Here is a 144,179-nt window from a genome sequence, read left to right on the forward strand (position 1 = left end):
CAGGGTGGAGATAGGCGAAGAACCCTTTTGGCTTCTTGATAGACCTATAACTTTTTTTGTAATTGTGACCCCCTTTAGAAAGACTGTGTAGGCTACTTTTTACAACAACAACATTCGTAATGTTATTTCGTTTATCCTATTAGATTCGGTATTCTTCTCCTGCTTTTATGCCTACACAGTTCTTTCGATTTCTGTTGTGAATTTATTTTGAATATGCCTATTTGTCTTTTTTTAATTTAACTAGGCAAGTTAAGAACAAATTCTTATTCACAATGACGGCCTACCTAGGAAAAGCGGGTTAGCTGCCTTGTTCAGGGGCAGAACGACAGATTTTTACCTTGTCAGCTGTACCATCCAGCAACCTTTCTGTTACTGTCCCAACGCTCTAACCACTAGGCTACCTGCCGCCCTTAGCATACATTACCAATAGCTTCCATAATAATCTATATGACCGTTTTGGTGGAGAGTATAGGCTAGCTAGCTAAATAGACAAGAGGAAAATCACATGGAAAAAGGAAATAGTGGCTGAGATTACGTTTATGCACAGAGCCTTATATTTCTCAATTGCCTCTGGCTCGCCTTGGTGTCGTTTCTGTTATTGATAGTGACGGACGGGGTAGCATAGGGCAGGGATCATGGACTAGATTCAGCCGCAGGCCGATTTTTTTGCTGAGGATGGTCGGGTCGGAACATAATTACAAATCATTTGTAAACTTCAAACTGACCGCAAGAATCTCAAACAGATATTGTTGGCGAAAACATATATATTTTTTTTACTAAAACACAATTTCAAACCTTGCTTACATTTGTATACAATCACGTGCCTCTCTATTGTGCGTGGGAATAATTGGAAACAGATGTCTTACATTCAAATCACTTGGAGCTGATTTCCTGGTGTTTTTAGTCTATGTCCAATAATGAAAAAATGGAATGAAAAAAATATATATTATTTTTTTCTCAGTAAACTTGGTGGGCCAAATGAAACAACCAGCGGGCCAAATTCGGCACGCAGGCTGGCAGTTGGGGAACCCTGGCATAGGGGATCACTTCTGCGCATCATTTAGCATCTAATAGCAGTTGATTATTTATAGACCCAAGATTGAAGCTTGAATAGTTTCAAATCCATCAGCAGGTAATGCACACTGCCTACTCAAACCCGGCAATATTACAAATGTCAATGTGTCGGTATAAAACACTAAATAGCAAGAAACATGATACCACGTTGGCATGACACCAACTTTCTCACSGCTCTATGGATTCCTTGCGAAATGCGCCTGTATCTTCCCCGTTCCACCTTAAATTTCATTTCTGGTATCCCTGACATCCCCTTTAAGAGGGCGCGTTACACCCTTCTGTGGCCGGGAGGGGGCGCTCGTAGATTGTGTCATCGCTTACTAAGGACTGTGGAATATCTGTGTGTTTAATTTCCGAGTGGAAGCCCAATTTTATCCTCACTGTTAAAAAAATACATTTTTAATAGAATTAACACCCCGTGTACGACATAGGCGAAAACCAACGAATAGTCTAACCGCAGACAAAATCAAGTCCAAATCATTTAGCCGTTAGGCAATTCGTTGTCCTTGCTTGTTTTTTTTTAAATTATACAATATTACATCATCTGTTAATTATCAGCCCACCAAGGCTCACAAAACAAACCCTGTCTAGGGGAGCAGAGTGCAGCACGACCGCAGAGAGATGCATCTTCTCCGTGTAGCCTTCTATGACGCCACTGCTCCGAGCACAGCAGAACAGTTCTCTCTCACGCCGAGGAGAAATATTTTATTACTGCCTTATGTAAGCGTTGTTTACGTTGCACAGAGAACGTGCAACAGCTGATATCCCATTAAAGTGTTCTAATGTAATGCCAAGTATTTTGAAAACAAGGATGCAGGCCTTTTTTAAACGCGTGACACATCTGCAGACAAATTGTCAGGTTAAAATTATGCAACAATGCATTGTGTATTCATCTGTCACCCTTTCTTAGGTGACAAAACTAGGCATGGTAACGACGGTTTTTTATCTTTTAAATTAATAAAAAATATATTAACATATTTCAGAATGTGTACGTTTGAGTAGAATTGTATGAACTTTTATCAGTATTAACTGAATTAATTGACCATGTAACTAAGCAATTGTCAATGCAGTTTTATTTTCAATAGTTATTTTAGTCATCCATAATTTTCCTAAACAATTCGTTTCTAATGTTTCATATAAAGGACTGACCACATTACAGAGTATTTTCTAGAACACAATTGCAGAATGTAACACCCCGTATAGCATGGGAACAATATGCCTACCGGTAATATGAAACACGGATCCGCTCTGAACTCCCAAGTAAGCAAGTCTCAAATAATCTGCTCAAACAAACAATATAATGATGTGCAAATTAATCATTAACTTAGTCGTGATATATCTGGTTTTGATATGGGTAATAATTCTGAAGCCAAGTTTCTCCCTATTCTTATTGTTTCCCAGCATGCCATCCTTTGTTTCACAGATGTATTTATACACCTGTTCTGCCTGCTTATTCAATTAGGATGAACCAAATGATTTACCAATGCCAAAACACTACCATAATATGATGATTTAGAACTAAATCGCTAATATAGACTCACTCTCAGTATCCGATTTAGATTTAGTAGCATAATATTCTTCCAATTTCCCACGCAGAAAGCCTTTTTTTGTTTGTTTTTCTTACAGAAGACAGGACTGCTAATGGGGGTAGCCAGTTATTCACAGACTTAAAAAAAAAAAAAAGATTGGTGGAGGTTGGTATTTTCATGTCAAATGAGGTTTGGAAAGTTAGGGTTAAGTTTTAACTAAAAAAGTACTGCCAACACCTTCAAGTTGCCGTATATGCATTACATTGAAGTTGTTGTCATTTAGCAGACAACTTTATCCAGAGAGATTGAGATTAGTGAGTGGATATTTTCGTACTTTTTTTCCGTGGGAATTGAACCAACAACCCTGGCGTTGCAAGCGCTATGCGCTACCGACTGAGCCACATTGGACGGAGCCTGTATCACTTTGGCAACCAGCCTTGTTAGCCTGCAGATCAAAGCTATGCACATATAACAAAAATGGAATTGTAATAAATGGAAACTGTAAGCCCTACACATTGTTTATAAAAAACAGTTACAGCTACTGTATGCATATCCATAGGCTACACGAAACCACAAGTAACCTAAACTAGTCTGATAAAGCGTAAACATGTTGGTATCAAACTTTTGTTTTGTTTATGCTATTATATAACTTGAGACAATGTAGAAAGCATATGTTGTGGATAGGCTTGCCTATTGAATCAGTAAAATATGTATTTATAAAATAAGCCTAGCCAAATTCCTTTCAATGACCAAGCCAGTAAAGGACAATGAGGTAGTTGGGGTGGAGGCACTGCAACATTTCAAGGTGTCAACCAAAGTGCATTATCTTAATTAAGAATCAGATTGTCTTATTTCAAAAATCATCTCAAATGACCAGGCTTTTTTTTCCTGATTTTACATCACATCCCTGACTGCTAATCGATTTGATGTTTTACTGATCAATATTCAATTGCTTTAATAGAACTGGGAAATAATTAGGCCTACATTTTGACTTAACTTTGAACACGTTTGGATAATATAATCTGTCAACACAACCTCCAAAAGGATCACGTTCTTCACTAGCTAGTCCCTGAATTGATATCACTAGCTAGTCCCTGAATTGATATCACTAGCTAGTCCCTGAATTGATATCACTAGCTAGTCCCTGAATTGATATCATAGGCTATATTTTTTCTAACATGATAATTGCTTGATTGGCTTCAGACACCTCTCACCATCAGCCTGTTTCGGGAACACATCAAAGAATAGCCTGTATAGTTTGACGTATGGGTGAGTATTATACGCTCTGGGTACCTTCACAAAAGGGCTTGACTTATTTTCAGCAGGCGTAACCTGTATGCATTATGATCCATGGATATTTCGTTAGCCATATTTGATTCCAGCAAAAGCAAAGGTAGCTTCCTACATATTTTGAAGTTCCACATATTTTAAGTATTGGGCCTATAAACTGTTCGACTTGGTCCGTTGACGCTCCGTGTCCCACGGCGTTTGGGTCCGGGTCGGATTACCCTCCAAACAAGTCCCAATCAAACCAAACCAAACCATCCACCGTGACGTGCAGATCTTATCAAAACCGGGACGCCGGGAGGGTCAAGTCACGTGGTATTATAAGGATTTAATTAATTCATATAACTCCTGTTTGATTTCGTGGAGCGTAAACGAGGTGGGTCGAATGGCCGTTGCTTCACAACAGGTATAGGCATCGCGTTCCCTTAAGGGTTAAATACAATGCGGACTGAATCCCTTGCTTTTCCCCTTTCTTCCAGACCCAAATACCCAATTTAAAGAAGTGGTCCGAAAATTGGCTGAAACCTGAGTGGTAGAATATAGAAGAACCAGACAGTCAATGGTCCTATTGTGTTTATTAAGAAATATAACTTTTAAAGTGAAAAAAGGGAGCTTTTACAATTAAAAATGTATTTGACATACAGTATCAGCCTGCTGCACTAGTAAGTGTTTGGCTTCTATGAGTTATAGCATCTTTCTTTTCTCACAAATCTGCTAGGCAGAGAAATTACATTTTCATGTTTCTCCTTTTATTTCGTGTTCAATAGCCTACCCTTTTCCATGACACTCCTTTTCAGGCCTTACTGCATGCTCATTCCAAAGGTGATGAATTGACTTCAATTACTTTTCAACAACTCAGTTATTTACTAAGAAAAAAATAAGATAGAAAGTAGGCCTAATAAAATACAATGAATCTCAAAATGAAGGGACTGTGGCAAGGGTTGTGTCCATGAATTGGACGTTGCTTTGGAAATGTTTCCTAATGTTAGGCCTTAGGCTAGCCTATTTGTTGCTATGAATTAATGAATAAATATGAGCTAATCATTTGTTTTGCTATAGATCAACAGAATGTCTGTAGCTATATAGGCCTATTCGTTGGTGTGTTCGTGGCATTCACCCAGCGCATACCGCGGAGCCTGATTCCGTGGTATGAGGGGCCAAAGGTCACCGCTGGACGAGATTGTTCCTAATAAATCCCCGCAGGCGGGCATGCGGGCGCGGCCACGTCCACAGCCTATCGGACAAACAATGGCGTTTATCAATGACGAGAATGCTCGTGTTTGAGCTGTCATTTTAGAATGCAGAATGGAGCGACATACTTTTTTGTATTAGGCTATTTGTCAATTAACATTTTTACGTTTTATCCTTTTATCCAATAGAAGGTAGTCAAAGTAAAACCGGTGCATTAGGCTACACTAGTTCAGTGGATTCTGTTGGGAATATTGCCTGTAGCTGCTGTTGGCCTACATAACAATGTATAGAATAATATTGATGTTTTGTAGCCTACCATAGGTCTATACCTCATTTATATTTCAAAGGCAATTATGAACAACAATTCTGGACATATTTAACTTAGCTTATATTGAGCCTCAATAGATATTCCTGTGTAAGAGGCTATAGGCCTATACCCTATTAAGTCATCTGGCATAAGTGATTCCAAACATCACAGGGCAGTTTAGTGTGATTTGATGTAGGCCTATCTCTATGTGCAATATCCTCATTTTTTTCTGTAAATTCTATAGCCTATATGTTACGATGTCAATGATAAACATTGACAATTGTTGCCGACTATTTTTGGTAAATACAATGATTTAGCCTAAATAAATAAAATGGTTGATCGCATCCCTATTATATAGATTTCAGCTATAATAAAGATAAACATTATAGACTCATCGACCGTGGCGCTTCAAGAGAGGAGAAATACTTAAGTGAAATCACTATAATAATTTCAGCTGCTATAAATTGGACATTTAAGTCAGTTATCGAACAGCTGTTCTGAAGCTATAGTTTAAAATAAGCGAGTCCTCTCATCCGTGTAAAAGGATTAGAAATGGACTAGAGGAATTTAAACAATAATTTCAGATAGGTAAAATGTGGACTTACGAGAATATTAGTCTATACCTTCAACAATTCTTCAATAATATGAATAATAATTATAAGTAATTAGAATAAAAACAGGGACTACTAAGCCTATAGATTGGTATGGTAGCCTTTAGTTTATGCCTGTTTGGGGTTGTTGTGAAATCAGTCTTTTAACCCCGAAGGAGGTCACTCGGGGCCAATCCGCTTCAGAGGTATTCAGAAATGGGATTGTTCGGAGAGGACGCGAGGCAGCCCTTTTTTCCACGGCTGTAACTTTCATAAGCAACACTTTTGCTGCAGATCTGCTTATGAACTGATTAGGCTTATAGTTTATATTAGTAAAATGTTTGCAAATTATTAGCCTATTGGTGATCCTGTTATTGTATTCATTACCAATATAAATAGGCTACACGTAGCTGTATAAATACAAAGACCTGAAACTTAATGATAAAACAGTATAAATCGAATATGAATGCAGGTATATACTTAGGCTAATTAAACCTAATTATACTTAAAGGCCCAGTGCAGTCAAAAACGTGATTTATCCTCTGTTTTATATATATTTCCACACTATAAGGTTGGAATAATACTGTGGAATAGGGAAATTATGATAATTTCCTTTTAGTGTAAGAGCTATTTGAAAAGACACCTGACATTTCAACCTGTTTTGGTGGGATTGAGTTTTGGCCTTTAAATTGGTTAATATACCAATAAGAAATAGAGTTCCAAAACTCTCTGCCAATAACAAATAGTTTTTTAGTTTTCCTCTCACCACTCAGACCCCTCCGAGACAGTCCTAGACAAATTCTTACTTGAGAAACTGCTCTTGCTAAGGAGCTATTTTTGTTTATTTTTGACCATGTTGATTGAAAACAATCACAGTAAAGTACTTAATTCTTACCCAGAAATTATTTGATATTGAGATTATAAGGGCTGCACTGGGCAGTCTAAGCATATCCTCACAAATGTTAACTCATTTTATTTATGCCTAACTATCTTAATACACCCTAGGCTATAGGCCCGTATGGGATCTCTCAGCACCTGGATATATGTATAGCCGAAGCTTTAAGAGATTAGTGCAGAATAGGCCTACAGCAGTTTTATGCGGATTTTGTGCTGAATCATGAGGCTGACGTTTTGCATGGAGTTTAGGCTTAACACATTTGCATTTTCAAATGTCCCTGTCCTGACCTACACAAACATGCACTTGTAATAAAGCAGTGGCTTCTTGACTTGAAATTATATTTTCATTTATTTTCCTTGGGGGTCTGTTCTTCATAATTCTGTTCTTCATATATAGGCCTAATTATTTTACAAGGCCCGTTCTATCAAACAGTATACACTTCAAATATAGGCCTAAAAGTATACGTCTATTTAAAGATTGAATATAGGCAAATCTGCAGCTCAGTCTAGACTATTTTCCTGACATGTTCCTTGTCCTCTCCGCATAAGAAGCTTTAAAATCGCGCTGGGCTCCGTGACCAGGCTCAAGGCCTCTGCCAGGCGGTTTCCCCCTCGACCCACGAGCCCCATATGCAGCCCCGCTCCCTCGCGATCAGGAAAAGCCTCTCCCTGCAACCTGTCGAGGATATTGCTGAAGGCTTGGGGTGCTTCTGAAACCAACATGATTTCACAAATGTCTTTGGATCACGTCATTTTAACCAGACGAATACAGGCTCCTTTGAAATATGCCCTAGATAAGTTGGCTTCATGAACTCATTGGCTGCAATACGCGAGCAAGCGTTCAGCTTCACGCTGGAGGTCTTTTGTGTCTTTTGATGCATGCATCCATGCGTTGTTATATAATTTGAACCATGTTACATAATTTGGACTACTTCTCATGACATTATTCTCTCCAATTTTGTTCGAGGCCTGTTTGTATTGGACTGAAATTGCTCATTATAAAACCTTAATTGAAATCACATTAAGAGCTATGGTTATTTTCAACATAACTGTGAACAGGCTATATATTTTAAAATGTGACTAAAGAAAACTCACGTTTATCCTTTAAAATTAGACCTAGTGAATTTATAATGAGATGCAATAGGCCTATGTTCATTGAATATGTTGTCATTATATTAACAGTGCATCACAGGCAAAATAAGGGAAAAAGTCAGTAACACTTGCAGTTTGAACTAGGCGTTTCGGCCTTCACCAGCGATTGACTATAGAACACGTTATTCTATAGGCCTGTCATAACCCCATTAATGGATATTTATCAAGCTTTCTCTAACCGAAATAAATGTAGCTACGCCGCGGTGGAGAGGATAAGGTTTACCGCAGAAGGAGGAGGATGATCAGGCAACCATGTTTACTAGATTGTGGACTAGGCTATGGGAAAATAAATAAACATAAATATGGGTTATATTTACAATGGTGTTTGTTCTTCACTGGTTGCCCTTTTCTTGTTGCAACAGGTCAAAACTTGCTGCTGTGATGGCACACTATGGTATTTCACCTAATATATATGGGAGTTTATTAAAATTGTATTTGTTTTAAAATTCTTTGTTGGTCTCTCTCGCCACAGCAGAAATGTGTACAGGGTAGACAGTCTTTCAGCTCTCACAGTCTCATCTGTTTCTCGAACGTCAAATTTAGGATCGGCTTAAAACGAAATCTCAGAAACAAAAACAACTGTAGATCATTTGATTCGAACGAGGCTTAAAACAAAATATCAGAAACCAAAACCACTTTATATCGTTTGAGTCGAGCAATCAAGCCTTGGCTCCAGAGGCGGACGTTTACGCCAATCCGCCATCCCGTTCACACAGCAAAAWTTAAAACCAACTTCAAACTAATAGCGCTCACTTTTGCCTCTAGTGGCCGGTTTTTACGTCATCTCCTTATGTCCTCAGACATGGATGGACGTCGAATACTGATTTGTCTCACGGGTGACCTGGCTGGGCAGTCCACAGCATCTCTCTGGCCTCAGATGAACGACATGATGCAACTCTATGGAATCACACAATAGAAATACTGTGTGCTGTAACATGTCACTGACAACTTTAAGAATAGTATGATAGTATAAGCAAATATATACTCAATAACTCCTTCCACGGGAGAACTGTGAAATGTGAGTCAAGGGTTGATTTCTCAAAAAGTGTCAAAGAAAAACTTGTATTACACTATAGTAATTCAAGTGAATAATGGGATTTAAATCAAATTAATGCAAAAGTCTTCAAAAATCAGAATGAGGCGTGTTTCGATCTGGGGCGCATTGTGTCCTGCACAATAAACCACAAACACATTTCCACGCCACTATCTTTTCTAATAAAGTTAAGATAGTTTTGTGCTTAAAGTTGAAATTGCATAAATAATGCTAGATATTTACTTTCCTCCTCAGCTCTCATTTACTCGCGACCAACATCAACAGAAGAAAAAGTTTAACTTAATAACAGAACATTGCTGAAAAGATAAACCATTCACCAATTTTGCAAAAAGGGATAACATGAATTTATACATTCGTTTAGGTATACACACATACTTTGGAGAATTACTTCAATTGTAGATTTAAATCACGAGTTGCCTAAAAATAAAAAAGAATGCCCATGTTTCGTCTTCCATCTTCGCCTCCACTGCAGGGTTGCGTGAAGGCTTCAGGCAGTCAGTCTCATATGTAAGCGAATAGGAGATGTGCTGTTATGATCACACCTCTGTTATCATGGCTGCTAACTCTGCTGTTCTGTCAATGGAGACCAACCAGCGTGTTTACATAAGTCAGCGTTGTAAAACAGACACCCGTCGGTTAAGTAAATAACCACCATTGTCAGTGAGACAATAAAAGCTATGGGTATTTCACTTATACGGTCTTTGAATTATACGGACTGAAGTGAAAACGTTTGTTCTGAGAGAGGTTGAGTTTCTATCGGCGAAATGATGGTTCGCGGTTTAGCCTATACATTCGTCTGTTTCAACGGGGCAGGCTGGTACAAATCCCAGGGTCCTCGAGCTTTCGCTTATGCAGTAGGTTATATAGGTCACACACACACACACGCGCGAGCGCGCACGCAAACACACACATATAGTACGTTTTTAAAAGACTAGCTCATTATAATATGAGCGAGAGTGTAATTCAAAAACCATATCCCTCACCTCCAGAAGACTCTCAAGCCGTTACGGTAGCAGGGTTGAAATGCAGGGTAACGGGTCGCCTATATAGAGCTATGGATGTGAAGAGGATAACTGCATTTTCACTGGTTTTCACCTACATAGGGTGCACTCTCCACTAATGTGTAGGCTTTTTAGAAGTTGAAGTACAGGCTTCAGCATCATCGTGCGTGGCAATGTTGGAGTTGTATAGTGACTAAAGCAGCAGTGCGATTTCTTTCTTGCTATAGCAACATGATTTGGTGATTTCAATATCTATTCATTTGAAAATAATTCAACTTTTAATAATATAATTATTTCAATTATTGAGCATCAAATTCTTCGATGGAATTACCATTATTCAGTAGTTAGGTCATTTGATTCAGGCAACACCCTGCATGACCAAATCAGTTGTGGATTTCTGCTTGTACATGGTCAACTAGGGCCTAGTGCTGGACGATCACATAGTCCTACTTTGGTCTGGCTGCATTTACCTATGGAAAATAATGAAATAGGCCTAATAGAAGTGTTGAAAGTAAGCCCAGGCCTATTACAATTCCATTAAGACTATTGGTAATTTGGACATATCGTAACTTGGCCAAAGGATAGGCTATGTGATTTCTGGTCTTCATGGTGTGTAGGATCAGGCTTTATCAGATTGCATGGGACGGGTTAACACCGGCAGCATTTGCCTATTGATTACAACCAGTGTGGATGGTCCAAAGTTATATATGTTCGCCTAACACGAAATCTCCCGGAAATCTCCCATTAATATAAATGCAGAATTTTATTATAAGATCGAGATACTAAATGTGTGTCAATTTTATTGTTATTTAACAGGCAAGTCAGTTAAGAACAAATTCTTATTTACAATGACGGCCTACCCCGGACGATGCTGGGACAATTGTCCGCCGCCCTTTGGGACTCCCAATCACGGCCGGATGTGATACAGCCTGGATTCGACCCTGGTACTGTAGTGACCCCTATTGCACTGAAAGGCAGTGTCTTAGACCGCTGCGCCACTCGGGAGTATTGGAGAAGTATTTATAGACAAGATTATATAGCCTATACCTATGTGGAGCGATGCAGAGGGTTCGAGGGTTATGCCTCACTATTGCTGTTCTAACCCGCGACTATGTGCCTCAGAAACAGTTCCCACGATTTGCATGTTCATTTCACAATTCAACGATGTAACCTGGATTCGAACCAGGTACTGCAGTGACGCCTCTTGCACTGAGACGCAGTGTGTTAAACCACTACGCCACTGAGAAAGGATAGCAGCCGGCATTCTTTTATATCAAAGTTGTTTTTGTGATGTGTAATTGACACAATTGTTTCCCGCAAGCACCAATGAAAACTAGCCTATATATAGATTCAAACGTATTTTACTGAAGCTAGTAACTTGTGTGTGTGTGTGTGTGTGTGTGTGTGTGTGTGTGTGTGTGTGTGGTGTGTGTGTGTGTGTGTGTGTGTGTGTGTGTGTGTGTGTGTGTGTGTGTGTGTGTGGTGTGTGTGTGTGGTGTGTGTGTGTGTGTTGTGTGTGTGTGTGTGTGTGTGTGTGTGTGTGTGTGTGTTTTCTATCAGCCCTATAAAACTGAAAATATAAATCATTAGCCTAATTAATTATATTATTTATTTGTTCATTAATTCATATAAGTATTTTGAATTATGTGATTTTGAATTGTCTTTTGAATGACCTTTTGAGAGGAAATGAATGACAGGCAACAACATATATATTTATTTTTTTGTTGTACAGTTGAGAGATTTAATAATAGAGTAGTGACAACTTTGATCGGTCTTTCGTATTTAATTGTCTGATAACTCAGTGCGTTCTGCTGACCCTGATTCAGGCTGTGTCCTTCAGCGTTAATCTTTTAACTTGTTTTTCTAAACAAGCACAGCAGGGAGAATACTGTATTGAGTGCGTTGGATGCAATAACTGTCCACGCAGCGATGGCGCTAGATAGAATAGTCAACGCCTTTTGTAAATTGCTGAGTTTTTTCTTGATCCAACTAGTGGTTTAACTCTTTTAATCCCTCTCTGCCTATCTCTTGTTATTGTATAGAAGTTACAGTCTATTGGTTCGCACTGGAATTTATCTCCAATAGTCGTCTGATGCAGCCTACTGCCTAACCTCCACCCGTAGGCTACCGCGGGGCCTCCAGGCAGACAGGCCTGGCCTAGGTTAGACAGCCCTCTACCCCGCGGTCCACCCATCAACCTCCTGGTTTACCATACCATAAAATCCCATTAATCAAAACCGCAGCAGAGAAACAAACATGGCGGATGAGATGTTGTCGGTTGTTAATGGGTACTATGCACTACGAGTCGATCATATATTCCTGTGGATATCAATGGTGAAACCCTTCGTACGGCCTTAATGGCACTCACAAGCCCACATGTGTACTACAGGTTTGTGTATAGAAGTGCGTGTACTACTAGACGTTTATACTGACTTGGTCAATATGTTCACTTGGCCAATATGTCCATAATTACGTAGAAGTAGACCTATAGTGTGTGTCAAACATGGCAGTGTAATATCTCTGTGGGTCTTAGTTACATTTCAGTAATGGATAGTAAAAGTTGTCCCTTGCACCAATATTTCCTAATCCAAAATACGCGCTGAGTTACACATTTGTCCAAAGAACCAATTCTCTGCCAATATGGTATCCTCTTGGTGAGGTTTCAGTCTATGTAGGCATACAGTGTAATACCAATATGAATGAAGTGTGTGATTGTTCAACTCACAACAAAGAGAATGCAGCGTCACTCACACTCAGATGTCTTTAATGAGTCATTCATAACTCGGAAGAAAGGGAAAGTGCTTCAGAAATCCAACATTCAAGGTTTTCATTTCGAGTGCATTATCCTAAACAACAATGATATACAAAACCCAGTAATTCACAAAAATAAATATTCCGTTTTTTATATAAACAGCCAGTGACTTCAAAGTTCATGTCAAAACCCTGACCTCAATCAAGTATTGTATCAAAAAGCTAAGATAAGGATTGGAGCTGAGAGAAAAAGCGGGAGGGAGAACGAGAAAGAGAGGGAGAACGAGAAAGAGCCCTGAGCCTCGAGCTGCTACACCATGCAATTATTTACATTGATAGCGTCACTGTCAGAGCTCTTTTAGTCTTCCCTAAACGCCTCTACCACCAACTCCTTGCCCGGGTGATGTTCTCTGTGATCGGCGTGAGAATTGGCGAGTACCTACAACGGGAAGTGTGTGTGTGTGTATATGTCTGTGTGTGTGTGTGTGTGTGTGTCCTCTCTAAACGCTGGGTTGTATATCCCTCCTCTGGCCCAGTACACTTTGACGCGGGGATTACGCGGTGGAAGCTTCCCTCGTGCAGCATATGAATCCCATCCCTCCCCTCCCCATAACTCCCTCTAGGTTGGAGAGAGATTACGTCATTTTCAAATGGAGATTAAAATGGCTGTGTTTAGTTTGGAGGCAAATGTGCCATTTTTAAGTGCTTCTCTACCTTCGCTACAAGGGAAGTGCGCACTATGGTATGGGAAGCCCACAGGCTTGGGGTGGTAGAGGTGCATGTCACACACAGATCAATCTATACAAACTCTGAGCATTGTGTGAAACGGCGCTTTTTTCTCTCTTAACTACAATCACCAATCGAATGGGCTTTTGTTTCTGTCTTTGCTGCTGATGTTGATGTGAGAATCCTGACATCATCAGGCATGTTGTTTGTGGTTATGTGCCAGGCTGGCTCGGACTCTCTTTGTCACAGGGAGAAAAGCTCATTCTTAGCCACAACTTCACCAAATCAACATTTTACGTTGGTGGAAAAATATCGATATTTAGGTGCAACTTCAGTTAAATTTGACTGAATTTAATTTGTATTTTTTGGTCTATTCTTAGTTTATTAATTAGCAACATAAGGATATAGGATCAATGAAAAAAGTTTGACATATAGGCCTATACATTCATCACGCGTCCATATGTAAAGGCTAGATTTATACATGTTTATGTGGCAACATTAGAAAATATTTTTCTGACTTGATTCATGTGAGAAAACAGCGTAGAGACTATATCAGTTGAAGTGGAGACATGGAGAAGGACATGGCCTTTGTGGAAAACAGAGTGCAATGCTTTCATAACAAAGGGACACAATCAGCTTTGTGTTTGGGCCTACATTTTCGACTGACTGTATAGTCTATTTTAATAATTTTGTATGGCTTGAGATTTTCCCAGGTCAATTCAGCACCGTAGACTTCACAGCAGAATTGAACAGATAATTATGCATTTACCCATCGAGCTAATAGCTAACTATTCCACAGCAACGCGCTGTGCTGGGCATTTTATTCATTCTTGCAGATGTAAGGATACAATAAACAACTGATAAACTGCTCTAATACCATGTTGACCCAAATAGAAAATAATTCAACCTCATGTGGATGGCCACAAATAACCAATTATACATTTATACATTTTAGATGAAATATTTAAGTGGACATAAGCTAGTAGCTACCTTATCTTACATTTATTTTATTTGAACTTCTCTCATAATGTAGGCTATCCTACAATCATCAAGCGGAAATGGGACCCTAGAGTGTGTCAAAGTGCAAAGCATGTAGGCCTACCACTTGTGCTTTCATGTGTTGTTTCTAAATTAAATTACATTAGGCTCGGTGTGTTGTAAGACATCGTTTTGGTGTGTTTGGGTTTTTGTTTAAGTGTGATGCAAACCCTAAACTGGTATTAGGCCGGCGTCTTGGACAGGGGTGTAATTTTCACTGTTTTTCTCATGCTTTTTTTCGTGTATGACATTGCGAATGTTTTAATTGACAAATAAACGTGTAATATTAAGGAACATGTCCCACCAAAATGCTAAAAAAGGCAAGGCTGTCCAGGACGTGTGATTTTTCACTGAAAGGCTTGATCTGTGTCAGGCCTGGGCCGTCTCTCTCTGTGTGATTGTCTGTACATAAGGCCTGCAGTGTTTTGGGGCCTTTATGGGTGCTGGCGGCTGTCTGACTACAGCCAAACTTAAGTTTACCAGGAAATACTCTCATAAATACAAACAACGCTGGAAACCATATCACAAACACTCTGAAAATCTGCAAGCATCAGCCAGACCAGAGTAATGGTAATTTCCCACACAATTCTTCCTATTTCAATATAGCCTGTCCAAAGAACATTATGAATTAGGACTTGCTTTGATAAATTAATTGACATTTGAAATCGAATTCAAAAACAGTTATCTGAATTACATAAAATTTAGATAAAATTTACCCAAACTCTGGCAAGCATAAAATAAAAATTGAAACGAGGGTTTCTACAAGGTTTTAAAAATCCTATAGTGAAAAAAACAACCACGGCTCATAATAGGACTAATGTGACAGACAATAGTAGTAGCCCTAACCATGTTACCAAAGGAAAACCCTGAATCTGTTGAATTTACACAATTTTACCCAAGTTAAAGCTGAAAAAAATACAGTAAAGAAGACCAACATATAGGAGTGCTGTGATTTTTATGAGAGGGAGTCTCCCCCTCTCTTTCTCTCACCACAAAGGGAGTAGGCCTACAGCACAACAAAATGTTTACTTCACTGAAACCCTGGTACAATCCAACCGCTCGAGCGTCAAGGCGAAGAGAAAATAGATCCGAGAGAAAGTCATGTAAACCCATTTTGCCAAACCGTGTAGCCTATTGCTTATGGTAGTTGGCTTGTTGAGAGTTAGTCAGAATAAATCCATGAGGAGGGATCGTCCAGTGGCATGGGTATAGAGTCTCAAATATGGTCCTCGCGATATGGAGAATAGCAGTATATATAACTGATCTATAACTCCACAACGAGGAACGTTTTAAATCCACTACATCATATAAAGGATACAATTTAAATAAAAACAACGGAAGGACGCAAGCCATTAGAGCCTCCCATTCAGTTTAAGACTCAAGTTGTAGTCAACGTAGGTTTCCATCCAGGTGTTTTTTCTTTCTCTTGTTTTTGTCAAAGAAAAAAACGTGAACATTTCCTGATTCTCTGAGCGGGTGGGGGAGGGACAGGCAGACCGCCAGGCTGCCATCGCCACACGGGGTGAGAGCGAGGGGGAGTTCGGGGTCCCCCCAGAGAGTTCAGAGAGTAAGCAGGGCTTAAATCCCCGTCGCTGCCCACTAACAGGGACGGAGGAGCGGGGAAATTCGCCATGAAGCTGAAAGGCCTCTTCAGAGGGGCTGCTACATTACTGGACGCGCGTTTTCGTTTAGTCGCCCCTGTTAGATCCTCAGTATTTGCATCACAAATCTCAGCTTTGCCCACGGGACGAGAAGATAAAGTCCTGTCAACTTTGGACACGTTCTGTTTCGCCTGCGCCCTCGACATTCCAGACTCCTTCCCCAGAACCAGAGTCCTGCAGTTTTTCCTGACCCCAACTCCGTTTTTATACTCCCCCTCCTCAGGACAAGGGGTGTCTTGAGTGCTCCCGCATTCCTGCAAGCCGGAGGAGGACTTGGGAGCCCCAGCAGAACTTTCAATGGCTTTGGTCTCGTTGTTAAAACAGCCAGCAGCTTGTTTGATGTCGCCGCCGTGGTATTGGCCATTGTTGATATCCGCCTCGTCTCCTTTGCATTGGAAACCAGAGGCCTGGCTGTAGTATTCGTATTCATCATAGCTCTCCTCCACTTTGATTTTCACATTCTGCAGGTTGAAGGGGGGAGTCTTGACCGCCCTGCTGCGCTCGGAGAGGGGACCCGAGGCCACTGATAGCTCCTCCGGCTCGGCCTTAATGGTTTTGAGCAGAAAGGGCAGTTTCAGGTTGGGGCTGATTCTCACCTCACTTTTTAGATTTGTAGCTAATGAAAGCTTGTTGTTTGTAGGCTTGGGGTACTTTGTGTCTTTGTCAGGCGCGGAGTGTGAGCTCAGGACTGGGAGGATTTTTTTTGCGTGTCCCGTTGTCCTGTGTGGAAGAACCGCTTTTATCCCGTTGGTGTTAGGTGAGGGGCTCAGTGCGTACACTTTTCTGGACACAGGCTCGGTTCGCTTTATCTCTCGTTGGGTCTGGACCTGGGACTCAGGAACCTTCCTGTCTCTCCTCTTAGTGAAATAACTCCCCCGGGTGACAGGCGAGCTGAGCCTGTGTGTGTGTGTGTCCTGCTTGGCCTCCCTGGCTGTAAAGTCATATTTCGGTTGTTTCTTCGGAATGTCATAGTCCACCTGGCTGGTTCCAAACTGGCCCACCGGTTTAGATGGCTGCTGCTGGTGGCTGTAGTGGAAGGTAGGCTGCAGGAGCAAAGGTGCGTTAGTGTGCGAGAGAGTTCTACTGTTTGATAGAGTTCTAGAGTTCGACTGATTTCTAGTGCTGGAGAGAGTTGTGGAGAGAGATTGAGCATTAGGCAGAGTTCTAGTGGTGATATTTTTGGTGGTGTTGAGAGAGGGGAACCGGGCCCTCCTGAAGCGGATAGACTGGACAGACACTTGGCTGGACACAGAGCTGCTATCAGACTGAGATGAACTCTCCTCATCAGAACTGACCTCAGAGCTCTCCAATGGGCTCTCCTCTTCATCCTCCTCATCAGAGGTCCCAGAATTGCTGCTGGTCGATAAACTGGAGCCGAAGTCGGAGTCGTTGTTGAGGCGCTCTGAGTAGCAACTGGACTCCGTGTCACTGCTGTAGCTCTCCGGGAACCCCCCCACATGTTGATGCGGGTGACGATGATGGTGAGCGTGGTGGTCGAGGTAAAACTCGTGTCCAATGTCAAAATGGCTCAGAGTTGTCCGGTTGTGGTTGTAGTGTGTTTTGGGCTTTCTGCAGCACTTGGGCTGCACGAGGAGCACCGGGTGGTGTGTGTGAGAGTAAGTGTGTGAGTGTGTGTGTCTGCTCCTGCTCCATGACTGCCTCGCGCCGCTGCTGCCCATATCCCTGCCGCCGCCCCCCTCGCGCCTCCTCTTCCTTTTGTGAAGTAGGTCGCCGGTTGCAGAGAGCCTGGACTGAGCAGCAATGGCGGACTGAAACAACAGTGGTTGCCGGCTCACCACGCTCCGGAAAAACGAATGTCTCTGGCTAAATGCGACGCAATTGCCCGGTATTTGAGCTGTTTCATAGTTTTTAAAAGGTTTACATGCTGACTTGGTGACAACGGAATAATCCTGACCGAGGGATTTATTGTAAATTTGAGGTAGATTGGAGTCGGGGCGCGAGGTTGGTTGCTCTCTCTTGCCGGATTTGTTGAGGGAAAGAGTCTGTGGCACGCTGTGTAAACTTAACCAAACTTTCTCCTTCCATAACCCGGTAGGGTGCGTGTCCGCGTGAAGCTTGCCCTCGCCCAGATCCTCGGGTAAACTGGCCTTTGCTTTTCTTTTGTTGGACTTTAACACGCGTTCCGTTTTGCAGGAGAAATAAAGCGCCTCCACATCCTCCCGTGATATCAGAGTACATTTAGCCGCGTGGAAAGCAATAGAATTTATTGCTTTGAGCTTTCTCAGCTCCTCCAAATCACAGTGGTGTTTTTTAACGTTCAGGTGGTCCATGCGTTTGTGCACGGTGGTCCGGGGAATATTTTTCAGTAGGTCAGTGAAGACCTGGGAGAGGGCGAACATTTGTTTTCCTTTTATCAGCAGGTATCCCAGCCTCACTCCCTGCATCTCTTCAAACCCACACTTCAGGTCTCCCATGTTGCTTTTCCCTCTCTATTGTAATAATCCAAGCATTAATCTCGATCAATTGTCCTCGTGCAGCTATGAAAAGAAAAAGGAATAAACTCCTTGTTTTGAGCTCAAGGCATTCTGACGCGCCAGTCGGCCGCTGCTGATGCGTCCTAGTACCTCCACGCTGTCATGGACAGGCAAACTTTGAGATGCAGAGTTAAATGGAGCGGTGTCGGATGGGTTCACAGCATCTGTCCTCAGGCCCTGCCCCGGACCAGGCATGGTGGAGGAATGCGAGAGATTGTACCGTCAGGCCGGCTGCTGACTGTCTGCTAACCCCTACCTGCCTCTCCTCTCCGGCTCACTCCCTCTGACCGGCAGCACGGCAGGAAGGTGTATACCACTGCCACAACGAGAGGATAAAAAAGAGAAGAGAGGGGTAGGGAGAGGGAGCGAGCTACAGAGGGAGGGAGGGAGGGAGAGAGAGAGAGGGGGAGGGAGGGAAAGAGAGAGAGCGAATAAGAGCCTAAATGCAGCTGCTATCCTGGCTGCAGGGTTAGCCACAAATAAAATGACAGAGGGGAAGTGCACGAGCCCGGAGACACCTTCATCAATTAATGCCCTCAGACTCGAAGCTTATTGGACGCCGCTGACAGGTGATGCAATAAAAATGGATATTCCACCCCCTGACACCCCCTCTCAAACCCCCCGTTGATTACCATACTATTGTACCTCCACCTCCGTTTGTTAAGTATGCTAAATAATTCCGCTATGACAAGTTCATATTTCAATATTGTTTTTTAACAGATGAAGTGGTATAGTTGCTGAAGTTGCTGAAATGGGCAAGTCGTCTTCTATATCCTACTAGTAGGCTATTTATGGCGTTATGCCTATATCGCTGTCAGTCAAACAACGTGGGATTATTGAGAGCACAAATATCATTTCAAAGAAATATAGGCCAATAGATGCCATATAATTCCCATGGTTGAATTCAGACGTCCGTCAATCTGTCTAACCCCCTTGCTAATTCTATTGTGAAGGTTTGTTGTAACCTTCTTTCAAATGGACTCAGACAAAGAGATTTACATTTTTCACCTGAGTATAACGCTGTTTGAACTCCCAAATTTAGAGTTATGTCGGGGTACTCGAGGAAATTAATCTTAAACATGAGCTTTTTTAGTTATTTTGTGAATTTCAAGGGTGAAAGGAGATCTCATTCTAACGACGATTTAGCCAAACCTTTACGCATAGCGACGCATGGGCGGCTTATTATTTCAGAATTAATACAAACATAGCCCTACATACACCATTTTGTTATATTTGATTATTATATTTGATTCGTTTTCGATACCATTCTACATTTTGTTGAATGCATTTAGGTTGCAAACTTGGTGAATGGTCAATGTGTGTGTGTGTGTCTGTGTGGCCTCCTCTTACATTTTGTATTTATTAAGGATCCCCATAGCGTGGGTGTGCGTATGCGTGTGTGTATCTCTTCACAGTCCGCGTTGTTCCATAAGGTGTATTTGTATCTTTTCAGGCTTGGAGAGACATTGGGTCAGCGTGCATTGCCGTTCACCTCYGTATTAATGGTCAGTCTTTCTCGCGGTCCTATTCTAAACCGATAGATATGCTATTTCTATCTCAGCCACGGAGTCTGCTGTTCCCTGGTCCACCACGATAAAAACATGAGCAACGTGACGGACGATTAGTCTGGGAAAAGCTCTTGCTTTCACTTGCTGTAAAAGTGCACGCTCAGAGTTGCTTTTCCCCAAGGCCTCTTCTGCAAACGTGATAATAATTAATATCAGGTTTATTATAGGTCTATTGAACATAGGCATATCAGTATGTATTTTGGTAAAACACACACACACACACATACACACACACACACACACAGTTTAAGGCTCTATCATGCACATGTTGATAATGGGTTGATATTCTGAGAGCAGAGCGGGGTGAAGCTGAGAGGAGAAATGTCACACTGTGCCATATCATCACTCAACTGCACCCTGCTCCTAATGTAAAGAGGCCTGTAATGGGTTGTTAATTGTTGTTGTTGTTGTTGTGTGTGTTCGTGTGAGACAACAAGCATGCATAGGAGATATATATGATCATTAATGATGACGGTTTAACCCGTACAAGTATATTTCCCTTGGTTTTATTTATTTATTTATAAATGTACGGTATAGGCCTAGGCTTCCCTGCCAAGCTGCAGCTCTCAGTGAGCCCGCAGATGATCTGGAGAAATGACCGGCGATGGCGCTATACGGACTCGTTGAATTGTGAAATTAAAGAAAAGAGAACATGCCAATCATGGGAACTGTTTCTGAGGTACATAGTCGCGGGTTAGAATAACCATAGTGAGGCATGACATAGGTATAGGCTATATAATCTTTGCCTATAAATACTTCACCAAAAGTAACCCAATACTCCCGAGTGGCGCAGCGGTCTAAGGCACTGCATCTCAGTGCAAGAGGCGTCACTACAATCCCTGGTTCGAATCCAGGCTGTATCACATCCGGCTGTGATAGGGAGTCCCATAGGCCGGCGCACAATTGGCCCAGAGTCGTCCGGGGTAGGCCGTCATTGTATATAAGAATGTGTTCTTGTGTGACTTGCCTAGTTAGATAAAGGTTAATTTTTTTTAAATGTAAAGTTGCAGAGGATTGTGGCGAGGGAAGGAGGTAAGGAAAGGGGCGAGGGGGCGTTAGAGAGAGGGGAGAACTTTGGAATTCTACATCCTGTCCTTGCAGTTTAATTCCATAACAATATAAAGAACGCGTTGTTGGTTGGTGCTTTTCCACTAAGGAGCTACAATGTACTTCGACTATTTGTGAAAAGTAGGCTATATTGGGAGTGTTTTCTTTGTTTGTTTATTTAGCCTATTTCTTTGTTATTGTTATATTATTATAGGCTATAATGTCAACGAAGTGGTTGTTGTAATTGTGATTATTTACCCTATTCAACGGATGACTCATATTACCGACATAAGAACTCCAGTCTCACCTCCACAGAAAGAAATACACAACTTCCTGACTCATTTTTTGTATTACTCAGCTTCAGTCCTACACAGCCGGTTCTATGGGCCATATATTATCATCAAGTCTTTAGGCGCTTCTAAACCACTATTGCACATTCATTTACGTGTGTTTACTTAGCAGCCTGTGATCCAGGGCCAGGTACAAGTGGAAGCACATCCCGGCCTGTAGCCTGCCGGCCTCCCTGCTGAGATCGAGAGCTGAGCGGTGTCAGCAGGCCGCAGAGTCGGGAGACCAAATGGCCTGATATTACTATCGATGCTGAACTGTACGCACCGTCATTAGGAGGTTTTCGGTTCCACCTGAATTGTGTGTGTAGCGTATATACGTGGTAAGTATATGTACTAAGTAGGCAAGGAGGAAGGCACAATATGCATGAGATACTTGGTCTTTCACCTCGTTGCCTGTGTGTGTGTGTGTGTGTGTGTGTGTGTGTGTGTGTGTGTGTGTGTGTGTGTGTNTGTGTGTGTGTGTGTGTGTGTGTGTGTGTGTGTGTGTGTGTGTGTGTGTGTGTGTGTGTGTGTGTGTGTGTGTGTGTGTGGTGGGGACAACTTTGACAACTTTAACCCAACCCAGCCCACATCATGACTTTTCCCAATTGTACCATCTTCAGTGAACCGAGTTATCATGCATAAAGTATTCTATAGCTTTTGAGGTGTGTGTGGATAATTGTTTTGCCTTCGGATGGACAAAGGAGAAGGGTCCTCTGTTAGCTGAGCTCCACCCTGAGGCCTGATCCGTGGGGATTACGGCTCGACCTCTCCAGCTCTGCCCGGCCACAGAGAGCCAAAGATAGCCGGGCTGGAGAATGTTTGGATGGACGTTCTATGCATTTACCCGCACTATGGCTACGCTGCAGATAAAACATATGGTTTGATCTCGCCTTGCAGACATAACAACGTTCATAGTTTCATCAATACTTTATACAGATGTCATCACTGTTCTGTTCGGAATATTGTCTGAAGTCTCTCGCCCTGAAGAAGTTAGCAGACAGACAGAAATATAAGGCCTGTCTGTTGTCGGGTTGAGGGAATGTCGGCATAGCAAATCACGGAGTTTACAGGCCAACAGAATAAATCTAGTCTGATTGGACACTGAACGTTTTTAGCCCTTATAACACAAATGTTTGCTGTCATAGGTTAACGATCCTGTTATGAATAAAACAATAATAATTACGTAAAGTGACACGTTCACAGGGTCAGGGGGAATCATGTATAGGGCTATCAAAAATTATGCAGAAATTGACACGATGATTTGTAGGCCCCTACTCATCGATCCATTCTCCAAGAATTTCTTAAATTGACGTTCCCTGAACTAATCAATAACGCGTAAAAATAAGGTATTTTTTTGTCGTGCTACAGATATTTAAATGATGTGATGATGCAGAAAAGACGCATGTGCCCCATCGGATCAACCCAAAGGGCAATTAAAAAATGTGACAATGTAGACTGAATGTTTTTTATTTAACACGTTACCAAACCAATAGTCTACAACCCATAGCCTAATTTCACTGATATTGTAGGCTAAAGACCCTCGAATCATTATTGTGTTTAACAAGGTACATTAGGCCTACTGTGAATTTCATTTGTGTAATTTCAGGGTATGGGGAAGCCTACAGCGCATCTTTTTTTATACAGCCTTAAAGAATGAATCAAAATACAAAAAAATATATATATTTTATTTGAAACCCAAAAATGTATATTGAGTATTTGTTCATGGTACGTGCTATTCCCCTGCGCTCTATATGAACCTCCCTATTGCAGCTCGGTATTTTCTTGCTCTGGATAGCGTTTTAAGGTCGAKATTTTTTAACCACGCATTTGTTTACCCATTACACTTTGTTTGCTTATATAGGCTAAACGTTTGGGCTGCTCTTTCGTTTTGTGTTGCAGTTCTGTAGCCTATTTAACATCGATATTCCCATCAGCTGCTACAGGCTATTCAGAAGTTGTGGCTACTGTTGCCTGCGTTTCTCCGGCCCATTGTGAGAGGAGCCCCCTCGGTCCCTCTCTTCTCTTCTCTCCCTCTGAGCTCAGCCGGTCAGGCCGGTGGACTGCAGATGACTCACGCCCCAGAGCGGCACATCAGCGTGCTGCACATCAGCGACATCAGCGAGCTGCATGGAAGCTCGATAATACCGGGGGAATACCGCGACCAGAGACCCGACTGTCAGACTAGCCTCCTGCCTTTCCCGGGGCGCACATTCATCACTCGGGCGGATAGATATGTTTGTTGTAATGTGCACGTGTGCTTTTGGCGAAGACATGGCTGCGCAGATGGAGGAGATTGGCGGATTAGAGCGAGTGGAAGGTAAGAGGACACACACACACACTTAGTCATTCACACACACATGCGCACGCACTCACACACGTCCGCGCTTTTCTCGGAAAACGATGCAGAACAAAGAACAAAGAACAAGAGTAATGTTTCCCTCTCGTTTACACTTCTAAAGCCTTTTCTTGGCCTTTATAGCCTACAGGATGTGGTTGCACGCAGGTATAGTCTATTTGAGAGACTTGTGAAGTGAATACGAAGAAAAAAATACAGGCCTATGTGCCGAACAGCCAGTAGAATATTTGAGCATTAAACAACATGAATCGGCCTCCCATTACGAAAGTAAATGCAGTTATTTTAACAAAATATGCCCACGTGGAAATGTTGAGGCACACGACTTTAAAACCTGTGGTGTAGCTATTATATTAGGTGTATGTGAGTGCGCGTGTTTCCCATGTGGGAAAACCACACCACAAAACGGATATCTGTCAACCGTGATTAAATAGCTGAATAACTCCCGTTCGTGTTTCGGTTGATTTCTTAAAAAGCAATGCTGGTAGAAAGAAAACCCGTTGCTCTGAAAGTGCTTCACTCTACCCAAACTCTGAAATCCCAAAACCTTAACCCTTGAAACCAACTTGCTTCTCTAACATCCAACTCATAGTGTGCATTTTATTAAACGTGTCCCTTTCCCCACCCTGCCACAAGTAAATTGTTTTGCATTGAGTTTTATGGATACACTTGGTCGAGGCACTTGTAGATAGGCTTTTTACGGCACAAATTCAAGAGCCATGCCAAAACAAATAAATTATCTTGGTCGGATGCGATCTTGGAAGAATGCGATTTTACATGCAATCTGAGCCCGAAGTGTGAGCGTGTTGTGGCTGGGGGGGGGGGGGGGGGGGAACCAGGGAGGAGAGGATGTAGGCCTATGTCCAATAGGTATGCAGGATGTTGCCACAGTAGTGTCTGACGCATCACCACTGCTCCAGTAGATGTGGAGAATGTGATTTATTGTCAGATCTAAGCACACGACCCATTCCCTTGACCTTTCGTGAATGCCACATGTTTTGGACGGAGGCTTATTTCACACACACACCACACAAAATGATTTTTCGTGTATATTACACATCATTTCGCGTGCATGTCATGCATTTTACTTTCTCATGTTTTTAGGGGAAGCTCAACATGTAGCTTGCAACTTAGTCTTTACTTCATAGCTCAATTAATTTACCACTATACAATCTCTACCAGCTTAATAGCCCCGTCATGCTATTTATTATAGGCTGCTTTTATTTAAATCAATAATTTAATTGATGTGAAATGTAATTTAATATAGGCCTAGTTCTATACAATCATTTAATATAGCCTACATTACAAGCTACTTTATTTCATTGACAGTGGAGGGGGTAACATAGTTTTAATTTCAGCATGATTATTTCATCAACATTTTTGAATAATAATTGTACTACATTAATCCTCAATTAAAAACAACAACATTTCAATCAAAGAATTGGTGCATCAATTTTTGATGACCAACAATATTCGTGTGCAATAGGCTATTCGTCTGTCAAATTTCAACATTCTTTCAAATCTAAAACATATCACAAATCACAGCACAATAAATGAACACTGTCTATTTTATGGACAGGGATATAGCCTGTAGTCTAGCGATGTGTTACCTATCAACGTACCAATAAATAATTCATAAGGACGCCAATGGATCTTAGAATTAGGAAATATGCTGTGTGTAGCCTATGGATGGTGTATAGCTCTATTGTGCAACCCATTAACTAACCCTCCAGGCCTGAGGTTGTATAGGGACGTCCCCRTTCCACTCCGACGAAGCTGAGACACACCGATGCCGGCTGCAGAGTGGCAGGACCGGCCTGGTAGTGTTTATTTTCAAATCAAATCAAATTGTATGTGTCACATGCGCCGAATACAACAGGTGTAGTAGACCTTACAGTGAAATGTTTACTTACAAGCCCTTAACCAACAATTCAGTCTTAAGAAAAATATGTGTTAAGAAAGTATCTACTAAATTAAACTGAAGTAAAAAAAACTGCAATAATAAATAATTAAAGAGCAACAATAAAATAACAGTAACCAGGCTATGTACAGGGGGTACCAGTACAGAGTCAATGTGCGGTGGTACAGGTTAGTCAAGGTCATTTACATAATATGTACATGTAGGTAGAGGTAAAGTGGCTATGCACAGATAATAAACAGAGAGTAGCAGCAGCTAAAAATGGGGGGGGGTCAATGTAAATAGTCCTACAATGCAAATAGTCCTACTGTYGCCTACTGTAGCTATATGTCAACTATGATTTGAGAAAAAGTATAAAAAAGCTAAATATGGAGATAGCAAGGCTACTTGTTAGACCATTCTGGTAATCCAGATTCATAAATTTAACAGTTGTGGAGGGTGTAAGAGCAAATGCACCCAATCTCATTCATGGAGTGTTATGGCCCTCCCCCACTGTCCCACGGTCTCCTCTCCCCTCCCTCCGGAAAAGAAAGGAAAATGCAGCTCTCTTCTCTCTTAGGTACTTCCTTAGCTGAGAGAGAGAGTGAGTGTAATGTTTACTGTTCATTTTATTGTTTATTTCACTTTTGTATATTATCTACTTCACTTGCTTTGGCAATGTTAACATATGTTTCCCATGCCAATAAAGCCCRTTGAATTGAATTGAGAGAGAGAGACAGCATTCCCTACCCCATATGCCCCCCTAGGCAAAACTATGACAACATAACAAACCAAAAACAGGTCACAACTCCTGCAGCTATGGCGCACGCTGGGTATGTACATAGTCAATGGTAGGCTTCGAGGGGACTCTTATGGTAGGTACACCTATAGCTCATCTCTTGGCTGTAGTACTGTTGACTACTTTATCACTGACCTCAACCCAGAGTCTCTCAGAGCATTCACAGTCATTCCACTGACACCCCTATCAGATTACAGCAAAATCACAGTCTACTTGAACAGAGCAATGCTCAATCATGAGGCATCAAAGCCAAAGGAACTGAGTAATATTAAGAAATGCTATAGATGGAAGGAATGTAGTGTGGAAACCTACCAAAAAACAATTAGGCAACAACACATTCAATCCCTTTTAGACAACTTCCTGGACAAAACATTCCATTGTACTAGTGAAGGTGTAAACTTGGCAGTATAAAATCTTAACAGTATATTTGACCTCTCAGCTTCCCTATTAAATCAAAAAAATTCAAATAGGAAACGGAAGAAAATGAACAACAATGACAAATGGTTTGATGAAGAATGCAAAAACCTAAAAAAGAAATTGAGAAACCTGTCCAACCAAAAACACAGAGACCCAGAAAACCTGAGTCTACACCTTCACTATGGTGAATCCCTAAAACAACACAAAAATACACTACAGAAAAAGAAGGAACAGCACGTCAGAAATCAGCTCAATGTAATTGAATAATCCATAGACTCTAACCACTTCTGGGAAATTTGGAAAACACTAAACAAACAACACAAATAATTATCTATCCAAAATGGAGATGTATAGGTAAATCACTTCTCCAATCTTGTTGGCTCAATAACAAAGAACAAACAGCAAAAACATATACATGATCAAATACAAATTTTCGAATCAACTATTAAAGACTACCAGAACCCACTGGATTCTCTAATTGCCTTGAATGAACTCCTGGACAAAATAAAACCCCTCCAACCCAACTAACTCTTTAACATCATCCTTAGCTCTGGCATCTTCTCCAATATTTGGAACCAAGGACTGATCACCCCAATCCACAAAAGTGGAGACAAATTTGACCCCAATAACTACCGTGGGATATGCGTCAACAGCAACCTTGGGAAAATCCTGTGCATTATCATTAACAGCAGACTTGTACATTTCCTCAGTGAAAATAATGTACTGAGCAAATATCAAATAGGCTTTTTACCAAATGATCGTACGCCAGACCACGTATTCACCCTGCACACCCTAATTGACAAACAAACCCAAACAAAGGCAAAGTCTTGTCATGCTTTGTTGAGTAAAAAAAAAAACGTTGACTCAATTTGGTATGAGGGTCTGCTTTACAAATTGATGGAAAGTGGTGTTGACATTATAAAATCCATGTACACAAACAACAAGTGTGCAGTTAAAATAGGCAAAAAACACACACATTTTTTCCCATAGGGCCGTGGAGTGAGACAGGGGTGCAGCGTAAGCCCCACRCTCTTCAACATTTATATGTTGAAAAAAATAAAAAATAAAAAATAAATGTTATAAAATGTATACACTCTACTGTAAGTCGCTCTGGATAAGAGCGTCTGCTCTTGGCCGGTAGGGATATCCTTGTCTCAGTATGTAAAAATTTAATAAAATGTATGCACTCTACTGTAAGTCGCTCTGGATAAGAGCGTCTGCTAAATGACTAAAATGTAAATGTAAAATATCAACGAATTGGCGATGGCAGTAGAACAGTGTGCAGCATCCGGCCTCACCCTACTAGAATCTGAAGTCAAATGTCTACTGTTTGCTGATGATCTGGTGCTTCTGTCACCAACCAAAGATGGCCTACAGCAGCACCTATATATTCTGCACAGATTCTGCCAGACCTGGGCCCTGACAGTAAATCTCAGTAAGACCAAAATAATGGTGTTCCAAAAAAGGTCCAGCCGCCAGGACCACAAATGCAAATTACATCTAGACAATGTTGCCCTATAGCACACAAAAACCTTGGTATAAACATCAGCATCACAGGTAACTTCCACAAAGCTGTGAACGATCTGAGAGACAAGGCAAGAAGGGCCTTCTATGCCATCAAAAGGAACATCGAATTCGACATACCAATTAGGATCTGGCTAAAAATACTTGAATCAGTTATAGAACCCATTGCCCTTTATGGTTGTGAGGTCTGGGGTCTGCTTACCAACCAAGAATTCACAAAATGGGACAAACACCAAATTGAGACTCTGCATACAGAATTCAACAAAAATATCCTCAGTCTACAATGTAAAACACCAAATAATGCATTCAGAGCAGAATTAGGCCGATACCCGCTAATGATCAAAATCCAGAAAAGAGACGTTAAATTCTACAACTACCTAAAAGGAAGCGATCCCCCAAACCTTCCATAACAAAGCCATCACCTACAGAGAGATGAACCTGGAGAAGAGTCCCCTAAGCAAGCTGGTCCTGGGGCTCTGTTCACAAACACAAACAGACCCCACAGAGCCCCAGAACAGCAACACAATTAGACCCAACCAAATCATGAGAAGAAAAAAAAGATAATTACTTGACACATTGGAAAGAATTAATAAAAAAACTGAGCAAACTAGAATGCTATTTGGCCCTAAACAGAGTACACAGTGGRAGAATACCTGACCACTGTGACTGACCCAAACTTAAGGAAAGCTTTGACTATGTACAGACTCAGTGAGCATAGCCTTGCTATTGAGAAAGGCTGCCGTAGGCAGACCTGGCTCTCAAGAGAAGACAGGCTATGTGCACACTGCCAACAAAATGAGGTGGGAACTGAGCTGCTCTTCCTAACCTCCTACCAAATGTATGACCATATTAGAGACACATATTTCCCTCAGATTACACAGATCCACAAAGAATTCGAAAACAAACCCAATTTTGATAAACTCRCATATCTACTGGGTGAAATACCACAGTGTGCCGTCACAGCAGCAAGATTTGTGACCTGTTGCCACAAGAAAAGGGCAACCAGTGAAGAACAAACACCATTGTAAATACAACCCATATTAATGTTTATGTATTTTCCATTTTGTACTTTAACCATTTGCACATCGTTACAACACGGTATATATACATACTATTACATTTGTAATGTCTTTATTCTTTTGGAACTTCTGTGAGTGTAATGTTTACTGTTCATTTTAATTGTTTATTTCACTTTTGTATATTATTTACTTCACTTGCTTTAGCAATGTTAACATATGTTTCCCATTCCAATAAAGCCCCATGAATTGAATTGAATTGAGGAGACAGAGAAGAAAGAGAGAGAGGGAGATAGATGGTCATCGTAATGCATATTGTAGTAAGCATTTCACTGTTAGTCTACACCTATTGTTTAGGAATCATGTGACAAATAACATTTGATTTGATTTTGGTTTGATCACCAAGCAGAGGCTAACTAAAAGCTGGCTAACAGTTGCCTTCCAGGAGTATCAACATGCCATATATCTCAGACTACACAGGGCTGTGAAGACTCTCTGGCCCAGCTCGCTAATTACTCATATTACATACCGTGTAATTATACGTTTGGCTTATTGTTAGAACCAACAGACAGATGACTGAATGAGGCACTGAAGCCATGCCATGCGTCAGCTTATCCTCAGGTCCGTGCGATATAGAACTAGAACTTGAGTTGGTGTGTATGCGTGTTGTGTGTCGTTGCATAATTATTGTGTTGTTTAATTATTTAAAAAAATGAGTGCAGACAGTATAAAACCATTTTGATAAATCATATATTTGTCAACAAGCTACTCATATATGAACAACAGCCACCTATGGAGCGAGGCGAACAATAATGCAAACAATAGATCAAAATAGAAGGTACTCGAGTAAAAAAGAAAATGATGCATTTATAAAAGCTTTGTAATAAGTTGACCATACGTTTTCCACTTATCTCTGTCAGAAAAGCCATACGCCACAGCTTCATATGATGTTAATATTGCAGCCTAACAATCGATACACAAATAAGATCCAATTTATTTAGTGGCCTTTTTGTTAACGAACAAGGTTTGTGTGGTGTGTGTGTTGTGTGTGTGTGTGTGTGTTTGTGTGTGTGTGTGTGTGTGTGTGTGTTGTGTGTGTGTGTGTTGTGTGTGTTGTGTTGTGTGAGTGAAGTGAGTGAGGAAAGAGAGTTTTATCATTACCCCTCCATCCATGATCTGAACATCAATTATTAAAGGTGTTGATCGAGCGTCAATGTTCATCATACACAACAAGGCCGATTTGGCTGTCTGAATTTGGTTTGATGAAGGCTGGTCTTAACCAATCTTTTACACCTATAGTTTCTCACCCCCCAACCTGGTTTACCCTCCACGTTATCTGGTTCAGTCTCCCCATAGACCCGATGTCCCATTCACAGTTTTGTTCTAGTTCTGAACTGGAGAGGATTTCCGACATGAACAGTCAAGTGTGAAAGATTTAAAATGTTGCCTGCATGGGAAATAATTGTAAGACATTTAACATACGACAGAAGGTAAAATAAATAGGCTAWTTTTTTGGTCGAKATTTAGACAAAAATGTATTTATTTATGTTGGTTGTTATATATTTCATATAAATTTTKATAATTATACAGGTAGCCTATGCGATGTATTTTATTTTTTAGAGTTCAGAGATTACACAATTTGTTTTGAAAAACTGTTCCTTCGTATTCCACCATCATGCCTTCTATATATAGGTCTTTACTCTGCAATTTTCCCACTTAATCCCAACGGCCCTTAGGCCTCCAGGCTGCATGCAAGACAACCGCCATCACCATGAGTGTCGTATGGAACAGGACAGTCATACAGTGTCATGTTGGTTTAATGTAGCCTATGGTCTCTGCCCGTGTTAATAAGCAGTCTCTCAACTGAACAGAGGACTGACTGCCAGATACCGTTGGCCATCATTTGTCTGAAGTGGTAGCCAACAAACTGGGAGGTGCTGAGGAGGCCATATTTAATACAATAAATGGTAGATGGTGTTAGATAGTAGATGGTGTTTTCCAAATATCTTTAGTGGGATGGTATGCACATTCATAAAAACACCCAGATGCTGGACTAGAGGGTAAACTGAGGAAGACCCATCTTGGCTTTGAAACGCTGCCCAACCGATTAAAATGAACGTTGAAAGTTGCCTACCAGACATATTTATTATTTACTCATTTCACAATTTCATTCACACAACATTGAACATTTCTTAGTCTTTTCAACCATTTGCCCAATCATTGAGCATAGGCCTATAGACGTAGCCTACAGTTAATGGAACGTGACAAGCGATTCAAAAGCGTTGTGTAAAGACAAAGACAATATATAATGATATGGTGTGTAAAAAAAGAGAACATTCTTTTTTTAATACATTGTTTTGGAAATGTGAATGGGGTAAATTCGTTTTTGGTTTTTCTCGTTTTAAAAGGGTTGCATTTCACAGGGGCAGAAGTTTGGAGTCAGCAGAACTGTTTCTGCTATGTTACCGAGACCCTGACAAATACAATACATCATAAATTATATTCTAAACATGTGCAAAACCTTACCTTGAAATATATAACATCTGAGAGCAAATCCAAGATATCAACCACAATAGTTTTTCAGCCTTTGGATGAATTTGGATCCGAGTCATAAGAAGCATTGCACTGCATGACAGAAAACATATTTGGGAAAGTTGGTCAGATGTAGAAATGTCTCTCTTTCCAAATGTCTCTCTTTAACAGTTACAGTGTACTACATCAGTGGAGATAAAATCTGTCATGTCAGGGTTAAACATGAAGCTCACCCCCATGTCTCAAACACTAACCACAACAAACAATAACAAGTCACATGAGGTGTGGAACTCCCAAAAACATTTTACATGGTAAAATGTGATGTTGATACAAAAATACATTACAGTTCAGTAGGCTATTTTATCAAATACATTTTAAAATACTTGTAAAAAATTATAGCCTACTTCCAAGTTTGGAATTTAAAATATTGAGGATTTTCACGGTTTAATTAAATATAGGCTACTGAAGTTCTTGAACTGTATATAGGCTCATGACCAAAATTAACTGCTATGTTGTGCCATGTATTAACCTATAGGCCTAAGAAATTACAAATCTTAATTTCATGTGTGCATGCAAGGTTAGCCTACTATTTAGTGCAAAATCGCATATAGGCCAATAACAAACATAGACCCAATAACAGAATAGGCATATGTTTGTTATAGGCCTATATGTTATATGTGTTGGCTATATTATAGTTTTCTACAAAACAGCATATATATTTGACACTGACCSCTGTGCCAGCAGTGTGCGTCATTAAAATTAAGCCAATAGATAACCTCGCTATATAGTTTCCATTAGTAAACCTGTTATAGGGGCACTGAATTGTAATAGGAAGCAGCGCAGAAGTAATTTCCTCTCACCAATGCATGGACCCTCTTCTCTCTGAGCACGAAGAGAGCACATGTACGGGAAGACTTAGACTTAATCAAGTGCAAGTTGTAAAAATAATTTGCTATTTCAGTGTTTCAGTAGCCTCCAACCCTCCGACAGCTGCCCCCCTCGCCTTCCTTTGTTCTCGCCAACTCTAATAGGTTTTCCCCTGCCACACACAATTCACTTTTTTTCCTTTTTCTCCCCTCTTCCCCTTTCCCCGTTTTGTGCGGAGCCCAGTGTGGACTGGAGCATTTGAGCAATTTGAAATTAAAGCCAACAATAGGGAGKCCACTCCCGGGGACCTCTCGCTCTCCATATTACACGGAAGACGCTCGTGTGCTCTCCCGCATTATTGGCAAGTCATTACGTTTCTCTGGAAACCAAACCGGGAGGGAGCGGGAGACTTCTGAGGGCTCGCGGACGGTGATGCAAGCATAATATATCCATGCACAGTGCAGTTTCTCTGATTGATTCAACCAAGATTATGTCATTACAACGTTTAAAACAAAAGTGTAATGCAATTTTGTTTAAAAAGTGTGCTTTTGCATTTCATGTGTGTAGTAAAGTGGAAGTAATTTATTCAGTTGAACATTTAATTAAAATTTTAAAAAAAATATATATACTGTATATTGATTTGACATGCCCAGTTCTGTTAAAAAACAGTTAATAGATTATTTGGGATTATTTTAGCTCATAATTTGACTATAGAGTCTTCCAAGAGTTAAAGACAAAAATACACATGTAAACATATTATTTCAGCTCCATTCATGGTTTATGTAGGCCTTCCATGTTTTTCTCTAATTTAAGAATCAAGCAGTAATGTTTGAGAGCAGATTTGACTGTATACAATTACCCCACTCATTCTAACCCCCGAGTAATTCCACARACATTTCTCCCTCACGGTGCCTATTCCTTAATCCATTTTGCAACACACACACACGCACGCACACACGCACGCACACACACACGGGGATGATATATAGGCCGAATTGGAAAGGCAATGACAGTGACACAAACAAACACTTATGTTTTATTCAGGCCTAATGTAAAGGCAGTGGGCAGACTGTCAGATGTGTATAGGCTAATAGTGTTTGCAACCAACAAAAAACCTGGACCATGCATGCATCATGCAATTCACCATGAAACATTCATATGCAAATAGAAGTTGACCTACAGTGTCTTAGTGCTCAATGAATTACATTATATTCTTTGAGAGCAAAAGTATGTCTAGGTTTTCTAAACATGGTTTTAAACTATAGGCCTTGGCTACATCTTTATGCTATTTTAAAAAATCTTAAATTACAACAATAGCCTACAAACAATGGAGAAATCGTCATACGTGTTTTTGTTATGATAAGGTATGCATAATGCATATTTTTAAATACCTCATGTTGGTATTTGGTGGATACAATGCTGCCAATCGCAATTCACCATTTGTAAAAACCACGCATGGCAGTAGCTAGTGTTACAAAAGTTTCCAAAGCAAACACATTCGTTTTAAAAGGCCATGTGGAGTCAAAATGGCGCCACGCAAACTGGCAACACTCTTTGAGCCAATCACATCCACCCTTCCTGCGCTGTCACTGGCCATTCGTGATTACGCACTTCCACTTTCCGACCGGCCGCTTCTTCTCGCTCGCGCTGTGTGTAGCCTTCGCTGAAGTGGAAAAAATACGGTGTCGAAACGGATTGTAAACACGACTAAAACATGACATTTCGGCCAAGTGAGACCAAAAGCGTTGTCACAGTGGGTAGATGAGGATCTTCTGCAAAGGTTTAGGCTCATCTTTGTTGTCTTCGCATGTTCACTTTCTCCGTAGATGGTCTCCGGCGAGCTGTGCCTGGCAGCGGACAACGAATTTTTGGCAAATAATATGAAGGAGATGATTGGAGGTTGCTGCGTGTGCTCAGACGAGAGAGGCTGGGCAGAAAACCCTCTCGTCTACTGTGACGGTCACGGCTGCAATGTTGCAGTCCATCAAGGTAAACACCGAATAAAGTCAAATGCATGTAACATGAAATTTGCTTGACTAACATCCGATAACTAACGTTACTAGCTAAGGCTAGCTATCGCGGTTGATCGTCTGCAATGAAGCTGGCTAGCTATCAACGTTAGCTGGGGTGTATTCATTACGTTGATTCTGTTGCAAAATAATCTCAAAAATGGAAGSAAACGGAACGAAACGGGGAGTGTTCTACCTGCGTTTGTCCAGTAGGAATGGTCGTTTTCTATGTTTGTTTCGGTTTGGTTTTTAAACGATTTCCGTAATGAATCCTGCCCTACTCTAGCTATTTTTGCTATGAGTTAGCTAGCGAACTATTCAGCTAGCCAATAGCCAAGGTTATATTGTTAGTTAGCTAACGTTAGTTCTATTCAATCGACAGTTGTGCGCGCGTATAGTGTGGTAATGTTAATCATTGGTTAAGGTAAAGTAGCTAACATGTTATTTAATTTCTACGAGTTGTATAGCCAAGAAAACATTACAGCCTATCTTGACCACTACAGACATTTGTTACTTTAGCCAACTCCATACCTACGCTACCTAGCTAGCCTTCCTGTCTAGTAGGTATGGAGTTGTCTAAAGTAACCAACATTTCTGCAGTTGTCAACATTGGCTGTAATGTTATCATGGCTATACAATTTGTAGAATTTAGCAAACATGTTGGCTACAAGGTCTTACCCACTGATACACATTACCACACTATATCCGTGATGATAGCCAACTACTAAATCATATTTGCCCAATATATTGCGAGATAAGTTTTGTAAACAATAGTGCCACGCGGTTAGGGAACTAGCTAAGTTGTTATACAGAAGGAACCAGGCTGTGTAGCTAGCTTAAGATTGTCTGCAACACACTAAACCCAAACAAGACAGATGTTTTCACAGATCCAAACAACAATGTCAGTGGTACTCAGATTCTGTTGACAAAGTCACAATCAGAACTAGGCTTACTGACTCTGGTATCCAGTCAATACTGGTGATTTTTGCTTTGTGAGAGAGAAAGTCGTGATCATTGTCATGCTTCGTTTCTTAGTTGTCATAATTCTGGTGAATTGAATATCTGGCCTCATACCCATACAACTAACACACCTATTTGTACATGCTTTAGACTCTTGTTATTAAATACACACCCACCCATTCGTTTTAAATGTGAATTAATTGGGTCAAAATTATTGATATTTTTAATTTAACCTTTATTTAACTAGGCAAGTCAGTTAAGAACAAATTCTTATTTACAATGACAGCCAAACCTGGACGATGCTAGGCCAATTGTGCGCCGCCCTATGGGACTCCCAATCACGACGGGGTGTGATACAGCCTGGATTAGGACCGGGGACTGTAGTGACGCCTCTTGCAATGAAATACAGTGCCTTACACTGCTGTGCCACTCGGGAGTCTAAATGTAATCTGTAGCTAACCAACACATTGTGACACGGTTGTACAATTCACTGACCCCTCTGTCTACAACAATAGACAACGCTACCCTTTTTATTATCAGTGGATTATTTCTGTTGATTAGAGCTGTCCCCGACAAAAAAAATCTTGGTCGACCTGAGAGTCGTCCTGTTCTTTCGACRAATCGATTGGTCGAAATGTTTTAACTTYTTTTTCCATATATAGACACACACCCTATGTGTTTGAATAAAATAAACGACATATGCACTGAGCTTGTCAGATACTTTAAGCACATTGTTTGATTAAATAATTAAGACACACATGACTCGAGAATTAGCCTGATGGTCACACTTTATTTTAAAAAAAAAATGCAGCGAGTCCCTGTGTGACTAGCACACGTTATCTCGCTCTATTCCCTACTGCTGCAAAAATCCACCCCTGCACAGCAAGTGTTTATTGCTCACACAGTGTTTATTGGTGCTGAAGCTGCAACACCATTTCAGCCATTTAGTTTGTTACTTCTTTCTGACTGAACAGTTCTGTTACTGGAGTCCCTCATTTGTTTAGGGAAAACATTCCCTACTCCCTCAACCCTTGCTCTCTTTATGTGAAACATGTAAGCATACCATGCATGTGACCAATAGGGCTTGACCTATAGCCTATCATAATCACATCAATAAATTGGTTATAACAAGCTCCAAACACAGTAACACGTGACAGCAAAATGGATGCAGAGGATGTGAAAAAGAAACTCGAACTGGGCAGATGTTTACTGGTTGCTCAGGAGGGAAAGGGGAAGTCAGATCGTGGAAGACATTTGACTTAGTTGTGGAAACTACTGGAGATCAAGAAAAAGGAAGTTATAGGAGCAAGCGTTGTGTGAGTATTATGTGTGCCTAACTGTTGCTGTTAAATTACAATATTATAACTTTTTCTGACCTTTTGGAAGAGTGTAAACAACACTAAATAAATAAGTGTACCAGAGAGTCTGATCTAACAACAACAAAAAATGTATATGAAGCCTTTATTACAGCTGACCAAAAATAGTTGCATGCATGCATTCATTTGCGGTTTATTGCCTCATGAAATTATTCAATGCTCTCTTTGTTATTTAATTTTAAAACAAATGCTTGGTTGCATTTCAAAGCATGAATGTCTCGTATGCAGTTTGATGTCATGAACAAATTAATCATTGATACATATTGAAATATAGGCCCAAGTAAGTTAGAGTATAAGACTTAACAGGATGTGCTCTTAGGCCTACAAGTAATACAAGGCTACTAATGATAACAACATTACTTATTATTATAACGATGATCATCATAATAAGGAGATCAAGAAAAAGGAGGATATGTGAGCAAGAGCTGCGTGCATATGTGACAAACAGGTGCTTTTACTTTACAGTATCATTTTTCTGCCTGTTTGGAACAGTGTAAACAACACTAAATCAATTATAGGTGGTCACAAGCGATCAAACAAAGCCGAGCTGCTTGAATTTTTGCGCCATAGTGGCATAAAGTRACCCAACATCAATGTGATAGTCTGGTGGAAAGCATGCAAAGACGCATGAAACCTGTGATTGAAAATTAGGGTTATTCCACCAAATATTGATTTCTGAACTCTTCCTAAGTTAAAACATTCATATTGTGTTGTTTAAAAATCAATATGAACTTATTTTTTTTGCATTATTCGAGATCTGACAACAATGCATKTTTTTTTGTTATTTTGACCAGTTGTCATTTTCTGCAAATAAATGCTTTAAATTAGAGGTCGACCGATTATGATTTTTAATACCGATACCGATTATTGGAGGACCAAAAAAATGCCCATACCGATTAATCGGATGATTTTTATATATATATATATATATATATAATGTATTTGTAATAATGACAATTACAACAATACTGAATGAACACTTATTTTAACTTAATATAATACATCAATAAAATAAATTTAGCCTCAAATAAATAATGAAACATGTTCAATTTGGTTTAAATAATGCAAAAACAAAGTGTTGGAGAAGAAAGTAAAAGTGCAATATGTGCCATGTAAGAAAGCTAACGTTTAAGTTCCTTGCTCAGAACATGAGAACATCTGAAAGCTGGTGGTTCCTTTTAACATGAGTCTTCAATATTCCCAGGTATGAAGTTCTAGGTTGTAGTTATTATAGGAATTATAGGACTATTTCTCCCTATACGTTTTGTATTACATATACCTTTGACTATTGGATGTTCTTATAGGCACTTTAGTATTGCCAGTGTAACAGTATAGCTTCCATCCCTCTCCTCGCTCCTACCTGGGCTGGAACCAGGAACACAACGACAACAGCCACCCTCGAAGCAGCGTTACCCATGCAGAGCAAGGGAACAACTACTCCAAGTATCAGAGCGAGTGACGTTTGAAACGCTATTAGCGCGCACCCTGCTAACTAGCTAGCCATTTCACATCGGTTACACCAGCCTAATCTCGGGAGTTGATAGGCTTGAAGTCAAACAGCGCAATGCTTGAAACATTGTGAAGAGCTGCTGGCCAAACGCACGAAAGTGCTGTTTGAATGAATGCTTACGAGCCTGCTGGTGCCTACCATCGCTCAGTCAGACTGCTCTATCAAATCATAGACTTAATTATAACATAATAACACACAGAAATACGAGCCTTAGGTCATTAATATGGTCGAATCCGGAAACTATCATCTCAAACAAGACGTTTATTATTTCAGTGAAATACGGAACCGTTACGTATTTTATCCAACGGGTGGCATCCATAAGTCTAAATATTCCTGTTACATTGCACAACCTTCAATGTTATGTCATAGTTATGTAAAATTCTGGCAAATTAGTTCGCAATGAGCCAGGCGGCCCAAACTGTTGCATATACCCTGACTCTGCGTGCAATGAACGCAAGAGAAGTGACACAATTTCACCTGGTTAATATTGCCTGCTAACCTGGATTTCTTTTAGCTAAATATGCAGGTTTAAAAATATATACTTCTGTGTATTGATTTTAAGAAAGGCATTGATGTTTATGGTTAGGTACACGTTGGAGCAACGGCAGTCCTTTTTCGCGAATGCGCACTGCATCGATTATATGCAACGCAGGACACGCTAGATAAACTAGTAATATCATCAACCATGTGTAGTTATAACTAGTGATTATGATTGATTGATTGTTTTTTATAAGATAAGTTTAATGCTAGCTAGCAACTTACCTTGGCTTCTTACTGCATTCGTGTAACAGGCTGGCTACTCGTGAGGCAGGTGGTTAGAGCGTTGGACTAGTTAACCATAAGGTTGCAAGATTGAATCCCTGAGCGGACAAGGTAAAAATCTGTCGTTCTGCTTCTGAACAAGGCAGTTAACCCACCGTTCCTAGGCCGTCATTGAAAATAAGAATGTGTTCTTAACTGACTTGCCTAGTTAAATAAAGGTGTAAAAAAATATATATACAGATTTCCGATTGTTATGAAAACTTGAAACCGACCCTAATTAATCGGCCATTCCGATTAATCGGTCGACCTCTACTCTAAATGACAATATTTGGTTAAAAAAAATTGCGTACATTTTATTTTGCCCATATTTTGCAGCCCTAGTGTGAGAGAGGATATTGTGGTTAATAACTGTGTTCTCTCTGCAGCGTGCTATGGCATCGTGCAGGTGCCCACTGGACCCTGGTTCTGCAGGAAGTGTGAATCTCAGGAGAGAGCAGCCAGAGTGGTGAGTCTGATCAATAGAATATCAACAATGCATTCTCAGCACTGTATTTTATGATAGAGCTTCCACTAGTATTAAGCTGGTACTTTATAGGAAATGATGTGGTATAAATAGGTACTCTCTGGCACTTCAAAGAATTCAACACAATTGGCAACTACCTGGTAAAGCTGGGGCAGTAAACCAAAAACGATTGTTACCGACCATACTGATCACTTATCGCAGGCATTTTGCATATGTCGTTCATTGCAGTAAGTAGCCTATACTAGAGATATGTGAGGTTTGAACTTAAACATATTATGAACTTAAACTTATGCTATTTGTTATCACATTAATTCAGGCAATTTATGGTGATATATGGTGATATGGATGTTTGTCCATATCGCCCAGCTCTACTACCTGGCAGTAAAGACTACCATGTGGTGCTTGTATTAACCAATCCAAAAAAAACAAGTAGAACATTGGTTAATATTACAGTGACAGAGTCGGTCATGTCCGTGGAAGCAACAGACATGCCTAACAAACACCCCAGAGTATTTCTCATCCTGGCTGTAGAAATGGTTAAACAGTGGTGTCATAGTCTCTTATGATATTTTGTGGATGAAAACTGGCAGGGATGTTGAGGGATGGCATGCATCCTGTGGGAGGGGTGGAGTAACGGGTGTGAAATTGTCACGACTGGAGAGATAAAAACACACGCACACGGACACAGACACACAGGAAAGGGAAGCAGTCTTGGGCAGCAGTATGTTTGTACTGTAGGAAAAGCTGAGGCTTGAAGCCAACTAGGCCCTCCCTTCCTATGCTATGGGGTGGAACCCACTTACACTTATTTGATAAGTGTTGGATCACTGATTACCCAAAAGTGTGTGTTAGAAAGAGATTAGGGTACATGCTTGCAAGTGTATCTAAATCAAATGTATTGATATAGCCCTTCTTACATCAGCTGATATATCAGTGCTGTACAGAAACCCAGCCTAAACCCCAAACAGCAAGCAATGCAGGTGTTGAAGCACGGTGGCTTGGAAAAACTCCCTAGAAAGGCCAAAACCTAGGAAGAAACCTAGAGAGGAACCAGGCTATGAGGGGTGGCCAGTCCTCTTCTGGCTGTGCCGGGTGGAGATTATAACAGAACATGGCCAAGATGTTCAAATGTTCATAAATGACCAGCATGGTCAAATAATAATCACAGTGAACAGGTCAGGGTTCCATAGCCGCAGGCAGAACAGTTGAAACTGGAGCAGCAGCACGGCCAGGTGGACTGGGGACAACAAGGAGTCATCATGCCAGATAGTCCTGAGGCATGGTCCTAGGGCTCAGGTCCTCCGAGAGAAAGAGAGAATTAGAGAGAGCATACTGAAATTCACACAGGACACCAGATAAGACAGGAGAAATACTCCAGATATAACAGACTGACTCTAGCCCCCCGACACATAACCTACTGCAGCATAAATACTGGAGGCTGAGACAGGAGGGGTCAGGAGACACTGTGGCCCCATCCGATGATACCCCCAGACAGGGCCAAACAGGCAGGATATAACCCCACCCACTTTGCCAAAGCACAGCCCCACACCACTAGAGGGATAAGAGGCAGAGAATCCCAGTGGAGAGAGGGGAACCGGACAGGCATAGACAGCAAGGGCGGTTTGTTGCTCCAGTGCCTTTCCGCTCACCTTCACACTCCTGGGCCAGACTACACTCAATCATAGGACCTACTGAAGAGATGAGTCTTCAATAAAGACTTTAAGGTTGAGACCGAGTCTACATCTCTCACATGGGTAGGCAGACCATTCCATAAAAATAGAGCTCTATAAGAGAAAGCCCTGCCTCCAGCTGTTTGCTTAGAAATTCTAGGGACAATTAGGAGGCCTGCGTCTTGTGACCGTAGCGTACGTGTAGGTATGTACGGCAGGACCAAATCAGAAAGATAGGTAGGAGCAAGCCCATGTAATGCTTTGTAGGTTAGCAGTAAAACCTTGAAATCAGCCCTTGCCTTAACAGGAAGCCAGTGTAGCGAGGCTAGCACTGGAGTAATATGATCCAATTTTTTGGTTCTAGTCAGGATTCTAGCAGCCGTATTTAGCACTAACTGAAGTTTATTTAGTGCTGTATCCGTGTAGCCGGAAAGTAGAGCATTGCAGTAGTCTAACCTAGAAGTAACAAAAGCATGGACTACGTTTTCTGCATAATTTTTGGACAGAAAATTTCTGATTTTTGCAATGTTATGTAAATGGAAAAAAGCTGTCCTTGAAAAGGAGATCAGGGTCCAGAGTAACGTCGAGGTCCTTCACAGTTTTATTTGAGACGACTGTACAACCATCAAGATTAATTGTCAGATTCAACAGAAGATCTCTTTGTTTCTTGGGACCTAGAACAAGCATCTCTGTTTTGTCCGAGTTTAAAAGTAGAAAGTTTGCAGCCATCCACTTCCTTATGACTGAAACACAGGCTTCCAGCGAGGGCAATTTTGGGGCTTCACCATGTTTCATTGAAATGTACAGCTGTGTGTCATCCGCATAGCAGTGAAAGTTAACATTTATGTTTTCGATTGACATCCCCGAGAGGTAAAATATATAGTGAAAGCAATAGTGGTCCTAAAATGGAACCTTGAGGAACACCGAAATTTACAGTTGATTTGTCAGAGGACAAACCATTCACAGAGACAAACTGATATCTTTCCGACAGATAAGATCTAAACCAGGCCAGAACTTGTCCGTGTAGACCAATTTGGGTTTCCAATCTCTCCAAAAGAATGTGTGATCGATGGTATCAAAAGCAGCACTAAGGTCTAGGAGCAAGAGGACAGATGCAGAGCCTATACTATAGTATATATCTGCATGATAAAGAGTTTTGCTAATTGCCCATGTCTCCCTCCCTCCTGTTTCTCTCTCTGCAGAGATGTGAGCTTTGCCCCCACAAAGACGGCGCCCTCAAGAGGACCGATAACGGAGGTAAGAATCACCTATATGTCTGGGATAGGTGTGTTGTGAGTAGGGATGTGACAAACAGAAACATTTTCTTAACGTTTAAACTGCCATTTTTATTGGCATTACGTTCGAAAAAGTAATACAATTCCATGTGAATTCACAATGCGGCTGCGGTGCTGCCAGCGATGGTTTGGGTCTCACTGTGTGTCCCTTACAGATGGTTAAAGGTGCTACACAGGATTTTTGTATATAATTTTTGCTTTGTAATTTCAGAAAATGTCCATAATATATCTGCAGTAATAGTGGAATGATAGTCTTTCACAGTATTACTTACCCGTAAGTGTTGTGATTGGCTGTGATATTCCCCTATTGATTTATCCCGCCGGACCGGCATCTGACTTTGTGGCTATGCTATCTAGTGGAAATCGGGTCAAGCGGGCAATGTAGAAATCGTTCGGTCATTTCCTGGTTGGTGCACTGTTTGCTCAGTTTCAGTTTATATGAGAAAACATGCACTGAATATTGTAGGCTATGATTAACCATCTGTAAGGGACACACAGTGAGACCCAAACCATCGCTGGCAGCACCACAGCTTTTTACAACTTTTTGAAGCTAGTGGACCAAAACTGAAAGTAAAAGGCTCAAGTGTGAGTCTCCGCCATGTTCGATTTTCTGCCATTAGCACAGTTAAAATGATGGATGGAACACTTTTAACTTGTATTCGGTACATGGGAATTTAACTGCAAAATGTATTTTTATGTCCACTACGTCATCACACACAGATGTTTATTCACAACAAGTAAATTTGATGGAAACATCTCTGGTGGGAAAATGTGCATATTGTTATTATGTAGATTTTAGAAATTTGCATAAATCTGTCGCAATTGGATGGAAACCTAGCTAGTGATGTTCTTTTTTCCCTCAGTTGGGTTTAGTGCCTGGTCTTGTCCACTCTGTTCTAATGAGTCCTGTGTGGCTTGTGGACATTGTAGAGGGAAACAGACATACGTGTACCTGAGAGTCTTATCTCTTAGTGATGGGGTCATAATATTTTGTAGCTTAAACTGTTCAAAAGATAGAGACACATTTGTAGGAAGAAAACAGAAACCTCTGTTTATTACAACCACCTCTAGCGGCCACGGGAGGTTACTGACGTAACCCGGTTTTATGAACCAAGCCCCTAGTTTGGGAAACGCTGATATGGAGCCTCCTTGATCTGAGTAATCCCATCAACTATTGACACACAGGCTGTTGGCCTCTAACAAGGTTCTGTGGTTAGCCAATGCTTATTTTGTCTCATTAATGGGATGTGTGCTGCCTGTTGTGTGTGTTTATGAGGGGGCGAGCCAGGCTTGGGTAAATAGGGCTGAGAGGAGGATCCTCTCTGGGTTCACCAGGAGGTCACAGCGAAGACTAAACATGGATGGAACGTACACTATAAATACAAAAGTATGTGGACACCCCTTCAATTTAGTTGATTCGGCTATTTCAGCCACAACAGGTGTATAAAATCGAGCACAGCCATGCAATTTCCATAGACAAACAATAGGCAGTAGAATGGCCTTACTGAAGAGCTCTGTTACTTTCAATGTGACACCATCATAGGATGCCACCTTTCCAACAAGTCAGTAAGGCAAATTTCTGCCCTGCTAGAGCTGCCCATGTCAACTGTAAGTGCTGTTATTGTGAAGTGGAAATGTCTAGGAGCAACAACGGCTCAGTCTCAAAGTGGTAGGCCACACAAGCTCACAGAAAGGGAAAGGGGGATATCTAGTCAGTTGTACAACTGAATGCCTTCAACTGAAATGTGTCTTCCGCATTTAACCCAACTCTCCTGAATCAGAGAGGTGCGGGGGTGACGGGAAATCTTAATGCAACAGCATACAATGACATTCTACACAATTCTGTGCTTCCAACTTTGTGACAACAGTTTGGGGGAAGGCCCTTTCCTGTTTCAGCATGACAATGCCCCATGTGTGTAACAGTATAACTTTAGTCTGTCCCCTCGCCCCGACCCGGGTGCGAACCAGGGACCTTCTGCACACATCAACAACAGTCACCCACGAAGCATCGTTACCCATCGCTCCACAAAAGCCGTGGCCCTTGCAGAGCAAGGGGAACCACTACTTCAAGGTCTCAGAGCAAGTGACGTCACCGATTGAAAGGCTATTAGCGCGCACCACCGCTAACTAGCTAGCCATTTCACATCCGTTACATGTGCACAAAGCGAGGTCATACAGAAATGGTTTGTCAAGATCYGTGTGGAGGAACGTGTTTAATGGGCCTGACCTCAACCCCATTAAACACCTTTGGGATGAATTGGAACGCTGACTGCGAGCCAGGCCTAACCGCCCAACATCAGTGCCCGACCTCACTATTGCTGTTGTGGCTGAAAGGAAGCAAGTTCCCACAGCAATGTTCCAACATCTGGTGGAAAGCCTTCCCAGAGAATTGGAGGTTGTTCTAGCAGCAAAGGGAGGACCAACTCCATATTAATGCCCATGATTTTGGAAAGAGATGTTCGACGAGCAGGTGTCCACATTATTTCTTGCAAAACACATTTAGCTCTATCATCTATACAGCAAGTAACTGCTTCATATGGTCAGTAAACATCAATAATCATGTCATTTCAGATACGTGAACGTACCTATTCATTTGGCATGTAGCTAGCTAGGCAAACACTATCATGTAGCTTGCTTCATCAGAGATGAGGCTTTTAGAAAGACCTTGACATTAGCAAGTCCATGTCCTGGTAAAGTTGTCAGTTGTACTACTGTCTTCACCACTATAGATCAAATCAAATTGTATTTTTCACATGCGCCGAATACAACAGGTATAGTAGACCTTACCATGAAAGGCTTACTTACAAGCTCTTAACCAACAATGCCGTTTTAAGACAGAATTAAGAAAATATTAACTAAATAAACTAAAGTAAAAAATGTAATATGGGAAATGGGTTCCCGAGTGTCGCAGCTGCCTAAGGCACTGCGTCTCAGTGTTAGAGGCATCACTACAGACCCTGGTTCGATTCCGGGCTGTATCACAACCGGACGTGATTGGGAGTCCCATAGGGSGGTGCACAATTAGCCCAGGGTCGTTCGGATTTGGCCGGTATAGGCAGTCATTGTAAATAAGAATTTGTTCTTAACTGACTAGGCTAGTTAAATAAAGGTAAAGCAAATATATAAAAGTAACACATAATAAAAATCATGAGGCAATATACAGGGGGTACCTATACCAAGTCAAGCATTATTTGGATATTGTCATCTAGTTTTAGAGTGATAGATGTGCAGATGAGGATGTGCAAGTAGAAATACTGGTGTACAAAAGAGCAGAAAAACATGAATAAGCAAATATGGGGATGAGGTAGGTAGTTGGTTGGATGGGCTATTTACAGATAGGCTGTGTACAGCTGCAGCGATTGGTAAGTTGCTCTGACAGCCGATGCTTGAAGTTAGTGAGGGAGGTATAAGTCTCCAACTTCAGTGATTTTTGCAATTCGTTTCAGTCATTGGCAGCAGAGAACTGGAAGGAAAGGTGGCCAAAGCAGGTGTTGGCTTTGGGGATGACCAGTGAGATATACCTGCTGGAACATGTGCTACGGGTGTTGTTATCGTGACCAGTGAGCTGAGATAAGGCGGAGCTTTACCAAGCAAAGACTTATAGATGACCTGGAGCCAGTGGGTTTGGTGACGAATATGTAGCGAGGACCAGCCAACGAGAGCATACAGGTCACAATAGTATATAGGGATTTTGTGACAAAACGGATGGCACTGTGATAGACWGCATCCATTTTTCTGAGTAGAGTGTTGGAGGCTATTTTGTAAATGACATCGCTGAAGTCAAGGATCGGCAGGATAGTCAGTTTTACGAGGGTATGTTTGGCAGCATGAGTGAAGGAGGCTTTGTTGCGAAATAGGAAGCCACTTCTAGATTTAATTTTGGATTGGAGATGTTTAKTGTGAGTCTGGAAGGAGAGTTTAAAGCCAGACACCTAGGTATTTATAGTTGTCCACACATTTTAAGTCAGAACTGTCCAGATTAGTGATGCTAGGCGGGCGGGTGCGGGTAGCGATCGGTTGAAGAGCATGCATTTAGTTTTACTAGCATTTAAGAGCAGTTGGAGGCCTCGAAAGAGTGTTGTATGGCATTGAAGCTTGTTTGGAGGTTTGTTAACACAGTGTCCAAAGAAGGGCCAGATGTATACAGAATGGTGTCGTCTGCATAGAGGTGGATCAGAGAATCACCCGCAGCAAGAGCGACAGCATTGATATATACAGAGAAAAGAGTCAGCCCGAGAATTGAATCCTGTGGAACCCCCATAGAGACTTCCAGAGGTCCGGACAGCGGGCCCTCCAATTTGACACACTGAACTCTATCTGAGAAGTAGTTGGTGAACCAGGCGAGGCAGCCATTCGAGAAACAAAGGCTGTTGTGTCTTCCGATAAGAATACGGTGATTGACAGAGTCGAAAGCCTTGGCCAGGTTAATGAAGACGGCTGCACAGTACTGTTTTTTATCGATGGCGGTTATGATATCGTTTAGGACCTTGAGTGTGGCTGAGGTGCACCCGTGACCAGCTCGGAAACCAGATTGTATGGCGGATAATTTTAGGAAGAGAGGGTCCAGATTGTCTAGCCCAGCTAGTTTGTGGGGATCCAGATTCTGCAGCTCTTTCAGGACTTCATCTGTCTGGATTTGGGTGAAGGAGAAGCAGGGGAGCTTGGGCCAGTTGCTGCGGGGGGTGCAGAGCTGTTGGCCGGGGCTGGGGTAGCCAGGTGGAAAGCGTGGCCAGCCGTAGAGAAATGTTTATTGAAATTCTCGATTATTGTGGATTTATCGGTGGTGACAGTGTTTCCTAGCCTCAGTGCAATGGGCAGCTGAGAAGAGGTGGTCTTAYTCTCCATGGACTTTACATTGTCCCAAAACGTTTTGGAATTAGTGCTGCAGGATGCAAATTTCTGTTTGTAAGTATGGAGACTGTATGGTTTTATGGGCCTGTTTTATAGTCCTCTGCCAGATTCTTGGAGGGACTTCAAAACAACATCCCCTTTTACACCCTCTTCCTCCTCCCCCTCTTCTCCTCCCCCTCTCATCCCCCGTGTGTCCCCCCCGGCTAGGTCAAAGGCAGGGCAGGGGTTCAACTGTAAGTTGAATCTTATTGTTGTTCCTGGAATAGAGAGAGAACAGAGGGAGGGAGATACTATTCACCACCATCCGACTTGTCATTTAACTGGCCCACTCCCCATTCCTGCTCTAGTTCGTCAGCTACCTTTCCCTTTCCCACTAACACGATTAAAATGGAAAGGGATTTTGTTTGTTTCTACCCTCTGTGTGCAGGTTGGGTCCAAGTGGTGTGTGTTTGAATAGGTAATAGTGTGTGTGCTGATGTTTGTTCTCTGTTTGTTTTATAGGTTGGGCCCATGTGGTGTGTGCCCTCTACATCCCAGAAGTGGAGTTTGCTAATGTCTCCACCATGGAACCCATCGTACTGCAGTCTGTACCCCACGATCGCTACAACAAGGTACACACACTTCACTCTGTCTGTTTGAGTCCCTACATTTCTGTGTGTGACTGTTTTTTCCTCTGTGTAGAAGTGTTATATCTGTGAGGACCAGGGCAGAGAGAGTAAAGCTGCCACCGGAGCCTGCATGACCTGTAACAAACATGGCTGCCGACAAGCCTTCCATGTCACATGGTGAGCCAGAGCCACATTCAAATACCTACATCTTCATTAACACATGTTTACATTGTGAGCTTCATTCAAATACCTACAATTTGTTTGTAATATACTGACTGTACAAAACATTACGAACACCTTCCTGATATTGAGTCTCCCCCTTGCCCTCAGAGCAGCCTCAATTCGTTGAGGCGTGGACTCTTTAAGGTGTCGAAAGCGTTCCACAGGGATGCTGGCCCATGTTGACTCCAATGCTTCCTATACGTTGGCTGGATGTCCTTTGGGTGGTGGATCATTCTTCATACACACAGGAAACTGTTGAGCGAGAAAAACCCAGCAGCATTGCAGTTCTTGATACACTCGAACTGGTCCGCCTGGAACCTACTACCATACCCCGTTCCAAGGCACAATCTTTTGTCTTGCCCATTCACCTTCTGAATGGCACATATACTCAATCCATGTCTGAATTGTCTCAAGGCTTATACATCCTTATTTCACCTGTCTCCTCCCCTTCATCTTCATCTAGTGGACAAGTTCCATCAATGAGGGATCATAGCTTTCACCTGGATTCACCTGGTCAGTCTGTCATAGAAAGAGCAGGACCTCCTAATTATGATTTTTTTWAAAACCTTTATTTATCCAGATTAGTCTCATTGAGATAAAATCTTTTTTTCAAGAGAGACCTGGTCCAACCAAGACAGCAGCGGAGGGGACAATGTTTTGAGACAAATATCAGACATACTGTAACAACTTACAGACATAGACACACCATAAAAGAACACGTTTTGACGTAGACACGCCGACATTTCAATTGCGGAAACATACAGACGTCATGGATAAATCAATCATATGTACCACTGCATCAAGTCCTAATGACAATCACATTCCTCCTAATGTTTTGTACACTCAGTGTATATCATCTTTTGTCTCTTATGTCTTCTCCTTTCACTTTTCTCTCTATCCCCTTCTCTCTCTTGATACATATTCTCTCTCCTCTCCTCAGTGCCCAGTTTGCTGGGTTGTTGTGTGAGGAGCAAGGGTCGGACGCAGACAACGTCAAGTACTGTGGCTACTGCAAGTACCACTACAGCAAACTGGTAAGATCTCCTCCTCTCTCTCTCTCTCTCTCTCTCTCTCTCTCTCTCTCTCTCTCTCTGTCTCTCTGTCTGTCTGTCTGTCTGTCTGTCTGTCTGTATTGTCTCACTTTTCTAACGTTCTTACTGTGCTGGGGGAAGAAGAGTGGTCTTATCTCAAAGACCTGGAATCTAGTTTTGCTTCCCAACCCTCTCTGTCAGAACAGCACTGTAAGCTTTTTGAAGGCCTGCACTTCCTCTACACACACTGGCACTCCACGCCATGGACACACACACACTGGCACTCCACGCCATGGACACACACACACTGGCACTCCACGCCATGGACACACACACACTGGGGAATAACTTTCCTTTCTTAAATGACTTGACATTCTTCTCCTCTGCCAATTACAACTGCTGAAATTGGAGCCATCCGTTCGTCTCTACCTCCTCTAGCCCCTTTCTCTCTCCCTACAACCATCAACACATTCCCTCTCCTTTTTCACCCCTCTCCTCTCTTTCCCCCTCTCCAGCACTTCTCTCTCCCCCACCCCTCTCCCCCACCAGCCCCACTGTCTCCCTCTCCCATCAACCCCCATCTAATCAGCATTGCCTCCCAGGCCTTTTGTCCCCTCCACTGCCCTGCTCTCTGTGTGCTAAGCCCATGCTGGGTTAGAATTTGGGGGCTGGGTGAGGGGTACTGGGGTTAGGGTTACAAGTGGGCAAAGAGATGCTTTCCAATTCACATAAGTACACACCATTCCACACAGACACCGTATAAATGCTTTCACTTACATACACTTTCTCCCTCTCTCTTTACCTCTTTCACTCACTCAGAGCTCTTTGGAGCTAGAGCCCCTGCTGTGTTGAAGATTTTGTGCTCCACCCCTACCATCCGTCAGGGGGGAAAATACACACACACATTTCCCCCCCCTGGGTTATTAAACAACTAATTGACCGACGTCGGTTCAATTACTTGAATTCCATTCTGTTTTTTGGGGGCGGGTGAGCTCAACGCACAATTCTGTATTGAGAAATCAAATTCACATGAGAAATTAAATCAAMAACTATGTGGGATGCTGGGCTGAAGGGAGTTGTATTTTTCATTAGGCAAATATTCTACCTAGTTCAGAGGAGAAACATGGTAATTAACTACAATGACCATAATCCATTGCGCCTGTTCTTTCCCGGCTTGGACAGAGACGCATAGCCTACACACAGACCACATGGGAGAGGAATAAACACAACGACAAGAGGGATAGAGGTAGTTCTGCTCGATTGATAGTTGTAGTAGTTGGTAATAAGCAGTCTTGAAAGTATGCCTTATGTACTTTGAAGAACTGGTAAAATGATTTTGTCAGACAGCTCTTCAGCTTACTTAGGCAGCTACTAGTTATAGCTTAGGCAGCTACTAGTTATAGCCAGCTAGCTGCTTGCCTAGCTAAATTGGTCAAAGACCGTACCATATGAGGAGCACAGAGATAACGTTAGYTGGTTGGTTGTCTGGCTGCTACTGCCTGAGCAGAGATGAGATGATGCATTTAAGGAATGAAAAATAATAGTCATCAAATAAAAGCTAAGTAATATACACAACTGAAATATTTATTATTACATAGTAATTTCCTCATTTTCTATTGATGTCTACCCAATGTGGACCAGACAGAGACAATGGAATGTTTTCAATGTTTTGTCAACTGAATGTTGACCATTTTTTGCTTTGGAATTTCCATTAAAAAGCTCATAATTTTAATGTCATTATTTCATAATGCATTTAATGTAGAAAAAATACAACTACACTAAATCGAAAACCACAATTTATTTTTTAATAACTGAACCGGAACCCGAACCATCCTCAAAAAGCAATAATTGCTCAGCGCACACACACATACACACGCATGAAAATAAATGCTTGTAGTTCTATTGAACCTGTGGAATGGCTTTGTATGGCCTGATGTAATTAGGCTGGTACAGCATAGAGGAGATGAGAAACGCATAAGGAATAAAGGACAGACAAACCAATGTTATTAGAAGGGATTTCATAAGACGTCACATGGGTTGATGAATGACGTTTATAGGATTTGTCTTCTTGTTGGGACTAGTGACATTTTGATGTTTTGAAATTAATACTCCTCTTTGTGGTCAAAAATAATGTTGGTGTTTTTATTTATTTATTTGGTACTTTTTACCCATTTTTCTCCCCAATTTTGTGATATCCAGTTGGTAGTTACAATCGTGTCCCATCGCTGCAACTCCCGTACGGACTCGGGAGAGGCGAAGGTCGAGAGCCAGGCGTCCTCCGAAACATGACCCGCCAAGCCGCACTGCTTCTTGACACACTGCCCTCTTAACCCGGAAGCCAGCGCACCAATGTGTCGGAGGAAACGCCATACAGCTGGCGACTGAAGTCAGCGTGCATGCGCCCGGCCCCCACAAGGAGTCGCTAGAGCGCGATGGAACATGGACATCCCAGCCAAACCCTCTCCTAACCCAGAAAACGCTGGGCCAATTGTGCGCCGCCTCATGGGTCTCCCGGTAGCGGCCGGCTGCGACACAGCCCGGATTGAACCCGTATCTGTAGTGACTCCTCCAGCACTGCGATGCCGTGCCTTAGACAGCGCCACTCGGGAGGCTCGATTTAATGTTTTCTTACAGTAGACAAGTAGTCAACTTGAAATAGTCTGTTGCTGGTTAATTGCGTCTGAGGTAGAACAGGGGAAGGGTCCCTTCAGTGTGCGTGTGGTATAGAACGAGATGCATTTATTTGTCTGTGTCATGAAATGGTGATTTGGAGCAGTCTTTTTTTGATTTTGCATCAGTCTTTGTTAATATTTTTGTTTTACTATATTAATTAAACCCTATATTTAGCTTTTATTAATTTGGTCTTTATTTAACTTAGTTCTTCTGTCCGTCTATTTTTTAGTATTTTTTTGTTGTTGTTAGCMTTCATGTATTTATATAGCTTGGGTCTACTGTAGTAACGTGAAGTTCCTCTCTACCTTTTAGCGAAGGAGCAGGGCCCGAGGTAGTAGGGCTCAGAGCCTTAGTGACTCTTCCTCTCAGTGTTCGGATAAACTCCTTGACCACCAAGACGACAAGGTAAGGTGGCCCCAACATCTAGTATCTCTATTTCTACGTGACTGTGACGGACACAGCAACCATACGCCCTCTATCTGAACACACACACACACACACACACACACACACCACACACCACACACCACACACCACACACACACCACACACACACACATTGTAGACAGAGGGAACTACACACAGCACAGAGACACAGCTAAGGATATAAATGCCCTAGCTAATTTAGTTGGCTTGAGTGATTTAGGGGTTCACAGCAAAGCTAAAATACATTCTCATGAACACTAGGACCAAATGACACCATTATGTAGGCCCATGGTACATGTCTTAACTTAGTTTGAGAAAAGCTAAGTGACTAGTCAAAAGATGGCGAAACGGTATGTGTCCATTTAAACCACTGTAAATCCACTCCATAGTGCCCTTTCAACTTGAAACTTGTCATAGCTATCATGGACGTCCCTAAAATGAACCACACGGAATTTGGTATTGATATCTAAAAAAAACAAGAAAACTATTAACAACTCATTGTTTGAATATGTAACGCTATTGCTCAAAATTATCTGCAATCATCATCTCCTCATGAACCATACGTCAGACTCTAAATCAGTCTTTAATGGTTTTGATTTAAAATAAAAAATGGATTCAAATATACCTAACAGATGCACGTTGGGACATATGCTAGCTAAAAATACTTTAAAGATATTCTTCTCATGAACCATTTTGGAGCGGCAGGTAGCCTAGTGGTTAAATTAAAAAAACAAATAAATAAGTCAGGTTGACTCCAGATTTGGTATACAGTAATCCCTCGTTTATCGCGGGGGTTACGTTCCGAAAATGACCCGCGATAAGTGAAATCCGCGAAATAGAAAACTTTTTTTTTTTTACAATTAGCAACTATTACATGTATACAAATACAGTGACTCACGTGTAGGCCGTTTCACTGCTCTTCAGACTGGGCCGCTGCATCCTGACTGCGCTCTGCAGTGTTCTTCTTCCGCCGTTTGGGCCCACCGCAGGTGCTTTTGTCGGTCCAGGCCGTTTCGTCGACATTATGGGTTTAGGAGATGTTCGAAATTACAAGATAATTTGGCCAACTTAATGTAAATTTGCCAAGCTGTTTTATGTACGTACACATAACTGCACGAGACGACAAAATGATAGCACAATTCGTAGCATGTTTTGATACAAGAAGCGGGAGTGAGTTTTTAGCGAATCAGAATGCAGAGCACAATGCACCAAAAAAAAAAAAAAAAAATGCATTATGAAAATCCGCGAAATAGCGAATCCGCGATAAGTGAACCGCGAAGTGGCGAGGATCACTGTATAGAAAAACTATCATGTAGTAACCAAAAAAGTGTTAAACAAATCAAAATATATTTTATATTTGAGATTCTTGGAAGTAGCCACACCTTTGCCTTGGTGACTGCTTTGTACACTCTTGGAATTCTGTCAACCAGCTTCATGAGCTAGTCACCTGGATTGCATTTCAATTAATAGGTATTCCTTGTTAAAAGTTAATTTGTGGAATTTCTTTCCTTAATGCATTTGAGCCAATCAGTTGTGTTGTGACAGGGTAGGGGTGGTATACAGAAGATAGCCCTATTTGGTAAAATACTAATTCCATATTATGGCAAGAACACCTCAAATAAGCAAAGAGAAACGACAGTCCATCATTACTTTAAGACATGAAGGTCAGTGAATCCAGAAAATGTCAAGAACTTTTCAAGTTTCTTCAAGTGCAGTCGCAAAAACCATCAAGCGCTATGATGGAACTGGCTCTCATGAGGACCGCCACAGGAACGGAAGACCCATAGTTACCTCTACTGGAGAGGAGAATTTCATTAGTTACCAGCCTCAGAAATTGTAGCTCAAATAAATGCTTCTCACAGTTCAAGTAACAGACACTTCTCAACATCAACTGTTCAGAGGAGACTGCGTGAATCAGACCTTCATGGTCGAATTACTGCAAAGAAACCACTACTAAAGGACACCAATTTTGAAGAGACTTGCTTGGGCCAAGAAACACGAGCAATGGACATTAGACCGGTGGAAATCTGTTCTTTGGTCTGAGGAGTCCAAATTTGTGTTGTTCCCACCGTGAAGTGGGGAGGAGGGGGTGTGATTATGTGGGGGTGCTTTTCTGGTGACAGTCTGATTTATTTAGAATTCAATGCACACTTACCCCACATGGCTACCACAGCATTCTGCAGCGATATGTCATCCCATCTGGTTTGGGCTTAGGGGGACTATCATTTGTTTTTCAATAGGACAATGACACAAAACACACCCCAGGCTATGGAATTGCTATTTGACCAAGGAGAGGGATGGAGTGCTGCATCAGATGACCTGGCCTCCACAATCACCTCAAACCTCAACCCAATTAAGGTGGTTTGGGATGAGTTGGACCGCAGAGTGAAGGAAAAGCTGCCAACAATTGCTCAGTATATTTGGGAACTCCTTCAAGACTGTTGGAAAAGCATTCCAGGTGAAGCTGGTTGAGAGAATGCCAAGTGTGCAAAGCTGTCATCAAGTCAGAGTGGCTATTTGAAGAATCTAAGATGTAAAATATATTTTAATTTGTTTAACACTTTTTTGGTTACTACATGATTCCATATGTGTTATTTCTTAGTTTTGATCTCTTCACTATTATTCTACAATGTAGAAAATAGTAAAAAAAATAAAGAAAAACCCTTGAATGAGTAGGTGTGTTCTTTCTTTTGACGTGTGTGTGTGTGTGTACACACACTACCGGTGAAAAGTTTTAGATGTTCAGTGTATTTATTTTTTCCCCCAGAGAAAAACGATCTCGATCAACATTGAAATGACAAAATCAAATTTGAAACTGTGTAGAAATGATAATGAACCTACAATTATAGTCTCCTCTGTCCAACTTGCTAACAGTCATTGAAGCTAAAGCTAGACAGTCAGGGAGCATCAAACATTACAAAGCGATGGATAGACCACGTTTTGTTTTCATATTAACGGTGAAGAAATATATATAATGTACGTGCGGCCCTCTGGGGAAAAAATGTGTTTGACACCCTTGTCCTAGGTCCTTAGAATGATCATGTGAGACACCAGGGATCTCGGTCTCAAACCAACACTTTATAAACCAGTCAGAGTTAATCAGTCACGGTCCRGTTAGTGACATACACTCATCCGACTACGCCACTACTGTGTGAGAGAGAGCGTATGGTTTTCTGTCCAGTGTTATCGATTCTCTATTCTGGCAATGGGCCTGTTCTAATACCTTACACATGCATCCTTCCTTCCTTAGTTACCACTGATCTGACATGACATTGTAGGTGTAATCACCTATCCAACCATATTAGATCAGTGATTACATATAGGAAGGAAAAAAGGAAAGTGCATGGTTAAAGGTAGACCCAGGCATATGACGTCTTTGTTTACGGTATGGGGAGTTCCTGCTTCCATAAATCAACAATAAACATTTAAACTGCAGAGAAGGCCTCTGTTGGGTATCACATCAAGTGAGGGAGGGCCCGGAATGAGTAGAGCCAATAAATATGAGTCTCGGTCGATAAGAATTTAGTTGTTAATGGCTGTAAGCAGGATGTTGCTCCACTATCTTTGATGTCATGTTTCTGAGCTCACCTTTTTAAGGTGTATGAACAGGACCATGGTCTCTGGCCATGTATCCTCTTCTTTTATGACTTTAGGGGAAGTCACCCACTCCATAAGTCTGTTTCCCTCACCCGATTGACCTACTCCTTGTTGCTTCACCTCATTGTGTTTTTCTGATTGGATAATAATAATAATTGCCTGCTTTTTTTGTATTTCAGTTGTAGGTAGTTTTTTTATTGTATTCTTTTTGGACTGCAAAAGCCAATTTGATTTTCTGAACATTATATTTTCGAGATCTTGAGTTTTTAGCTAACATTGTCACGATACCATGTGAGTGCCTTGAGCATTCTCCTGTATTACATTGTCAGTCAACTGGAATATGACCCATGCGTGAGCCTGTAACTCAGTTTTTTGGGGGTGATACTTTTATTGAAGCATTGAGGATGGTGTGAAAAAAGCAGAGTTAACACATTTGTCTAGTTCCCTTCCTTGCCCTGGCTTTTGTCACACAGCCTGATTTGCATTAGCAAGAGGACCCATCCCCCTCCCGCCTACCCCCTACACATTCCAGGGTCAGGGTTCAGAAGGCTCAGATCTGTGTGTGTCTGTGTGCGTGCGCGCCTACCTATTCCCAAACCCTGCAGCCAAATAACAAGGGGCTAAAAGCCTCCTTCCACAGGCCGCTCATACAGTCTGCAAGAAACACACACACACCGGCTGGTCAGAGGGCCTGCAGGAAACTGCCCAAGGGAATTCCTGCCAGGCTGGGGAGGATTATTTACCCTGTTTTCCTCTTCCCTCCCTCCCTTTTTTCTCTGTGTCTCCAGCTKTGATAAGGAGGGAGTCTCTCCAAGTGTACAAAGCGAACAAGTGGATGTGTGTGTGTTTGGACATTTGACCCTCTCAGCCTAACTCTGTCCATCAACACCTACCGCTGGAATGTTAATGAGAAACAACAAGGGAATCCCCGGGAACCTACCCTGTTAAAAACACACACACACGTATAGTTAGCTACAATGACCTACCAGCCTTGACACACCCTGGGAGCTACAGGGAAGAAAAAGACAGGAGGACAACAGAGGGATTGAGGTAGAGAGAGGGTTGGTGGAGAGAAAAGGGGAAAGATGGAGGGATGCTGGGGCCAGGGTCGATGGTTGTCATGGTGCTGTCTGTCGGTAGCATGTTAAGTCTCATGTTGTRTCACAGGATCACTGCATATTTTCACACCTGCCAGTGGTGTGGCCCTGTGGGGTGAGAGGAGTGAGGGTGTGTGTAGCTAAGGGTGTAAATTGAGTTCTAAGGTGTTTAGACCATGGATCTGGTTGGGTAGAATCTCTCACCAAGAAGACAGAAAACCAAGTGTCTGTAGATTTTAATCTCTTTTTTCTGTCTTAAGCACTGCAGTATAACTATCCTTTCACCTCAGACTGGGGCTGTGAATTGAAGATCAGTTTTCTCTTTCTCTTCTCTTTCGCTCTCATTTTCTCTTTCAGAAGCAGTGCCAAAGGTTTGGGACCAGAGCAACCCAGACACTCATCTGTCTAATCCTCCGCTTTCTTGTCCTTCCGTAACGCTCATCCATTCCTTCTCTCTCTCCTCAGAAACACAAAGAGAGGGAGAGACACAAACCCAAACACAAGAAGACTCTAGAGCTCTCCCCTTCCCTCGCTTCAACTCTCATGCTTGCCTCAGACAAGGTGAGCTCACTCCTCCTCTCCTCCCTCTCTTTCTTTTTCCGTCTCACTCTGTGGGTTTAATGTCAAATGAACATTGACTAGCTCTGTTAGGCATTATGCAGGACTGACCTCTCATACTCCCCTTCCTCCTCTCGTCTCTTCTGTCCTCTCCTCTCCTCATCCCTCTCTCAGAGTTACAACAGTAGCAGCAGCAGTGGTGGGGGAGTCTCCGCTATGCCCGCCTCCTCTCAAAAGCGATTGGATGACAGCGCTGCCCGTTTCACCACCGCCAACTTCCAGGAAGTGCCGGTGCACTCCGGGGGTTTAAAGGACAGCCCCCCCACAGGGTCAGAAGGCAAACCGGGGTCGGAGGTCAAACAGGGCAAGAAGAGCATTAGCCAAGGGGTTGGTGTTCAGCGCGGACGCAAGTCCCTCACACCTGGGAAGTCCCTCCCCTCTGCTGTGGTTACTACGGCAACCTCCTCCACTGCCGCCTCCTCCACTGGAACCTTTCATCAAGGTGAGATTGATGCACTGTTTATGTCCGCGTGTTTGTGGCGTGCCTGTCTCTGACAGTTGTTGGATGTTGTCCAGAGTGCCAGAGTTAGTTAGCGTATGGCCAAGATAAGTCTCCCTGGCTAGACCCTGGCTGCTGTAATCTGTGTGCTCCGCCACGCACACACACACTAAAGCGTTCAGATGCCATGAGTGTCCCTTGAACCCGGCCCCCTGTGGCAGCGCGTGTGTGTGTGTGTCAGCCTCGAGGGGTCAAGTCTGGAGGTCTGACGTGTTGTAAGTGGCATCTAGTGGGGAAACAGTGTCACAGTCCAGGAGACTGAGGGAAAGAAAGCAAATAATAACTATCATATCTGTGTGTGTGTGTGTGTGTGTGTGTGTGTGTGTAACCACCTTTCCATCCACAGTTTTTATGTGAGTAAAGTCATACTCTATCAAAAAAATAACTACAGCTGTGATGGATACAGGAATTTTCGGTGTCATTTTATAAATGCCGACAGATCATTTGTTTGTTCAACATGTTTTTTTTTTTTTGTGGGGGTAAAATAAATGTGTGAAATGACGGTGAAAACACTGTTATGCACAAATATTGATATAATAACCATCATATGGAAGTAAACTTGGAGTCATGCGACGATATGGCGTGTGGTCCTCCTACGACCCAGGAAAGCATGCAGTTTATTAGGCTACAGATTAAATAAAAGATGAACTTCACAGGGTGGTGAAAGTGCACGGTGTCGGTGATGCTCCTTTCTGATAAATATTGAGGGTCTTATTCTGGTAACATGATGATCCATGCTTGACTGCTGTTTGACCTGTAAATAGTCATCATGTACACTAGCCTACCCGCACTGTATCTGCAAACTGTTGTTAATTAGATCGCACGTGCCAGAGTAGGCACATTTGCTATTTCACTCAACAGTTTTTGTGACAAAACTATCGGTAGAGTTGAAAATGTGATGCAAACACATTGAACTTTTCTATGTTTATTCTAAACATGAAAACTTAAGCGAAAAATAACTGTCATCACGCATTGATTCTGTTTGGAAACACCACTGGTGGGAAAATGTGCATATTTTCTGTATGCATATTTTAGAATATTCGCATGAAAATCTGTCGCCAATTGGCTGGAAACCTAGCTTGTGTGTGTTTTAGTCTCCAAACAGCTTCTCCTCTCTCTCTCACAGCTCTCCTGCTGTCCAATAAGACGTCTTCCACCTTGACTCCTCCCACATCTGACTTCCTGGGCTTCTCTGATCCGTTGCTACGCTCCGGAGGTGGGGACTCCTTTTCTTCGCCCCCATTCAGCCGTTGCCTAGTGAAGCCCAGTGAGGTCACGGCCTCGGAGGGCATGGCTTCGCTCAGCACCTTCGGATCAATGATGTCACTTCCTGGTGGCGTAGCTGGCGCTAAACTGTACGAGAACTCTCACAGCGAGCCGACGGGGAACGTTGCTTCCACAGCCGGCTACAAACGCCCCTCATCATCCTCCTCTTCCTCTGCTGGCTCCTCCTCTGGGCCAAGTATGGGGGAAGGAGGAGAAGAAGGGGTGAAGAAGAAGAGAGGAAACTGGAGGAACCGATACGGACCCTGCTTCAGTGTTCCGGACGGCAAGGCTACAGACGGACCTGAGCACCACACAGCACCGCTACCTCTCCCCTCCTCTTCTCTCTGCTCCACCTCATCCGCCTCGCCGTCCCCCTCCTCTACCAGCGCTCTGCCAGGCCGGCCCGGAGGAGGTGGAGGAGAGAGAGTAGGAGAGAGAGGAGGTCTGCTGGGTGTTGGTGTTAGCGTTGGGATCCAGAATTCTCCTTCCCTACTGAGGAACGGCAGTCTGCCATGTCACGGAGTCACCTCTACTCCCTCTGGCACCGGTAGGACACACACACACTTACCTTACTGTCTTTCATTACTAATTCTATCAGTGTTTTGTGTCAGCAGCTGTGTAATGTTATGGTGGAGACTGATAACTGTGGACTAAATAGAGAGCTGCCTAAAGCAGCTGAGGAAAGGAAAGGATGAGAGGAAATCACTGGAGAGTATTGAGTTTCAGCGCTGGAGAGAAGGTGGGGTTAAAGGGGAGGGAACAGAAAAGCACATGAGAGGATAGATGGAAGGAAGAGGGGGAGGGGAGGGGAGGAGGGTTGAACAGGCAATTAGTAGCTCTTGTATTAGACTCTGTTAGAGAAGAGAGGAGGGTTAGAGTGCTATGAACCCTGCTGGACTACACTGTGTGTGTGTGTGTGTGTGTGTGTGTGTGTGTGTGTGTGTGTGTGTGTGTGTGTGTGTGTGTGTGTGTGTGTGTGTGTGTGTGTGAAACAAACCAGCACACACACACTGAAGTGCGTTTCATCTTGTGTTCTGTTGCTTGGCAACTGAGTCAATGCTTTGGAGTTCCCTTCTGCTGCAGGAAATGTCTCTTAGCATCCTTCTCTCTTTCTTCTCTATCCCTCATAATCACCATATTTGTTCCCCTTATTCTTTCTCTCACCTTCTTTATTCTCTATTTTTCTACCATGTCCTCTTTCATTCCTCTTTACAGCTTATCTCTTTCTCTCTTTCCATCTCTCCTGTTCTGTAGGCTCTCTCCTGTTCTGTAGGCTCTCTCCTGTTCTGTAGGCTCTCTCCTGTTCTGTAGGCTCTCTCCTGTTCTGTAGGCTCTCTCCTGTTCTGTAGNGCTCTCTCCTGTTCTGTAGGCTCTCTCCTGTTCTGTAGGCTCTCTCCTGTTCTGTAGGCTCTCTCCTGTTCTGTAGGCTCTCTCCTGTTCTGTAGATGTGATAAAGATCTCAAACCAAACAATGTAAATCCCCAGCAAAATTAGCCCACATTCAGGCTATTGTTTATGTGTATTTCACAGTATGTTATGGTAAAAATCGTAGTATAATGCTTGTATGGATTTCAACCCCAAAACATGTTCATGTCATCGTCACCAATCAACTTCATTACAGTTAGAAACGACTTTGACTACACCACTGATGTCTGTATGCTAGCTATGCTACCAGCTTATACGAGCGGGAGTTAGCGTTTAGCAGTCACTTCTAAACTTGAAAAGGAACAACTTCTAAATGTTATGCAGCGTAAATTGGCAAGTATATCCAAGTCAGACTTTAGTAACCACTTTGTGGGCCTGTTACAATACATCAATCATGATGGATTTGATGATTATCCACTCTGTTAGATTTCAGATTGTCAGATTTGTTGAATGTGCGCCAATCCGGCGTCGTCCTAACCCCCACTGTCTGTGTTTCATTGACCTCTACCGGATCTATAGGTGCTTCTCCTGTTCTATAGGCTCTTCTCCTGTTCTATAGGCTCTCTCGATGTTTCTTCTCCCTTCCTCACTTGTAGCTAAATGTGTGAGTGTGTGTGAGTTTTCTGCGCCAGACTAATGACCGGGAAGATTTAAATTTATTGGACATTTGAGAAGTTTACTGGTCATCCATATGCATTGGGTGCGTAACCCATTAGGCCGTCCAGTGTCCACCAACGCAGCCAGGGCCATCAATAAACGAGGGATATTGGCCAAATGAGACGTTTACGTGTCCTTAAAACTAATTACAAAAACCCATCTTTGTGTTTCAATTTGTAGCATATGCAAAAATGTATAGCCTGTTTTATTGGTTTTTACTTTCCTAAYACAATAGTTATCCACTTCACGGTTCAGCTGCTATGAAATGTGAGCACTAAATGAATGCTAAATGCATAGGCCTTTTGGCTCTATTATATTAATATTTAAAAAAAATATATATAAAGGAAGAGAAGTTTAGGCCTAGCCACAGAGAGAGAGAGAGAGCGAGAGAGAAAGAGATATGCCGGTGGCATGCTACGACACCGACATGCATTTCTTTATACTTGTCACAGGCTACTGTGTCTGCTATACAGATATAGGTGTACAGAAGGAGGCAAATTCATTCATTTTCAATTAGAATATTTTTTATAAAGATGAGCATTATATTGTTATAGGACTCTGGTAGGCCTAAAACATTCTTCCTCACCTCAAGTTCAACTGTCGAAGTCAGTTGAAGCACATGTTCCCACTGCATTCATATCATAGGCCTGCAGTATAATAGGCTAATAGCCACATCACACCAAACCTTCACAAAAGTTTTTAAACTTTATTAGGGTAATATCAAAAGTACACTACTTGAACAAAAGTATGCTCGTTGAACTTCTCATTCCTTAATCATGGGCAATTCATATGGAGTTGCTCCCCCTTTGCTGCTATAACAGCCTCCACTCTTCTGGGAAGGCTTTCCACTAGATGTTGACACATTGCTGCGGGGACTTGCTTCCATTCAGCCACAAGAGCATTAGTGAACTAGGGCACTGATGTTGGGTGATTAGGCCTGGCTTGCAGTAGGCGTTCCAATTCATCCCAAAGGTGTTCGATGAGGTTGAGGTCAGGGCTCTGTGCAGGCCAGTCAAGTTCTTCCACACCAATCTCGACAAACCATTTCTGTATGGACCTCTCTTTGTTCATGGGGGCATTGTCATGCTGAAACAGGAAAGAGCCTTCCCCAATATGTTGCCACAAAGTTGGAAGCACAGAATCGTCTAGAATGTCATTGCATGCTGTAGCATAAAGATTTCCTTCTCTGGAACTAAGAGGCACTATTCTGAACCATGAAAAACAGCCCCAGACCATTATTCCTCCTCCACCAAATATTACAGTTGGCACTATGCATTCAGGCAGGTAGCCTTCTCATGGAATCTGCCAAACCCAGATTCGTCTGTCGGACTGCCAGATAGTGAAGCTTGATTTATCACTCCAGAGAACGCGTTTCCACTGATCCAGAGTTCATTAGCGGTGAGCTTTACACCACTCCAGCCGACGCTTGGCATTGCGCATGGTGATTTTAGGATTGTGTGTAGCTGGTTTGCCATGTAAACACATTTCATGAAGATCCCGACGAACAGTTCTTGTGCTGATGTTGCTTCCAGAGGCAGTTTGGAACTTGGTAGTGAGTGTTGCAACCGAGGTCAGATGATTTTTACCCGCTACGCGCTTCAGCACTTGGGGGTCCTGTTCTGTGAGCTTTTGTGGCTTACCACTTTGCGACTGAGCTGTTGTTGCTCCAAGATGTTTCCACTTCACAATAACAGCACTTAGTTAATAACAGCACTTAGTTGACCAGGGKAGCTCTAGCAAGGCAGAAATTTGATGAACTGACTTGTTGGAAAGTCACTGAGCTTTTCAGTAAGGTCATTCTACTACCAATGTTGTCTATGGAGATTTCATGGCTGTGTGCTTGATTTTATACACCTGTCAGCAACGTGTGTGGCTTATATAGTTGAATCAATTCATTTGAAGAGGTGTCTACATACTTTTGTATATACTGTGAATTGGAAAAGTATTCAGACCCCTTCCCCTTTTCCACATTTTGTTACTTTACAGCCTTATTCTAAAATGGATTAAATAATTTTTTRCCCCTGATCAATCTGCACACTACCCAATAATGACAAAGCGAAAACAGGTTTTTAGAAATATTTGAAAATGTACTAAAAATAATAAACAGAAATACCTTATTTAGATTAGTATTCGGATCCTTTGAAATTGAGCTCAGGTGCATCCTGTTTCCATTAATCATCCTTGATGTTTCTACAACTTGATTGGAGTCCATCTGTGGTAAATTCAATTGATTGGACATGATTTGGAAAGGCACACAACTGTCTATATAAGGTCCCGCAGTTGACAGTGCATGTCAGAGCAAAAACCAAGCCATGAGCTCGAATGAAATTGTTCGTAGAGCTCTGAGACAGGATTGTGTTGAGGCACAGATCTGGGGGAGGGTACCAAAACATTTTTGCAGCATTGAAAGTCCCCAAGAACACAGTGGTCTCCATCATTCTTAAATGGAAAAAGTTTGGAACACCCAAGACTTCCTAGTGCTGGCCGCATGGCCAAACTGAGCAATCGGGGAAGGGCCTTGGTCAGGGGGGTGACCAAGAACCTGATGGTCACTCTGACAGAGGTCCAGAGTTCCTCTGTATAGATGGGAGAACTTTCCAGAAGGACAACCATCTCTGCAGCACTACACAAATCAGGCCTTTATGGTGGAGTGGCCAGAGGGAAGCTACTCCTCAGTAAAAGGCACAACGCATGGTGGTGGCAGCATCATGATATGGGGATGTTTTTCAGCGGCAGAGATTGGGGCAAAGATGAACAGAGAGATCCTTGATGAAAACCTGCTCTGACCTCAGACTGGGGCGAAGGTTCACCTTCCAACAGGACAACGACCCTAAGCACACAGCCAAGACAACGCAGGAGTGGCTTCGGGACAAGTCTCTGAATGTCCTTTTATTAATTTTTTTATATTTTTATTTAATGAGGCAAGTCAGTTAACAKATTCTTATTTACAATGACGGCCTACCGAAGAACAGTGGGTTGTTCAGGGGCAGAATTACATATTTTTACCTTGTCAGCTCGGGGATTCGATCCAGCAACCTTTCAGTTACTGGCCCAATGCTCTAACCACTAGGCTACCTGCCGTCTTGAGTGGCCCAGCCTGAGCCCGGACTTTAACCCGATCTAGAGAGACCTGAAAATAGCTGTGCAGCGATGCTCCCCATCCAACCTGATAGAGCTTGAGAGGATCCGCAGAGAAGAATGGGAGAAACTCCCCAAATACAGGTGTGCCAAGCTTGTAGCAATATAGTAAAGAAGACTCGGGGCTGTGGTCGCTGCCAAAGGTGCTTCAACAAAGTACTGAGTAAAGTTATGAATACTTATGTAAATGTGATTGTTTCAGTTTTTTATTTTATTAATAAATTAGCCAAAATGTCTAAACCTGTTTTTTTTTTGTCACTGTGATGTATTGTGTGTAGATTGATGAGGGGGGAAAAAACAATTTCGTAAATTTTAGAATAAGGCTGTAACGTAACAAAATGTGGAAAAGGTCAAGGGGTCTGAATACTTTCTGAATGCACTATATAGTGTAAGTCAAGATATTGTTTATAGGGAAAATACAAGCAGCATGTTTCATTGCGGCAAACACAACATTACAGTTGTAACTTAATTTGGCAAGAGAAGGTTGGCTCAAGAGAATGAACAAAACACTTGTGAACCGGTTTAAGCCTTCTCAAAAGTTTTGGACAGGCTATATTGCAGCAATTGCCAAGAAAGGATAGTGCCTACCATACCCAACAAATGACCGCAATGGGCTAAGGATATTTATTTATTTTACAACGGCCTACTTATAACCCATCTTAAACTAAATACGGAGCACACAATTAAAAAGACATCAAGCTTAATGTAGCCAACAAATGTCTCAACGGAATGAAACAACACATTTTTCATATTTAAAGACTTGGTTTGGATGAATAAATAGGCCTACAATAATAACAYTGATGTACAATAATAATAATAAAACAAATGATAATGAATCCAAATAAATCAATAAACAAATGTCATCCTATCTGAATAGCGAGTTGTGCACAGTACCCTGCATTTGGCCCCGTAAACATTCTTCTCACAACATTACAACTTTTCCATACAGAGGACATTCCCCTTGTAGCAGGYCTCCAGATTATTTTTTTCTCCAGTTAGTACTGGTGCTACAGTTTTTCAGTTGCTGGCACCAGCCCATGATTTGGTCGCACCAATTTGTTACCGCGGCATCACACAATATAAAAAATGAGTAGGCTTATGTTATAAAGTAAATTCACAGTGCTTTATTAAAACATGTAATAGTCTACTATGATGGTATTGAAGAAATAAGTTGTTTCATCATCTTATGATGTTGTGATTCAAAGTATTTTAATGTGCAACCTAATCCAGTGATTGTAATGCATTTTGAGTAGACTATACTATTGTTATATTTTACTGTTAAAATAGGGCTTCAGATATAACAAATATTTAAAAAATAAACTTTCAAATAAATACAATTTCAATAAAGGTGAATTTGCGTGCATCTTTTTGTGCCATAATATCATAGGCTACTTTATTTGGGGGTAATTCATCGCCTAAATAAGTGGAAACTAACTCTAKAGATAATACCCATTGATTGATAGTAGCCATGTATTAATATAACAGTACATTTTAATGTCCAAAAATAACGTTGCAGTTGTAGCCTACCGCCCAATGAGGCCTATGCAATGCGCATTATGTGTGCTTCCTATATCAAAGTTTATAAGAAATCCAGCTATGCCCTCCGGCGAACCATCAAACAGGCAAAGCGTCAATACTGGACCAAGATCAAATCCTACACACCAGCTCTGACACTCGTCGGATATGGCAGGGCTTGCAAACAATCACGGATTACAAAAGGAAACCCATTCGCAAGGTTTTCAGTGACACAAGCCTACCAGATGAGGTAAATACCTTCTATGCTTGCTTGGAGGCTAGGCAACACTCAACCATCATGAGAAGCAGGCTAGCTGTTCTAGACGACTGTGTGATCACGCTCTGCGTAGCCAGATGTGAGTAAAGCCTGCTTTTAAACAGGTTAACATATCAACAGGAGCGATTAGCCAGAACGCATACTCTGAGTATGCGCTGACTAGTCTCACTGACATTTTCAACTCTCCACCCGTGACCCCAGTGCTGTAATACCCATATGTTTCAAGCAGACCACCATAGTCCCTGTGTCAAGCACGCCAAGGTAACCTTACATAATCCCAACAATTCACAAGATGACACATCTCTATTGCACTCCGATACTGCCTTTCCCACCTACAAAGGAACACCTACAGTGGGGAGAACAAGTATTTGATACACTGCCCGATTTTGCAGGTTTTCCTACTTACAAAGCATGTAGAGGTCTGTAATTTTTATCATAGTACACTTCAACTGTGAGGAGACGGAATCTAAAACAAAAATCCAGAAAATCACAATTGTATGATTTTTAAGTAATTAATTGCATTTTATTGCATGACATAAGTATTTGATCACCTACCAACCAGTAAGATTCCGGCTCTCATAGACCTGTTAGTTTTTCTTTAAGAAGCCCTCCTGTTCTCCACTCATTACCTGTATTAACTGCACCTGTTGAACTCGTTACCTGATAAAAGACACTGTCCACACACTCAATCAAACAGACTCCAACCTCTCCATGGCCAAGACCAGAGAGCTGTGTAAGAGACATCAGGGATACAAATTGTAGACCTGCACAAGGCTGGGATGGGCTACAGGACAATAGGCAAGCAGCTTGGTAAGAAGGAACAACTGTTGGCGCAGATTATTAGAAAATGGAAGAAAGTCAAGATGACGGTCAATCACCCTGGGTCTGGCCCATGCAAGATCTCACCTCGTGGGCATCAATGATCATGAGAATGTGAGGGATCAGACCAGAACTACAAGCGGCATTGAACCTGATAGAGAGCTTGGGCCAAGTCTCAAAAAACCAGTTGGTAACACAGACTCCTCATGGATTAACATCTGCAGCGCACGAGGTCCCCTGCTCGAAGCGCAGCGCATGCCCAGCCCATGTCTGAAGTTACTGCCAATGACCGATCTGGATGATCCAGAGGAGGAATGGGAAGGCAGTGTCTGATCCAGAACAAAAATCAGGGCTGTTGGTCTAACTGCCACTACGCCGTGTTTGAGGAAGAAGAAGGATGAGGACGAAAGCCGCCGAAGAACACCGATCCCATACGTGAGCATGGGAGGTGGAAAACAATCACTCTTGCTGGGGATGCTTTTCTGCAAAGGGATGACAGGGTAACGACTGCCCGGTATCTGACGGGAGGATGGATGGGGCCACTGTAATCGGCAGATCTTGCCAACAACCTCCTTCCTCAGTAAGAGCATTGAAGTATGGTCGGGCTGGGTCTCCAGCAGTACAACGACCGAGAACACACAGCCAGGCAACGTAACGGTGGCTCACTTAAGAAGCATCTCAAGTCCTCGGAGTGGCCTAGCCATGTCTCCCAGACCTGACCGCAATAGAAAATCACTTTGAGGAGCTGAAAGTCCATATGCCCAGCGACAGCCCCAACACCGAGAGGATCTGGAGAAGGTCTGTATGGGGGAGGGCCAAATCCCTGCCTGCAGTGTGTGGCAAACCTGGTCACAAACTACATGGAAACATATGATTCCTTAATTGCAACAACAAAGGTTGCTGGTACCAAATATCTTAAGTTCTTGCTTTTCTGTTACAATACTAATATCGTCATGCAATAAAATGCAAATTAATTACGTTAAAATCATACAATTGATTTCTGGATTTTTGTTTTAGATTCCGTCTCTCACAGTTGAAGTTACCTATGATAAAAATTACAGACCTCTAAATGCTTTGTAAGTAGGAAAACCTGCAAAATCGTCATGTATTCAATACTGTTCTCCTCCCACTGAACGTGAGAGTGGTTTATCACTACAGTTCAGCGTTCACAACCATAGTGCCCTCCGAGCTCATCACTAAGCTAAGACCCTGGGATTAAACATCTTTCTCTGCAACTGTATCCGGACCTCTGATGGCCGCCTCCAGCGTGGTGAGGAAGCAACAGCATCCATCGACCTAACCCTTCAAACACGGGACCCTCGGCTGCGTGCTTAGTTCTCTCCTGTACTCCCTGTTCACCCCCGACTGCCGTGGCCTCAGACACCACTACCCCAAACACCATGAAGTTCGTTGCAGACGACGTAAACAGAGTCAGGCTGAATCACCGACGACTGATGAGACTGCTACAGTGAGGAGGTCAGAGACCTGCCCTGGACAAGCAACCTCTCCCTCAGTGTCAACAAGACAAAGGAGCTGATTGAGGACTAAAGGAAACAGAGGGCCGATCGCGCCCTCATCCACATCGAAGGGGCGGTAGTGGAACAGGTCGAGAGCTTTAAGATCATCAGTTTCACCATCACTAAGGAATGATCATGGTCCACACACACACCAACACAGTCGCGAAGAGGGCACGACAACGCCTTTTCCCCCTCTGGAGGCTGAAAAGATTTGTCATGGACCCTCAGATCCTCAAAAAGTTCTACAGCTGCACAACTGAGAGCATCTTGATTGGCTGCATCACCACTTGTTATGGCAACTGCTTGGCATRCGACCACAAGGCGCTACAGAGGGTTGTGCCTACGGCTCAGTACATCACTGGGGCTGAGCTCCCTGACATCCAGGACCTCTAAACCAGGCGGTGTCAGAGAAGGGCCCTAAAAATTGTCAAAGATTATAGCCACCCAAGTCATAAACTGTTCCCTCTGCTACTGCACTGTAAGCAGTACCAATGCACCAAGTTAGGAACCAACAGGACCTTGAACCGTTTCTACCCCCAAGCCATAAAACTGCTACATAGTTAGTCCGGGTAGCTATTGGTTAACTATTTAACGATCTGCATTTGACCCTTTTTGCACTAACTCTTTTGACTTGTTACATACGCTGCTGTAYCTGTTTATTATCTATCCTTAGTCACTTTATCCCTACCTATATGTACATARCTAGCTCAATTACCTCGTACCCCTGCACATGGACTCGGTACTGGTACTCTGTGTGTATATATAGCCATGTTATCATCATTATTTATTGTATTTGTTCCTCGTGTTATTTCTCTTTTTACTCTGCATTTTTGGGAAGGGCCCGCTAGTAAGTATTTCACTGTTAGCCTACACCTGTTTTTTTACAAATAATGTAACAAATCAAATTTGTTTTGATTAGTTGCTATTGAGCTCATATTTGAGAGTTGAGAAATAAAAAGTATATCTACAGAAACTGAGAACATCCTCTCTCCATCTGTGACAACAGGATAGCTGTGTGTTCCCAGCAATTGGATGAAAAAATGTTATACAATCAGAACACTTCTTCCTCCCGGGAAAGGAGAGAGTGGCTCACTCAACACAGCAGCAGTCCCCAGCGAGACAGGGACAGTCAGGAAGACTCTTTCATTACAGGAATCATGAGGGTGATGTACTTCACTGTGTGACCAAATCATGATTTTAGTCTCCTAAAAATTAGGACGTTTTGAGTGAGGTGAATGAATGTGAAGCCCGCACCGATGCGACCAATACATTTTWAAAAATTGCACAGCCAAGTTACAGGGTCTCAAAATGTGGCTTAGTGGTCAGTCTGGAACCCTGCCTTGAAGGCTTCTCACTATAGGCATACTCTCTTTTGTTTTAATTCAGTGATTGTGTGTGAATGTGAGTGTTTGATGGATGGAGGTGAAATGGGGGTTAGATTTGGGCTGAGTTAATGTTTGATTGTACAGAGGGTGTGTGTGGGTTGAGGTTAATCAGTGCTGGTTAATGTCATCGGGAGGGCAGCTTGGGTTAAAGTGGTCTTCATGTTTTGCAGTACAGGCAGGACTCCAGCCGTCTGATCTGATGTTTGCTGCGGATCAGTGTAGTAGTATTTCTCCCTTGCTTAACCCTCTCTAGACCTGCATACATCTCTCCTGGAGAGACCTGATGACTGGAGACAACCACACACACACCAGGGTTTCCATTAGCTGGCAAAATAAAATGTAAGCCGTTAAGTAGAACTGCTGCGGCCAAAATGACCGGAAGAAAAAGATTGAAATACCAGTCGATGCTAATACATTTCACCATCATGCTTATCGGTCTATAGGTTAACTTCTTATGGCTGGGGGCAGTTTTGAGTAGCTTGGATGAATAAGGTGCCCAGAGTAAACTGCCTGCTACTCAGGCCCAGAAGCTAAGATATGTATATTAGTAGTAGATTTGGATAGAAAACACTCTGACGTTTTTAAAACTGTTTGAATGATATCTGAGAGTATAACAGAAGTCATATGGCAGGCAAAAACCTGAGAAAAAAATCCAACCAGGAAGTGGGAAATCTGAGGTTTGTAGTTTTTCAAGTCATTGCCTATCCAATATACAGTGTCTATGGGGTCATATTGCACTTCCTAAGGCTTCCACTACATGTCAATAGTCTTTAGAACCTTGTTTCAGGCGTCTACTGTGAAGGATGAGGGAATGAGAGCTAATTGAGTCAGAGGTCTGGCAGAGTGCCACGAGCTCACTCAGGCGCACCCCGTGAGAGTTAGCTGCGTTCCATTGCATTTCTACAGACAAAGGAATTCTCCGGTTGAAACATTATTGAAGATTTATGTTAAAAACATCCTAAAGATTGATTCTATACATCGTTTGACATGTTTCTACGAACTGTAATGGAATTGTTTTACTTTTCGTCTGGCCTGCGCGTCATGAATTTGGATTTTTTAACTAAACGTGCGAACAAAAAGGAGGTATTTGGACATAAATTATGGACTTTATCGAACAAAACAAACATTTATTGTGGAACTGGGATTCCTGGGAGTGCATTCTACTGAAAATCATCAAAGGTAAGTGAATATTTATAATGCTATTTCTGACTTCTGTTGACTCCACAACATGGCGGGTACCTGTATGGCTTGTTTTTGTGTCTGAGCTCCGTACTCAGATTATTTCATGGTGTGTTTTTTCCGTAAAGTTTTTTTGAAATCTGACACAGCGGTTGCATTAAGGAGAAGTTTATCTAAAGTTCCATGTAAAACACTTGTATCTTTTATCAATGTTTATTATGAGTATTTCTGTAATTTGATGTGGCTCTCTGCAAAATCACAGGATGTTTTGGAGGCAAAACATTACTGAACATAACACGCCAATATAAACTTAAGATTTTGGGATATAAATATGAACTTTATCGAACAAAACATACATGTATTGTGTAACATGAAGTCCAATGAGTGTCATCTGATGAAGATCATCAAAGGTTAGTGATTAATTTTATCTCTATTTCTGCTTTTTGTGACTCCTCTCGTTGGCTGGGAAAATGGCTGTGTTTTTCTGTGACTAGTTACTGACCTAACATAATCAGATGGTGTGCTTTCGTCGTAAAGCCTTTTTGAAATCGGACTCTGTGGTGGGATTAACAACAAGTTTATCTTTAAAATGGTGTAAAATACTTGTATGTTTGAGGAATTTTAATTATGAGATTTCTGTTGTTTGAATTTGGCGCCCTGCACTTTCACTGGCTATTGTCAAGTCGATCCCGTTAACGGGATCTCAGCCGTAAGAAGTTTTAATGTGTATAATTTTGTGGAATTAAATTGGCCTTTGTATTTTCGTTAGTCATAATGCATTTTATTTTTCCAAAACAACTATCACACGACCAGCATACAGAGCCAATTTTGAGCTGGATTTCTCCTGCAGCTTCTCAGATGATTGTTGCTGGAGTAAAACATATGCTTTTATAAACCCATTCATTGCACAACCATTCTAAATGCAATCGCGTTAAACGGTTTGGTGCATGATTTAAAAATAGCTATTTTTATTTCTCAACTGGTAATTGAAACCGCAAGCTCTGACCCAACTTTGCTATTTGGTGATTATTTTGTCGTTTATTTGTACTTTATATTCACAAAATGTATCTTCTATCATTTCTTATAACCAACAGGAACTTTTGAACATAAGATCAGCAGTTACCCCAATTCCGACTTTGACTCATCTGCCCTGGGCTCTTTCTGTAATTCCAACCCAATTTTCGGGGTATCCAAGAGGAAACACTGGCATTTGTGGCAAGAAAGGGGGAATCCTGCCAGGATTAAGGCGAAGGGAAAACCGGCCACCTCTTCCCTCCATTCTATTGGTCACTTGATAGTAAGATGGATAATGTTCGAACGTGGATTTGCTAACAACGGGACTCTCTAAACTGCAATATTCTATGCTTTTCTGAAGCATGGCTTTTGGACAATGGCTATCCAACTGGATGGATTCTCCATTCACCGAGTGGACAGGACAGTAGAGGAAGGGGAGGCGCGGGCCTCTTCATCAACAACAATTGGTGTAATGACTCGAGCGCAGTGGTAATATTGACGCCGATTTTAGTTTGTCATCATTTAAACTCATTTCCAAACTTCCATCAACAAGTCTCCTTTGCCTCTCAAGCAAGCAAAGAAAGCCCTACCTTTTCCACCATTCTGAAAATCAGATCATGACTCCGTACACCTGCTTCCTGTTTACAGGCAGAAGCTCAAACGGGAAGCACCTGTGACTCGTGCCATTAAGAAATTAARCAGAGATTATGCCACAAGGGTCGGTTTGCTAGCTCTGATTGGAATATGTTCCAAGACTCCCCTGATAACATCGACGTGCTAACCACCTCCGTTACCGGCTTCATAAGGAAATGCATCGGTGACGTTGTCCCCACTGTGAAGGTTCGCTGCTTCTCCAATCAAAAGCCCTGGATTAAGACCGAGGTTGGTGCTACGGTAAAGGACAGGGCTACCGCACACTGGGCCATCACAGACAACCCTGATGCAACTACTGAGAATAGGAACAAGTACAGGAAGTTGGCTACGACCTCTGCAGAGTCATCAAATGGGCAAAAGGACAATATAGGAATAAAGTGGAGTCATATTTACGCAGGCTCCGAAGCCCATCCCATGTGGCAGGGGCTACAGTCCATTACGGATTACAAAAGAATACCCAGACCCTCTCTACCAGACAAACTCTACACATTTTATGCACGCTTCAACAATAACACCATACCGTGCGATGAGGGCCCTCACCGAAACCAGAGGACTGGATGATCTGGCAGACATATTCAGTCATTTTAAACCTCTCATTGTCCCACAGGGGTATTTGTGCTTTGTCCGCTCCTGTACTCCCTGTTCACCCTCAACGACAGTAAGATCAAGGAGTTGACCGTAGACTACAGGAAACGGGGGGCATGCAAGCCCCCATCCACATCGATGGGGCTGCAGTGTAGTGGGTCGATAGCTTCAAGTTCTCCTGGGTCCAAATCACTAAGTAGTGAAAATGGTTCACACGCACAGTTGTGAAGAAGGCGTGACAGCGCCTCTTCCCCCTCAGAAGGTTGAACAAGTTTGGCATGGGGCCTCAAATCCTCAAAGGTTCTGCAGCTGCACCATTGAGAGCATTTCGACTAGCTGCATCACTGCTTGGTATGGCAACAGCACCGCCTTCGATCACATGGCGCTACAGAGGGTGATGCAGACAGTCAAGTACATCACTGGGCCGAGCTCCCTGCAATCCAGGACCTCTATATCAGGCGGTGTGAAAGGAAGGCCCGGAAAATTGTTAAGGACTCCAGCCACCCAAGCTATAGACTATTCTCTTTTCTTCCGCACGGAATGTGGTACCGGTGGATCAAGTCTGACACAACAGGCTCCTGAACAGTTTCTATCCCCAAGCCATAAGACTGCTAAATAGATAACAAAATGGCTACACGGACTATCAAAGTTGATCCTTGTATTTATCTAGTAGCCTATAGGGAAACTCCGACCATGGAAACGTGGAGGCAATTATTCATAGGCATCACGTGAGTTTCATGTTGGGGAAGCTTAAAATTGTTCCTACCATTTCTACTGTTCTTTGTGCCAGTTATGATTTTTATATGCGCATTGTCGTGGAACAGTTTCATTTCAATAATGTTTTAGTTTCTCAAAATCATTGTCACGTGGTTAATCATAGAAATTAAAATAAATCTCAAAAGTTGTCTACTAATGCGAGCTCACCAGCCTTCACCATATGATAGACCGTGAGGCCAGTGCTCAGACGCTAGCACTCATTCAACATTATCAGCACAGAGAAAACACACATGCTAATTTATCACATTAAGCATGAAAAAATTGACAAATCTCGTAAATGATTGTTATGAAATAAACCAAAACTTGTTTCTCATGAGTGTAGCAGGTTGTGAACTCTGCAAACAGCGTTCCACTCCGACAATGAGAAAGGTAAATGACTCACTAATACAGGCATTAACAGAAATGAATGTAACCAAATAATGGGAATTAATGTTACATTTACTACTAGTGACATGTAAAGGGGAATTGATGTAAAAAATAAAAAATAAAAAAAATCACACAATGAAACAATGAATGGGCAAGAATTGGCAGGAGACAGCTGAGCCATTCTGGAGAGACTCGCCTATATATTTGACACACCCTTCCCTTCCCCTTCTTGTCTCAACATTTTAAATTATACTCAAGACACATTACCTTCACACGTTTTATGCTTTTCACTTAGTCGCAACTCAATAATTTAAAAGAAACTAATGATCCTCGATTCCTCTCAGGCTGTTATGCTTTCTGGTGAAGTATTTTGAAGTATTTTCTTTCTGTATAGACAGGAGTAATTATATAATTTTGGCATATGTATTTCCATTTACTTCCCTATTGGACCACTATTTCTCTCCTGTTCTATTTGTTTTCATCAACCAGGGCCTAAAATGTACTTTTTGGTCCACCAGTCACTGTGGACCCCAAATATCTTTTTGACATAATTACTTTTAACAAAACAAATAATAAATAAAACAGATGACCATGCTTTGTAATGTTTCTATAACAAGACATGTATTAGTAGGAAGTAATGTGGTATATTGTTGAACTTCATTTACATTTTTTTGTGACCTCAAAATATCAGAGCCAAAATGTTCAACTGCCCCTTTAAGGGTGGGAGGTTACCGTGGTAACAGGGCGATATGTGAGAGATTTGGGATCTGACTAGGGCGTCTCTTCGCTATCAGTTGAAGCAGCAAACTCAAACTAACATTTTGAAAAACATCCGCGCTTGTGAACAAAACAATGTAAATAGCCAAGAAACATGAGTACAAAGTCAAATTAGACCAACTTTTATGCCTGTGCACAGCGCCTCCAAAAATGAATTCATCAGCACTTCACTCAGTGAGCTCAGCTCCCCTGCCAGGCAGTGTTGTTGCGCGAGGTGGGACATAGGATTATAATTTATTTGTGCAATTAGCAGCTATGAAACAAAACAGCAGAAATAAAGCTACTGCAGTATTTTTCTAACTCTAATGTGCTTATGCTTGACTTTTGACAATTTTTATTTGCGAATGAAATGCTCGCACTGTAGGGCCCTGCAAGTTGACCATGCGCTAAAGTGACTGGTGAAATAGACATTCTTACCCGCTAATGGCTAAATCTACCCGATTTTGGCGGGTGTTAATTGTATGCCCTGATATCAACTTTCTTTTGTTGTCCAGAAGCCACGGGCAGAATCCTAGTCATATTAGCAACCRGTCCTAGTTGTTGATTCTTTGGGTTCCTCCTCTTTCTAAGTTTCTAACATAAATGTTCATCTCTGTCATATATGGAACTTCTATCAGGTGCACTGTTTAGAATGGTGTGTTTTCCCAGGTGCGCTATTCAGAATGGTGTTTTCCCAGGTGCGCTATTCGGAATGGTGTTTTCCCAGGTGCGCTATTCAGAATGGAGTTTTCCCCAGGTGCTCTATTCAGAATGCCGTTTCCCCAGGTGCGCTATTCAGAATGGTGTTTTCCCCAGGTGCGCTATTCAGAATGGAGTTTTCCCCGGTGCGCTATTCATAATGGAGTTTTCCCAGGTGCGCCTATTCAGAATGGAGTTCCCAGGCTGCGCTATTCAGAATGGTGTTTTCCCAGGTGCGCTATTCAGAATGGTGTTTTCCCAGGTGCGCTATTCAGAATGGAGTTTTCCCAGGTGCGCTATTCAGAATGTAGTTTTCCCCAGGTGCGCTATTCAGAATGGAGTTTTCCCACATTGCATTTTGGCAAATGTTTGAAAATTATGTTTTATTGGCTGCCTCATTACATGTGTTGCATGTTCTGTTAAGATGCATTTTCATAATCTACATGTGATTTCTGTCATTCTGATCACCGTGGGTGGAAGCCCTAATGGGTTATGTACCCAATGCATATGGGTCCGGTAAATTTCTCACGTTGTCCGGCGCTGTATTTTCCTAACGCAAACCCTGACACACACACACATGTTATTGAAGGCTGAGACGTGGTGGGTCCCTGGCTTGAAGGGGTTACTAGGGGTTGAGGGGTTTCCAGGGGGGATATATGGAGGGGGTGAGGAAGGGTGATGTTGGTAAGTCCTTATTGATCACTTTGATTGATTCCCGATTGGACAGTCCTACGCCAATGCAGCTGAGCTAATGGGGCTGGTCCACACTCACACAGAGCTATGTCTTACTATACTTGTGAGGACTGCTCTCCTTAACCCTAACTCCTAAACCTAGCCCATAGCCTAAAATTGTTTTTTAACAAGTGAGGACCGGCAAAATAGTTGCTTTACTATTCTTGTGAGGAATTCTGTTAATCAAATCAAACTTTATTTGTCACATGCGCCGAATACAACAAGTGTAGACCTTACTGTGAAATGCTTACTTACAAGCCCTTAACCAACAGTTCAGTTCAAGAAGAGTTAAGAAAATATTTACCAAGTAGACTAAAGTAAAAAATATCAAAAGTAACACAATAAAATCACAATAACAAGACTATATACAGAGGGTACCGGTACCGAGTCAATGTGCGGGGTACAGGTTAGTCGAGGTAATTTGTACATGTAGGTAGGGGTAAAGTGACTATGCATAGATAATAAACAGCGAGTAGCAGCAGTGTACAAATTCAATGTGGGGGTCAATGTAGATAGTCCGGTGGACATTTTATTAATTGTTCAGCAGTCTTATGGCTTGGGGGTAGAAGCTGTTAAGGAGCCTACTTGTGTATACTCACAAGTATAGTAAAACGTGAACACACACCCATCCATCCTTTATTCTGTGTTGTTGATGATTTAACTAGGGTCCATAAAAGCATATTCACTACATGTATTCCTGTGTTGACATGATACATGTAACCCCACCGTTGATGTATTGGCCCAGTGGTAAATGGAGGCTAGCTTTGGGATATGGATATATGTAGGCTAGGCGTAGCAAAAGGGTAAGGGTAGCAATCTCTACCCCATTTTTAATTACAAGACTGGCTTATTACTAATGTTAGATTTGTATATAATTTATGATGGCATCAGATTAAGTAGCGTAATTTAGTCAGTTTTGTCTGATTTTAACATTAATATCTGGTAATTGTAGATTGTCTTGTCAACAATATTGTGTAGGTTAGGAGATGTGTTCTATTGTGTTTGTATGACCTGAGGAGTAGTCTTGGAGTTTCTGCAGTACATGATCTCTCGTTTTCCTTCGTTCTCCATCTTGCACTCTCATGCACAAAGCACTCTTGTTCCTCTAGTGAATATGTGCTGCCCACAGCCATTCAGCCTTTTGTAGGGTGAGGTGGGCCTCTCACTCCTCCCTACTCCCCCCTCCCTAGGGGTCACTAAGGGGCAGGGGCAGAGTTTATACCGGTTAAGAGTGTGTGTGTGTGTGTGTGTGTGTGTGTGTGTGTGTGTGTGTGTGTGTGTGTGTGTGTGTGTGAAATCAGTAAAACAGCAGCAGCAACAACTTAACAGATAGAGGGCATGTGATGGGGGAGGTACATGAATATGAATGGAGCTTCCCCCCCTTTCCCCCAGTATGAAAAGCTGTGTGTATGTGTGTGATAGAACAATGTGTGAGTCATCAGATTTCTGCTTGTTATTCTGGGTCAGTGGCAGGACAGGCCTCCATCCACTGTGTGTTTTTAATATGTAGTTGTGTGTTTGTGTACAGCAGGGGTTGGCAACAGGCGACTGTGGGCCAAATTTGGCCCATAGTTTTTAGTTTTCAGCTAAAGGCAATTTTTTATTTAGGAAATCTATTCCCATGTATTCACACGCATAAAAAGAGACTGATTGTCTCAATCTACTTTAGGTATGAAATTATTTATTTTCAAAAGCAGTCACTTTTTCACCTAAGTTGTGATCAATTTGCAGTGTACAAATTATTACAATTTTGTTCCGGCCCCCTAACTATCTACTCTGACAAAAACCAGCCTGCGGCTGAATCTAGTTGCCCTGGTGTACAGGGTGCATGTGTGAGAATGTGTTTGTTGTTGATTTGGTTCAGCCCACTCGTTCATGGTACCATACACACACTCACTACTGTACTGCACACAACTCATATAAACACGAGACAATGAAGATGAGTTTAATTTCATGATTATGAAAAAGGATGATAATAAAAGTTATGTTGATGACGGTGATGTCTCTCCTTGTAGGTGCGTTCTCCAGTTGTGACGGGTCGTCAGGGGTGGGACCTGCTCCTATGAGTGGAGCTAACTCTGAGTTGCAACAGCCGATGGCCTCCCTAGCTCCTCCCAGTCCCTTCACTGTCACAGCCCCCATGATCAACACGGTCTCCCCCCATGTGAGTACATACACACACCACAGACACAGACTAGGCCCGTACTGAACAGAGTCAGATCAACATTAATGTCAGAGACCTACTAGTTATATTAAGTTCAAATAGGTTTAGAAAAGGATGAGAGAGGAGTTCTCAGGGCTGTGACGATCTTGGCATTTTGGATGATGGTTTATTGGGCAGCCAAATGGCAGCGATAACCTTTTGAATAGCTGAACATATAGAGTACCAGTCAAAAGTTTGGACTCACCTACTCATTCAAGGGTTTTTCTTTATTTGTACAATTTTCTACATTGTAGAATAATAGTGAAGACATCAAAACTGAAATAACACATATGGAATCATGTAGTAACCAAAAAAGTGTTAAACAATCTAAATATATTTGAGATTCTTCAAAGTAGCCACCCTTTGCCTTGATGACAAGTTTCCACACTCTTGTCATTCTCTCAACCAGCTTCATGAGGTAGTCACCTGGAATGCTTTTCCAACAGTCTTGAAGGAGTTCCCACATATGCTGAGCACTTGTTGGCTGCTTTTCCTTCGGTCTGCAGTCTAACTCATCCCAAACCATCTCAATTGGGTTCAGGTCGGGTGATTGTGGAGGCCAGGTCATCTGATACAGCACTCTATCACTCTCCTTCTTGGTCAAATAGCCCTTACACAACCTGGAGGTGTGTTTTGGGTCATTGTCTTGTTGAAAAACAAATGATAGTCCCACTAAGCGCAAACCAGATGGAATGGTGTATCGCTGCAGAATGCTGTGGTAGCCATGCTGGTGACTGACCGTGTCACCAGCAAAACACCATCACACCTCCTCCATGCTTCACGGTGGGAACCACACACGTGGAGATCATCCGTCCACCTACTCTGCGTCTCACAAAGACARGGCAGTTGGAACCAAAAATCTGAAATTTGGACTCATCAGACCAAAGGACAGATTTCCACTGATGTCCATTGCTTATGTTTCTTGGCCTAAGCAAGTCTCTTCTTATTATTGGTGTCCTTTAGTAGTGGTTTCTTTGCAGCAATTCGACCATGAAGGCCTGATTCACGCAGTCTCCTCTGAACAGTTGCTCTTGAGATGTCTGTTTCTTGAACTCTGTGAAGCATTTATTTGGGCTGCATTTTCTGAGGCTGGTAACTAAAATGAACTTGTCCTCTGCAGCAGAGGTAACTCTGGGTCTTCCTTGCCTGTGGCAGTCCTCATGAGAGCCAGTTTCATCATAGAGCTTAATGGTTTTTGCGACTGCACTTGAAGAAACTTTCAAAGTTCTTGACATTTTCTGGATTCACTGACCTTCATTTCTTGATATAATGATTGACTGACATTTCACTTTGCTTATTTCAGCTGTTCTTGAAATAATATGGACTTGGTCTTTTACCAAATAGAGCTATCTTCTATAAACCAAGCCTACCTTGTCAACACAACTGATTGGCTCAAATGCATTAAGAWGGAAAGAAATTTCACACCTGTTAATTGAAATGCATTCCAGGTGTCTACCTCATGAAGCTGGTTGAGAGAATGCCAAGACGCCTCACAAGTCCTCAACTGGCATCTTCATTAAATAGTACCCGCAAAACACCAGTCTCAACGTCAACAGTGAAGAGGCAACCCCAGGATGCTAGCCTTTCACTTTGGTCAATCTTAATCAGTCCAAACAATTCAAATTCTAAATTCTTACTTTCCAATTAACTTCCCATTCCCTTTGTTACCTTCACTAGTCTACACATCTGTTTCCTTTAACTCAGAAGCCCTCTCAATCACCATCATACTCTACCTCTATCTTTCTGTCTAACGTTTACTTTACKAGGTGAACAAAAGGTTTGAAATTACAGTCAGAACAAACATGATAACTTCTGTTCACAGGGAAGCCACTTTAATTACTCGTGACTAGGGTTGCAAAGTGTCAGAAATTTTCCATGGGAGTTAAGCCCAGGAATTTGGGGAGTTTTGCTTAAATTCATAGAAAAAGTTAGCTTATAACAGTGAACTTTTTTTGTGGGATACACAAGGCAATGCTAGGTCTTGTGGGATGTTTTGGTTAAACTATCCCCAATTCAATGGAGTTGCAACCCTCTGCATGCACAGTGCATTCTTCCATTACATGTGCAGTGCACTCTTCCATCACATGGTCAGCTGATTGTCAAGATCTTGCACACTAATGAGATGCTATTGAGTCCAAACTACTACACTGTCTAAGCCAAGGACTACATGCTTTCTGGTAAGTTTTGATTACAATACTGGGTGGGGTGAATATATTTTATATGACATACATACATTTTTTGTTAACTAGTAAATAGTAGCCTACAGCAAAGTGTGTTTAAATCATTTCTAACTTGTTAACAATTTCTGCTTGTTAGTTTTTCTACCATGTGGGTTTTAGCTTGCTTGAGCCTGCTGAGTGTTAATTCACCTGTTTGAATACATGTTTCATTTTTAAACAACTCCTTTGTAAGATAAATGTTTTATCTAACTGCTTAACTATCTGTACATGGAATTGTATTTGTTTTTTTTACTAATTTTTTTCTCATCTTTACAGGAAAATGCCACGGGCACTATCTGATGTGTGGAGACATTTCACTGCAGCTGTACACAGAAAAGCTGTGTACATTTGCAAATACTGTGCCCAAAGCATATGTGAAGAATGCAACAAAGATGCAGAATCATTTTGCCAAGTGCATAAAGTTCCCTCAGCGCTCACAACAAGAAACCTCTGTCAAAAGTCCCTCTACTTCTATTCGAGGTGAAAATTATGAATCCGACACCTTATCGATAGCAACAGCTCATGGTCCTCCTGGAATCAGAAGTGTTTTTGACTCAATGGAGGAACGTAGTCCGAGAAATGCTGATGAATGTCTTGCTCGAGCTGTGTATGCAACTGGTTCACCTCTGATGCTCACAGGCAATGTGTATTGGAAGAGATTTCTAAATGTTTTTTTTGCCCAGCATACACCCCTCCAGCCAGACATGCTTTATCTACTCATTTGCTGGATGTGGAGTTCAACAGAGTTCAAGTGAAGGTCAAGAAAATCATAGAGAAAGCAGACTGTATTGCAATCATCTCTGATGGGTGGTCAAATGTTCGTGGGGAAGGAATAATGAACTACATCTCCATCCCTCAACCAGTATTCTACAAGAGCACAGACACAAGGGACAACAGACACACCGGTCAGCAGATGAGCTGAAGGCAGTCGTCAATGACCTTGGACCACAGAAGTTATTTGCACTGGTGACAGACAATGCTGCGAACTTGAAGGCTGCTTGGTCTAAAGTGGAGGAGTCCTACCCTCACATCACATTGGCTGTGCTGCTCATGCATTGAATCTGCTCCTCAAGGATATCATGGCACTGAAAACAATGGATACACTCTACAAGAGAGCCAAGGAAATGGTTAGGTATGTGAAGGGTCATCAAGTTATAGCAGCAATAAGTTATAGCAGCAATCTACTTCACCAAGCAAAGTGAGAATAAGCGCACCACATTGAAGCTACCCAGCAACACCTGTTGGGGTGATGTTGACGTCATGTTTGACTGTCTCCTGGAGGGGAATGAGTCTCCAAGAAATGGCCATATCACAATCTGCTGATATGGACAGCCCCATCAAGAGCATCCTCCTGGATGATGTATTTTGGGAGAGAGTGGTAAGCAGCCTGAAACTCCTGAAACCTATAGCAGTAGCCATTTCACAGATTGAGGGAGACAATGCCATCCTGTCTGATTTTCAGACTCTGCTTGCTGATGTAAGAGAAGAAATCCATACTGCCCTGCCCACTTCACGGTTGCTCCAAGCAGAGGAAACTGCAGTTCCGAAATACATCAAAAGGCYCGAAGACTTCTGCCTGAAGCCCATACACGCTGCAGTGTACATGTTGGACCCCAAGTATGCTGGCAAGAGCATCCTGTCTGGTGCAGAGATCAACAAGGCCTATGGTGTCATCACTACTGTGTCTCTCCACCTTGACCTGGATGAGGGTAAGGTTCTTGGCAGTTTGGCGAAGTACACTTCCAAGCAAGGCTTTGGGATGGAGATGCAATATGGCAGTCATGCCAACATATCTCATCAGCCACCTGTTGGAAGGGACTTTGTGGATCTGAGGCTCTTTCCCCTGTTGCCTCCATCCTCCTCCAAATCCCACCATTGGCCGCCTCAGAGCGCAACTGGTCCTTGTTTGGGAACACAATACAAGGGTTGAAAAATTGGTGGCCATCCGGGAAAATTTGAGGCTTTTTGAGCCTGACAATGAGCCGTCCTCAACAAGGTTGGAAAGTGACAGTGAAGATGAGGCCTCAGTCTGATGTTCAAGAGGTGGACATTGAGGAGGTCAAGGGAGAAGACATGGAAGCCTGAGAGGGAGACAACCAAGCTTTAGTTTCTAGACTATAATTTTTCAGATGCATGTTAAAAACGTTTTTGGGAGATGCAATGGATCATTGGAGATCATTCAATATTCCCTTTCTTTTGTTGTTCAGTGAAAATCATCCAATGTGAAGAGTCAACTAATTTAATTAAAGTTCAATTCATGGCAAATTTCTTWAAAAAAAATTATATTGGAAGGATTTAATCATTTGCATTTATGTCTACTTATGATAAGGTAAAAGGTTTATGTTTCTGTCTCCATATGCTATTGTAAATATATCCAATGCAAAAAACATCTGCATTTAAATGGTATTAATATTAATTCCCATATATTCCTGTTAATTCCCATGGAAAGTTTCCACCTCTGAATATTCCCCAAAATGTGCAACCCTACTCGTGACCCCTCCTCCCTTTTCTCAATTCTATAAATCTATTTTAGAGGAAGACAGAATAAAGTGTCTCACAAGATTAAAACCTCTAGGGTTTTCCTGAGTCTGCGAGGAGTGTATGTTTGTGCAAAAAATATAATTTGTTCCTACTCGATCAGGTGTAATGTGCTTCGTGATTTCCGAAATCAAAATCCCCAAATATGTTATCTCTTGTTTCACTGGTTGTACTTTCCCATATTATGCCTTATGTCCGTGCTCTACCAAATAGTTTACTAATGTGGTGATGTCTGGCATGAGTTTCCTCGTCTCTTTTTACGCAAATAACAAATCACTACATACTGTGTCAACACAGACCCCCTTAAATTTACACCCTTTTAGCGATTGTTTTAATTCTCACAAGAATTATCCAACTATCCAATTATCCCAAAATTAGATCCATACCCATCGCAATGTAAAATTATCCGGGCATTGTTACTGGTCCCATGTTCAAAGACACGGGTAGTAGTCGTATTGCTTTCGATTCTGCCCGTGTCACCACTAAATATAATACTTTTCCTGTCGTAAATTTAGCCAGTGGTGCCTCTCTACACTCAATTTTCGAATGACCAATAGCACAACACACTACACTAATAAACCATACTAAAATACACTACCGTTCCAAAGTTTAGGGTCTCTTAGAAATGTCCCACATTTTTTTGTCCATTAATTAAATACAGTGTACACATTGTTAATGTTGTAAATGACTACTGTAGCTGGAGAGGGCTGATTTTTTWAAATGGAATATCTACATAGGCGTACAGGCCRATTATCAGCAACCATCACTCCTGTGTTCCAATGGCTTTTCCCATGTTCTCAAAAGCGTTGGTGACTTACTGTGCTGCTGGCAACAATTTGAATTTTACGTTCAATTTTACGTTATTTTCCCCATTTACTGACACCGGCCATATTCAACGGGTGTTGAGCGTTTGTAAATTCATCAGTTATTCTGCGCTCTGGTACATTCAGATGAGTGCTCTGAAATACGAGCAGATAGCCTGAGTGAATTCACGAAGCACCCAAATTAACAATGTCCGATGAGAATGCACAATGACTATACCATTTAGCTAAGCTAAGAATGCCGTAAATAATCAAGTCAATAAATGTTGGATAGTTAGATGGCATATAGTTAATATACTAGAAAGTTTGATGTATTAGTAGCCAACGAACGTTAGGTAGCTAACATAGCTAACATATATTACCGGTACATACTGCTGTAATGATATGCTATGCGGATCATAAGGATAGCGTAACTAACAAATTGTCATAATTAGTATCCGCTCTCGCATATTTCCCGTCAGCAGGGAAATGCTGCCCAGTTTTATCCATAATTTGATTTTTTCTATATTTGAGCTGAATTGGTAGAATACTCTTGCTCATATTTTAGTGCCTCTATGGTTTTGCTATAGTTTTACCTCTTCCTGACCATGGCCAGAGTGTTTAGATTTACTCACTCACGGCCTTAATATGTGCCGATTTAAAAAATAAATAATAATAATAAATTTTWAAAAATCAGAATAATAATTCTAAGGTAGTGATACCCAATTCCCCAGAGTGTAGTTATTTTATTTGTGCCTTTTAATTGGTAAAGGTTTTGATGCCTTGTATTAGAAACAATACTGGAACTCCTGCCAATTTATTACTGGAGAATATGTGTTCCTTTATTCGATCACACTGTGCAGCCAGTCGGGCTGATAGGGTCCATCGTCCGTCCATAATATAAATCTCTCATCAATACAGACACACAAAGCAAACAGTATTTGGTTAGGAACGTCTTCCTTTCTTGTAATTTGAAAAGAGTAATTTCTTCTCCATCTAAATATATTTGAACCAGACGAGCTAAATCACTTCTATGCTCGCTTCGAGGCAAGCAACACTGAGGCATGCATGAGAGCATCAGCTGTTCCGGACGACTGTGTGATCGCGCTCTCCGTAGCCGACGTAAGACCTTTAAACAGGTCAACATACACAAGGCTGCGGGGCCAGACTGATTATCAGGACGTGTGCTCCGGGCATGTGCTGACCAACTGGCAGGTGTCTTCACTGACATTTTCAACATGTCCCTGATTGAGTCTGTAATACCATCATGTTTCAAGCAGACCACCATAGTCTCTGTGGCCAAGAACACAAAGGCAACCTGCCTAAATGACTACAGACCCGTAGCACTCACGTCCATAGCCATGAAGTGCTTTGAAAGGTTGGTAATGGCTCACATCAACACCATTATCCCAGAAATCCTAGACCCACTCCAATTTGCATACCGCCCAAACAGATCCACAGATGATGCAATCTCTATTGCACTCCACACTGCCCTTTCCCACCTGGACAAAAGGAACACTTATGTGAGAATGCTATTCATTGACTACAGCTCAGCGTTCAACACCATAGTGCCCTCAAAGCTCATCACTAAGCTAAGGATCCTGGGATTAAACACCTCCTCTGCAACTGGATCCTGGACTTCCTGACGGGCCGCCCCCAAGGTGGTGAGGGTAGGTAGCAACACATCTGCCACGCTGATCCTCAACACTGGAGCTCCCCAGTGGTGCGTGCTCAGTCCCCTCCTTTACTCCCTGTTCACCCACGACTGCATGGCCAGGCACGACTCCAACACCAATTAAGTTTGCAGACGACACAACAGTGGTAGGCCTGATCACCGACAACGATGAGACAGCCTATAGGGAGGAGGTCAGAGACCTGGCCGAATAACAACCTATCCCTCAACGTAACCAAGACTAAGGAGATGATTGTGGACTACAGGAAAAGGAGGACCGAGCACGCCCCCATTCTCATCGACGGGGCTGTAGTGGAGCAGGTTGAGAGCTTCAAGTTCCTTGGTGTCCACATCAACAACAAACTAGAATGGTCCAAACACACCAAGACAGTCGTGAAGAGGGTACGACAAAGCCTATTCCCCCTCAGAAACTAAAAAGATTTGGCATGGGTCCTGAGAACGGCCCAATACCTCACTGGGGCTAAGCTGCCTGCCATCCAGGACCTCTACACCAGACGGTGTCAGAGGAAGGCCCTAAAAATTGTCAAAGACCCCAGTCATAGATTGTTCTCTCTACTACCGCATGGCAAGCAGTACTGGAGTGCCAAGTCTTGGACCAAAAGGCTTCTCAACAGTTTTTACCCCCACGCCATAAAACTCCTGAACAGGTAATCAAATGGCTACCCGGACTATTTGAATTGTGTGCCCCCCCCCAACCCCTCTTTTTACGCTGCTGCTACTCTCTGTTTATCATATATGCATAGTCACTTTAACTATACATTCATGTACATACTACCTCAATTGGGCCGACCAACCAGTGCTCCCGCCCATTGGCTAACCAGGCTATCTGCATTGTGTCCCACCCACCACCCGCCAACCCCTCTTTTACGCTACTGCTACTCTCTGTTTATCATATATGCATAGTCACTTTAACCATATCTACATGTACATACTACCTCAATCAGCCTGACTAAACTGTGTCTGTATGTAGCCTCGCTACTTTTATAGCCTCGCTACTGTAAATAGCCTGTCTTTTTACTGTTGTTTTATTTCTTTACTTACCTATTGTTCACCTAATACCTTTTTTGCACTATTGGTTAGAGCCTGTAAGTAAGCATTTCACTGTAAGGTGAATCACTACACGTGATTTGATTTGAATTACTCTATGTCATTTAAATGTTGTACCGACATGGTAGTTCCTCCTATGCACACTTCTGTGTAGGGTTTAAATTTATAACTGGTTTCCCAATCATAACCAATTGTTTACCAGTACACTGACTAATTAATTTTCTTTTACAATGTTTATTTTCAGTTTTTTTGTATTTTTGTAACCTGCAGGATTATTTTATTTTTTGTATCTCAGGATTGTGCCCTGGAATCACATAACTCGTAACCGTGTCATATCATCCCATGGCTGCTTCTCTGCTTCAACAGAGAAACACAACCCCTGTCTCTAACCAGGTTACTTCTGCTTCAACAAAAATATCCCAATTGGAGGTGTCCCCTGCTCCTACAGGGTCACCCTGCTTCAACAYGGCATTTCCCTAGAATTACTTCTAGGACTTCCTCTATTCAGAAATAACTCTGCTACAACAACATTTCTGATTAGGGGTGTCTTTGCTACAACAAAGACATAATGTGCACAACCTGTCCCAGAACAGGATTTTCTATGATGTTTGTAGTGGCTTCCTTTTCTCTTTACCATAGCCACTGCCCAAGCCTGAATTGGGGTTGTTTCGTACGCATACAGTCCACAGTCAAACGTTTCCAAACGGCCAAAACATTCAATGAGATCCAGGGATGTGGTGCAACAAAAAGGTTTATTCTTCTAATATCTAACAAAAAAAAATGTATCCAATCAACTTGAAGCAGAGATTACTTGACATGGAAAATACATAATATGACCTGTCTGTATGTCTGTCTGTATGGTCAAAAAACGATACCGCTCCCGTGTCTAGCAAGGACTTCCCCTCCCAAAGGCCCAACTTCCTGCCTTTATCCTAACACACTTACCACAGTACAATGAATGGGCAAGAGGGGGGGCCAAAAACTAAGTAACACTAACAACAAATGAATATATCTCAATCAGGTAAATATAAATCATAAAGGTACGTACCTAATATTTCATCATATACATTCATATTTAATATATTTACACAAATGTACATGGAACTCTGTATGTTCTGTCTTTTATACAAATATGTCCAAATCGGCTCTAACATACCAGCCCCTAATTGTTAACTGCACTGAATGCACAACAATTACTTAATATTCAAACGTAGAGCCAATACACAAAACATTCTATACCAGAGCACTATTACAGTTCACAACTATATACAAATATACAAGGTCCAATATAGGAAAATAGTCCATAGATCTCAGTCTGAGTTGAAGTCTTCAACTTCCAAACATTTCAAGAGTTTGACGTCCAAAAATGTATGACTACGACATCAGCGAATCAGAGGTGCACGTGATTCAAAGATGGAGCACTGTGTGTGTGTGTGTGTGTGTCTCACTCCGCCACCTCCAGGAGCAGACAGAGTTTATTGATATGTCCCTGTAAGATATTGGTCTTGGTCTTAACCATGACGCTCCGGACAAGACCTTTGGCCCCTGGCAAAGCCTCCACCACACGCCCCATTAGCCAAGAGTTCCTTGGGGCGGTGTCATCAACGATGACCACAAGGTCACCAGGACTGAAGTTTCTCTTAGTTTTGTTCCACTTGTTCCGCTCCTGCATAAGTGGAAGATACTCCCTGATCCATCTCTTCCAGAAGAGGTCAGTGATATATTGCACTTGCTTCCATCTCCTTTGTGAGTATAGGTCGCTTCTCTGGAATAGTCCTGGTGGCAGGACTGGCTTTGCTTTCAGATGAAGCAGATAATTCTGAGTCAGGGGTTCTAGATCATTAGGGCCATTTGTTACAGTTGTGATTGGTCTGTCGTTCATAATCGCCTCAACTTCACACAAAGCTGTCTGCAAAGCCTCATCATCCAGTACTTGCTCTTTAAGGACTGAATAGAGGATATTTTTCACCAGTCGGATCAACCTCTCCCATACCCCCCCATGGTGGGCTCCAGAGGGAGGGTTGAATGACCATGTCACTCCTTCCTTCAGTAATTCGTTTTGAATCTTGTTGTGATCCAGCTCTTTCAGAGCTTCTCCGAGCTCTCTGTGTGTTCCAACAAAGTTGGTGCCATTGTCTGTTTCTGGTTTCTCCAGGAGTTCTGGTCCTTTGCACCATCTCTTTGAATTCAGGAAAGTTTCAACATGTAATCCTCTTGAGGCATCATCGGCTGGGTTGTGTTTGGAGTTCAAATACCTCCACTGTTTTGCTTTCGATAGGTCACGGATCATAGCAACCCTATTAGCCACAAAGGTATGGAATCTCTTGGTATTGTTGCGGATGTATTTTAGCACAGACTGGCTGTCTGTTCAGAAAGTTGACTCCTCAAGTTCAATCTGGAGCTCCAACCTTAACATCCTGTCCACTCGCACTGCCAATGTTGCTGCGGCCAATGTTGCTGCGGCAAGTTCCAGTCTGGGGATCGTAATCTGCTTGAGTGGAGTCACCCTTGATTTCCCCAGTATGAATGCYATGTGGACCTTTTTTCCATACAGTTTGTGAACCTAAGGTAGCTTGCCGTGCCATAACCTTGTTCACTTGCGTCACCGAAGTGATGCAGCTGTGCGGTCTTGACCTGACCAAAGTTCTCAGGCATCATACACCTGTCAATCTGGAATCTGGACAGCTGGTCCAGCTCTGAGAGCCATCTCTTCCATGAAATAGTGTTCTTCAGGGATGACTTCGTCCCATCCACACTTTAGCTTGCAGAGAGCTTGGAGAATTTGCTTTGCCTTTAATACGAATGGGGCGAGGAAACCTAAAGGATCATGAATAGAGCTGACAGTTGAGAGAATACCTCTTCTTGTAAGGGGTTTGTTCTTGACAGTGACTCGGAAGGTAAACACATCACTTTCAATGTTCCATCGGATTCCAAGTGCTCTTTCAACAGGCAGCTTTTCTCTGTCCAGGTCCAGTTCTTTTATCTGCTTGGCTTTGTGTTCATCAGGGATAGAAGCCAGCACGGTGCGGCTGTTGCTGACCCACTTGGTCAATTTGAACCCACCCTGAGAGCACACATCCCTGAGGTTTTTTGTGAGAGCTATGGCTTGTTCTTCTATGGCCACTGACTTGAGGCAGTCATCAACATTGAAGTTGGACTTGACTGTTTGAATCACCTCTTCATCGTACCTCTCACAGTTGTCTTCTGCAGTCTTTCGCAGTGCAAAGTTTGCACAACTTGGAGAGGATATAGCACCGAAAAGATGTACCGTCATTCTGTACTACTCCAATCTTTTGTTAGTATCACTGTCCGGCCACCATAGGAATCACAGGAAGTCTAAGTAATATTCATGGAAACGTACTTGATGGAACATTCCTTCGATGTCTGCCATCATGGCAATGTGCTRTTGCCGAAATCTTAGCAAGACTCCTATAAGTGTGTTTGCCAGGTCAGGGCCTTGAAGGGGTTCACTGTTGAGAGATGTGCCTTTATAGGATGATGAACAGTCAAACACCACTCGTATTGTTCCTTTGCGCTTATGGTGAACGCCATGGTGTGGTATGTACCATACCTTGCCTTTTTCTCTGAGGAGCTGTTCTTGTGGTACCTTCTCGGCGTAACCTTTTGTTATCATCTCTCCCATGAAGCCTTTGTACTCTGCAGCGTAACCTTTGTCCTTCTTGAACTTCCTGATAATATTTAGAGCCCGCTGCTTTGCCATGCCACGATTGTTTGGCAGGACTACATCTTTGTTGCGAAAGGGCAACGGTAAGTAGTAGTGGCGGTCTTTGAGGGTTATGGAGCTTGATACTATCTCCATAAACTTACGATCCTCAGCTGACCTCACTTTTCTCTTCATACTCTCTCTCAGGGAAGTCATGGTTGTACTGATTTACAAGAAGAACCCCCAGGTCGGTCATTGAGATACGATTGGCCATCACCGTAGGACACCCAGATTCTTCTGCCATGGTACAATTGTTAAGAGGACCGTTCATCACCCATCCAAAGAGGGTTTTCACTGCATACGGTCCGTTGCCTTGGCTATTTATGATTTGCCAGGGTTCCATTGCCTTTGGAGCATTTACACCAATCAGGAGTTCGACGTCGGCATCAATTTCCTTCAACTGAACCTCTTTCAGGTATGGCCACCTTTTGAGATCTTTCTGAGTGGGAATGTTCTCTCTTGTCACTGGGATTTTATTTTGGGTGTAGACCTTTGGTAATGCAATAAATGTGTTGCCTTCCACGTTGACAATCTCTAATCCAGATATCTCAAAGCTCTTGGTAGGACTCTCCTGCCCCATTGTGCGTAGCAGAATTTCAGTCTCACTGCATTTAGCTTTCAGCTGCCTCATGAGTCTCTCCGTACAAAATGTTGCTGAGCTACCAGAATCGAGAAACGCATAGGTTAACACAGACTTGCTTCCATTTGGCACATTTACTTTAACTGGCACAATTGCAAGTGCACAATCTGTACCGGCCCCGGTATCTTCACCAGCTTCCAGTGAAACAAGAGCACTGCTGACAGTCTCCTCCCGCTTTACTGCTACACCACTCATATCTGCCTTTTGAGATCTAAATCTCTCTCTTCCTTCAATGTGCAGGATAGTGGGGTGCTTTCTTTGACAGCTCTGACAGGTCATCCTTTTATATTCTTTGCTTAAGTGTCCTCTCATTAAACAGCCAAAACAAAGGCCTTTTGATCTCAGAAACTCAACCTTGGATTTGTGTGGCTGTGCCTTCACCTGTTGGCAGTCAACCAATAAATGCTCACCAGCACAAAATACACATGAGATACTGGGAGCATCAGAAGGGTAGGTGCCTGGTCTCTTTACTTTGAATGTTTGTTATTTTAGAGGTTTTTCAGAGTCACAATCTGCCACTACAGCTACTGCAGTGGCAAAACTGCTTCCCCTACTCTTGGGCTTGAACTGATGTTTAAAGTCAGCTTCTGTTTTGGTTTAAAAAAACTTTTTGTTTGACAGGGGATCTTGAATATCTCCATACAACGGATCCTGCAGTATTTTGGACTGTTTTTCCATGAACGTCACAAGGTCACTGAACTGGGCCCTCAGGTGGCTTCTCCCTAAAATATCACATGCTGTAGACCTCCATTTTTCCCTTAGTTTGTAGGGAAGTTTTGACATGATCAACTTTATGTTGGAGGGAAGATTAAGCTCTTCCATGTCCTGTAGGTCTTGCATAGCGTTACAGCAACCTCTAAGATAGAGTGCATAGCCACCCAGTCCCTTTCCATCATCCGGTTTGATGTTTGTCCTGTTCCAAGCTTTTTCCATGTAAGCAGTGGTGACTTTGATTTCATTGCCAAATTGTTCCTTTAACAACCTCTTAGCCTCTGCATAGCCTCTTCTGGCTTCCATATGCAGACCACTACGGACCAGATCCTTGGGCTGACCAGAGGTGTACTGCTCCAGGTAATAGAGCCTATCCTGGGGACTGCTTGTCTTATCTTCTATACCATGCTCAAATGCACGCATGAATGGCCTAAAGTTTAGAGGATCACCGTCAAACATTGGTATCTCCCGAACAGGGAGTGTGGCCTGTTTGTGCTGTAGTACAAGGAGGTCAGCAATTTCATTCTGCCTTTGCATGACAGTAGAGAGGTTATCATGGCTGGTATTATGGCTGATACCCGCAGTGTTGATTCTGTGTTGATTGCTAGACCTTGCTGTTGGCTGCTGAAGGGTGTGGTTTACGACTGTTTTCTGAATAGGTTTTGATGGCTTTGTGGTCGGTTGTTGTAAAACCCTTTGTAGTGGGGTCTTTGGAACTGCACCTAATGCAGCAAACTCAACAGGTGATGGTTCAGGTTCCACATAGACCTCGGGTTCCTGGTTCTCAAAATAAGAGTTCATTCCATCTTCTTGGCTTAGTAAGTGGGCTGCCACAGCATGGGATTGAGAAGTTGACTCAACACTCCAGGACCTTCAGTCTGGCATTGTATGCTGCTATGTCCGTTTCCAGTGCCATCTTTTCCATCCTAACATTCAGTTGAGCTTTCTGTTGTTCCAGTTGAGCTTTCTCCATTTCAGCTTTCTCCAGTTCCAATGCATGCTTGTCCTGTAATGATGCTTGGCGAGCCAGTAGAGCTGCTCGTTCTGCCTCAGCTTTTAGGCGTGCAGAGGACACTGAGGAAGCAGTCTTAGAATACTTTGTTTTACTTMATATTTTTTGACACATTGGGAACGCTGTCGTGTGGTTCAATGAGCGTTTGTGGCTCAACTTCAGCCTTTTTCCATATTTCAACCTCTTTCAGGAAATGTTCATAAGTTCTCATTCTTGGTTGATAATAGTTAATGCTCTCCTGTTCCTCCTCTGTGACCAGCTCTAGCACAGATTCATGAGCATTCTTAAAGTCATTGAGAACAGCATCAAATGCTTCAAGACTCTCATTCACAGTTMCAATGTTTCCTCCATCAACAAGAAGGACTTTTATTTCATTCATTTTGRGTGTACACACTRCAAGTTTGCCTCTCCGGGCTGCATAGAGTGAATTTAYATGCTCCTCTGCCCTCTCCAGTGGAGTCTTATTTGGGATTTCATCCTCCATCATTCACTTTTAGTTCACTCAATTTACAATGACACAGTTGTTGGTTTATTTGTTAAGCGTAATGCCCCTTTAGACCTCCTTTTAATGCTTTAAAAACACAGTCATCCATTTCAGCAAATTGACCTCTTTTGAATTGAACATGTGCAAGTTCGGCATTTTAAATGCGTTTTAAACATTTCATCCCATTATAAGTTTTGTCCCCTTTAATGAAGTTTAAACACGCAGGATCTTAGATCCTTTAGTTGTATTCCATTGATGCATTGCATTTCCACGTTAGGCCAAATATTAGACATATGATTAGGCTACATTGTGCATAGGATCTGTGTTTCCCAAACATAAACTTCTTAATTGTTTTCACAGCGCTGTGTTTTGAATTCCATTCCCAAGTTTATCAAACATTCCAATTATAAGCACATTTGTGTATCCATAATATGCATGATCAAACGATCGCATTGAACAGGGCAGCTCATTCATTCGCAGTGGTTACTCACAGCTGGCGAATTCTAGGAGTTCAAGTCCTTCCAAGCGAGTTGTCCTTATGGTCCGCATGCAATGACAAATAGAACAATATCCAGCTTGTGTCCGAACCGGAGATTCCCTTCCGATAGTAATTCTTCAGAGTTTTTTGACTTGAATGTAGTGGCTTCCTTTCCTCTTTACCATAGCCACTGCCCAAGCCTGAAGTGGGGTTGTTTCGTACGCATACAGTCCACACTCAAACGTTTCCAAACGGCCAAAACATTCAATAAGATCCAGGGATGTGGTGCAACAAAAAGTTTTATTCTTCTAATATCTAAAAAAAAAAAAAAAAAAAATCTCCAATCAACTTAAAGCAGAGATTACTTGACATGGAAAATACATAATATGACCTGTCTGTATGTCTGTCTGTATGGTCAAAAAACTATACCGCTCCCGCATCTAGCAAGGACTCCCCCTCCCGAAGGCCCAACTTCCTGCCTTTATCCTAACACACTTACCACAGTACAATGAATGGGCAAGAGGGGGGGCCAAAAACTAAGTAACACTAACAACAAATTAATATATCTCAATCAGGTAACTATAAATCATAAAGGTACATCCCTAATATTTCATCATATACATTAATATTTAATATATTTACACAAATGTACATGGAGCTCTGTATGTTCTGTCTTTTATACAAATATGTCCAAATCGGCTCTAACAATGTTCAAAAGAAATTCAGTCTCACCCTTCATTTATTTTGTCTGTTCAAAATGGCGTATCCACTCATTGACGCTCCCTGTCGGTCTGAGGCTGGTCTTTTTCTGCTCCGTTTTAGTCGGCATGTGGGCTCCCTTGCTCGCAGTTAACCTCGGTCTCCTCCGGCGCAATCAGCAAGCGGCGTTAGCCGTCCCATCCTCGTAGCCAAATTGTGGTAGCAATTCTGTAGGAAAAGAGAGACTGCAGATTCTTTCAAACAACAATTTTATAAGATTTGCAAAAATGAAGCAATCAACCATCACCAAGAATGGTTCAGAGTTGAAAGCTTAACAGTCGGGTCTCTGCTTTTATAGAAAAATACTTCCTTCTTGTTTACGTAGCAGTCAGCAGATAATGTGAAAAAGGCAATTAGTTGTTTGTGCAGATTTAAGATAGCATGAGGTTGATAGCCCGAGGGCTCAGCCATCTAACTGCATTCACAACAACAAACACTATATTGTACTCCTTTCTGCAAGGTGCCATACATGTGACTTTCTGTAGATAGTAAACCCACAGGATGTCACATGCTGCGGTTGCACCCAAACGTCTCTTACCTATACGTCCAGTGTTATGACTAAGTGACACCAAGACAAGTTTAGAAAGGTTAGAAAAACACTAGCATATAACAAGAGACTATTCTTTAAGCAGTAAAACATGGGATATCATGACTAATGATGTAATTTTCCACCACAGTCTTCACTTATGTTACCAACTCCATCCAGTCATCCTCCATGTATTGTAACTGAGACTCTTTCGTCCCTGTAGGTGAGTGGGTTACCAGGTCCAGTGTTCAACATGGCTCCCTCCCACATGTTTGGAAACCGACTCAACCCTAACTCTGCCATGGCTGCCCTCATCGCACAGTCTCAAGCTTCCCCCGCAGGTTGGTGTGTGTGTGTGTGTGTGTGTGACTTGTGTGTGTGTGTGTGTGTGTGTGTGTGTGTGTGTGTGTGTGTGTGTGTGTGTGTGTGTGTGTGTGTGTGTGTGTGTGTGTGTGTGTGTGTGTGTGTGTGTGTGTGTGTGTGTTTGACCATGAATAGATCACGGTCTACAGAGGGTTCAGAGGTCACAACACCCACTGACCCACTGCTCAGGTTACGTCACACACTCACATGCATACACACATACAGCGCTTAGTGACCGGGGAGTGGGTGGTGAAGGTGGTGTAACATGTGGGGGTAGCGGTAGAAAAGGGGAGGAGCGGGATAAATACAAGGGGGAGGGGCAGGAGAGAAAAGGGGGGAATAAAGTGTTTCCTGGTGTTTCAGTACTGCCTACAGCCATTGGTCCTCCCTGACCTCTAGGGGTTAACATATATTGTGACTGACCGTGGGTGTGTGTTCTTTTTTGAATGACAGGCTGCTGGTGGAAGAATGGAAAGGGCTAAAAATAAAGGAAAAGAAAGAGGGGAAGGGGGTAAAATAGGAGTTAAGATTGTCTTAAGTGGAGGCGAGTGCATGCTTGTGTGTGTTTTGCGTGTGTCTTTGCACATGTATTTGTGTGTGCATGTGTGATTTATTACTCTCCGCAGAGGGAAAATGAAAAGAGGACGTCTGGCCTGGAGGGAGAAGAGAGAGATAGCGAGAGAAAGTGTGTGTGTGTGTGAGAGAGAGACACACAATCACAGTGTGGTAAGTGTGTTATTTACTGTGTGTGTGTAGATCAGGAGGGTAGGAGATGGAAACAGCATTGGAGCTCCAGGCTTCTCCAGACGAGCCTCTCCCAAGACCACCCTCTGTCCGCGGTAAGTACACACACATATTTCCTCCCTTTTCCCCACACACACTCCCCCTATTACCAGTGAGCCCTTATTTACATTCCACACCAAAATATCTCTGCCCATCCCCCTCTCTTGAGGCTTCTCTCTCCTCCCACAAACACACTCTGTTTCTAGTCTCTCCCACGTTGAAGGCATTTCTATCTCTCCAACCCACCCCCCCCCCAAAGGCGTTTCTACCCCCCCCCCCCCGCAGGCTCAGCTCGCACTTTTCTTTTTGCTCGTTTATCTTTTTACAAAGATGGTTTGCATTTCGCTCTGTTTTTATGGTGACTAGCGTGTGTGTGTGTGGATGTCTGGGAAAGGGATGTGTGTGGAGCGATGGGTGTTTTTGACACTGAAACTTTTATACACTTTGTGGGATGGATAGTTGAAATCAACAAGGTACTACTTTCAATATTTCTGGATGTTTTACAGTGCATTCGGAAAGTATTCAGACCCCTTCCCTCAGGTGCATCCTGTTTCCATTGATCATCCTTGAGATGCTTCTACAACTTGATTGGAGTCCATCTGTGGTAAATTCAATTCAAAAACCAAGCCATGAGATCAAAGGAATTGTCCGTAGAGCTCTGAGACAGGATTGTGTTGAGGCAAAGATATGAGGAAGGGTACCAAAAAAAAATCTGCAGCATTGTAGGTCCCCAAGAACACCGTGGCCTCCATCATTCTTAAATGGAATAAGTTTGGAACCACCAAGACTCTTCCTAGAGCTGGACGCCAGGTCAAACTGAGCAATCAGGGGTAGAAGGGCCTTGGTCAGGGAACCCGATCGTCATTCTGACAGAGCTCCTGAGTTCCTCTGTGTAGATMGGAGAACCTTCCAGAAGGAGAATCATCTCTGCAGCACTCCARCAATCAGGCCTTTATGSTAGAGTGGCCAGACGGAAGCCACTCCTCAGTAAAAGGCACATGGCATCCACTTGGAGTTTGCCGAAAGGCACCTAAAGCCTGGGAGAAACTCCCCAAATACAGTTTGCCAAGCTTGTAGCGTCATACCCAGGAAGACTCAAGGCTGAAATCGCTGCCAAAGTTGCTTCAAAAAAGTACTGAGTAAAGGGTCTGAATGATTATGTAAATGTGATATGTATGTTTATTTTTTATAAATTTGCCCCACAAAAAAAACAACTTTTTGCTTTGTCATTAAATCAAATGTTATTAGTCATATGTGCCCAATACAACTGGTGTAGACCTTACAGTGAAATGCTTACTTTTACGAACCCCTAACCAACAATGCAGTTTAAAAAAAAATACGGATAAGAATAAGAAATAAAAGTAACAAGTAATTAAAGAGCAGCATGTGAAATAACAATAGCGAGACTATATACAGGGGAGTACAGGTACAGAGTCAATGTGCGGGGGCACCGGTTACTTGAGGTAATATGTACATGTAGGTAGAGTTATTAAAGGGACTATGCATAGATGGTAAAAACAGAGAGTAGCAGCAGTGTACAAGAGGGGGAGAGGCGCAATGGGGTATTGTGTGTAGATTGATGAGCATTTATTTTATTTTATTTAACCTTTATTTAACTAGGCAAGTCAGTTAAGAACAAATTCTTATTTACAATGACGGCCTAGGAACAGTGGGTTAACTGTCTTGTTCAGGGGCAGAACGACCGATTTGTACCTTGTCAGCTGCACCCAGAATAAGGCTGTAACGTAACAAAATGTGGAAAAGGTCCAGGGGTTTGAATAATTTCAGAATACACTGTAAATAGATAGTACTATGTATAACTACATAATGGAATCTGCTTGCTGTATAAGACATTTTTTTTTTTTTTAAATAGGAAAACACAGGATCTGGTCAGAGTGCACTACATGACCAAAAGTATGTGGACACCTGCTTGTCGAACATCTAATTTCAAAATCATGGGCATTCATATGGAGTTGGTCCCCCCTTTGCTGCTATAACAACCTCCACTCTTCTGGGAAGGCTTTCCACTAGATGTTGTAGCATTGCTGCTGGGACTTGCTTCCATTCAGCCACAAGCATTTTTGAGGTTGGGCACTGACGTTTGCCGATTAGGCCTGGCTCACAGTTGGCATTCCAATTGGGCTCCAGAGTGGCACAGCGGTCTAAAACACTGCATCTCAGTACTAGAGGTGACACTACAGACCCTGGTTCGATTCCAGGCTGTATCACAACCGGACGCGATTGGGAGTCCCATAGGGCGATGCACAATTAGCCCAGCATCGTCCGGGTTAGGTTTTGGCCGGGGTTGGCCATCATTGTAGCCTAGTGATTAGAGCGTTGGACTAGTAACCGAAAGGTTGCAAGATCGAATCCCTGAGCTGACAAGATAATAATCTGTCGTTCTGCCCCTGAACAAGGCAGTTAACCCACTGTTCCTAGGCTGTCATTGAAAACAGGAATTTGTTCTTAACTGACTTGCCTAGTTAAATAAAGGTTCAATCAAATAAAATCAAATAAAAAGGTGTTTGATGGGGTTGAGGTCATGGCTCTGTGCAGAACAGTCAAGTTCTTCCACACCGATCTCGACAAACCATTTCTGTATAGACCTCGCTTTCTGCACGGGGCATTGTCATGCTGAAACAGGGAAGGGCCTTCCCCGAACTGTTGCCACAAAGTTGGAAGCACAGAATCGTGTAGAATGTCATTGTATGCTGTAGCATTACGATTTCCCTTCACTGGAACTAAGGGGCCTAGTGCGAACCATGAAAAACAGCTCCAGACCATTATTCCTCGCCACCAAACTTTACAATTTGCACTATGCATTTGGGCAGGTAGCGTTCCTTTGCCTTTCACCAAACCCAAATGTGTCCGTCAAACTGCCAGATGGTGAAGCATGATTCATCACTCCAGAGAACACGTTTCCACTGCTCCAGAGTCCAATGGCGGCGATCTTTATGCCACTCCAGCCGACGCTTGGCATTGTGATCTTAGGCTTGTGTGCGGCAGCTCGGCCATGGAAACCCATTGCATGAAGTTCCCGATGAACAGTTCTTGTGCAGACGTTGCTTCCAGAGGCAGGTTGGAACCCGTCGTGAGTGTTGCAACTGAGGACAGACTATTTTTACGCGCTTCAGCACTCAGCGGTCCTGTTCTGTGATCTTGTGTGGCCTACCACTTCGTGGCTGAGCCGTTGTTGCTCCTAGACATTTCCACTTCATGATAACAGCACTTACAGTTGACCAGGGTAGCTCTAGCAGGGCATAAATTTGATAAACTGATGTTTTGGAAAGGTGGCATCCTAAGATTCCACGTTGAAAGTCACTGAGCGCTTCAGTAAGGCCATTATACTGCCAATGTTGTCTATGAAGATTGCATGGCTTTATGCTTGATTTTATACACCTGTTTGCAAACGGGTGAGGCTGAATCCACAAATTTTAAAGGGGTGTCCATATATATAGTGTATGTTGGCTTTATTCAGTGCCAAAATATTTTTCTTAACCAATAGGAGGACTCGGTATGATGTGGTTCTTTAGCGTCTTATGTGGAGAGTGGCTTCACTCCTGCTGTGTATTCACTTGTGTGTTCTTGTCTTGACGTCACTTTTCCGAACGCTTTTCCGGCATGGCTTCTTCGGTCAAATTCATATTAATTATAAATTTGCAAATGAAAAGTGAAATGTCATGTTGGAAGGATAAAACAAATCAGAATATTTAAAAGCAACCTAATAATGCAATCTTCCTTTTAAGAAGATAAAGGTTTCCTTAAGTTTGCTCCAAAAGGAAGAAAATATTTGCAAGCTGAACTTTTCCAATAAGTGGTTTGTTTTTGTGTGTGTGTGTGTGTGTGTGTGTGTGTGTGTGTGTGTGTGTGTGTGTGTGTGTGTGTGTGTGTGTGTGACAACGAGAAGTCCGATGGAATGGTAAAAAGGCTCTCCCTCTGTTGTTTATTATTCCAGACCCGTGAAGTTCTCTCCTGGCTCTCTTTTTTCCTCCCTATCTTCTGTCTCTCTTTCAACTCATCAGTGTCTCAACTCACCACAGAGTGATTTACTGGCACCAATGGGTGCCCACCACACACACTGTTTTCTCTCACACACACACCTCTCTCGTCCGTTTCATTTAGCTCACTTAAGGACAAATTTGATTTGGTTTGACATTCTCCATGTTTGTTTGATGCTATGTTTGTGTTGTTAATATCCTTTTTTCTCTCTCCCTCTCTCACCCATCCTCCCGCGCTCTCCCTCCAGTTCTCCTCTAGGTGGGCTGCAGATCCGGTATGACCCAGGAGGGATGTTGGGGTCAGGTTTGGGGGGGCTAGGGTCAGGTCAGGGAGGTGGAGACACAGCACCCCAGTGGCCACCTCTATAGAACAGCTGCTGGAGAGACAGTGGAGTGATGGACAACAGTTCTACTGCAGCAGGGAGCACAGGGAGATGGTGAGCAGCACACACCTACATCTACTTCATTCATCAAATCTAATCTAACTCACCTATCATTGCATTGTTTGGATAATTCAATTTTATTGGTTTAATATAGTTTCCTCTCTCTCTCTCTCTCTCTCTCTCGCTTCTCTCTTCACTGTCTCTCTCTCGCTTCTCTCTCTCTCTGTCTGTCTCTCTCTCGCTTCTCTCTCTCTCTCTGTCTGTCTCTCTCTCTCGCTTCTCTCTCTCTCTCGCTTCTCTCTTCTCTGTCTCTCTCTCTGTCTCCGTCTCTCTTCTCCGTCTCTCTCTCTCCGCTTCTCTCTTCTCTCGCTTCTCTCTCTGTCTCTCTCGCTCTGTCTCTCTCTCTGTGTGTCTCTCTCTCTCTCTCTTGTGTCTCTCTCTCTGTGTCTCTCTCTCTGTGTCGTCTCTCTCTCTGTGTGTCTCTCTCTCTCTGTGTGTCTCTCTCTCTCTGTGTGTATCTCTGTCTCTCTGTGTGTCTCTCTCTCTCTCTCTCTTCTCTCTCTCTCTCTCTCTCTCTCTCTCTCTCTGTGTCTCTCTCTCTCTCTCTGTGTGGCTCCTCTCTCTCTGTGTCTCTCTCTCTCTCTGTGTGTCTCTCTCTCTGTGTCTTCTCTCTCTCTCTCTCTGTCTCTCTGTGTGTGTGGTCTCTCTCTCTCTCTGTGTCTCTCTGTGTGTGTGTGTGTGTGTGTGTTTGTCTCTTCTTCTCTCTCTCTCTCTGTCTCTTTCTGTCTATTTCTGTCTCTCTCTCTCTTTCTCTGTGTGTGGTAGTGTTGGGGATGTTGAAGTCCCTCCACCAGCTGCAGCAGGAGAACAGGCGTCTAGAGGACCAGATTAAAACTCTGACCATGAAAAAAGAGCGACTGCAGCTCCTGTCAGCTCAGCTGTCTGTGCCTTTCACCCCTACTACTGCTGCCCAAGGTACACACACACAGCCCTATTACTGCCTCACCTCACCCTAACAAACACTCATACAAACTGTCACTCTCATTGCCTGCCTTTGTGATGTTGTGTGTTTCAGATGTGAAGAGTGACTCCTCTCTACCCATACCTGCTCAGGTAAGGCAGTTGAAGCTCCAGCACATAGTGAGTGAACCCAGCTAGCACACTAGTTGTTATGCTGTCATTACATAGAGCTTTTGGAATGGTAAGAGATTGCATAGGAGATATTGGTTAACAAAGCTCTCTCTCTCTCTCTCTCTCTCAGGATAGCGTGTCATGTGGTCGTAGTAGTGGTGGATCTACCTCTTCTCTGTCCACCCCCCCCTCCGTCTCTCACAGCCCCCCCCAGCCGCCACAGCTCAACGGGGTTGCCATGGGAACCATGATGCTGGGAGGTGGAGCCGGGCCAGGGATGGGGGGGATAGTGGGGGTTCTGAACGGAGTCATACAGACCACCTCCAGCCCTCACACATACACACATACCTCTGCACCAGGCACCAGTGCCGCTCTGCCCATCTCCAGCTCCATTAACAACAGGTAGGTACACTACATCTGTCTGTCTGCCTGGCTGCCTGGTAGTCTGCCTGCCTGGCTACCTGGTAGTCTGCCTGCCTGGCTACCTGGTAGTCTGCCTGCCTGGCTACCTGGTAGTCTGCCTTCCTGGCTACCTGGTAGTCTGCCTTCCTGGCTACCTGGTAGTCTGCCTGCCTGGCTACCGGGTAGTCTGCCTGCCTGGCTACCTTGGGGTAGTCTGCCTGCCTGGCTACCGGGTAGTCTGCCTGCCTGGCTACCGGTAGTCTGCCTGCCTGGCTATCGGCTGCCTGCCTACTCGGTAGTCTGCCCTGCCTGGCTGCCTGGTAGTCTGCTGCCTGGCTACCGGTAGTCTGGCTGCCTGGTAGTCTGTCCTGCTGCCTGGGCTACCGGTAGTCCTGCCTGCCTGCCTGGCTTACGGTAAGTTGTCTGCCTGCCTGGCTACCGGGTAGCTCTGCCTGCCTGGCTACCGGGTAGTCTGTCTGCCTGGCTACGGTAGTCTTGCCTGCCTGGCTACCGGTAGTCTGTCTGCCTGGCTACCGGGTAGATCTGCCTGCCTGGCTACCGGGTAGTCTGTCCTGCTGGCTACCGGGTAGTCTGTCTGCCTGCCTGGCTACCGGGTTAAGTCTGTCTGCCTGCTCCGGGGTACTCGCGGCGTGAGTCTGTCTGCCCTGGGCTACCGGGTAGATCTGGTCGCTGGCTACCGGGTAGTCTGTCTGTTCCTGGCTACCGGTAGTCTGTCTGCTTCTGGTAGCCTGCTGGCTACGGTAGTCTGTCTGCCTGGCTACCGGGTAGTCTGGTCTGCTGGCTACCGGGTATTCTGTCTGCCTGGCTACCTGTCCTTCCATTCATTGAAATGTCTGTCTGTTTTGGCTTTGAAATTGATTCCCTTATATTTTTTCCCTCCTGCTTTCCTATTGGATTACTGCAGCTCAGTTACTGCTAAAGCAGGTGAGTGCTGTGTGTGCGTGTGTGTTGTGTGCGTGGTTTTCTAACTGTGTGTGTGTATGTCTTTGTGTGTTTTTCAGGTTTGGGTGCCTTGTCTGAACAGCAGAAGGCTCTTACTCGGCACCAGCACCAACTACAGCAGCTACTGTCTTCACAGCCCTCTGCCGGTAAACACACACACTAGCACACTGTATTAAACACAGCAGGCTTATTTTTCAGGTTCAGGTCACATGATAAATTATCTCTCTTCCTCCTCCTCTCTCTCCCCCTCTCTCTCTTCTCCCCTCTCCTCTCTCCCTCTCCCCTCTCCCCTCCTCCCTCTCTCCCTCCCTCCCCTCTCTCTCCTCCCTCTCTCTCTCCCTCCCTCTCCCTCCTCTTCCCTCCTCCCTCCTTCTCTCTCTCCTCCTCCTCTCTTCTCCCCTCCTCCTCCTTCCCTCTCTCTCCTCCTCCTCCCTCTCTCCCTCCTCTCTCCTCTCTCCTCCTTCTCTCTCTCTCCCTCCCTCTTCCTCCTCCTCCCCTCATCTCTCCCCTTCCTCTCCTCCTCTCTCCTCTCTCCTCCTTCTCTCTCCTCCTCCTTTCTCTCCTCTCCCTCTCTCTTCTCTCCTCTTCTCTCTCCCTCCTCTTCCCTCTCCCTACCTCTCTCCCCTCCTCCTCTTCTCTCCTCTCCTTCTCTCCCCTCCCTGCTCCTCTGCTCCTCTCTCTCTCCTCCTCCTTCTCCTCCATCCGTCCTTCCCCTCCATCCCTCTAGAAAGAGCAGGTGTTGTTGTACCAGTTGATGCAGCAACAACAGGACCTCCACCAACTCCAGTCTTTCTCCTCCTCCCAGCTTCCCTCCATCCCTCTTTCTTCTGCTCAGCTGCCCATCACCTCCCTCCTTTCCTCCTCCCACGTCCACGGCCAGGGCACCATCACCGCCAACCCCTTCCTGGCACTGCACACACACTCACACCCCGATACACACACACACGCCACTGCACAGAAACCCCGGCTGGCTGAAAAGGCTGTGGGCCTCACTGGACAGGAGAAGACCTGACCCACAAAACAGCTCTCTCGCTTTTTCTGTCGCGCATTCTCTTTTTCTCTCTCTCCTCTATCCATCTCTCTCTCTATCCATCTCTCTCTCTATCCATCTCTCTCTCTCTATCTCTCAGGGGTCTCCACCATCATATGAACTCTGATCAGTGCTGTGCTTTCAGCACACAAGCTAGCCCACATAGAACTACAATTACTACAAACTACAAAAATATCAGGACACTAACACAGCTGACTGATGACTCATAGCTCTGCTGGAGAGATGAGGTCTGGGAACTATGACATTGTACAGTTTTAGGAGAGGCAGGAGTCCTGCACTGGACATGTAACTGCTGTTACCTCTGTCTGTCTGAGCATAAGACCTAACCAGCATAAGACCTAACCAGAGACCACTCTAATGTAAGACTGACTGACCGCTCAGCTATGGAAGCCTTGCTATGACTGTCTCTTTCTGCTCTACCTACTTCACACACCAGCCTATCAGGGCCCACAACCTTCAGCGTCGGCCAATAGGAATCCACAACAGTCAGGAATGGCAAGTCAGGGTCCATTCCCCAAGTGCCTAAGGCTGAGGGGGCGGGTTACTCATGCTACTCGACCTGTCAGTCATCCATTCTCAACATATTACTGGCTGTCAAGCTGTGTTGACCAGGCAAACGATCATGCAACACGTTCTGAAATGCTGGAAGCCAGGAAATGTATTTTGCTGGGTTCACAAAATACCGAAACCAACTTTATGAATTCTGTTTTTATTTATTTAGCATTTCTTTATGTAATAATGGGTGGGGTGCAGGATGCTATATTTTAAAAGTACCCACTGTTCTTCAATACATTTTTTTATACTGCTGTTTAAAGTTTTTCACACATCTTGCTGTAAACATTTGTGATGGGGAAAAAAGTTGTGTATTGAGAAAGATTGAACTACTGGCGAATGGAGGTGGTTTGTGATGGTGTACATAGCTGTTATTGTCAGAAGAGGTGTGGGTGCAATGCCACAGTTTTGACTTCGTTTGTGTAAATAAATATATATTTTTCATTGGCTGTGGGGTGTAAATAAGTGATTGTGATTGGCCGTGTTGGTGTAAAGGATAGCCAATGAAGCCTAATTTTGTGTGTGTAAATCTTAGGGCCAGACTACAGGCGATGGTGACTGGACACAAAGTATTAATTTATTTTTATATGTGCAGGGACATTGTTTTGTTGTTTTTTTTTATTTGTTTTGCACCGTCATTTTATACTCCACCTCTGGGCACCACATTTCCATCTGTGTTCACTTTTGTTTAGATCAATTTTGTACAACTGAAAAATCATAACCTCCTCAAATGTTTGTATTTCAAAACACCAAAATAATTCAATGTTCTGGATAAATAAAGAGACCGACTGATGGTAAAAAGACGAGGAGTCAGCGTAGCCAGTGGGACAACGTTATTGGAGTGGGAAGATGGTTAAAGCTTGATTAACAGCTCTGTTTAAGTGCTTTTTGTCAACAGCATTTTTACACTTTGGTTGAATAAAGACCAGATCTACCTCCTCTAAGCCTGCTGTCTAATTAACCTCTTTACCTCCATCTCTGGATGGATGAAAAGATGACACACTGACTCTCTCACTATATCGTTAGCTGTCTTCTCTCGCTCTAGTGTTTAACAGTTTCTGCATGCTCATTTTATAGTGGTCCAGGGTCCCTTGCCCCAGCACACACACACACACACTGTGCTCCCCTGTCCCTGATGACTTCCTGCTGCCTAGCAGCGTGTGGGTGTGTGTACAATTCTCCTACATCTGCTTCTGCTCGGGGAAATTAAAAGCTCACTTTCCCCTCATCTCAGCCCCCCAGCAACTCTTAAACCCCCCTCTTCCGCACACCCTCTATCAGCCCTGTCACTCAAGTCCAGGCTGTTTAAACATGCCCCCTCCCTACCTCCTTGTCTACCACTTTCATTCTCTCCTCCCCTGTCTTTCTTCTCGACATCACCCCTTTCTCCTCTCCTCTCCTCCCTCTCATTCAATCCATTCACAGCATTCCCGTTCAGGAGTGGGAGCAGAGCTGGCGTCCATCATTGATAACCTCCCAGCAGCCACTGCTTCCCAGGGGGGGGGGGGGTCTAACAGCTGAGGGAGGACAACCATGCTGGCCAAAGAGATGCCTGATCAAAAGTCAAACGCTGAGCTCCAGAACATCAGGGGTGCAGCTTCACACACAATTGAGCTTTTTAGTCCAGGAGGAGGCTCATCTGGGCCCAGGGAACTCTCCAGATGAAGAGCTTAAAAGAAGTCCTAAGTAATAACAATTAAACATGCATTTAGTAATTCATTTAAACAACAGTTATTCAAATGAAACATTAATTTAGCCATTCAAATTAATCATATAATTACCAGTTAGAATAACTTGAGTGCGGCGGAAAACCATTAGCAGCTGCAGTTTGGTTTAAATCATTATGGGATGGGAGTCGAGAGGGGGATGATCCACTGAAAACTGCCTGGCCAAGATTCCTGTTCAGAATAGAACCAGATCACTCTGACAGAGGTGTTTAGGGCCAGGAACAGAGAGATGGAGGAAAGGAGAGGGGGAGGAGGAGGTGATAGAGGGAAAAAGGAGAGTTGAAGAGAGGAACGCACTGAAGCCTTCGGGAGCAGCTGACGGGATTCCCATGGAATGTTGCCGGCATCAGACGTGTGTATGTGTATAGGCTACCCCCCACAGGTTCCTCTCCTGTAGGATAATGGCCCTGAGGAGAAGCAGCAGGATTCTCCCTCATCCCTCTTCACACACAGACAGTCTGTATTCTTCTGCTGACTGACACTCCTTTGTCTATCCCCCCATCCTACCCCTCTCCATACTCCTCTCTTCCTATACAGTTGAAGTCGGAAGTTTACATACACTCAGGTTGGAGTCATTAAAACTAGTTTTTCAACCACTCCACAAATTTCTTGTTAACAAACTATAGTTTTGGCAAGTTGGTTAGGACATCTACTTTGTGCATGACACAAGTAATTTTTCCAACAATTGTTTACAGACAGATTATTTCACTTATAATTTCACTGTATCACAATTCCAGTGGGTCAGAAGTTTACATACACTAAGTTGACTGTGCCTTTAAACAGCTTGGGAAATTCCATAAAATGATGTCATGGCTTTAGAAGCTTCTGATAAGCTAATTGACATCATTTGAGTCAATTGGAGGTGTACCTGTGGATGTATTTCAAGGCCTACCTTCAAACTCAGTGCCTCTTTGCTTGACATCATGGGAAAATCAAAAGAAATCAGCCAAGACCTCAGGAAAAAGAATGCAMACCTCCACAAGTCTGGTTCATCCTTGGGAGCAGTTTCCAAACGTCTGAAGGTACCACGTTCATCTGTACAAACAATAGTACGCAAGTATAAACACCATGGGACCAAGCAGCAGTCCTACCGCTCAGGAAGGAGACGCTCCAAAACCGCCATATAAAAAGCCAGACTACGGTTCGCAACTGCATATGGGGACAAAGACCATACTTTTTGGAGAAATGTCCTCTTGTCTGATGAAACAAAAATAGAACTGTTTGGCCATAATGACCATCGTTATGTTTGGAGGAAAAAGGGGGAAGCTTGCAAGCCGAAGAACACCATCCCAACCGTGAACGTGGGTGACAGCATCATGTTGTGGGGTGCTTTTCTGCAGGAGGGACTGGTGCACTTCACAAAATAGATTGCATCATGAGGGAGGAAAATTATGTGATTATATTGAAGCAACATCTCAAAACATCAGTCAGGAAGTTTAAGCTTGGTCGCAAATAGGTCTTCCAAATGGACAATGACCCCAAGCATACTTCCAAAGTTGTGGGAAAATGGCTTAAGGACAACAAAGTCAAGGTATTGGAGTTGCCATCACAAAGCCCTGACCTCATCCTATAGAAAATTTGTGGGCAGAACTGAAAAAGTGTGTGCGAGCAAGGAGGCCTACAAACCTGACTCAGTTACACCAGCTATGTCAGGAGGAATGGGACAAAATTCATCCAACTTTTATTGTGGGAAGCTTGTGGAAGGCTACCTGAAACGTTTGACCGAAGTTAAACAATTTAAATGCAATGCTACCAAATACTAATTGAGTGTATGTAAACTTCTGACCCACTGGGAATATGATGAAAGAAATAAAAGCTGAAATAAATTATTCTCTCTACTATTATTCTGACATTTCACATTCTTAAAATAAAGTGGTGATCCTAACTGACCTAAAAAGAAAGTTTACTGTCCCTGGATTAAATGTCAGGAATTGTGAAAAACTGAGTTTAAATGTATTTGGCTAAGGTGTATGTAAACGTCCGACTTAAACTGTAACTACTACTCCTAGTGTATGTGTCCTGTACTTCTTCCCCTCCATACACACACAGACTTCTGTCATTTCTAGTTATTTACCTATACGACTGAGTGAAGGATCTTGGTGTGTATGTACAGTACAAACAGTATGTGATGCTTCCATCTGACACTCATCTATCTCTCCTCTCTTTTCTTAATCTTCATCTGTCAGTAGTCCACTCCTGAACCCCAGCAGGCCTCTTCCAGAGCTGGGGGATTTCCCACCCACTCTGCCTGCTCAGGGCTCACAGAGTGGGAAGAGAGAGTGAGAGGGGAGAAGGCCTCTATCCCTACTCTCTCATTCTATAACATCTAGCAACAAGAAACATAAATTGTAAGGGTTGTCAATACTTTTAATTTTTAGAATTTGTTGAAATATTTAGGAAATGATCACTCAAAACCTTGAGGATGTGCCTTCAATTATTAAGGTTTGTTATTGGACAAATACATTTTACAAACACTAAATCTAATGATGTAAACTCAATTATAATAGGCCTATTTTAAATATCTTAGTGAAAACAAATATTTTAACTTTGATATTTTTCCTGGCAAAAGTCTAAAACACATTCACGGTAAAGTATGTATTTAGGCTGTATTAGTGGGATTTCTAAATAGGATATTTTCAGAGTGCAACGTCTAAATTTAACGTAAAATAAACACATACATTTCAGAACAAAATGTCTGGTTAATTGTAAGGCTCTGTGGGCTACTTTAAATCACAGTTTAGTGGTGTGTTTTTCCATTTGTCAGCGGGGGGGAGTTGGTCTATAAACCGAGCGAGGTGCAGCAGACTGGTTATAGCCCACAGCCGAACCGTTGACTTCGGGTCCAACATGGAAAACGAGAAACTGAAGACCGATCACCGTTAGTCAGTCCGTGTCTAAATTGTCTCACAGTTTAAAACAGAGTTGCACTTTAAACAAGGAACATATATTCTAAAAACACTATGTTTGTTTTATTTCTGCTATTCCCCATCGCAATGGGGAAATACAGGCAACGCGGTAAACACAAACGTGAGACAACGCACTGTAGAAGCAGGTTAGGTACGTCTCTAGACTGAGTTAACCAACGCTACACGCATCTATTTATAGGCCTTTTCATTAGCTGTATCTACTTTGACTCTGAGCACTCTGACGAGATTATATTAGGCTACTTTTTTTGTAATGCTTTCACGTTTAGTTAAGGTCTAATGCAGTCCAGAGCCCTTTATTGTAGAAGGCTCTACTGTAGTCTATCAACTGATGAAGATTTCAAATAATATTCGAAGGGATGGTTCAGCTGAATTACAAATGTACATATTTCTTTCCTTACCTTGAAATCAGTCTATGGACAACGCAAGACTGAAATCCATGCTTTGGTTTTGTAGGCCCTACCATAGTGTTTCCTAACCAAAAACCAATGCAAGTAAATGTTAGCAATAGCATGCTTTTAAATTCTCCCCTGTGAGGATCAACATTAATTGATTAATCAATTGATTACTGTGTTTGGTGGATAAATAGAACGTATCACATTATGAAGTCATTGTAGGCTGCATGGGTGAATGGGTCTGTTTACTGGGTCTGGTCGGGTTGTGTATTTCTCGGTTCAGGATCAGGATGAAAGATGGACTTTCATGACCCAGACACCCTAGGATGGCAGATATTAATGTAATCCCGCATGGTTATGATGAATGTGACAGGATATAGATCTGAGATCATCAGGTAAAAATAGACACGTCATTGGCTCATTACTGGACTCATAATAATGAATAATATAGCCTAGTCCAGGAAGGGCCTGAGTCGTTCCTATAAGGCTATGTTAAATAATTCCAGCTGTAACGGATGTCAGGGGGATAGGATTTAAATTGGCTGTAATCTCCAGACACGAGGAGGGCCATCCATTTTAGTCAGGCACCCGCAGGCTGCACCAAGCACACAGAGACCCATTCACCTGCAGAAGCGTGGGAGTTCATTTATTATGGAGATGCAGGGAGGCCCTGTGTGTATGTTTTGGGTTTTACTGTCCTTATGGGGACCTGAATTCCTCACAAGGATAGTAAAACAAGGAAAATACATTTTGCCGGTCCCCACAATGACAAAATGTCATTTTAGGGTTAGGGTTAGTGGTTAGGTTTAGGGTTAGGAAAAATAGTATTTTGAATAGGAATCAATTGTTTGGTCCCCACAAGGATAGTAAAACAAATGTGTGTGTGTGAGAGAGAGGGAGTATTGCTGTGTGAATAYATTTTGTGCATAAATGCAATTTTCCATGTTTATTTTGCAGCCTACAATCTAGGCCTTGTAACACCCCCCCTCTTCTCTCTGACCCCTCCCCCATACCCTCCACCTGTCACCCGACTCTGTTCCACCTCAAGTGTGGGGAAAGACAGCACTACACGAGGTCCAGTGACCCCAACACATACACACAAATGCACAGAAAGAGAGAGATAGATACTGAGAGCACAGCGCTGAGAGTGGAATGTAGTCAAAAACGGGGGAGGATCAGTAAAGAAAGGACATGAGGGAGAGAGAGAGAGAGGAGGGAGAGAGAGAGCAGGTGTGTGTGTCTTTAAAGACATGAGTTATTCTAATTAACTCTTTGTAACTTCCATATTCAGGAACTCAGGCTGCCCTTTCTGTATTCCAGTATATCGCTGTCCTTGATGAGTCAGCCCTTCCAACAGTGTGGTTGTGTCACGTTGGACCTTGACATCTGTTAGCATACAGAAGACGAGCGCTATGGTAGAGAAACACTCACATCCTAATCATGTTCTCCCTCCAAGGACACACACAGATGATGGAGATAGAGTGAGAGCTAGGGTTGGAGAAACAGAGAAAGAGAGAGAGCGTGTGAGAGAGAGAGAGAGAGAAAGAGAGAAAGGAAAGAGAGAATCAATGCAATAAGGAAGAAAGAACACACCAGGCCATGCAGGCTTCTAGAGGTTAGTGTTGATATTTGTTCTTCTTTGACTCTCTGAAAGGCAGCAGTGTGTTTAGGTCAGGTTAGCTGGATTAAGATGACCTTCAGCCCAACTGAGATTCTGTATCACATCCGACCGTGATTGGGAGGCCCATAGGGAGGCGCACAATTGTCCCAGCGTCGTCCGGGTTTGGCCGGGGTAGGCTGTCATTGTAAATAAGAATTTGTTCTTAACTGACTTGCCTAGTTAAATAAAGGTTAAATAAAATACAAAAAAATTATACTGTTGCCTCCCTGTGTCACTTCACTACCACAGCCTCCCCCAAGCCTCTCAACAGACATTAACGGTAAAATCGTATCATTAAGCTTGTGTCTAATCTCTAAATATTCCCAATTCAACAAGGGGGTTAATGGAGGACGAGGGGGAGAAAAGTAATCTAAGGGCACCAGGTGGACCTTTTGTCAACATAATCTACAAGCCCTTGAGACCACACAAGCATGCAAGGACATACACACATACACTTCAACTGGACTAAGACCAGTGGATCTCTCAGACAACCATGGACACTAATCAGTAGAGAACCTGGGAGTTAAAGAATTGAACCAAACCACATATCCTGAAGACTCACCCTCCAATTAGGAAGATTCAATGAGAGCTGGAAAGTGCATTACTCAAATTAGAAGTTATATTGAACTGTTGTGTTGTGTGGTTTTTGTTGTTTGGTTGTTGTTTTGTGTTTGTTTTGTGTGTTTGTTTTTTTTTGTTGTTTTTGATTGTGTGAGAGAATATACCATTATAACACCGTTTTGTATATTAAGTGCACAAATAAGAAAGCAATGTAGATGAACGAGATTGTAGAAATTAAATAGAAAATGGATATAAAGTATCTTCAATCCAGACAAGTAGAATATGATTAACAATTTAATCTCTCTATGATGTATTGGCACGTAACTTATTAAACAAAACGACATCAAGGAGTATGACAGTCTAGTATAGGATCATCAGATAAGAGAGTAGAAGAGAGGAAGGCAGATAAGGTAATGATGAAGACGGAGAAGTAGAGAGTGACGAGAGAGAGAAGAGAAGGTTACAGTTGAATCTTTCATGATATCTGAATTCTTGTCTATTCATTTATTTAAAGACCCACTTCTGCACCCCACAGCACCAGCCAGTCAACCGTGATACCAGTCAGTATCGGACTCTATCCATGTCTGAGACATTAGGATTAGTGAAACCGGCCACCCAGCAAACATGAGTGTTGTGGACAGGATGGTGCATAGGTGTAAGCATCTGCTTCTGATTCCAAAGTTGCAAAAAATTTACGATTCAAAGGTTGCTCGTTCGAATAACAAGCATGATAGCAAGTTGTTTTAGCAAAAAACATGTTTTAAACCTATCCCAAACCTTAACCCTTACCTGAACCATTCGGAGGTAATGCCTAACCTTAAGATTCCTTAGTTAATGCCTAAACTTAACCCTAACCTTCAAAATGAAGAGTTAATGCCTAAGTTAACCTTATACACGTCAATTCTGATTTTGCAAACACTTTGAGAATTTGACGTTGAGAGGAAACATGGGATGAACGTCTAATTGACGTGGAAACTGTGAGAGCTAGTTGCACCCGCAGTCAGTTGTTAGTCTAAGTCAGTCCGTCAAGGACAGAGCTGTTCTTATTGTGATTTAACATATTTGCGCACACACACACACCACACACCACACACACACACACCACACACGACACACACACACACACACCACACACACACACAACACCACAGCACACCACCACACCAACAGCTGGTTAAGCAGGGAGTAGAGGCGTGGAATGGCAACGAGGGGAGTCTCTATCACCTCAAGATATAGAGCCAGAGGAGACAGAGATCGAGGGCTTAAATAGTAATGCTTCTATTCACAGTTATAAGGCTTCATAAAGGCTTCGTAGGCTTTGAGCGTGCTGGAGCTACAGCTGTCTTTAGCAGCCGTAGAGCGTGTGTGTGGTGAGGCAGAGAGAGAGAGAGATGGGGGGTTCCTTTGTTCTGTGAAGGACTTACCCAATCAGAGTGTACAGTGTGTCAGGAAGCACACAGGCCATAATCAACTTCAATCTCTTTTATGAAAAATCCTGCCTCTCTAATATGTGCAAATTAACCCTCCTCTCCTCCCCTCTCAGAGGCCCCTTACCCTCTCCTTTCTTTTTTTCCTCTTCCACTGTCCCACCCTTTTCTCTTTTTTTCTCTCTCACTAGTTCCCCCCTAATTCTGTCTCTCTCACCCCACCCCCCACCCGCCCACTCATAATTCCACTCCCCCTGCTCATTCTCCACTTTCTCTCCACTTGCTGTCTCTCATTCAGGGGTGGAGAGTAGAGAGATTGACAGAGGGGTGAAGATTGGAAACCAGGACTTTTAAGAGGAAAGAGGGAGGAGGAGAGAGAGAGAGCATTTGCACATTGTGCATTGCCAATGTGCAAATGTATATAACATGTAACATTTTAAAATGTTTCTCTTTTAAAACTTTTGTGATTGTAATTTTTACTTTTAATTTCTGATTGTTTATTTCACTTTTGCTTTGTCACTTGCTTTGGCAATGTTTTATTTCACTTGCTTTGGCAATGTAAGCATATGTTTCCCATGCCAATAAAGCCCCTTTGAATTGAAATGAGAGCGAGAGAGAGAGAGAGCGAGAGAAAGAGAGAGAGAGAGAGAGAGAAAGAAAGAACCATTTTTTGAAAGGGAAAGGGGCTACCTAGTCAGTTTCACAACTGAATGCATTCAACCGAAATGTGTCTTCCGCATTTAACCCAACCCCTCTGAATCAGAGAGGTGCGGGGGCTGCCTTAATAATCAATATCCACGTCATCAGCGCCTGGGAAGCAGTTGTTGTGGTGGGTGGTTAACTGCCTTGCTCAAGGGCAGAACGGCAGATTTTGGTTCCAGGTAGAATCCTTTTTGGTTCCATGTAGAACCGTCTGTAAAAAAGGTCTCTGCATGGAACCCAYAAGGTTTCTATCTGGAACCAAAAGGTTTTTTCCTCAAACCAAAAATGGCTCTTCAAATGGTTCTCCTATGGGGACAGCTGAAGAACCCTTTTAGTTCTAGATAGCACCTTTTTTCTAAGTGTAGAAGTTACCCTTCTTCACAGATCTAAGATCAGCTTACTCTCCACCAAACCGTAATGTACCCAATAGAGTGGGACAACTCAATACTGACCTTAGCTCAGTGTCTGGGGACTTCATACAACTCCTCTGTACTTCCAGAGGCCTTGCTCGCTCCCTTCTCTCACTCCTTGCGCTTTCCTTTCTCTTTCTCTCTCTTCTTCCATCCTATATCTAACTATACTCCCAGTTATTCAGTGAGTCTGATATTCTGCTTGTCATTCTGGCCATGCTGCTGATTGTAATTTATAAATGACAGTTAATGAGGGATTTTTGAAAACATGGCAGCCGTCTGTATTCCGTGCTCCGTAGCGTTCCCAGCTCTAATGGATTTCCTGGTATGGAATCTATTCTTCCCTCATTGTGCTCGGCAGGGGGTTCAACTGGCTACCCCCCCCTCCTCTATCTATTCCCTCCCTACCTCTCTCCCTTTCCCTCTCTCTCTATTCTCTCCATCCATCCACTTCTCTCTATTTCCCTCCCTCTCTCCATCTCCCCCCTCCCTCTTCACTAATTTCACTGGCTTAAGCGGTGAAGTGTATGAGGTCAGACCTCTGACAAAAAAAAATATTCTGATAAATTGTTTCGTTAAGTGTCAAAGTACTCATTTCTTTTCTTTCTGAAATGTTTATGAGTTTGACAATGAAGCATCACCAGTGCATCTTCCAGTGATGTTAGCGTAGATTCTCCAGGTGGTAGAATAATCAATATAACGTCTAATTGTTTAAAGTTTTTACTAAGCGTTTTGTCTAGTGCAAAGTCTGCACCAGCTGTGTTCCTAAAAAATAAAATAATAAAAACAATAAAGAGAAAAAATAAGATTAGACCTTAAAGTTGTGTATGTGTGTGTGTGTGTAACCAGGAGAACACACACATGCAAATCAAACCCATCAACGGCTTGTGATGAAGTGAGACATTGCGTAAACAGAGTGTGCCGTTACCATGGTACCCAATGTCACCTCAGAGAGAGAGAGACAAAGAGAAAGAGAATTATATGTTTAACAGTGACAACAGAAACCAGCTATGTATATCATTGTAACAAGTAAGATAGAACTTTATGAAAGTCTCCAGACTCCAGTCACTCTCTCCATGCATATTCACACCAGACAAGACTGATATGAGAAGTTTACCCAAATGTTAACATAACACTGTCATACACATGACATAACATTGCCGTACACATGACATAGCTAAATAAAAAGTAAGTTAGTAGCCAGCATTCGCCTTGCCCTTATGGGAAACAGAACACACCAAGGCCTGGTGATTGAGCGAGGAAGACCAAAGTCTAAACCGTTTTCCAAGCAACAGAAACATGTAGCGAAATGCTTATGTTCCTAGCTCCAACAGTGCAGTAATATCTAACAATACACAACAATACACACACATCTAAAAAAGTAAAAGAATGGAATTAAGAAATATAGAAGTATTAGGACGAGCAATGTCGGAGACTGAAGTATAAATATATATATATATGATGGGACATGTAGACATTATGGACAGTATGTGGATATAATATATAGTATATCTGAAGAATATGTGGATAGAATAGTATATGTACAGTAATTCAGGGGTACATTGTCATCATGCATCATACTGTTGGATGTCTAAAAACCTTTACCTGCAATGTCAGACACATATTTCTCTGTAATGATAATAAATGAATCATGTTGTCCAATGAAAAGGTTTATCTACCTGATGTTCTCTCTGAGACCCCCCAGGACAGGAGTGGGTTGTGTAACCTTGCTGACACTCTGCTCTTTGGGTTGTCCAATTTCCTCAATAAAATGCAGTAGTAAACAACACTGTGCTCTCTGGGTTGGCTCGGGTCAGTCTGTGATCCTTCAGTTGAGCTTTGTTTCACTATAGAATTACAATTGATAGAATATCATGAATAGAACTGTTCATTTCCATTCTAGTCATTCTAGAACTGTGGGTTCTCAGGGACCACAGGGTAAAAAATGTCCTCTACCTCAGAGCCCCATTAGCCGCTGTCTGTCTGGGAAACATTGATTTTCCCTTCCCCTTCTTTTACTCTTCTCCTCCTCATTTCTCTTTCTCCACTTATTTTTCTCTTCTCAGGTTCTAGGTGTAGGCTGATCAACTTCTCTAGTCAGAGAGAGAGAGGGAGAGGGTAAAGGAAAGGGAGAGGGAGGACGAGGGAGAGGGAGAGAGAAGAGAGAGAGAGGGAGGGTATTTGCTGAGCTACAGAGGCCTAATCATCTGAAGATCTTTCTCTCAAATGTTCTCCACCTCTCTTATTCCTGCTCTTCATCCCTCTCTCCCATTCCATCCCTCCCACCTGCCTAATCCTTCCTTTCCTTTCTCATTCTCTCATTCACTCTCTCCAATTTTCGCTGTCTTTTGGCTCTCCCTGTCTTCTTCCTTCCTCTAGCCTTCTTCCCTCCAAAACTCATCTAATCCTTTCTGTCCCTCTCTCTCTTTCTCTCCCTCTTTCTCTCTCCCTTGGATCAATGCAGCATTGATTTTCCCTATCTATATGGCCTATTAAGTATGGATCAGACCTCTGTCGCACTGCCCTGCTTTACACACACACACACACAGACACACCACACACACACACAACACACCACACCACACACACACACACACACACATCCCCTTTCATTGTGGATGGAGGCCGGGGATGGACGGATGGACAGAGTGATATGGACAAAAGCAAAACAGCAAGAGAGAGAGGGGGGAGGATGGAGTGAGACATAAAGGATGGATAGATTGATGGAAGAGGGGTTGAGGCAAGGAGACACGGAGAGATCGATGAACAGACAGTGAAAGAAACAGGAGAAATAGAATGACAGAAAATAGATTTTGTTTGTTTCCATCAGAAAGAAACATATTGTTGCTTTATCCTAAACCCCCCCAGCACGCACACACACTTCATCTCTCCTGTGGCTCTATTCACTATGCAATCTACTAGTAGAATCTGTGGGGGTTTGTGACTGGGACCATATTCACTCTAAAATCTACTGGTAGAATCTGGGGGATATTGTTTCTCCTCATATCGACCATATTAACATAGTTTACACAGTCATCTTCCTTTAGCGATTCAACAATGACATAAAATATTTCCATTTGTAACTATTGTTATTTCTGGTTCAGCCAGACTACTGTGTAAGAGGAAGAAGCATTTAGAATGTTCCTCTTACACATCATAAATTCAACGTATTGTTTCCAAGCCTGTCAGGACTAGTGGGTAGTCACATTCATTTTCTTAACAAAACAACCAAAATGTAAGTGAAACATAATACCAGTTAGTGAAACATAATACCAGTTAGTGAAACATTAATACAGTAAAGCGTAGTGAAACTAGGCAGTCGTAACAATAATACCGTTAGTTGAACAGTACATAATAACCAGTTTAGTGGAAACATAATGCGTTAGAACAGTGTACAGTTAGTAAACATAATACACATAATACCAAGTTAGTGAAACATAATTCACAGTTTAGTGAAACATAATACACATAATTCCAGTTTAGTGAAACTAATACCAGTTAGTGAACATAATACACGAGTTAGTACCATTAGATAACATAATTACAGTTAGTGAAACATAATACCCAAGTTAGTGAAATATGACATACTACCAGTTAGTGAAAGCATAATACCAGTAGTGAATACCAGTAGTAGTACGCAACATTATGAAACGATCACTAACGCTTAGTGACATGGAGTTGTGAAAGCATAATGCGCAGGTAGTGATAACAAATGACCCAGTTAGTGAACATAATACACAATAATACCAGTTAGTGAAACATAATTACCAGTTAGTGAAGCTAATAGCCAGTTGTGAAAACATAATCCAGTTATGAGAACATAATAGCCAAGTTAGTGAACACATATACAGGTTAGTGGAAACATAAATACACATAATACAGTTAGTGAAGCAAAATACGCAGTTAGTGGAAACATAATGACCGAGGTAAGTGAAACATAATGCATTAGTGAAACATACATGCCAGTTAGTGTTGGAGACATAATACCTAGTTAGTTGGAAAAATAATAACCAGGTAGTGAAACATAATACAGCATAATACGCAGTTAGTAAACATTAAATACAGGTAGTGAACAATAATACCAGTTAGTGAAACATAATCGATGCCATTGTGAAGCATAATACAAGTGTAGTGAAACATAATACCATTAGTGTGAAACATAATACCAGTTTAGTGAAACATAATGACAGTATCGTGGAAACAATAATACACATAATACCAGTTAGTGAACATAATACCAGGTAGTGAAACATAATGCCATTTATGTGAAACGATAATACCATCCATATCCCACTGATAATAAGTGTTATATTGTAAGTTTTCTTCCTCTGCACAATTTACAAGCTATCTAGTCATCTTCATCTTTAAAACGGCAACTTGTATTTTAATTCACAAATGTTGTAAAAGGATAATAAATTCCTAACAATTAAAATAGAACACCATTACACACACATCACACAACACCCCCCCCCCCCCCCCCCATAATACCAGTTAGTTGAAACATAATACAGTTAGTGAAACATAATACCAGTTAGTGGAAACATAATACCAGTTAGTGAAACATAATACAGTTAGTGAAACATAATACACCATAATAGCCAGTTAGTGAAACATAATACCAGTTAGTGAACATAAATACCAGTTAGTGAAACATAATACCAGTTAGTGAAACATAATGCCAGTTAGTGAAACATAATACCAGTTAGTGAACATAATACACATAATACCAGTTAGTGAAACATAATACACATAAGGTGATTCAGTTAGTGAAACATAATACCGAGTTACGTGAAACATAATACACATAATACCAGTTAGTGAAAACATAAATACCAGTTAGTGAAACGCGTAATACCAAGTTTTATTTATGTGAAACATAATACCAGTTAGTGAAACATAATCCAGTTAGTGAAACATACATACCAGTTAGTGAAACATAATACACATAATCAGTTAGTGAAAACTAATACACATAATACGCAGTTAGTAACATGAATACAGTTAGTGAAAATCATTAGTAAACACATAATACCAGTTAGTGAAACATAATACAGTTAGTTGATAACATAATACCAGTTAGTGCAACAAATACACATAATACCAGTTAGTGAAACATAATACCAGTTAGTGAACATAATACCAGTTAGTGAAACATAAATGCAGTTTAGTGAACATAATGCCAGTTAGTGAACATATACCAGGTAGTGAAACATAATCCAGTTAGTGAAACATAATACACATATACCAGTTAGTGAAACTAATACCAGGTAGTGAAACATAATGCCAGTTAGTGAACATAATACACATAATCCAGTTAGTGAAACATAATACAGTTAGTGACCACATAAACATAATACCAGTTAGTGAAAACATAATACAGTGTGAGTGAAACATAATACCAGTTAGTGAACCATAATACCAGTAGTGAAACATAATCCAGTTAGTGAAACAGTGAATAGCCAGTTAGTGAAACATAATAGCAAGTTAGTGAAACATAATACCAGTTAGTGAAACATAATACACCATAATACCAGTAGTGAAACATAAATACCAGTTAGTGAAACATAATACCAAGAAACATAATACCGTTAGTGAAACATAATACCAGTTAGTGAAACATAATACCGTTAGTGGAACCATAATACACATAATACCAGGTAGTGAAACATAATCCAGTTAGTGAAACATAATACATATAAATACCATGTTAAATAGAAACATAATAACCAGGTAAGTGAAATAGATAATACCAGTTAGTGAAACATATACCAGGTAGTGAAATCATAATGCCAGTTAGTGAAACATAATGCCAGTTTAGTGAAACATAATACCAGTTAGTGAAACAAATACCAGTTGTGAAACATATACACATAATAACCAGTTAGTGAAACATAATACCAGTTAGTGAAACATATACCAGAACAATAATCCAAGTTGTGAAACATAATACCAGTTAGTGAACATAATATCCAGTTAGTGAAACAAATAACATAATACCAGTTAGTGAAACATAATACCAGGTAGTGAAACATAATGCCATTTAGTGAAACATAATACCAGTCCAATACCCTGATATAAGTGTTATATTGTAAGTTTTCTTCCTCTGCACAATTTACAAGCTATCTAGTCATCTTCAATCTTTAAACGGCAAACTTGTATTTTAATTCACAAAATGTTGTAAAAGGATAATAAATTCTACAATTAAAACTAGAAACACCATTACACACACACACACACAAACAACACCCCCGCCCCCCCCCACACCACACACACACACACACACACACACACACACACCACACACACACACACACACACCACACACACACACACACAGGCAGCAGAGATTATTGGGTGTAAACAGAACAAAGAAACATCCTTCTTTCAGAGCACATGTATGAAAGTTGATCCTCCGCTAAGACCCCCTGCACAAGGAACCTGGGAGGCCCCGGGGCCGTCCTTCACCCTGCCTGATTGTAAAAGCACTTTAATTTGGGCAGCAGTGGACGCCTGCCTATGAGGGAGAGCATGGGAAAAGCATGCTTTCTTTTTCTCTTTCTCTCTCTCTCTCTACTACCTCTGAGAGAGAGAAAGAGAGAGACTGAACCAGAGCCAGAGAAAGAGAGAATGGATGGGTTTGCAGCAAAATAATAACAACAAGAAGAAGAAGAAGAGAATATAAACACCTCCATATAAATTATTATTCACAATGTTCCCACAGAGAAAATATATCAATAATCTTAACATTTATAGGTATAATATGTGGGACTTTAGATGCAGTTTTTGCCTACAAATAAATGACATTCAAACTATAATAGTGGTATTGCTTTGAATCCGTAGTATGCACTTTGGTTGGGGAAACACAGGTAGGCTATGCTACAGTTTGTTAATGCAACGTACTTCAAAACAACACTGTACATAACCCAAGAAGATCTAAATGCATATTTCCTTAAAACTGATTGAGATCAAATGGTGGCATGCAAATACTGCATGGACATTTCACCTGTAAAATTTGAAGAAATATCATTAATGATTGACAGTGAGAAATGTGAAGGTATGGTGATGGTGCAGGCAGATCGCTCAAGAGTGACTTCGAAATTGGATGTCTATCCATGTCAACCCATAAAATTATTATTTTATTCAAAGTTTATAAAAAATATATATACTAATTCAATAGAGAATTTTTTTTTTTTAAATAGTCCAAATCCTATGTCTCAGCCATGAATATATGGTTCACAAGTTACAGATGATTTACTCAGAGAATTTAGCATGATTAGAGTCAATAGAATGTCCTCATGGCCATGGTCAAAAAGTGGTCACTGCTCAATAGAACTCTGTCACTTCTACGAGGGCAGAATGGTGCTAATTTCGAAAGACAACTGACAAGCTAGGTAGTGGCTGCAGGTTCCTGTGCGATAACATGGGTTTTTTTCCTAAATGAAATCCGCAGAATACGAAAAAAAATTGGGTCTATATAATTATACATTTTACAAAGCTAACAGACTGAATTTCAATATCTAACCTCCCAGAAGACAATCTGTTCCAGTTTTCATGGTGTATTTTTGAGTCTTTCCCTTTAAAATGAAATGGCCCCTCTCAACATTGATTGACAGGGTTAGAGGAATAGAAAGCCACACATCTGGTGATGAAAATGAGAAGGGTATCAAGTTGATTTTGATTGGTCCAAACCGCAGAAACACCTCAAATGTTACAACCTCCCAAGGCAGGAAAATGGTAGAGATACAACCAAGAGCTGGGTGGTTTAACTAGCAATGGTCACAACAAACTGACTTTATTATTTAACCAACACTGTTAAGCACATTAAGGTTATAATAGTGTAGAGAAAAATGGAATGAATAGTTAAATGTGATTCATGATGATATAGGGCAAAGAAAACGATGTTTAGACATTCATTTAGTTGCACCCTCTTGAATTTATCCGTATTTCACTACATTCTAGCAGTGAGTGAAAGCCCTACAGGATGTAAAAAACACTTTGAAATTTGACCTTTGAAGCAACTTTGTAATGTGATGTTTGGAGACACGTGGTTAAACGTTTAATTCTGCAGTGAGACTGTGAGAGCTTGTTGTGGATAGTGACCACAAATGTGTGCATATAGTAGATGTAAAGAAACACATGCGCAGAACGTAAATCAGACCTTTAGCTCTGCAGAAGAAGGTTAGGGGTGCGCAATTGATGCCTCAGCCATTGTTTAATTTGGTCGGAATCGCATTGAGGCCTATCATTAGCTCCCGAGTGGCGCAGTGGTCTAAGGCACTGCATCTCAGTGCTAGAGGTGTCACTACAGACCATGGTTTGATTACAGGCTGTATCACAACTGGCTGTYATTGGAAGTCCTATAGGGGCTCGCACAATTGGCCCAGCATCATCCGGGTTAGGGTTTATTCTTAACTGACTTGCTTAATAATATAAAAATGATTACGTCTAGAGATGTGAGTTCACTGTTTGAGGAGAGAGAGCCGAAAGGTGCAGACGTAGCCTACCTACCCCACTAGCCTCTATAAAGAGGTAGGCGTACAGCCTACACATCACACCCGGCTTCCATTTTGTCCAACAGCCCCAGTCAGACCGACACCCACAGAGCCGGTAGTTGGCTAACCTTCACCCGGGGAACATGCACAACGCCGGGGGCAAGTATCGCCCGAGGGCGGAGGTAATGACTGACACACACACTCACACACATTGAATGAATGAATGAGATTTCAGATAGCCTATAGCATACCAAATTTTGTTCATTTCAAAAGTATTTTAGGACTCACAGACAATGCAAAGGAAAGCAACTGTTGCTTTTGGAAAATACTTTAAATMAACGCAAATCCAATATAAAATATAGGCAATAGGCTTCATTTTCACACAAAAAATGTTTCACACTACAAAAATATAGGCCTATGTAAAACATGACTTATTTGAGTTATTTTGGCCTAGGCCCTATATATTCTTTATTTATTTATTTCCTTTTTGCGCACATTTTTTTGATACTTTTGTCCAACATTTTCTTCAGTAGATAAAACAATCATGGTCCTGACCTTGTGTTAGCCCATCTGCATGAGCGGCCCATGCAGCCCGGTGTGCACCCGCGAGAATCGGCTGCACGTGCGACAGAAATTATGCCAACGTGCCTTACGACTGTGAATGGAGAAAGTATAGCGGTGGATCGAGGGATATGTCTCAAATCTGACAACATGTAGGCAACTAAAACTATTCCTGCAGGCTTGACACAGGCCTATATCACTGACGGCCGTGTATTTAGACTATTACACAGTGGAATGTTCCGTAAAGCGGTAAAGCTATATAGGATTTCACACCGAGATCTGTGCGTGCAAGGGAGGCTGCTGCGAGAAGCTAGAGCCGGGAAGAAAGCTGCTTTTCCCCAGCTAGATCGAGAGAGGAAAAACCGCTGCGGAAAAGAGGGGGGAAACAAGTTTTACTCTGTGAAAAAATGAATGACCTAATGGATATGATACAATGTCATGACGGTCTTAAATAAATCAGTTAAACAATATGCTAAAGAATAATAATAAAACAACAATAGGCCGTAATAGCAATAGCCTATCGGTAACTTTATAGTGCCTATTATATTATTATTCATATACTGATAATAGTACTCATGATAATAATAATAATGACAATAACCTAATAAAAATAATAATGTAACCATTATTTCAAAACATTTAGACTACATTTAAAAAAATACAGGTCAAATATTGTGTGCACTGGTTGGATATTTAGGTGCATTAAATGAGATATTATATTCTGCATTAGGGGTTTCACAAAATCCATGCCTATGACCCGGCCAGTGCAGCTCGTGTCCTCCTTGACCAAGACTTCACGGTGAATACTGGCTTGTTGTTGTTGTGTCCTACAGTAGGCTAGTTGTCTATGCACAGTCAAATGATAACATCATGGGCTCCTTGTTTACTGATTCATACACTGATGGGATTTTCATCTTTAGCTAATCTAAAGAGATGGTTGTATAGGGCCTAAATCATTAACATTATAGGCCTAGGTCTAAACATTGAAACCTGCCCTTTCAAAGTCCTTGATCTCTATATGCTGTATAGGCTAACACAAATTAGGCCATAAATAAGTGCAAGCAAGAACTGTTCGTCGCTAATCACCAGTCCACAACTATGTTTGTCTGTCAAATCATTGAACTATTGTAGTCTACAGGCCTACTGGCAATGCACCCCTTGTGGAAATGACGGTCTTAGTGTGTGTGGAGAGCAATCTAGACAGTGCACCAGTTCGATCAATGATGAGAACTTTGGAAACATATTCAAATTCCTGTCGATCAAGTCCCTGCTCCCCCTCCCCCTCTTCTCTCCGCTCTTTGTTCCCCTCCATTGATTCTCTATACAAGCCGAAAAGAGAGAGGTAAAGGGGGAGGGGGTGGCTGGCTCTCGCTCATCACCCAAACCACACCACTGCCACCCAGCGGCCACTAGCGCGTGCGTGTAGTGCGTGTGTGTGTTGCATGTGCGTTCTTTGTTCACTCGGGCAAGTGGTCTACACATGATCACATCCTACTGTAAACGAGTATTTACAGAGATATAGCCTATCGGCTACTGTAGCCTAATGAAAATGCATACAAATCGACTATATTTGAAGACAAAGAATGCCGGATTCAGCCGTGCGTATCCCTTGTTCTCACCACGCATGCGTCTCTTCGTGGTTTTCACCAGAACAATGAAGGCGGAAGCAACTTTAATACTAAAGGCTTCTGGTGTAATTCATATAATTTAATTAGGCTTAGATATGTTAATGAGATATTTGACGAGGAAACGGTAATTACCGTTCCTACATCTCTCTCAATTCAATTCAAGGGGCTTTATTGGCATGGGAATTAACATTGCCAAAACAAGTGAAGTAGATAATATACAAAAGTGAAATAAACAATAKAAATTAACAGTAAACATTACACTCACAGAAGTTCCAAAAGAATAAAGACATTACAAATGTCATATTATGTATATATACAATGTCGCTCTCTCTCCCTCTCTCTCATTGCATTTTTTCATCAGATATATAAAATGAGTGTGTCATTTAACATGATTAGCCATAATCATCCATCTAAATGTCCCCCTAAATGTAATAAATATAAATCCCTCTCTGCCTGTCTGTCCCCAGATATCTAATGGCTGCTTGGATGACAACGATATTTATATCGTATGACTTGACATTTCATTCACAAGGATCAATATAAAGGATAATATAGGATATGACCAGACTATCCATTTCAAGGTTTTGTGGAACTAGGCCTACAACAGAACTGTGGAAATGAGTCGTTGGCATTACAGTGACAAATTAAACACAAAGGCTATAGAGTTTATAGCCTATAGTATAGACAAATTAAACCATTAGGGGCAAGAAGACATCAAGAAATTAAAAAGTATAACTTTAATTAGGCCTATACAGACTTTAATAGACAGACAACTAATATACCCTGCTAGAATAAATTACTTTTATTTATATGAAATGATTTGGAGCGAGAGATAGAGAGAGAGAGAGAGCAACACTCAGAACCCGTAGGGGGCAGAATCACTGCACAAAAACCTCTCTCTCTCTCTCTGACTCTCTCTCAATTCAAGGGGATTTATTGGCATGGGAAACATATGTTTACATTTCCAAAGCAAGTGAAATAGATAATAAACAAAAGTGAAATAAACAATAAAAAATTAACAGTAAACATTACACAAAAGTTCCAAAAGAAAAGACATTTCAAATGTCATATTATGTCTATATACAGTGTTGTAACGATGTGCAAATAGTTAAACTATGAAAGGGAAAATAAATAAATATGGGTTGTATTTACAATGGTGTTTGTTCTTCACTGGTTTCCCTTTTCTTGCGGCAACWGGTCACAAATCTTGCTGCTGTGATTCCACACTGTGGTATTTCACCCAGTAGATATAGGAGTTTATCAACATTGGATTTGTTTTCAAATTCTTTGTGGATCTGTGTGTTCTGAGGGAAATATGTGTCTCTAATATGGTTGTACATTTGGCAGGAGGTTAGGAAGAGCAGCTCAGTTTCCACCTCGCTTTGTGGGCAGTGTGCACATAGCCTGTCTTCTCTTGAGAGCCAGGTATTCCTACGGCGSCCTTTCTCAATAGCAAGGCCAACCGCACTGAGTCTGTACATAGTCAAAGCTTTTCTTAATTTAGCGTCAGTCACAGTGGTCTTTTTGTTTTCTCATGATTTGGTTGGGTCTAATTGTGTTGCTGTCCTGGGGCTCTGTGGTTGTGTTTGTGAACAGGGGACTCTTCTCCAAGCTTGCTTAGGGGACTCTTCTCCAGGTTCATCTCTCTGTAGGTGATTGCTTTGTTATGGAAGGTTTGAGAATCGCTTCCTTTTAGGTTGTAGAATTTAAGGTCTCTTTTCTGGATTTTGATAAAAGCGGGTATCGGCCTAATACTGATCTGCATGCATTATTTGGTGTTTTACGTTGAACACTGAGGATATTTTTGCAGAATTCTGCATGCAGAGTCTCAATTTGTTTTTTGTCCCATTTTGTGAATTCTTGGTTGGTGAGCAGACCCCAGACCTCACAACCATAAAGGGCAATGGGTTCTATAACTGATTTGAGTATTTTTAGCCAGATCCTAATTGGTATGTCGAATTTTATGTTCCTTTTGTTGGCATAGAAGGCCCTTCTTGCTTTGTCTCTCAGATCGTTCACAGCTTTGTGGAAGTTACCTGTGCCGCTGATGTTTAGGCTGAGATATGTATAGTGGCAGAGCTAGGGTGGTGTTTGTCAGATCATGTGTCAGATCATGAGACGTCCCGAAAATCGGTCTTCTCACAAAATCGTATGTAGTGTCTGAACGGTTTGGCCTATCAACTTTTATGATCACTCTATTGAAAGATGAGACTCTCACGACCACGATGGTGTTCTCCGTTTTGCCCACAATTCTCACAAGACTCTTCTGAAGTATATACGGAGATAGTTTATTGCTCTGACGAAGGCCGTGAGGCCGATAGATAAAGCTTAAGAGCAGTGTGTAGGTTTCTTCTTTTTTCTGATAGTTTATTGACTAAAATAAGGGGATAAATTCATCTTCTGAAGGTCCCAGTACCAGTTTAAAAAATGAATGAAAGTATATATGTGACCGACTGGCTCGATTCAGTCTAATGTAGCAAAATTGTGATTTTTTACATTGGATAAAAGTAGAGACTAGAAAATGGTATAGCATACACTAAAGTTAAGGAACAATGGGAAAGTAATTCTGCTTTGAAAGTTGATAAACTTGTAACCTCACTTTTGAGAAAATGGTCCTTGAATGTTTTGGTACCTACTGGAAAGCTCTTCTTTGTCTACACCCATTCAGCATCGTTCACACCCTTTTAAGCTTTAGCCCCACCCATCTCTTTCAGGATTCACATGTGAGGCTATGTACTAAACAACTAAAGATTTCAAGACTAAAGGCTGGTTTATACTACGAATTTGTACATTTAATCTGGAGTGGCAGAGTGTGCTCTGGGCGTTCGTAAACTCAGAGGGTTGTCAGATTGGCCGTTCGTAAATTCTGAACTTTTCGCTCTCAGAGCACACTCTGGTCGAAAAGTAGGGTTGATCCAAGCATCCTGACCTAACAACAGCAGTCAAGCACCCAAGCTAACTGGCTAACATTGGCTAGCTTGCTAGCTACTTCCAGACACAAATGAGAAAACAGCTCACTGACCATTTTACTCACCCTAGCAGAGCTGGTTAGGCTGTTTTTATGTTATCCAGAGCATTGGTGACTGCAACTGTGCTACTGGCAACAATTTTATAACTATTTCTTTGCCAACGTTTACTGACACCGGCCATATTCAACGGGTGTTGAGCGTTCGTAAATTCGTCAGTTATTCTGCACTCTGGCACACTCAGACGAGAGTTCTCTGAAATCGGAGTAGATAGCCAGAGCGAATTTACCAGCTACATCTATCGACAGTTGTCACAGTGACATCATAAACATTCTATTGAAATAGTTACTTGCATAGTGGAGTCTTTTGTTTAGACATGTAGCTAGGTAGCTAAACAATGAATCATAATCCCAACTCATAACGTTACTACCCTGCATGAATCTGCAGGTAGCTAACCAACCAGGTTCAATGTTAGCTAGCTAACATTAAGCTATAACTAGCAATGCAAATGGCTCTGAGATAAAATAATATTACTACACAGATCATACACGTAATGTTAGCTAGCTATCCAGCCAGCTAACATTAGCTAGCTAGCTAACAGTTCACTTTAACTTGAAATGAAAATGATTTTCTGACAAAATTAGAAACGTGTAATATCTGAAAATGTAGCTAGCTAGACTCTCTTACCCGTATACATAGACGGACGCTTCTCCGTCTCTGTCACGGATGCCATGGTTGCGCTTAGTTTGAAGATGTAATCCAGAGCATTCTGTGTTCTCTTTTTGACTCTGCATATTTGCAATCAAACGCCAGAATTTTCTCAATTTCCTTAGCTATCATACTCTAATTCCACTGATTTCAAAACTTGGTTCTCCAGAAAGTGGAAAGCCACACTTATGCAGTTCTACTACGTGATATCTTTCAAAAAAGCCAAAAAAGCCACGTTAGAAAGGATTACCTACACGTACTGACCAGCTCATATTACTCATAGTACTGACAAGCGTGCTACATGGCAGACCAATCCGAACTCATCTCTCGACATGTCCAGCCCACTCATTATCTCAGCCAATCATGGCTAGCGGGAAGGTTGCTGACTTTTTCCATGGCTAAACCAACTAGGCTCGTAATTTAATTATTGTAATCGTATTTATAGATGGCATACAAGTTTGTTATTAAGGCACATGAAAGTTTCCAAGTTCTAGAAGGCATTTCTGCAAAAAAAAGCATTATGATGAAAAAAATAAGTTTACGTTCAGATGGCGCAAGTAGTGACATGCACATACACCTAGTTTCCTCAAACGAGTCACATATGGAGATTATTTATTGCCTAAAATAAGGGCAAAATTACATGTAAAAAAAAAWATATATGTTTCCTGATCTCTCTTATATCTTCAGACACTTCAGAACAAACTTCCTTTATATTTTGGGGGGGACTATCTGTTGTTCCATGTAGTGAATCTGGTATTCAGTGCATTTCTATTGGCTAATAGCAGTAATGCCAAATACAGTGTTTCACCCAATCATTTCTTATATGTACTTTTTGAATACCTTAAGGGGTGTTATAAAAATTCAAAATCAAATAGCTAAATCATTTTTGATATGACCATCTTAAAACAAATCCATACGTTAGCTTAGAATCCCCCCTCCCCCAGTTTAGAACCTAGAGGGTTCATACCTAACCTTAAGAATTTGGAGTTAATGCCTAAACTTAACCCTAACCTTACAAATTTGGAACTACTGTCTAAACTTAAACTTAAACCCTTTGAAATTTGACATTTGGAACAACTTTGAAATTTGAGGTGTGAGGAACATGGATGAATATCTTATTTTGACATGAGACTGTGAGAGCTTGTAGAGTATTTACAGCCACATCCATATATGATTTGGTTTTACCTTCCAACATAAATTGACACATTTACATGCATTTCACTACATTTCGCTACACCCACAAMAACATCTGCTAAATATGTGTGTGACCAATAACATTTGATTTGAATTGATTATGAGGTAAAAATATAGAATTTTACAGTGCTCAGCAGTTATCAAACTACAGTATATACACCACCGTTCAAAAGTTTGGGGTCACTTAGAAAGGCATTTCCAGCTACAATATTCATTTACAACATTAACAATGTCTACACTGTATTTCTGATCATTTTGATGTTATTTTAATGGACAAAAAATCTGCTTTTCTTTAAAAAACAAGGAAAATTCTAAGTGACCCCAAACTTTTGAACAGTAGTGTGTATGTAGGCCACATTATAGCTTAAACTCCATGAGAGTATGATTGAGAGCAGGTCGCCAACCCGGAGGCACGACGCATCCCCTCACTTTGTTTGCTGCCTTGTGCCTCACAGAACGCACAGTGCACTCAGAAATTAGAACAACTCTGAATCTGTACTTCATTGTTGAACAAATATATTTTATTAACACATATTTGTGTTCAGACCACATAATAGGACAACAATATGTGATTATACAGCTCTACAAATCACATTGTTTGTCCACATAATTGAAATAACATTTTCATTTGCATGAGACAAAATCCACTCAATCAGTAGTTATTGTTCTAGTATCCTATGGTGCCTCTGGTGCCAATGACATCTACAGTGCCACCAACTAGTCTGGGGCAGCAATCTAAGGTTGCAGTGACCATATTCACACAACTTCCAAGGACATACACTGAGTGTACTAAACAGTTTCCAGTGTGTATCAAGAATGGTCCACCACCCAAAGGACATCCAGCCAACAAGACACAACTGTGAGAAGCATTGGCGTCAACATGGGCCAGCATCACCGTGGAACGCTTTCAACACCTTGTAGTCCATGCCCCAATGAATTMAGGTTGTTCTGAGGGCAAAAGGGCGTGCAACTCAATATTAGGAAGGTGCTCCTAATGTTTTGTACACTCAGTGTATGCATAAGGTTACTCATAACATTCCATGGCCCAAGTGGCCCAGTGGTCTAAGGCACTGCATCTCAGTGCAAGAGGTGTCACTATAGACCCTGGTTTGATTCCAGGCTGTATCACAACTGGCAGTGACTGAYAATCCCATAGGGCGGTGCACAATTGGCCCAGCATTGTCTGGGTTTGGCTGGGATAGGCCGTCATTGTAAATAAGAATTTGTTCTTAACTGACTTGCCTGGTTAAGTAAATAAAATGTCCATTGGTTCAGGTAATATAGCCCTGGTGTGATATGGTGCCATCTAGGGGTGTAGCATGTCTGACTTTGGTTTTACAAATTTGCAACTAATCATTCTCAAATTTATTGGAGTCTAATTCATTGAGTACATATATCAAATTTGGAGTCAATCTAACTTATGGTTCATGAGAAGAAGATAAAAAATGTTTTAGCATTAGCATATGTGCTAACGTGCATCTACACTGTTGCCATATTTGAACGTAGCAACAATTTTTCTCCAAACTATTAAAGACTAACGTAATGAATCTAAATACCAAATCTGGAGTGAATATGATGTATGGTTCATGAGGAGAAGATGATTGCAGATGATTTTGAGCATTACCATTACATATGTAAATTAGTTATTAATAGTTACTTTTTTTATATGTATATCAATGCCAACTCAGTGTAGTTCATCTTAGGGAGGTCCATACTAGCAATGATACGTTTCAAGTTGATAGGACACTGTGGTGTGGATTTACAGTGGTTTAAATGGACATGTAAAATCAGATTTTTTACTTGTCAATAACTCGGCCATCTTCTTTTTACTAATCCCTTAGCTTCTCAAACTAAGAGAAGACATGCCATGGTCCTACATTCCAAATTTGGTGAAATTTGGTCCTATGGTTCATGAGAAAAACATTTTTAAAGTATCTTTTGCATATTTTAGTACATTAGCATACCAGCATCTATTGGTATAGTGTGGCCATCTTTGAATGCATCAATATTATTTTCGCAAACTCTGTAGGGACTATTTTGATGAGTTCAAAGACCACATTTGGAGTGAGAAGAAGATTTTTTATGATTATTTAAAGCATTAGCATTACATTGTCAAAAGTGAATTGTTAACAGTTTCCTTATTTTTTAAGATAGCAATGCCAAACTTAATATGGTTCACTGTGAGGATGTCTTTGAGGACCCTAAAAATGTAAAACTTTTCATTTGGAGTGGATTTACAAAGGATTTAAATTGACATGTAAAATCAAATTTCCTGATTTACCAATAACTGAACCAACTCTTAAACAATCTTTTAACCAAACGAATTTGGTGTTATTTGGATTATGGTTCACGAGTGTAGGTTTTTCAAAGGTTTTCCAAAATTTCCAAGATGGAGGAAAATCTATCCTGATGGACCTAATGGGTCCTTGATACAAATTTGTTCAGCATGAGGAAAGACTCCTACATACAAAGTTTCAAGTCTCTACGCCAAATGGGGCGACGGATATGAGGGTTTAAGTGAGAATGCTTATAACAGCGCCACCTTTAGTTACTCATGACTTCTAGTTTATGTGTGCCAAATTAGAAAAAAGTGACTAATCTATTCTTGGTATTTGACCATGTCAAGGAAAACCAATAAGAACAATTCAGAATAACGATAAGTTTCACCGCTGTGAACCCCTAGTTATACAACATGACCATAGTCTCAACCCCAATCAATGCAATAATCATTCTAAATATTAGGAAAATGTGAAAGTTCCAAGGGTGGAAGTCCCCCCCCACAATACACAATACCTCATAATGACGAAGTGAAAACAGGTTTTTAGAAATGTTTGCAAATGTATTAAAAATAAAAACAGAAATACCTTATTTACATAAGTATTCAAACCCTTTACTATCAGGTGCATCCTGTTTCCATTGATCCCCCTTGAGGTGTTTCTACAACTTGATTGGAGTCCACCTGTGGTAAATTCAATTGATTGGACATGATTTGGAAAGTCACACACCTGTCTATATAAGGTCCCACAGTTGCCAGTGCATGTCAGAGCAAAAACCAAGCAATGAGGTCGAAGGAATTGTCCGTAGAGCTCTGAGACAGGATTGTGTTGAGGCACAGATCTGGGGAAGGGTACCAAAACATTTCTGCAGCATTGAATGTCCTCAAGAAAACAGTGGCCTCCATCATTCTTGAATGGAAGAAGTTTGGAACCACCAAAACTCTTCCTAGAGCTGGCCGCCCAGCCAAACTGAGTAATTGGGGGAGAAGGGCATTGGTCAGGGAGGTGACCAAGAACCTAATGGTCACTATAACAGAGCTCCAGAGTTCCTCTGTGGAGATGGGAGAGCCTTCCAGAAGGACAACCATCACTGCAGTACTCCACKAATCAGGCCTTTATMGTAGAGTGGCCAGACGGAAGCCACTCCTCAGTAAAAGGCACATGACAGCCCGCTTGGAGTTTGTCAAGAGGTCTGAATACTTTCGAATGCACTGTATTCACAAATTGTGGAGTTGATAAACATCAACAAATATGGAACTGGCAGCTGTCGGTGTAGCTAGCTAGCATGCTAATCTTATCTAGCTAGCTAGCTATCTATCTTGCTAGCCTTATCTAGCTAGCTAGCTAATGTTAGTTGTTGTTGCTCAGTTCTTTTTAACTACACCATATTCAAAAGATTAGCTAGCTGGCTCTGTGGCTGGTTCTGGAGCTGGATTTGTCATAAACCAGCAGCATACTGCCCTGCATCCCACTGCTGGCTTGGATGTTAAATGGGTGTCCTGACTCTCTGTGGTCATTAAAAATCTCAAGGCAATAATTGCAAGGGTAGGAGTGTTGCGCCAGTGTCCTGGCTAAATTCCCAACCTGGCTCATTTCCATCATAACCACCTAATCACCCCCGTCATTCCTAATTAGCATATACAGTATCACTCCTCTCCACAATGCTAGCTGATGTGTGGTGAGTGTTCTGGCATGCATCACCCAGGTGGGTGCCACACATTGGTGATGGATGAGGTGAGTTCCCCCCTTACTATGTAATGTGCTTTGAATACCTCAGTTAGTAGAAAGGCGCTATATAAATCCAATCCATTATTGTTATTATAAAGATTGATTTAGAGAAAACTTAGCCACAGATGGAAACCACTGGCCTTTCTTTGACTTCGCCACCTACTCTTGTTATTTCCAATGTTTGGGCATATTCCATAAATTGTATCTGCAAATCTGCCATAGAAATAGTTAGAAAGAATTAGATGAAGCTCTGGTAATATGGATAACTATTGAAAAATAGCTCATATGCGTTTTTCTACATTTTAATGGACACGGTGCACCCTTTGGTAGGCATAGGCTGCTGGCAGGCTTTGGCTGCAGTACAGCAAAGCCAAGTCTGCCTGTGCCCATGGTTCTCACAGGGGAATTGAAATTATAGGCTACAATCACTTTGCTCATCATCATGCATGCTGCAAATGACATGTAGCTAGCTATAAGTTCCTTGAATCTTCTTTTGTGTGCCTTTTCATTATCTGGAAAGACACGTGTGGTTTATATTCTTGTATTTTTTTTAAACCTTTATTTAACTAGGAAAGTCAGGTAAGAACAAATTCATATTTACAATGACGGCCTACCCCGGCCAACAACGACGTTGGGCCAATTGTGTGCCACCCTATAGGACTCGCGATCACGGCCTGTTGTGATACAGCCCTGGTTCGAACACGGGTCTGTAGTGACGCCTCTAGCACTGCGATGCAATGCCTTAAACCGCTACGCCACTCAGGATACCCAAAGAGTTAACTTTACACCAATCAAAGCAGAGAAGCTTGAGGGGAAGCAAAGCTTTCGTGGTCAAAACCATTCATCATATCACGCAATTATGCTATTTATAAAATGGAAATATATATATATATATATATATATATAGAAGAATATATAGAATAATAGTGAAGACATCAAACAATGAAATAACACATATGGAATCATGTAGTAACCAAAAAAGTGTTAAACAAATCAAAATAGATTTTAGATATTAGATTCTTCAAAGTAGCCACCCTTTGCCTTGATGACAGCTTTGCACACTCTTGTCATTCTCTCAACCAGCTTCATGAGGTAGTCACCTGGAATGCTTTTCCAACAGTCTTGAAGGAGTTCCCACATATGCTGAGCACTTGTTGGCTGCTTTTCCTTCACTCTGCGGTCCAACTCATCCCAAACCATCTCAATTGGGTTGAGTTTGGGTGAATGTGGAGGCCAGGTCATCTGATGCAGCACTCCATCACTCTCCTTCTTGGTCAAATAGCCCTTACACAGCCTTGAGGTGTGTTTTGGGTCAGTGTCCTGTTGAAAAACAAATGATAGTCCCACTAAGCGCAAACAAGATGGGATGGCATATCACTGCAGAATGCTGTGGTAGCCATGCTGGTTACGTGTGCCTTGAATTTTAAATAAATCACAGACAGTGTCACCAGCAAAGCACCCCCACACCATCACACCTCCTCCTCCATGCTTCACGTTGTGAACCACACATGTGGAGATCATCCGTTCCACTACTCTACATCTCACAAAGACACTGCAGTTGGAACCACAAATCTCAAATTTGGACTCATCAGACCAAAGGACAGATTTCCATCGGTCTAATGACTATTGCTTGTGTTTCTTGGCCGAAGCAAGTCTCTTCTTATTATTGGTGTCCTTTAGTAGTGGTTTCTTTGCAGAAATTCGACCATGAAGGCCTGATTCATGCAGTCTCCTCTGAACAGTTGATGTTGAGATGTGTCTGTAACTTGAACTCTGTGGAGCATTTATTTGGGCTGCAAACCTTTGACTGGTACTGTATATTTTATACAGAGTAGCTCCAAAATAGGTGAACATTTACAAATTATCCAATGAATTATGATACTTTTCTGGAAAAAAATAGTGGAGGTGCAGAAACATAAATTTGCACACCCTACTTTCATTTGCTCTATGGCTCAAGTGGACAAAAGGCTCACCTCAGTCGCAATCAGGAATAACTTTGCAGCTGTTTCTGATTAGTAAACAATGTGATACTGGTGGGTGGTAACATTCAAATAAAACCCGGCCCTGAAACGAAATATAGGCTGAAAATAATGTGTACATCATATCATAGTAAAATACTATGTGAATTTTACTATGTGAATTTGCACGAAGTGGGCAGTTGTCACTTCAAACTCAAATATATCATACTTTGACTAAGACGATGACTTATTGACCTAAATCCTTGTGCAACATCATAGGTAAATTCTGGCCATCGTCTTTCAGCTCGAAAAAGTAGATTTCTACTGGTGTGGACGTTTAAAACAGAAAATAACAACATGAAGTCTCCCCTCAGAACTTTTCACTTTCATCCAAAACTAAACATAGTAAAGATATTCACATTAAGTCATAATTAATAAATTTGATCATTAACAGATAATTAACACATACCTATGTGTCGGCTTGGTGGTTAATAAAGACAATTTATATTAATGTAAATAAATAATCGTTGATTTATTTATAAAGCCATCCACCAATGTCACATGCCATGATTTAATCAACACTTTAGAGCATTGGTTAAAGTATTCCAAGACCATATACTGTTTAGGCCTATCTTCAATTAAAACGTTTTGAGTTGATTGAAACGCATGGGCTGTCTTTAGATCAGTAGTCTAATTGAACTTTCATTACTTTTCATTTAATCATATTACTTAGATTACGTTGAACCATATTAGGCCCAAATGCATGTATTTATTCTGGGTCCGTGATACCTGCCGTTATTGACCAATCCGACACGTCTCAATTTATGCCACAGAGCTTTTGTCCTTCACTGATTATGGGATAATAGTTACAATTTACGATACATCATCATTAAAATATAACAACATCTTTGAAAACTAAACGAGCAAATGAAAGAATCTTATATTTAGCACAGTAGGACCCCTTGTACGTTTCCACTAGTTTTTTTTTCTACACTCGTTTGCTTGTAGACCTATTTAATATATATTTCACATGTTGTCGAGTTAATACTCTCTGGACCCGCAGTGTGTAGGATATTTTTATTCTGATTAATGTGAGTGAGGTTAGTTTGGGTTGTCAGAACTATTCGATGACCCCTTACTATTTTTTAGCTGATGAATTGAAAGCGAAATAAACCATCCATTAAACGACGAGATGATTATTAGTCATCGACTTGAGAAAAACATTCGTATAATATTTTGTTTAAAAGAATATAAAATATTTTGCTTCTTGGTTTGATAAAGGCAATATGGACAAACAACATCTCTCTCTCTGTTCCAGACATGTTCAGGGTTCCAAAGTCCTATGTTTGTTTCTTGATTTAAGAGTATAAAAGTTAGAGTAAAAGTTATAATTTTTTTTAAAAAGACATAGAAAACCTTCATACAACTTGTTGATCTCTACTTTCACATTAGAAGCTGTTCTCCCGAGTCCTAGCCTCTCCCAATCATGACTAGGCGACTGAAAAATACTAAATTAACGGTTTGGAAAGGTCTATTATATTCAATGACTTTAGTTTGTGTATGGTCAGTGTGGCTAAACTGACAACGGCATCCTATAAAAGAATGAGCTGTGGTTTTGATAAATTCAGATTTAGACAAAACACATTTCATCAGTGATATCCAACGTTAAATTACGATGACTTGAGGCACCAATTGAAATGAATTAACTTTTTAAACGAGAACTTCTACTAAAAAACAGCTTTCAATTTTGATATTAACACTATATGCCTACCTTGTTTTATCAAACCAATCGATATTCTTCTGTTGGTTTGTCCAGAAATAGGAGCCGTTAGAATAGGCTATAAAGGCCTCTTCTGTTTGGGGAATCACCTGGAAACTTTATCATGCAATATTTTACCAAACATCTAACAGCAAAAAGTAATATATGAAGTAAACGGATGTGAATGAATTGTTTTGACTTTACCGCTGTTTGGATGTGGAGAGCATAGTCTATTGATTAGGCTGTAGGCCCACACCCAACGCATTTTTTTTTCTTTCTTTGAAAGTTATTATTATGTAATCTTGGCTATATAGGCTATGCTATTCTGACTGGTGCTGATAATTGTAAATCGGTCAGTGGTATAATGGAGATTTATGCAGATTCGATTATTGACCTTCTGCTCGAGGCGTGACTGGGAGAGGGGCCAAATTTAGATTAATAATTATGCTCGCGGTTGATTAATGGTCAGCCGGAATCCCGAGGACAAAAGTGGGCAAGTTAGAGAGGATATAAGGCGCTGGGACGGAGCCAGAGACAAGTAAAAAAAAATGTAAAAAGCTAAATAAGAAGTCCAGTGTCAAAAACGGGTTTTGCTGAGATTTGTGCCTATAGCCCCGGAGACAAAAAAAGACAAGGGTTAACAACTCAGGTTGTTACTGAGTAAAACAAAAATAAAACTAGTTCTCATGAAGACATAAATACTTCAGTTATAGCCTATTTCCCTGAAAAGAACAACAATACAATTTGCAATACTAAATGTTTATCCTATATTTGGATATTGGCAAATAAAAAATTAATGTAAAAAAAAAGTTGGGGGGCCTTTGCACTGTCTGGGATGACACCTGAGAGCCAGCCAGATGAGAGGTCATGAACTTTGACCTTGATCAGCTCCATGTTGTCTTTCTAAACCCTAGACACACTGCTCTGGTATAGGTGTCTGTCTGATGTCAGTCCAGTCCTGGACAACCCATTCTCCCCGTCTGCATCAGAAACAAGGTTTTTCAGAGAGAATTTAAAATAACTATATTGTCTTTGGGGTGGTTTTCTGAATATTGTTTTACCACCAGACTACCTTCAATCAATGCAACTCACTCCTTAAAATATCTATTCAGATAGCCTAATTAGTCTAAACATGYTGGGCCTTCCTCTGGGTTAAAAAACTGATTTTCAATGAAGGGAAACAAAATCCCTGTAAGGATCCAATAGAGTTTGGGGAATCCCTGCCCTGTCTTCAAAAGCATGCTACACTTAAGGTCCAGACCAAAGTTAGAGTATGCCTACTTTATTATTCTACCCTCAAAGCTTTTCTGAATTAAATAATGTGACTCCTATCAGGACACCATCTAAGACCTTTGGAAATGACAGGATCATGAACCGTTTCTACCCTCAAGTCATAAGACTGCTAAATAGTTCGTCTGGGTAGCTATTGGTTAACTATTTAACTATCTGCATTGACCCTTTTTGCACTAACTTTTTTGACTCATCACATACATGCTGTTACTGTTTATTAGCTATTCAGTTGCCTAGTCACTTTATCGCTACCTATATGTCACAGGAGGTTGGTCACTCCGTTCCAGACATTATTATGAGCCGTCCTCCCCTCAGCAGCCTCCACTGCTATGTGTACATATCTACCTCAATTACCTCGTATCCCTACACATTGACTCGGTACTGGTACCCCGTGTATATAGACAGGTTATCGTTACTCATTGTGTATTTATTCCTCGTGCTATTTTTTTCTATTATTTATATATTTTTCTCTCTACATTGTTGGGAAGGGCCGTAAGTAAGCATTTCACTGTTAGTCTACACCTGTTGTTTACGAAGCATGTGACAAATAACATTTGATTTGATGATGCAACAAAATATGCAGTGGCTCCATCCTGCAGCCTCACATGCCCAATCCTGCAAATTATTTAGACCTACTTGAGAATAAACTATGCCTATATACATTTATTTTTTTTTGTTCTCAATGAAAGATACTCTAGCCTAAATTAAACAAACAGACGTGATACATTGTGGAGCTGTAGATTTTTTTCACTCCACCACGAGCGGTGAATGAACGCTGTGTGAGCTTTGCCCTCTCCTCTGCATGCAGTGTCAGCTGATTACGTCACGTGATCCGGTTTCGTGGGTTGTTTCTGTTTCAAAATGGAGTTGTCTGAGTCGGTGCGGAAAGGGCTGCAGTCTCTAGCAGACCCGACGCTTTTTGACCTGAAGACCTTCTCCGTGTTGATAGAATTAGCCTTTCGCAGCTTGCTAACCGCCCATGCCGACCGTAGTGTTCTCGGTAAGCCCGCTCTCTCTCTCTCCACCGTCGCCTTTTATTTCTGCTTCTTTCACAGCTTCCGGTTTCTACCCAGTTTGACTTGAACGCTCGTTTTGAAAAATGTGGAATGCACGATAGATTTTTTTAACACCCGTGGATCTGAAATGAATCAAATGTAACAGTGTTTGCATCTTCTATGTTTCAAGTGGAAGTTATAGGAAATATGACTATTGATCAGGCTACAACAACGTGTACCCAGGCGAACAGTGAGTTTGCTCACCAAGTAGTAGCAATTTTGGGGCGGCAGGTAGCCTAAGTTAGTGGTTAGAACTTTGGGCCAGTAACCGAAAGGTTGCTGGATCAAATCCCCGAACTAACAAGGTAAAGATCTGTCGTTCTGCCCCTGAACTGTTCCCCGGTAGGCCGTCATTGTAAATATGAATTTGTTCTTAACTGACTTAACTAGTTAAATAAAAAATAACTGAGAATGCAGGCTAGGCTACAGTTTAAAAAATATAGGTTAGAAAATGTAGGAAGCAATCTAGGACTAAAAAGGTGCTCCCTAATGACTAAATGTGATTTTAATCATATATTTCTAGTCGTAGCCTAAATTGTTTAATTAATTGTGTGTGTGTGCGCACCTTGCTGTTTGTAATTTGCGTCCCTTTGTATGTATAAACGTTTAGGTGATTAGAACTGGATGATACACTTTAACTAAGCAATAAGGCACGAGGGGGTGTGGTATATGGCCAATATATCACGGCGAAGGGCTGTTCTTATGTAGGACGTAATGCGGAGTACCTGTATACAGCCCTTAGCCGTGGTATAATGACCATATACCACGAACCTCCAAGGTGCCTTATTGCTATTATAAACTGCTAACCTTATAAACTGCTCGTGCCTTATTGTTTAATTAGACCCACTATAAAAGCTTGCAGAGACATTCGGCTACAGTTAAAGGAAAAATCCTCTCAAAATATTTAGATTTTTTTTTTTTTCTTCATTTGTCCACTTGATAGGTATTAACAGTGGACATAAATAAATATATTTCGTTTTTGAGTGGATTTTTTCCTTTATGATATGTGTGATGAATAAATAACTGGTCAATGTTTTTTTTTCCTGATCATAGATCAACCTGAATTGAAACATATTGACCAGAAGTTGCTGAAACATTGTCACACAGCTGCCACCACCTACATACTAGAGGGGGTCAAACAAAATGTGGACAAATCCACTATACGGTAACGCTTGGTTCGTCCTGCTATATTATTGCTAATGGAGGTTGACCTCTCTGAAGTTATTAAATAATTAATCTTGTCCCCCAAAGACTAGGGTTGAGTTCAGAAAATAATACATTTACATTTTAGTKATTTAACAGACGCTCTTACCAGAGTGACTTACAGGTAGTGCATTCATCTTAAAGGGCAATTCTGCCACGTTTCAAGCCCCTATTTATTATCTCAGCACCATACCAGTGTCTACATATGTGAAAACAGCACGTTTCTATGATCTGRGGTTAAAAAGATAAGGGCCCTAAAAAATGGTTAAAGAGAAGAATGTTTCCATCTACACTTTTATGTGAGTAAAGTTATACTTTATACCCCAAAAGATCAGGACAGCTGTGATGGAAACTGGGAAGTTTTGGTACAATTTCATAAATGCAGACAGATAACTTGTTCCTTTGACATTGTGGGATATTTTTGTTAATTATGTGAGAAATGGAGATGGAAACGTTTTTATGCGTAAATATTGAAATCACAATCATATCTAAGTTAAGTGGTCCTCTCACTGTAACTCAGGAAAGCATGCAGTTTATTAGGCTACAGATGAAATATGTTATGGGAGACTTCACGGAGTGGTGAAAGTGCATGGTGATCTTGATCCTCCTTTCCAATAAATATCAATGGTCTTATTCTGGTGACAAGATGATGGATGCTTGACTGCTGTTTGACAAATAAACATTCTTGCTCTTATCCATAATAATCTCATCATGTAGACTAGCCTAACCACTCAGTATCTGCGAGCTGTTGGCTAGAGCGCAGGTGCCAAGACTATAGAGTAGGCACATTTGCTATTTAACGCAACCGTTTTTGTGGTGGGAAAATGTGCATATTTTCTTTATGCGGATTTTAAATTATTTGCATGACAATCTGTCGCCAATTGAAACCTAGCTTGTGTTATCACAAGGTATGATTAAAAGTGGGGGAAAAACTCCCTCTGATTAGAAACTCATTGCAGTTTTCTTGCTCCCAACATCACTGTAAATCTGTTTGACAATCACTGTTATAACTTTTGATCATTTCATCGAGTTGAACTTATTAACTTTTGTTTTCTACAAAATGTCTAAATATACAATTTTCTCATGTATATGTACACAGTGGTATTGTGCTGGCGATAATGAAAATTAGGTTGAAAAGCGGTGGAATTTAAGACAGCTAGTTGGGACAACTACATATCTGTCATAGTAAGTACATTTTTATTCAATTTAGTAGCTATCAGCAAAGTTAGTCCTAGTAGAAAAAGTAAAGTGTGAGTGTGGAGCACTCTGTTATCAAGAGCATTACACATCACCTGCTAAATAAAATCCGTAGGCCTACATGAGGCGAAAGTGACTTCATTATGATTAATGTATTGATAAATGATTGAGCTAATTTTGTCATTACAGCTTGTGCCTGGAGGATGTTAGGTTTGATGCAGAGAGAACAGATGTATTCTACATCACATACCAGGTGATGACTACCTTATTATGTTTATAACACCTTAATGACCTTATTGCAAAGA

General features: G+C 41.8%; 3 protein-coding genes across 3 annotated transcripts in view; 2 read left to right on the top strand and 1 right to left on the bottom strand.

The window, feature by feature from the left end:
- Positions 1 to 12,829: 12,829 nt before the first annotated feature.
- skida1 (SKI/DACH domain containing 1) lies at positions 12,830 to 19,238 on the bottom strand. The gene has a single exon (XM_023999979.2). The coding sequence runs from the start codon at positions 18,691 to 18,693 to the stop codon at positions 16,033 to 16,035; it is 2,661 nt and encodes an 886-aa protein (XP_023855747.1). The 5' UTR covers positions 18,694 to 19,238; the 3' UTR covers positions 12,830 to 16,032.
- Positions 19,239 to 34,540: 15,302 nt separating this feature from the next.
- On the top strand, positions 34,541 to 106,992 carry mllt10 (MLLT10 histone lysine methyltransferase DOT1L cofactor). Its single transcript, XM_070446659.1, is given in 22 exon segments — positions 34,541 to 35,094; positions 40,148 to 40,227; positions 43,118 to 43,172; positions 48,563 to 48,672; positions 48,743 to 48,846; positions 49,832 to 49,925; positions 52,908 to 53,000; positions 58,181 to 58,276; positions 58,448 to 58,775; positions 59,959 to 60,645; positions 79,609 to 79,757; positions 96,651 to 96,772; positions 97,552 to 97,629; positions 101,820 to 101,917; positions 101,920 to 101,979; positions 101,982 to 102,008; positions 102,780 to 102,929; positions 103,030 to 103,067; positions 103,216 to 103,487; positions 104,413 to 104,432; positions 104,510 to 104,596; positions 105,182 to 106,992. Coding segments are annotated over 22 exon segments (3,192 nt in total). The 5' UTR covers positions 34,541 to 34,931; the 3' UTR covers positions 105,463 to 106,992.
- Positions 106,993 to 141,257: 34,265 nt separating this feature from the next.
- commd3 (COMM domain containing 3) overlaps positions 141,258 to 144,179 on the top strand; it is a 7,020-nt gene continuing 4,098 nt past the window's right edge. Inside the window, exons 1-3 of the mRNA XM_070446647.1 lie at positions 141,258 to 141,419; positions 142,528 to 142,639; positions 144,064 to 144,127. Coding sequence (XP_070302748.1) covers positions 141,281 to 141,419; positions 142,528 to 142,639; positions 144,064 to 144,127 — 315 coding nt within the window. The 5' untranslated portion in view covers positions 141,258 to 141,280. The remainder of the gene's footprint in view (positions 141,420 to 142,527; positions 142,640 to 144,063; positions 144,128 to 144,179) is intronic.

This window comes from Salvelinus sp. IW2-2015, linkage group LG14, assembly GCF_002910315.2.
Source record: "Salvelinus sp. IW2-2015 linkage group LG14, ASM291031v2, whole genome shotgun sequence".
Classification (NCBI taxonomy): Eukaryota; Metazoa; Chordata; class Actinopteri; order Salmoniformes; family Salmonidae; genus Salvelinus; species Salvelinus sp. IW2-2015.

Excerpts from the sequence above, each read along its gene's own strand:
- skida1 (XM_023999979.2), bottom strand. The coding sequence starts at position 18,693 with ATGGGAGACCTGAAGTGTGGGTTTGAAGAGATGCAGGGAGTGAGGCTG.